Here is a 113,794-nt window from a genome sequence, read left to right as displayed (position 1 = left end):
ATCCTCCCCAGTGGGTCAGAAATATACAAAAGTAGATTGTCCACATATAACGAGACCCTGTGCTCCACTACCCCCGTGCTATCACCTGCCAGCCCTTTTGACGCTCTTAGCGCCACCACCAGTGGCACTATAGCCATGGCAAACAACAGTGGGGAGAGTGGATATCCCTGCCTCGCCCCCCCCGGTGCAGCCTAAAATAATCTGAGCTCACTCTGTTCTTCCGCACGGTCGCCACCAGTGCCTGGTACAGCAACCGGACTCAGTCCATAAAACCCTACCCATACCCAAACCGCCCCAGGACCTGCCAGATATTCCCATTCCACCTGATTAAAGGCCTTCTTCGCATTCATGGCAACCACCACTTCCACCTCCCTTCTCTCAGAGGGCATCACAATCATGTTTAGCAGCCTTCTGATGTTAGCCGTTTGCTGCCTCCCTCTCAAACACCGTCAGGTCCTCCCCTTTCACCCCTGGTACACAATCCTCTATTCTTGAGGCCAAATCTTGGCAAACAGCTTGGCGTCTACATTTAGAAGGGAGATTGGCCTGTATGGCCCTCATTGTTCCGGGTCCTTATCCCGCTTCAGGATAAGAGAGATCGAGGCCTGTGACATCGTTTGGGGGGGGGAGGGGGGGGGTACCCCTCGTCTTGTTGAATGCCCTTACCAGCAAGGGCTCCAGCACTCCTGAAAACATTTGATAAAACTCCACTGGGTACCCATCCGGCCCCGGGGCCTTGCCCAACTGCATAGCGTCCAGCCCGTCCACCACTTCACACTGCCCAATTGGGGCCCCTGGGCTCTCCACCAGTTCTTCTTCCACCCTTGGAAACTCCAGTCCCTCCAAAAACCGCCTCATCCCCTCCACCCCAGCTGGGGGTCCTGACTCGTATAACCTACTATAAAATTCCCTAAACACCCTTTTCACTCCCACTGAGTTAAAGATAGTGTTCCCCCCCTCTAGCCTTCACTCTCCCTATCTCCCTTGCCGCCTCCAGTTTCCTTAGCTGGTGTGCTAGCATCCTGCTAACCTTCTCCCCATATTCATACACCGCTCCTCTTGCCTTTCTCAACTGCCCCACCGCCTTCCTTGCAGATAACAACCAAACTCCATCTGCAGCTTCTGACGCTCCTTCAACAACCCCACCTCCGGGGCCTCTGAGTACCTCAGGTCTACCTGAAGAATCTCCTTAGCTAGTTGATCCATCTCCACCCGCTCAACCTTCTCCGTGTGCCGGTATCGAGGTAAACTCGCCTCTCACCACTGCCTTCAATGGCTCCCATACCGTGGCTGCTGAAACCTCCCCTGTATCGTTTATCTCCACATATCTCCAAATGGCTTCACTCACCCGCACACACACCTCCTCCTCCGCTAATCGTCCTACATCTAATCTCCAGCGTGGGCACTGGCCCTCCTCCTTGCTCACCCGTAAATCCACCCAGTGTGGGGAATGATCTGACACGAGCATTTGAGCATTCGACTTCAACCACCCCCGCCAGCAAGGTCCCATCCATGACAAAACGTCAATCCGGGAGTACATTTTGCATATATCGGAAAAAAAGAAAACTCCTTAGATCTTGGCCGCCTAAACCTCCATGACGGGGAGGGATTGAGGATCATTGTAAAGATGCTCAAATAGGAGGATGTGCATGGGTGGATGTCCCAGATCATGAGAGGGCTGTAGGACAGGGCATGGTCAGAACACCCCAGCGCTCACTTTGATGTTCTCTTCCTTTCAGTTTTTGATTCAAGTGAATCATGACAATTCTTTTGATAGCAATCGAGCAGCAGCAGCGATATCAGTGTGCCGCTGCACATGGCCAGGACATGCAGCCTGTAGGGGAAGAGGAGGCTGGGCATGCTGATGAGATCCAGTTCCAGAGAATACGGGCTACACAGCGAAGCCGAACAGTATCTCTGGCAGCAGCGCACCCCTCCCCGATGAACTCAATGCATTCTATGCTCAGTTCGATCAGGTAACCAACAATCCACTGTCGAGTGCCCCAGCAGCCCATAATTCACCCATACCTACCATCACAGCTTCCGAAGTCAGATTGGCCTTCCTGAAAGTGAACCCTCGGAAGGCGACGGGATCCCTGGTCGTGCACGCAGAGCCTGCACGGACCAGCTGGCAGAGATATTCACGGACACCTTTAACCTGTGCCTACTCCACTCCGAGGTCCCCGCCTGCTTCAAGAAGACCACCATCATACCGGTACCAAAGAAGAACCAGGCAACATGCCTCAATGACTACCGACCAGTGGCCCTGACTTCAGTCGTAATGAAGTGCTTCGAGAGGTTGATCATGAAGCGCATCACCTCCATACTCCCAGAACGCCTTGATCCACTGCAATTCGCATACCGCTGCAACCGGTCCACATCAGACGCCATTTCCCTGGCCCTACACTCATCCCTGGAAACTCTTGAAAACAAGGACTCCTACATCAGACTCCTATTTATTGACTACAGCTCCGCCTTCAACACCATAATCCCAGCCAAGCTCATATCAAAGCTCCAAAACCTAGGACTTGGCTCCCCACTCTGCAACTGGATCCTCGATTTTCTGGCCAACAGACCACAATCAGTAAGAATGAACAACGACACCTCCTCCACAATAGTCCTCAATACCGGGGCCCCGCAAGGCTGCGTACCTACCCCCTACTCTACTCCCTGTACACACACGCCTGCGTGGTAAAACTTGGTTCCAATTCCATCTACAAGTTTGCTGACGATAAGACCATAATAGGCCGGATCTCGAATAATGACGAGTCAGAATACAGGCGGGAGATAGAGAACCTAGTGGAGTGGTGTAGCGACAACAATCTCTCCCTCAATGCCAGCAAAACTAAAGAGCTGGTCATTGACTTCAGGAAGCAAAGTACTGTACACACACCCCTGTCAGCATCAACGGGGCCGAGGTGGAGATGGTTAGCAGTTTCAAATTCCTAAGGGTGCACATCTCCAAAAATCTGTCCTGGTCCACCCATGTCGACGCTACCACCAAGAAAGCACAACAGCGCCTCTACTTCCTCAGGAAACTAAGGAAATTCGGCAAGTCCACATTAACCCTTAGCAACTTTTACAGATGCACCATAGAAAGCATCCTATCAGGCTGCATCACAGCCTGGTATGGCAACTGCTCGGCCCAGGACCGCAAGAAACTTCAGAGAGTATTGAACACAGCCCAGTACAACACACAAACCTGCCTCCCATCCATTGACTATCTATTCCTCCCGCTGCCTGGGGAAAGTGGGCAGCATAATCAAAGATCCCTCCCACCCAGCTTACTCACTCTTCCAACTTCTTCCATCGGGCAGGAGATACAGAAGTCTGAGAACACGCACGGACAGACTCAAAAACAGCTTCTTCCCCACTGTCACCAGACTCCTAAATGACCCTCTTATGGATTGACCTCATGAACACTACACCCTGTATGCTTCATCCGATGCCAGTGCTTATGGAGTTACATTGTATATGTTGTGTTGCCCTATTATGTATTTTCTTTTATTCACTTTTCTTCCCATGTACTTAATGATCTGTTGAGCTGCTCGCAGAAAAATACTTTTCACTGTACCTCGGTACACGTGACAATAAACAAATCCAAATCCAATCTAATCCAGACTGCATCTGTCCTGGGGGAAGGTAGACAAGCTGTGCCAGGTGATGCAAGAGTTGGCATTACATGAACTGGGAGGTCACCCATTGCCTGCCGGCCCTGAAAGTCACTGCCCTCTGAACTTCTCTGCCGGCAGCTCGTTTCAGGGTTCCACAGGGTTCCATATGCCCTGTGCGGCATATCTCAGCTAGCAGCATACGTGGGGTCACAGATGCTCTATTCGTGACAGCCGACATGTACATCAACTTGGACTGGGACATCCACAGGGTAGGCATGCCCCAGGTCCAGGGTGTCATCCACTGTGCTCACGTGGCTCTGCACTCCCCTGGCTGCAAAGGCCTCTATTTGTATTCTGCAAGGGAAACCACTTCCACAATGTACAGATCGTCAGTGCATCATGCAGGTGTGTGCTCATTTCCCGGGGAGAATCCATGATAGTTACATCTTTGGCACTCGCCGATCCCAGCGGTTTTGAGGGAGAGCAGCGGCTGGAGGGATAGTTCCTCGGGGACAAAGGGTATCCACTCAGGAGGTGGTTAGTGGCACCAGTGCTGAGACTCACAACAACAAGGCTCAGGCGTCAGTGTGTGCTGGTCAAGCAGTTAACCGGACTGCTCAAGATGCGGTTCCGGTGCCTGGGCTGTTCGGGGGAAGTCCTCCAATATAGCCCCGAGAGAATCTCATGTATAAGAGTGGTCTGTTGTACTCTCCACAACCTGGCACTGCAGCAGGGCGAGCAGCTGGATGAGGAGGACATGGAGGAACACCTCATCTCCTTGGATTAGTATGTCGAGGAGGGCAGCGAGGGACAATCCACGGAGGCAGGACCTCAGTCAATGGGCAGGACCTGCATGGGGCACAGGACTAGGGACGCCTTCGCTGCCTCTTGGTTTGGGAATGACCAAAACTAGGGCGTCAAGGCCTCTCACATCATTGGGGTCTCACATCTTCTCACTACTGTGGGGCCTGCGAGAGGTCATTGTGATGGTCTCATCATCACTGGGCAGAGCCCTAAAGTGACTCACTGGACCCTGCAGGAGAATGATTAAGTGAAGTGAGGACAGAGCGATGCTCCTCTTTTCCTCTGCAAAATGTCTGACCTCTGCCTGAGAACTGAGCGCGAACTGCCGCTGAACAGTGTTATCTAGGGGCCAATTGAGGCTGAATGACACATCTGCAGCCGGATTCTCCGTTCCTGAGACTAAGTATTGACGAAGTAGCAGGATTCCTGGCGTTCTACGACAGTACAACTTTCGCAGCACCTGGATCAATTCACCGACCATTGAGGGGCTAGAACCGGCGCCAAGTGGAACACAATCAATTCCAATGAAAAACGGGGTCAGCTTCACCGGGGTCGGGATTGGCACTCGAGAGGCTGACAAGCTGTAGCCGCATACAAGCACTCCACTGCCCATTCTTCCCAGCCAACAAGATGGCACTGGTTGCGCTGGAGCGCACCCATCCCTTTGATGGTTCGGCTGGGGGCGGATGGTACCTAGGTGGTTGGTCTGGGGTGGGGCATCTATATGACCAGCAGTGCGTCAGTGGTGTGTGCAGCCAGGCTGCGGTAATGGTGTTCTGTGCCCGTCCACTCCGACCCCACAGCTCAATACCTGGCCACCTCCCCCTCTTCCCCCACCACCCCCTTCCTCTCCACCAACCCCCCTCCCCCTCCCAGCCCAACACACCTCCTCCCCCGCCCCCCCCCCACCAGCTATTCTCCCAAGCCCTGACAGAAGCCCCTAGCCAGCAGCACAACAATCAGAACACTATGGCAATGTTGGACACTCTCCGTACCCCTTCTCTCCCCCTCATGAACCACGGCGACTGTTTCATGATTTTTGAAAGCACAAATGAACCTCACCGTTGCGAATTCCCCCCAGTGGAGGCGGAGGATCGCAGAGGCCCAGGAGAATACCCTGTCGGGCCCACTAATGATATGCCAACAGCAATACTGTATGTGCAGAGTGGAATGCATTGGCGCCGCTGTCGAGGCACAGAATTGCGAGTTGGCGCTAACTCAGCGCCTGCCACGATTTCGGTGTTAAAACCAATTCTCTGCCTAATCGCAGATATGAGAGGACTGAGCATTGCAGTGAAGGGGTGGGGTGAACTTTCCATGGATGGGGGGTTTGGTGGTGGAGGAGGGGAGTTGAGAGAGAAGGGGGGGTGGGGGGGAAAATCGCACCAGTAGCGGTGCAGCTTTATTGAGTCAGTGTGGGAGGTGGGAGAGACACAGCGCTGCCATTCTCTCACTGTACAGGGAGGAAGCTTCAAGTTTGCCCCAGGATGTGTAGAGAATGGCTCCATGACCGTGCAGAGACTTTTAATAGGCGAGTTATTATAATGGTGACGTATCTCTACTAGTTCCTAGGTTCACCAGTACCCACAAGGTGCCTGTCGCTTCTTACTCTTCCTCACCTTGCTGGCTCATCTAGGTGTATCCCCAGGATCCACAGCTTAACTTGAGGCAGCCAGCTGACTTCCACGTCCTGTTGCCCGAGACAACCGTGACAGGCACCCTTTGGGTGGGGTGGGGGAGGGGGGAGAGAAGGGCTGGACCTGGAGGGTCCTGGCCTGCTTCAGTTTTGCAGTGCTGCTTTCCTCGGTGTGCGGGGCTGGAGGTGTGCCTTCACAGGCAGGAGTATCAGATGGGTGGACACACCCAGGATCTCCTGATGTAAGGCCCCATACTGCAGTCCTGCTTGTCCTTTTCCCTTCGGGTGCCTGGTGGCCCTTAGCCTCCTCCACCGGATAGAATTGAAGCTGGAGTGGGGTCCACAAGCCCTGCTGTCTTCTGGCGCAGACACTTATGGATTCCGACTCGTGCCTGCACCATGCAAATAAAGCCCTGCGTCATAGAGCTCTTGCCCTCAGCCATGGAGATCAACAGCTGAACCATGGAGCAGACATCCCCTGCCATGGAGTGCACAACCTGTACCAAGGTCTCCACTGTGAATGTCACCCTCCAGTGTTGGTCTCGTTGCATTGGAATGACATCACCATTTCCTCAGTCAGGTGACGGGACTCCCCCAGTCGGCCTCGTAGTCCGAGGGATGCGATCATCCCTTCCTGATGCTTATGACTCTGTCTTTGCAGCTTTGGGATGACCAAAACCAGGGACACTCCATCAGCCTCAGGTTCAGCAGAGGCCTGGGATCTGGCATCCCTCCAAGTCTGGATCTCTGGGACGTGTCTCCATGGCTAGATGTGTTCAAGGTTGGACTGTAATGGCTCAAGAAAGCAGGGCCAACGTCCCACAAAAGAAAATTACGAGGCATTAAAATTAAAAAATGTCAACAGTTAAATTTTGCTGCATACTCTAATTTAACAGCACCATGTGATATACGTAAATGAGGCTCTTTTTGACAAGTTCTCTGTTGAGGAAATGTTCATCATGTGCAGCACCCATCAAGCATCTTACTCAAAATAAAAACAGAAAACGTGAAAAATACTCAGCAGGTTGGGCATCATCTATGGAGAGAGCAACAGTTAATGTTTCAGGTCAATTACCTGTCATTAAAAGGTTGACGATTGGTCATCAACACAAAATGTTAACTCTGTCCCTCTCTTCACAGATGCTGCCTATTTGGAGTACTTTTTATTTCAGATTTCTAGCATCTTCTGTATTTTCATTTTGTAAGCATGTTATTAGTCTGTCAATTGCACTGAAGCCCGAGGTTTGTGTGTCTGTCACATCTGTAATTTTTTCAAACAGATTTTTTTTCAAGATCTTTCACGAACCCAAGCTTTCACCATGTTTCATCTGAATGAACCTAAATAATTTCCCCTCAAACTAAAGAATTCTCCACCTGTTGTAAATGTCAACCAAAATTATACTTCAATTATAAATTACCATAATTTATGAAAAAGACACTGAAAATAGAAAAATAAATAAAAAATGACTTACCCACGATTTAGATATTTTGTGCTGATAATTGTAGAAATCATTGCTGGGTCAGCAGGTTAAGATGTTGCCCACAGAAATGGGTTCAAATGGTGAAAGTTTTAGGATGAACATTATTATAAAACACTAATATCTTCAGAAATCTAACACTTTTAAGAACAACATTTTCACAGGAGCACTTAGCATTGGAGCAAAATGAAACCAGCAGAACAGCTCAGCATTTTAAAACACGTGTTTCGTTATTCACATTTCACTTATTACTTCCGATGGTGAAGCTCTAAGCTTTTTTTAATAATCAATTATCAGGAAATGTGAATTAAACTAGTCAAGCAGGGATAACATTTTTATCAAAATATTTCCTCTCTGGATTCCATTGTACAAGAGAACTACACTAGTTATTAGACTAGTTAAATTTAGGGGAGCTCTGAGAATTTGCACGTGTGAATTCCGTTTGCAGCCATGCACTTAACATCAACAGTCAATGCATTGAAATTGTGTTTTTTGTGATTAAATACAGAGGAATGAACATTGACAGCCACCACCCCAGTATTCAATAAAGTGTGAAATATAAAGTTCAGGACACGTGTAAAAATAATTTTACTTTTATTGCACAAAAATAACCTAGTCATTTTATTTCAAAATTATCGTTTCTTTTTAAATTTCTGCAGCTTGGAAGCACTTCTGTTTTTGTTTTTATTCTTGTTCTTGACGTTATGCGTTTCATAGTATCGAACTCCGACCTTCTTTGAGTGTTGCAGGCGGTTGAGTCTTCGCTTCTGCAAATATAAAATTAAACAGGTAAGTTTAACAGCTCAACGAACTGAATGCTTCCCATTAGATCATCAATACAAAATTCACAAATAACACCCACATCTTACCTATTTAAGTTTTACAGAGTTCCTCTAAAAGTAAACCCGTGCTTGCTGTTCTTTAAAATAATGGCATTAACTTGTACCACTACATTTAATGATTTATGTATGTACCCCATTTAAGTTCTATTGTCCAAGCAGCATCATCCCGGTTCTGATGAGAAAAATTGACTTATCTCTGTTGATTCTCCCCCTCCCCAATTCTATCACAACCGATTCACAAGTTTGATTCCTTTGTTAGCTACATACTACATAGTTTTGAAGACAATCTAAAACTGTCTTTTAACATGAATGTATCTTAACTGAATCATCAGCACATTCAGTTGGAGATTCTTTTTGAATGAACTCACAGTTAGATAATGGAAATAGAGAAGGATGTTTGAAATATATTGCCACACAGGAAAGAGGATTCTCTTTAGGATTGGGCTCCATTCTAATACAATTGCGCGTAGAAAACAAGGAGAGTTTACCTCTTTGGATGAGAGCTTGGCAGGAGGTTGTTCATCATCAGGCTCGTTTTGAGCTTTTCTCTTTCCTACCGTACGACCTGTAAATTGTTAAACAAAAGTTTTATACAAAAATATCTACTTCGAAAAGGCTGCTAGAGACAGATGATACTGGAGGCAATCTTTACTCATTTATTTACAGAGTGTAATATTCCAAGTTTTTAACCTCCTAACTCAACAATATCAGTTTTGTTCAGCGTCTGCTCTTATATGCTAAAGTGAAATCCCAATTCATGCCCTCCATCTTTTTTTTTTATTCTTTCAAAGGATGAGTTTCACTAGCAAGTGCAGAAATTGTTGCCCATCCCTAATTACCACTGAACCGCTGCAGCCTAATTAATACATAACTAAACACAATTGATATACAATTAATAAACACAAACCTGTCAAGAAAACACCAATCCTTTGAATAGGAGCCATATTCTACATAATGATCTGATAGTGGGACAGGGAGAGGAAAGAGGAGAGAGCCACACTTTTTCCCAAAATTGCCTGGGCCATGCCTTCAGATTTTTATTTAAAAACAAAGAAATCGCAGATCGCTACAAATTGCACAGCGTAACCATTCCAATTATTGATTTAGTTTAGAATACATTTAAGGCATTGAGATTCTTTAAGAGTACTGAAAACAACAAACGTAATACAGCATTGTTTTTGCGATCTGCATAAACCAGTGTTTTAAAAACACTATTTCCTGATGTTAGAGTTAACTATTTCCTGATGATAAGAGTTAAAGGCCATAAATGAAAATAATGGCTGCAGCTTAACATTCGTAACTTAAGAGACGGTTACTTGAAAATCTTAGCACAAATTTTACAATTCATAATTTAAACACATATTTTAACTGATTTCTGTGAATAGGACTACAGAGAAGTTGATGATGCCCAAGCTGCTTGAACTTACCCGTTTCTTCTGATTCCTCCTCTTGATCAGTGGCCTTTTGCCCAGATTTGGCAAGCAATTTTGTGGTAAGTTCCTTGGGAATCCTAAAACATTAAAATTTTGCACTTAGAAAATCTCCAAAATAATTGTGCTGCAGCACAATCTCAAATTTAAATTAGAGAGATGTTTTATTCTGACACTGAAATTTGGAATAATGAGCATTTGCTGCAATTAGGTACAATCTCGTACAGTTTTTGTTTCAACTTCAGCTCGGCGGTAAAAGAGTTGCTGGATTATTACAGAAATTATGTCAACTTCACCAATGAAAGTAGCCATAAGCTAGATTTATCTAAGCTCTACTCTGGCGCTAGACAAAAAGTATAAGCAGGAACCAAAACGCAAAAGAGATCCACAGCAATATAATCAAAGAGCTCAGTCGGTGGAGAAGGTTATAAACACTTTGAAAGTTAAGGAGAGAAAATGACCCCCCCAAAAATTGAACAAAGTAATGCAGCATGGGCAAAACTCACAAATATCAAATTGCTATTTATCTTCAAGGACACAGTCAAGTATTTGAGTAATATTTTCTAAACACTAAGATCATATGGTTCACTTCAATAAGGTCAAAATAATTAAATAGCATTTTATTTTATCCTCCTGGAACTATAATTTTTGCTTAAAGTTATAATTCAAAAAGAGGTTTCTTTTATCCACTGGTGGCACAATCTATTCTGAGCAAAGGGAGGCAGTCGATTCCATTTTGTAACCGACTGTTAGGAGACAAGGCCCAGGAAGATTCTTCCCGATCAAAGACTGGAGCGGGAAAACTCCGAATGAAACTAGTACATGATGCTCTGTCTTGCACACATTTTGAATAATACATGAATTCCCTCGCTATTCAAATGCCTTCAAGCCATTAAATTAAAGTTGACAAGCTGTGGATGATACCAGTGCTCAGAGTAGGGCACAGTACTTCCTGCCAAATGTTAAATGTGGCAAAAGGCTGGATTTTGAGATGATAAAAACTGAAGCTTATTTTAAAAAACTGAAATAATTCAAAAAACATCTCAATGCTTCTTGTGGATAATTCTGAAATGTATGTACAAGCATATTATTATGTGGAGATCCCCACCACACTGCTCAATTAAACTTCCCCTACTAAATGGGTTAAAGAGAAAAACAGATACGACGGCTTGAGCAGAATAGCCTCATTATATGCAGGTCTATTTTCTGTCTAGTATTACAAGAGGATGATAGAGGATAATTACATAGAAACAAAATGCTTAAGAGGTAAGATTATTGAAGGTTTAGTCCAGCAGTGGGAATTACGGCATTAATTCAGTCTCGAGTCCACTTTGGCCAGTATGGATTATGGAACGCGACACTAAACCTCACTGCAGATAATTTGTTCAAGGACATATCCCTTGAATTTGATAACCCGTACCTTTTTTCTCTCTCTATTTTCAAACCATACACCAAGAAAAGCCAAACAGAGGACTGCACAGCAGACCATTATGCACAATGTTACTACTGGTCTGGAAATACAATCTGACAAGTTAAAATTCCACTCCCTCCATCATAACAACTTGCATTTATAAGGCATATTGAATACAGTAAGGGAGGAAGCATCAACAAAATTTGACATCAAGTCACTTTAGGAAATATGACAAAAGCTTAGTCATTGAATTAATAGAAAGAAACCCTGCAGTGCAGGAGGTTGCCATTCGGCTCATCGCGTCTGCACTGGCCCTTGGAAAGAGCATCCTACTTAAGCCCACGCCCCACTCTATCTCTGTGACCCAGTAAACCCACCTAACCGTTTGGACACTATGGGGCAATTTTATCATGGCCAATCCACCTAACCTGCACATCTTTGAACTGTGAGAGGAAACCGGAGCACCCGGAGGAAACCCACGCAGACATGGGGAGAAAGTGCAAACTCCACACAGTCACCCGAGGCCGGATTTGAACCCGGGTCCCTGGAACTGTGAGGTAGCAGTGCTGCTTTGTCGCCCATGGTCACGTAAAGAAACACCCAAGAGCTATAAGACCATAATCCATAGGAGCAGAATTAGGCCACTTGTCCCATCGAATCTGCTCCGCCATTCCATCAGGGCTGATATTTTCTCATCCGCATTCTCCTGCCTTCTCCCCATCACCCCTGATCCCCTTATTAATCAAGAGCTGGTCAGCACCTAACCATAACATAGCCAAGATTGACAAATCATTGAGGTTGAATATGAAGTTCTGCAATCACTTCGCTGTATCTCTTTGCCTGTCCATTGTCTGCACTAAGCATTTGCAACTTTGGCATCTGATTTGACACCAAGCTGAACGGAGCTTCCCATATCCTCTTTGTCATCAAAGCTATGTACTTCCACGTCCTTAACACTGTCACTCTCTGATTCTTCCTCAGTTTATCGGCTGCTGAAGCCCTCATCCATGTCTTTGTTACCGCTAGACAAGATAATTCAATCCTCTACTGGCTGGCCTCCCACCCTCTATAACCTCGAGTTCATTCAAAAGTCTGCTGATCTTATTCTAACTTGCACCTGCTCCCAATCATTCATTACTCCTGTAGTACCTGATTTATTTTGACTCCTGGTGCAGCAATGCTTCGATTTTAAAATTCCTATCTTTGTTTTCAAATCTCGCCTACAGCCTTACTCCTCCCCACCCCACCATTGCTCACTCACCTCCAGCACTACTCTGTAAAATCCCTGCACTCCACCAATTCAGACTCCTTGAGCAGACCTGATTAAAAATCATCACCATTTGAGCTGACGTCACCCCAAGCTCTGTAATTCTTCCCTTAAACCTCTCTTACCTCCTTTAGGATGCTCCTTAAAACCTAGCTATTCAACCAAGCTTGTGATTGTCTGTTCTAATGTCTCTTTATGCGGTTGTCTCAATTATTTTGATAATGGTCCTGAGAAGCACCTTGGGATATTTTAAAACCGCTATATAAATGCAAGTTGCTGCAGTGTCCAGATTTCTACACAAAAAACATTGCACTTTTCCTTTTAAATCCTTCCCTTCTATTCCTTCCTGTTTTCAATATGATCACAGTAGGGACTTGTAGTAGTCCAGGGTTGGGGCGCGTGGACAGTGGAGAAGGCAGAACCCTTCCAGAACCTTGTCCACGTCACCATATTTCACAAACAAATGCTACTTATTATAGACAGGCTACTCATCCACCCCATTGAACTAAGTTGCTGCCGGTGCAGCCTCAATCAGAGACCTCCCATGATATCAAGGGACCTGCCCATGGATTGTTTCCATCCAGAGATCCTACAACAAGGCAGAAAAAGCCACTGTTGGCCAGTTAGCTTCAGCAGTGCTTGTGCTGCCTGTTGCAACACTCTGCATTAAAAAGGAAAAACGTTACCCTGGAGTTTAGGAACTTTCCATTTGGGCTCGAATTCAGAATCTATAAACCAGGAATAGAATCAGTGCAGTGTACTGCACCTTTGCTACAGCTCTAATCTCATTAGAATATCTCCTACTACACAGGAATGATAGTATTCCATTTTACATGTCAACCATCCAGGGATTTGTTTTGAATGAAAATGCCAATTTTGTGCCAACTTGTGCGAGCCTTTGCCCATTCTGAGCTGAAGTTAAACTCAGGAGTGCAAGGCTAATCTATTGAAATATCTCAAAGCATTTGCCCATTTAGAACAAAAAAAAAGGGATGTTAACCAACTTGCCTGCCACTTAAATTGAATTCTGCATAGATTCTCACTCACCGAAAGCCCACATCCTCACTGACCTACTCTGACATCTGGCTATGAACTGTCTCAAATCCTAGTCCTCGTCTCAATACTATATGGGAAACTGACCTATCCAATTTTTGTAATTCCTCTAGTCTTCCAATCTCCGAAACATTGTTCGTTTGAATCCAACCACTTGTGTACCCTACTATTGGCAGCCTTGCCTCCAGCCCCTTCAGATCCCTCTTGCTTTCTAATCTTTCCTTTGGCTCGGTATCAACCTGCTCACACCTCTGAAATGCTTTTGAGATACTAAAAGGTGCTTTATAATAAATTATGTAGAAACGCCTCAAAAGTTTTAACGAATGGAAGGTCACACCAACTAGTTTTGGCACCATCAGGGTTCAGTAAATATTCCTCTGAAGAAATTTTTTGTATAAATTTATTCTGTATAGGGGAAGAGGAAGCTTACCTAACAGCCGAGAATCTCTTTGCTTTGGCTTTATCCAAGAACTTTTTGTATTTAGCAATCTTTTCATCCAAATCCTGCAGTACTTGTTTTGGTTTTACTGATTTGCTCTCTAGTTGAAGACTATTTTCTTGAAGTTTATTTAGATCAGCCCCAGTTGATTCTTTTTCTTCATTATCCTCGATTTCCTGTTCCTCCTCCTCTGAGCAACACTCTTCATTGTCAGAAATGTTGACAGGTAGGAGGTCTGTCTCTGTAAATTCAGGTGCCACATTGATTTTTCCAAAGTTTTGCCTAACTTGTGCAACAATTTGTTGTGTCACACTGGACTTTTCAGTTTTTATTGGTTCACTTTCTGCATTTACTTCTTCCAACGACTCCTTCACTTGACTAACGTTGTTAGGTTCTTTGCTCACTTTCAATGTATCCAATAGCTATACATGAAAAAAAAGGGAAAGCTATTAGACAGGGAATCAGGCTATACGTGAGAATTTTGTGGAACACGAGCTCAAATGTAAGTTACACGAAAAATCCAAACTAAATATTCTATACTGTAACCTCTCCAGTTCAGAACTCCAAAATCCAGAATTGTTTGGAAATGTTTTCACCTGGTCCTGCAACTCTCAGGATTGCTCCATTCGGCACTTCATTGAATCGCCGGCAAGCAAAATTCAGAGACATGCTGATGTGCCCAGAATGCAAAACATAGAACGATCATGCGGCTGAGCTGGGAAGGAGCCTGGCTGGTTCAAATGTTGCTGTGTTTCTGTTCCTGTCTGCCCTGCACCGGTTTCTTATCCTGGACGGGTGCTTCACTGGGAATGGTAGCTGGATCAAAAGTTTGGGAAGCACTGGTAGAGGGTACAGGTCAGGTACGAACTTGATCTAACCTCAGGTGTCTTCAAATGTGTACTGAATGCATTGGCATTTACAAGCCTTAAAGAACATTTCAAAACAAATGTATTGCCTAATTTTTGATGAAGCTCAATTTTATTCGGAAGCCGTTCACAGTAGTATATCAGCTCATATTTTCAAAGGAGAAGATTTGAAAACATGCGTTTTCATGCCGTAACACTTAATTTGGTATGCTTCTTGCCTCAGGTTATATATTTATATTCGGTTCACTCATTGTGGTTAAGCATTTAGGGGAGGATGGCGGCATAACAGTAATGTCATTGGACTGGTAATCCAGAGACCCAGGCTAATCTCTGAGGACATGGGCTCAAATCCCACCATGATATCTGGCGGTATTTGAATTCATTTAATAAATCTGGAAAATTAATGGTGATGGTGACCATGAAACAATTATCGATTGCCAGAAAATCCCATATGTTTCACGAATGCTCTTTAGGGAAGGAAATCTGCCATCCTTACTTAGATGACCTATATGTGCCTCCAGACCCACAGACTGCTATGTGGATGACTCTTAGCTGCTCTCAAATGGCCTAACAAGCTACTTAGTTCAAAGACTAGGATGGCAACAAATGCTGGCCTGGCCAGAAATGCCCACATCCCGTTAAAGAATATAGAAAAATCATTCTGATGTTATTCAATAATCCAGAAATGCCTTGGTTCCAAGCACTTTGGACTATAGAGGTTAAAGTGTGTATATGTTTTTGCATGAAAAATTGCAATCATGAAGGTACATATCACATTAAACACCAACTCACCAATGAAAAACCAAACATAATGATTTGTGTAGCTCAAGCCAAATAACTCTTAATTCAGGATTACTCAAAAATATCTAGTTGTCAATTTTTTTCCTGTTTGAAACAAATTGGCGACACTAATTGAATGTGAATAGCTTTTTATAAATATTGTGTGAAGAAAATGAATTGGCCCCTCAATCAATTTGCTGCACAGTGTATTTTGTGCAATGTTGAATCATTATAAAATTTTATACGCTCTGATAAAACAGATTTTACTCCACCTGTAACATTACCAGCAGTTCAAATTGTAATTGGCTGCCGAAAAGAAAACAATTCCTTCACAGACTGTGAATTTCTAAGCAGATATTAAAAATCAACAAATTATTTTGCATAGCTTTACTATCTTAGTAAAATTAATATTAACTTTTAAAATCTTCTATTATTCCAGCGTTGCGACAATCTATAAAACAGCGAGTACTGATGGCATTGAGGAATTTACTGGCAGTTATGTGCATCAATTCCTCCTGACTTAGATCAATATTCAACAAATTAAAATAAAAACAGACCGAGGAAAAATAGACAAATAATGGCCCTGAAGAGACTTCTCATTACACAGCTTGAAGGTTTCATGTTGCAGCGATATCTAGTTGATCCGAATCATTTCACTATACATGACAAGACACAAACATTTCAGAAATTTAGGTATTGAACACCACTATAGGTACTTCTGTGCTCTGGATATAAGCTGTCTTTAGGCAGATATTATGGAATCATAAATATTTTATGTTCAATTCAGCCACTGAATTAATTCAAGGCTCAATTTTTTTTAAAAAATCAATGTTACAAAAGTTGCCTACAAAGAGATTTCTGTAGCAACAAGACATCAGAAGGTTCTAAAGGTAATCTCTACAACTGCTTCCCCGCATTCTCTTGAGAAGCAGAGCTCAAGTTTCCTGACATAATTGGAATAAGTTATTCTGTTTTTATGCAGCCCATTAGCACCAGTGCCCAGCACAAATCAACGCAGATGTCATTGTTTATTTTGATAGTAACAAAATGGTCTTATCAACCCTGCTCCATCCTATGCCCAGGTCAGGTTGGTAGAAATGACAAGTCACAAGTGACAGGATATTGGAATGATGTTCTGCAAACAGCAGCAAACTGAGACAAGGCCAACCTTGGTCTTCAAGGGTTCCATTGATATAGTTCTAGCTCAAGAAGGTGAAGTGAGAGGGACTGTCCTTGGTATCAAGGTGGTATCTGACCAAATATGGCATCAAGGAGCCCTAGCAAAACTGGGGTTAATGGAAATGAGGGGGAAAACTCTGCACTGAATAATCATACCCAACACAAAAGGAAGATTGTGATTGCTGGAAATCAACCATGTCAGTCCGAGACTTTGTTGCAAGAGTTCCTCAGGATCATGTCAAAGGCCCAAACATCTTCAGCTGCTCCATCATTGAAACACTCTCCATCATAAGGTCAGAAATGGGGATGCTCACTGATGATTACACAATGTTCAGCACCATTCGCGACTCCTCGGGTACTGAAGATGCCCGCGTACCTGTGCAGCAAGAACTCGGACAACATTCAGGTTTGGGCTGATGAGTGGCAAGAAACATTCATGCCACACAAATGCCAGGCAATGACCATCGCTAATGAGTGAATCAAAACATCTTTCCTTGACATGCAATGGCATTACCATCACTAAAATCCTCACCATTAACATCTTGGGGGAGGGGGCGCGCACAAGTCAAGAATGTGATGGAATATTCTCCAGTTGCCTGGATGAGTGCAACTCCAACAACATTAAGAAGTTCGACACCATCTGGGACATATCAGCCCACTTGAGTGGCACCTCATCCAATAACTTAAACATCTACTCCCTCGATCACTGACACAGTAGCAGTAGTGCGTACCATCTACATGATGCACTGCAGCAACTCACCAAGGCTCCTTAGGCTACACCTTCCAAACCCACAACCTCTACCACCTAGAAGCATCAGGGCAGCAGATGCATGGGTACACCACCACCTGCAAGTTCCCCCTCCAAGCCACACACCACTCTGATTTGGAACTATATCTCTGTCCCTTCATTGTCAGAGTCAAAACTCCCTTCCTAACAGCACTGTGGGTATAGCTACACCATATGGACAGCAGCAGTTCACAAATTCCATATCCTCCCGAAAATGAAGTAGCACCCAATATGGACAATACACACATCAACGTGTATTTATATTTTGAGCACAATTTTTATAATCAAAAAATATATTACCTGTGAATTTACTTCTGCATTTGGTGGTTTCACAAAGAAAGGTATTCGACCTCTTTGCCAATCATTCAGTACCATTTTGGCTACAGTTTGTATGTCTGGCTCTCCACCCTGGAAAACAATAAAAGGTGACAAATTGGAAACCAAAATTGGCCCTTGGAAGAAAAAGCAAGCATAAACACTATTGTTAACAGAAGATATTAGTTATTAATCTTCCAAACCAAGAGACATTGCACTACAGACAAACATTTCCAAAGCCACGTTCAAACAGTGATCCAGTACAAGTACACCTGCAATATTCAGCTGTTTTACATATCATGTTTAACCATTCCTTTGCATTCCATGGTGATTATCATTTTCTTTCTCAAGCATATAAACTAAGTTTTAAATGTTCTGATAAACTAAGTTTTAAATGTTCCTGTACTTACACTATGTTGCTCAAACATTAGTTACCACCTTTCCGTAAATTATTGTAAACCAAAATTTTCAAGAGTAATTGTAATGAATAGGTGCACCTATTCACTGTTAGGTTCCTATGTACAAAATTTAGTTCCTTCTGTTGATGTGCACTGTACTGAATCTGAATGATTTAAAGTGCCACAATACAGTGGGTAATTAACACTATCAGCCCTGTAAATGAAGAATTTATTGCGTCAAGCAATCAATTTAGACAAACATCCTACTACGCACAATACAAATGAAGCTGTTTTGTATTTTCATCCTCCAACTTGTCTTCTGGGTCTAATACTTAACAGCCGGCTGCACCAGACCACCAGCATAACTTTATGTCACAGTCATCCTACCCACAGGGAGGTGGCCAACTTGGAAGATAAAAGTAGCTGCACTCAAAACTGTATTCATCAATGCTCCATGGCATTTGGCATTAATGCAAAACAGCAATTTAAATAACTTCTTTGCTTTCAGATTTCTTCCAATGCATTTGGCAGAACAGTTAGGTAAATGGGGAAAATCTGTTATGTGGGATGGTAAGGGAAAACTTAATGCCACTCTTTACTGCTGTCTTGTAGAACTTCCCCATTGGTCAAAGTTTATTTGTAAAGCAATTGTCCTTTTATGCAAAAGCAAGACATTTAAATATTAGTAACATTAAGCTTCTTTTATTTCGTCACCAAACAATTAGAAACCCAGGGATTGTTCACATTTGGAACAGAAACAATTTTTGATTTGAATTGGAAATAAATCGATTTTCTTTCTTCCACAATTCATATCCTCCACAAAGTAGTTCTGCCAGTTACCAGTTTCTCTGAGCTTGCACTTGGAGCAGGCAGTTGTGAAGTACATCTTTATTCTCTCTGCGTGCAGGTTAGTGGATGAAGTGTTTAAGACTTCTTCACAGACTACATTTTAACAAGCTATTATTCACTCAGTGTGTTTCAGAATGAGGTATGTATTAGTAATTTTGGAAAGAATGACAAAATAATCACCTTCAAAAGCTTCCCCATCCTGAAAGCAAGCTTTTCTAAGAAATCCACTGCATGGCTCCAGCAATCAATCTTGTAGGTCTTACTGATATATTCGGATTTAGCTCTTTCCAGCACTGCAGCAATATGATCCTCAGGACATTTAATTTTCTCCACTTGAACCTGTGTGCAGAGGAATGAGAAAAATAAACCAATTTAGGTAGGCAGGGTCTCACAGACCTAGTCAGCATTGAGACTTGCTCTGAACTTGGTTCCTAATGCGGTCAATAAAGTCAGAAAATATAGAGCTCATAGGAAGTCACTGGTGATCAACAGTAAATTACATCAACTTGTATATATATACACACACAAGTCTTTAACACAAAACGCAGTCAATGAACCCAGAGTGAGAATATCACAATCATGGGTGCCAATGATCTAGAATAGGCTGATCATTGTGTTCAACATTAACAGCTGCTTTCAGCATGAAACAATACGTCACATTAAGTTGACCAAAGCAGCCAACTCATGGATAACTGCAAAGCAGTAATCTATTCATGGGTCAGATGAAAGACAACTGCAGTTAATCATCCAAGTTGTTCAATTTAAATGTCACGATTGTGTTACTACCTTATAATTACTTACGTGAATCTATTATTCTCAATGTTAAGTACATAATCTACAAATGAAACACACGTTTTCATGTTTCACTACATGTTCACTTCCAGGAAGCTGTAAAGAAAGTGATGATTTTCATGAGATTTAAATGATTAAACTTAGTAATTCATGGAATCACAGAATTCCATCGAATTATGAAGCCACAAATAATTTTTCTCTCAACATGCTGAACGCAGACAAGAGTGACTACATGTCACTCAAGAGTGAGTAAGTGCAGTTGTTATATGCAGGTTGTATGAAAAGCACGTACAGTCTCAATGTGTGGGGTGTAGGAAGAGAGAGTTCAGCTTCTCGGTCTTTTTCAGATTTTACACTGACTGGTCTTTTATGTTATACATGATGTAGGCAGAGCAACACAAGTTTTTCCTTTCACTTCCAAATTTAATTTAAAATCGGTCTGTGAAATGGCAGCAGCGAGTAAGCACATGCACAGAATGACTTTGATAAATGAGACATGACACATCTACAATATAATTCATTGAATCAAATGTTGATATAAAACCCAAAACGTGGACATGACTAGGCATCCAATAACATGATGCAACAGCATGGAATCAGAAAAAGTGTTGCGTATGACTGCTTGTGCAGCACTTTCAATAGGCACAATGAGAACATAAAAACGTAACAGACAGGGGCAGGAATAGATCATACACGCGCTCGAGCCTGCTTGGCCATTCAATATCATGACTGATCATCTTCCACAGCTGCACTTTCCTGCTGCCCCCCATATCTCTTGATGACCAAATATCTGTCTATCTCGACTTTAAATATATTCAACGATGGACCAAAGTCAATCCGTTAGAATAGAAAATTCCAAGCATTCACAACCGAGTGATTAAATTTCTCCTCATCTCAGTCCTAAATGCTCTTTCCGAGTCTGAGACTGCAAAACTGTGCTGTAGATTCCCCAGCCAGGACAAAAAAAAAATTAGAATCTTAAACGAGATCATGTCGCATTCTCCTAAACTCCAGAGTTTATTAGCACAATTTACTCAGCCTCTCATCCCAGAAACCAATCTAATGAACCTTTGCTGTACCACCTCCTTATTCTTCTTCCTCAAACATAGAGACCAAACTGTGGACAGTACTCCAAATGTAGTCTCAGTGATGGGGACCCTGTGGCAGATATGACAATTCAGAGGAAAATGGGTCTTCCAGGTCACACACTAACAAAATCTGAGTGCTTTAACTTTACCTACTCACTGACAGCAGGAGACCCAGATTATGGAAGCTCGATGCTGAAGAATAAATAATAAATAGTTTGATTTAATGTATTTGAAATCCTCCCACAAGGTTTGATAGCAACAGCAGCAATACAAAGGCCGCATTTTGGGAGCAGAAAGTGAAGAGGAAGAAAGCAGAAATTCATGATCAAGTACAGAAAGATATTGTTACATATTTCTCTAACAATAAAAATATTCAACCTCAAAATTGTCAATGTCCTTAGCAATTTTGCTAAGAAGGATGACCATTTTTCTCTCAACGTACTAATTATTGCAAAATGGAATTATAAAAAGAATTCTGCTGCATCATTATCATCTTGCAAAAATAACAACTCTTACTGCTGTTTCAGGTCATATCGACTTTGGTGAAAAGTCATCGACTTTGGTGAAAGTCAACAACGCAATTTACAGCTTTGTGCTTTATAGGCTCACTTTACTATTAAATCCATAATGATAATCCTATTGTTTTTCTAGAGCCATGTAACCTCAAAATTTAGACTTACCACTCCTTTTAACACAATTTCAGTCTCAGTATCACCAGACGGATAAACAACACCAGGGCAATCAATTAGGAAAATACGTCGCATCAGTGTGATGTACTGCCAGACCTACAACAGGGAATGAAGGAAGACAGAAATTATTGCAACATTTAATGTCATGAAATTATCACATTACATTGGAAATAAAAAATACTAAGAGCCATACATCCCATTTGAATTATGGAAAATAAAATCACCAAGAGAAAAGCACACAATGGTCAAAGTTAATCAATTAATGCAAGTTAGTCATTTTGAGGTCTTCATGATCAAGCGAAGGATGGTAGTGTTGGAGAATGGAGCATTTTTATGGGGCCCAGGTTAAGTCCTCCTGGATTAAAGAAACAGACTAAAGTCATTTTTCCACTGCGTCACAATGTAGCCTCATGTAACATGCCAATTTCCCACGTGTGCTATCTTTAGAAGATTGGGATTGAATGTAAAAATACAACAGAGATGTGACTCTACAATTCCAAGGGAGATTGTCGAAGTGAGCAGCTTATCTCCGAGATCAAATTGGACGAGTATCTTGGAAACACACTAGGAAATGTAACAGTTCACGTCTTTTACAGTTTCAAGAGTTTCTATGTTTCTTCAGTAGAGCATGCTGTGTTAACTGGCTGCCCCTGGTGATAGCATCAATCAGTACAATGGAGAATGAGCTAACTACCTGTACTGAAGATCTTAGACTCCCAGCTGTTCCATTAGGATCAAAGTAAATCTGTTCACCAATCTATCATCTTCTAATAACAATTACCTTAATTTAATGGATCTGGAAAAAATGCTAAATCTCACTTTCTAGATGCAGAATAAACCTTTTAGCTCCGTCAGAATGTGAGCTTATAAATCATATAACACGAAAGCAAAATACTGTGGATGCTGGAAATCTGAAATAAAAACAAAAAATGCTGGAAACAGTCATCAGATCAGGGAGCATTTGTGGAGAGAAACAGAAAACAAAGTGCAGCAGGTTCGGGGAGACAAGTTGGAGGGAGTGAGCAGATAAATTGAGACAGCTGATGTCAAGCCAATAGTTTTCAACGAAAGGATCTAAAGAGGGTAAAAGGCCAGGAGCAGGGGTGGTTCAAGTGGAGGGAGAATATCGGAAATGGGTGAAGGCACTCGTTAAGTTGGGGCAGACCACTGATCACATGTTGAGCTTGAAACTCATTGAGGTGGGGTCGTAAAGGGACAAAGCTGCAGCCTTTGGAATTGACAAAACGGTGACGGATGCATTTTTTATTTTTATTTCTTGCTAATCAGTCTTGTCAAACAAAAGAGGGTGTAAAATGACCACTTATTTACAAAACCCAGGCCAGTTCATTCAGCTGCAACACTGACCATGAGTCATTAGAAGATAGAGCAAGTTGTATTGATGACTCATGATTATGTCTGGACAGGTGGACACAGAGAAAACATTTAAGTATTGCTGAAAAAAGCGACATGTTGTCAAAGCTTTTCATCTTGTAACTGATCAAAACAGTTCACAAGAATGTCAATAGTAAAGGGAACAATAAATTTTACTGCATGAGAGGAGACTGCTGATTGGGTGGCAAGTATACACTGATTGGTAATGACTCAGGCTAAAAGGTTTGACACAAATGAAAGCTTTAACAGTCATACACAGCAAGGTCTTCGATTCAATTTCTCCTGTTATTAGATTTGGTTAGACTTTCAAAGTTCTAGTTTGAGAAGATCGAAGTCTACGATACGTACCTTCGTTTCACCTGCAATAGGTGCAACTTTGCAGACTTTCTTGGATCGAAGTGCATTAATGATAGAGCTCTTGCCAACATTAGGATAACCAATGAATCCCACACTAATCTGCTTTTTGTCACCGTGTAGCTGTTTAAAAAGGGGATAAATTACACACAATGTATTTATAATATTAGTTTGCTCTAAATAACAGGACAGGTAACAGTTTAAAAAGTAAAACACTGGATTTTTTATCATTGTATGAAAAATTCATCCTCAGATATTCCAGTTTTCACTGCAGGGCTGTACAAACTATGTTCCTCCCTTCCCTTCTGTGTCTATTTTGGGAGGAAAGAAGGAAGGTGGGAGGGGGAGAGAGAGTGCTCACGAACACATCCAAGAACAAACAAACCGCTAGGATTTAGAAGGAAGTTACCATTATATTAAATGGTAATTCCAGATTAATAAAGACGCTAGCGCAAACCAACAGTTTTATTCCATCTTTCAAATTCTTAGTGCAGCAGCAAGATTTGGTCGCCCATTAGAATAGCATCTGGCAGTTACGAACCGATTTGCCAAATGTAAACGCTTCTATTCTTAGGGGTCTTTAAAGTTCTCTTCACAGACAGAGCAACAATATTGTAACTTCCAAAGAAAAGAAATAAAGAATTCCAACAAATTAGAAAACCAGAATCTCATTAAAATAACACATTAATCTTCATAAGCTGGAGTTCAGATCCATTACTAACTCCACAGGTAGGCTTTCAACATGTTGGCAAGAAAAAATCCAGAAAACCAGTTAATTCCTCAGATGCAACATGGGACTGTCTTTCCAGTGTATTGAAAAATTACCTTTTATTTCCAGAAACGAGAGTAGAAAAATAATCCACAACTATTTAAATATCTCTCACAAAGCAAATCTTTAATTTACTAAAAGCAGGCACCAGCCTGCAGGATGTTCTGACTTTAAATACAGTTTGTTAGTGTTGAGGGATATTCAATGTTTAAGCATCTGCTCAAGTGTTTTATACAATAGCTTGCACTTCTGTGTCTTTATAATGAATGATAATTCTGACTTTAAAGGATTTTGGACTATTCAAGTACAGTAGAATTTCTCAGCTTTTATTCCTAGAGATTTGGTCTCTGTGGTGAATCAAGACTTGCATTATCCATAAACAAATTCACAACATCTAAAAGTCCAGTCACTTATCAAAGGCTTTAGAAATGCAACCTACAGTAATGTCACACTGATTTATATCTTACAATATAATTCAACTTCTGTGCATTAATTACCCTGTAAGTAAATCTGACCAAGTAGTTTTGGCCTATATACATTGGTCTGTCGTGTATGCTCATTTCCATCTTTCAGAAGGATGAGGGATAAACAGTGGGCATGATTGCCCATAATTGTGCAATCCTTTAATTATTTTATATGATTACGATCCTAGATCCGACCCCAAGGTGCTGATACGGTCCGGTTAAGGACCAATAATGTTTTGTTTAAAGTAGACAAAGTTTGAGATTCAAGACACTTGCTCAGTGAACAAAGTTACAAGATTCCGTGGGTTCTGAACAAGCAAAACCAAACTCTACTCCACAAGGTCAGAAAGAGGAAACAATTTACAATATCCAGCCTATACTCTAATATTCATGGTTAATCAAGGTACAAGTGAATTAACATGTGAACTGTGGTTAAACACACCACACTACATAATAAATGGCAGATGTGACTGAGACAGAGTCCATGGATTTCTCAGTGGCCGACCCAACTGTCAGTAACTGCGAGTCAACAACCTCACTGAAACTCTGCCTCTCATGAGGGACTCGTCTTCACCATTGCAGATCTCACCTTGGAATTGTCTCCAAAGTTGCTCAAAACACAAGATGGCATTAACAACGCCCACGTCCCAGGGTTTCAATCTCTTCACCAGAGATTTCTTTCCCCTTGATTCCCAAGTATACATTAAAGGACAAACTCACAAGCACAATTTCAGCTCTTCGGCTGCACGGAGCAGAAACCTACTGCACCAAGGGGATTCCTTTGCTTCAATGGCACGCAGCATAGAGCCCCCAAACATTTGCGGCATTCTTGGATTTTCAGGGCCTCACTTGAGCTTGCTTCAATTACCAAGCCCACACCTGAGCCTCGCCAGCCCGTTCTATACTTGGAGCCCCTTTCTCTGCTCCTCTCTTTATAACTGAACTGGGACCATTTCCTGTCCCTGTCCTATCTGGGACCTCTCCCAACTCCCTTTGGGGCTTCTGCCCTGTCCGGGGTACTTGGCTGAAATGGAACCACTCAGTCGGTCATCCGACCTGGGTTTTCTCGTCGTTTTCCATTTCTGTGCTGGTGCACTGGCCCATCTTCAGCCCAAACAACTAAGACGAAGACCCGTGCATGCATAGTCTGCTCCTGGCTCATGGACACAAAGCCCGCCGTCGGCTCGTGCAACAGGCCTCTGGCCTGTGCATGTGCAGAAACTCAGAAATCTGTTGCAATTGGTAGGTGCTAACTGCTGTCTCGGACGAGAAGGTAAATCTAGTGCTTATTTTAATGATCACCTATAATTCAGTTATCATAGAATTTACAATACAGAAAGAGGCCATTCGGTCTATCGAGTCTACACTGGTCCTCGGAAAGAGCACCCCACCCAAGCCCATGCCTCCACCCTACCCCTGTAACCCCATCTCACCTTTTTGGTCACTAAGGGCAATTATCATGGCCAATCCACCTAACCTGCACATCTTTGGACTGTGGGAGGCAGCCGGAGCACCTGGAGGAAACCCATGCAGACACGAGGCGAATGTGTAAATTCCGCACAGATAGTGACCCAAGCCGGGAATCGAACATGGGACCCTGGAGCTGTGAAGCAACTGTGCTAACCACTGTGCTACCAAGCTGCCCATAAATTATGAATACTTGTTTTATTTGTATTGTGTAAGGATCCTTCTGTTAATCCCCATTTGTCCCTTGTTTATTGCCTTTATGTTCTTTTGTTTTTGCTTTTAGAATTTTTGTACCTGGACAATTACTGGGACCGACACCTTTAAGATGGACTTCACCTTTAATTTTAATAAAAAGGAATCCAGCAGGATGACTCCTCTTGATGGACTTTGCTGTCGTCCAATGAACCATTTACTTTGCCAAGCTCTTGGCTGATAGCATCAATCAGCATAGACTGACTGTTCCGGAATGTTCTGCCGAGGACAGGAAGGCTTCATCTGCTTTTTAAGTTTTGGTTTGATCAAGAAGCTGGAGGGCCACATCATTGATCTTTCTCTCAATCTGATGGACTCAGTCTAAAGGTTCAAAGTAAGGACCTTTCCCCTCTCTACAGCCAAGATTCACCTGCAAGGAAGTTCAGTCCAGCAGTAGCTCAAGCAGGGCCAGTTGTTTAAAGATCCCTCTTTAAAATCTCATGAGAACTCTTGTTTTTCCTCAGTAAAACTAGGGGATATTCTGGTGGAGTTGGAAGCAAATAGGAACTACACAGGCCTGAGGAAGAGTGAAAGCCCAGGTTAATACAAGTGAAAGCGACTCCCCGAGAGACTCCTACAGCTGAGGATACTGACTGAACACTCCTGCTAGGAGATGATCTCTAATCATACATTTGTGGCTTTGATCCTTAAGCATTCTGGAAGGACAGCTTGCTGCAACAACCTCAACATCCAAAGCAAGGACACTCATCTTCCATTTCATATTAATCCTCTTTCCTTTTACCTCCCCCATCCGGTGCGTGTGTCTTGTGCGTGTTTGGGTAGAGGGCGAGACGGTAAAATGGGGAGCAGTAGATTAGCTGGTCTTTATATTATTATAATTATTGCATGTCTTATCTCTATTGTTGTTATAAATAAACAGTTGTGTTTCACTTACAAATCTTGTACGTGTAAGTCATTGGAGCAGTCGCGGGTCAAAAATCTCAGAAACGTTATACAAATTATTGGTTAATTCATTTGGGAATCAGGGGTCTGTTGGACTGGAATTGACCGCGAATTAGCCCAGGCTGTCGTAACAATAGTCATCTCAACTCACCACCTCCTGTTGTGAATGAGGATTTTTCAATTAACCAAAACTGATTATGCACTTAAATCTGATTAGTTCACCTGACATTAGTCAAACATTATCCACCTTTTATTGTTTTGCAGGGAAATAGTAAGACTCATAAATGTACATTATCCAAAATGTATCCATTTAGAATCATGCACAACGGACTTTCAAAGCGCGTTTTATTTTCTATACCCTTTCTATTGACACCCAAGTCAGTATTTACGTAAAGACATCTTACCTTCCCAAACTGCCGCAAAAGTTGGATGAGAGCTCCTTTCCCAAAGGGATTGGTGAGGCTAGCATGAAAGGCTAGAGTTGGATGTTCGTGCGATAGGACAGCAACCCATCGTTTCTAGGATAGAGAATTAAATTGTTCATTTCTAATGCTGTGTCTTAAGTAAACATGTCACTTGCAGAATCATTCTTTTCTTTCAACACTTCATTGTAAGAAACGTACGTGCTCAACTAATATTGCAGAGCTTCATGCTAAATCTATATGAAATAATATCCCATTGATTGCTAAATGGTTCAACTACTTCAATAATCAGTGAAGCTTTTTAAGTGTTTTTAATTCATCATTGGGTTATTCAGAACTGATCTGCTCAAATGGCAAGTCAGAATCCAGGCCAAAAATATCTTAAATCAGGTCTCAAACTCACTCCACCATAGGGTATGCACAGATTCCCCACTTCTTGAATTATCGTGATTCATTCCTACATTTCATTTGAGGGTCTGACTTTGGTGGTACCGTGACATCGCATGATAGTTTTGCAAGGTCTCCAATTCGTAACAAAATATCAGGTTGCTAATATCATGTAGTGTAACTTCAACCCATTCACACTTCCTATGGAATTCCAGACTCTATGACACTAACACTTGGATCAATGGACTAAATTATCATCCTGATATAGAATTGCAAAGAAGTATTAAATGTATTAAGCACAACAAAAGCAGTTGTGTATGATAATCAATATTCATACTTCAAAAACTGAGGCAAGAGCTTTGTCAAACTATTTTGGTGATGTATTGCATTATTTTAGCAGTGTGTCTTTAAAAGACCCGTACTTCCCCCGGAGCGGAGAAATTACATCTTCTGCGCAGCCTCAAGACGTCATCGATGAAGACCAACATCTTGCCAAGGTCATCCCCATACCCCCACTACTTGCCTTCAAACAACCGCGCCACCTCAAATAGACCATTTTTTGCAGCAAACTACCCAGCCTTCAGAACAGCGACCATGACACCACACAACTCGGCCATGGCAATCTCTGCAAGACGTGCCAGATCATTGACATGGGTATCACCATTACACGTGAGAAGACCATCCACCAGGTACGTGTTACATACTAGTGCAACTTGGCCGACGTTGTCTACCTCATATGCTACAGGAAAGGATGTCCCGAAGTGTGGCACCACATCGGCGAGACCATGCAGACGCTGCGACAACGGATGACAATCGCCAGGCAGGAATGTTCCCTTCCAGTGAGGGAACACTTCAGCAGTCAAGGGCATTCAGCCTCTGATCTTCGGGTAAGTGTTCTCCAAGGTGGCTTTCAGGATGCGCGGCAACGCAGTATCGCCGAGCAGAAACTTATAGCCAAGTTCCTCAACCAGGACCTTGGATTCATGTCGCATTACATTCACCCCCGCAATCTGGCCTGGGCTTGCGAAATCCTACCAACTGTTCTGGATTGAGACAATTCACACCTCTTTAACCTGTGATTGTCCCTCTCTCTAGTTGCTCCGTCTGGACCTGTAAAGACTTAATTACCTGCAAAGACTCACATTCAAGGTACCGTCTTACATCATTGACTTGGCCTATATATACACATGTTTCTGGAACCCACCTCTTCATCACCTGAGGAAGGAGCTGTGCTCCGAAAGCTAGTGATTCAAAACAAACCTGTTGGACTTTAACCTGGTATTGTAAGACTTCTTACTGTCTTTAAAAGAAAATACAGAACAGGACTTATAATTCACAATTTCCATTTTGAGAATTTGCTCTTTGAGCTCGGCCATTACATGTACCAGAAGTTGCCACCTTTCCCACACTAAAAGTAAGGTAATCATATTCCAATGCAGAAGTTTTAAGCAAAATGAAAATCAAAAACTTACAGTTGCCCAGGTAGGTACAAGGTCACACTTGTTGAACACAAACACCAAATGTTTCCATGGCTTTTCCTTCTTTATGTAAGCTTCTATGTGGGGTGAGCGTGTTCCTATTGGATCTCTAGCATCCAGCACTTGGATTATAACATCTGATGAATCAATTACCTAACAAAAATGATTATTTCTTTTGTTAAATGGGTAAAAAGAAAGCCATATTTGCCAATTTTCGGGCAAAGAAACATGTTAGTCCTCAGCCTACACTGAAGCATCATAGAATCCCTACAGTGCAAGAGACCATTTGGCCTGTCGAGTCTGCACCGACCCTCTGAAAGAGCACTCGAACCTCAAAACACTCTCCGCAGTATTCCCGTAACCTAACCTACAGGTCAATTTTAACACGGCCGATCCACCTAACCTGCACAACTTTGAACTGCGGGAGGAAACCGGGTGAGCAGCCGGAGAATACTCTTGCAGACACGGGAAGAATGTGCAAACTCCACACAGTCAGCCAAGGCCAGAATTGATCCCGGATCCCTGGAGCTGCAAGGCAGCAGTATTAACCACTGTGCCACCGTGCTACCATTCTATTCAAACGGTGTACAATCATTAGTGATAAAACGTTTATACATTTTATATAAAACAGATGGGTGGAAAAAAACAGAAGACATGACAAAGACCACCTAATATATCAGAAAGTAATGATCTTTATTAGCGTCACAAGTAGGAATACAGTAACACTGCAATGATATTACTGTGAAAATCCCCAAGATGCCACACTCCGGTGCCTGTTCGGGTACACCGAGGGAGAATTCAGAATGTCCAATTTACCTAACAGCACGTCTTTCGGGGCTTGTGGAAGGAAACCGGAGCATCCGGAGGAAACCCAAGCAGATATGGGGAGGACGTACTGCTCCGCACACGGTGACCCAAGCCAGGAATCAAACCCGTGTCCCTGGTGCTGTGAAGCAAAAGTGCTAACCACTGTACTCAGCAGGTGAGGCAGCATCTGCGAAGAGAATAGTTAATGATTCAGGTCCGTAGCCTGCTGAGTATTTCTAGCATCCACAGTGTATTCAGCTTTTCAATTTTAATCAAGTCCCTGTTTGGTGTGCAGCTTGACGTTTCATCATGCAAACATAGCAGAAAATTGTCTAAGGAAATCACTCGACGCCATTTAAGACGGTGTGGAAAAAAAGAATGTTTTATAATAAATATAAATGATGTCTAAAGAAACTTTTGAAAAACAATGATGGCATGTAATTCAGAGGTGTCCCCATTATAATTCTTATTGATGGTCACTATTTTGCTGATAACAAACGTCTGATTATTTGATTTACAATTACACTTAAATTATGTTATCTGCCAATGCCAATAAGACATCCATTGATATTCATAAACAAAACACCGACCTTGTATAGCTCACCCCATATTCTTTTGGACTGTCCTTTTTTGAAGATTTCTTCTCGGACTTCATCCCTAAACAAAAATAGAAATCAACAGTGCTTAATCTGCAATAATATCCATTTTCCCTTGCAAGTCAACACATCATACTGACTTGGCTACTTATCATCATTCTTTCATTATTGACAAACTAAAACCCGAGTACACCCTACCCAACTGCATTGTGCAAATACCTTCAGCACATAGATTGCTGCAGTTCCACAAAACAATCCACTACAACTTCAAGGCCAAGTAGCTTCATCTTGGGCAGTCCTTCAGTGTCGGGTATGACCTGCTTCCACTCCGGGCAGGTGGATTTTGTAGTGGTTGAATAGTCTGATCCTGGATCCGCAGACTCTGCCACAGGTTGGAAAGGTGATGCTTAATGAGGTGGGTAGATGGGACGCTCTGGATTCTGCGCTCTTCTTCCGCTGTTTACGCCTGGCCTCTGCGGGCTCCACCCTATGACTTTAAAGGTGATTGGCACCTTCGTGGATGCTTTTTCTCTGGTTTGTGTGTTTTAAAGGCCAGCGATTCCCATGTGTCGGTGGAGAAGTTGCATTTATTTAGGGAGGCTTTCAGAGTGCCCTTGCAGCATTTCCTTGGCCTCCTGGTGATTGCTTGCCGTTGCAGAGCTCCGAGTAGAACACTTGTTTTGGGAGTCTTAGAATTTACAGTGCAGAAGGAGGCCATTCGGCCCATCGAGTCTGCACCGGCTCTTGGAAAGAGCACCCTGCCCAAGGTCCACACCTCCACCCTATCCCCATAACCCAGTAACCCCACCCAACACTAAGGGCAATTTAGCATGGCCAATCCACCTAACCCGCACATCTTTGGACTGTGGGAGGAAACCGGAGCACCCGGAGGAAACCCACGCACACACGGGGAGGATGTGCAGACTCCGCACAGACAGTGACCCAAGCCGGAATCGAACCTGGGACCCTGGAACTGTGAAGTATTTGTGCTATCCACAATGCTACCGTGCTGCCCTTGTATCGGGCATGCTCGCAATGTTGCCTGCCCATCGCAGGTGGTCGAGCATGACCAGTGCCTCGATACAGGCGAGATTGGCCTGGCAGAGGACACTCACGTTGGTACGCCCATCCTGCCAGTGGATTTGCAGGATTTTACGAAGGCATCGTTGATTATATCTCTCCATGGATTGAGGAGTCTATTGTACATTGTCCCACCTTTTATGCATCAGAAAAATGGACAATGGTCCTCTGTAGACCATGAGCTTGGTTCTCGGTTTGAGGTTTCGGTCTTTGAATACACTGTTCCTTAAGTGTCCAAAGACTGCACTGGCGCATTGGAGTTGATATTGGATTTCGTCGTCAAATGTCTGCTCGCACCCGAGAGGACGCTCCCGAGGTATAGGAAATGATCCACATTGTCCAAGGGTTCTCCGTGGATATTGATGGTTTGGGGGCAGTTTTGTGCTGTACGAGCAGGCTAGTAGAGAATCTTTGTTTTCCGGTGATGTTTAGTCTGAGGCGCATTCTCTCATATGCCTCAGCGAATGCGCAGATGGTTTGTAGCTCAGTCTCTGAATGTGCGCAAACAGACGTTGTCTGCCTACTGCACTTCGATGACATGAGGTTGGGGTGGTCTTAGTTCTGACCCAGAAGCATCAGAAGTTGAATAGTTTCGTTCTTGTCCGGTAGGTTAGCTCCTCTCCAGCAGGGAACTTCTGGGTGACGAGGAGTGTTGCTGCAAGGAAGATGGAGAAGAGCGTAGGTGCGATGACGAGGCCCTATTTGACCCCAGTTTTCACATGTATTGGGTCGGTGGTGTTTCTGTTGGTGAGGATCACAGCTTGTACATCATCGTGGAAAATGGTGACAAATTCCTGGGGCAGCAGAATTTGAGGAGGATGTGCCACAACCCCTCACGATTGACAGAGTTGATGACCTTTGCGAGGTCGAAGAAGGCCACATAGGGAGGTTGACACTGCTCCCAGTACTTTTCCTGGATTCTATAAGTATAGATGGGCAATAAATGCACATCTCACCCAGTGCCACCAGCACCCCAAAATTAACAATTTATTTTACGACGATCACTCTCGGCATCAAATCGCCCTGATTTAAATCTCACCCCGTAATGAAAAGCTGAAACAGTGCTCAAATATTCACAAACAGTGCTCTTAAGCACACAAATGTTGCTCAGAGAGCATCTTGGGGCACTTTCTGCCCAACCAGGAACTGGCCTACACTTAGAAATCTTTCCCATAACAAGCCAGCTGAAATTGGAAACTTAGGCTATAACATATCCTACCACACCTATCCAGCATGGTAATGATGAAATGCACTGTATTAGCCTGAGATGTAGCATCTTTTTCAGCCTTTGCAGCAACTTTAAGGTTTTCTTGATGAGAGACAGAGTAAATTTTGAAAATGTAATGAGTGGAATATAGCATTTAACCACTACTGATATTGACAACATAGATGTAAAAACATAGTGAACCTTTGTATTACCAAAATGTGTGATTTTTCCCATAAATGTTGAGTAATTGTTAAGATATTTAGGCATTATCTTTGTAATTTGAGATGCAAATTTTTAAATTAACAAAAATACTTGTGTTTGCCTCAGGTACGATAAAAATTTCAGTAATAAATCTGCAATATCCAAAAACAAGCGGTACATTAGTGCAACATAACACGTCAGGACCCCAAAATTCACGCACCGTACTCCAGTATCTTCCACAACTAGATCTCGGTCCTTTTCTAGGTCATATTCTTCTGCCAATGTTTCAGCTTTTTCCACCAGACTCTGCACATCACATACACCAAGATTTGGTCTCTTTCGCTGAGCTTTAGGACCAAAGGTTGTTTCAAATGTCTCCGTATCCAGAATGTGTACTCTTGAATTCTGCAAGCAAATAATTTTCCTTTAAGCATTCATTACTTTGAAACAGATACAGCCCTACCCAAATATGTCAATCTACTCAAATATAACTTTCCCACCCAAGCTCAGTGAACAATTTACTGCAAAGCGCATATCGAGAATCAGGATAAAATGAGAGATGACAAATTGCAATCAAAAGGGTAGACTTTAGATTTCACTGTCTGAACAGCAATCAGGTGGAATGGAGTGGACCCAGCGTACAAGCAACAGAAGCTGCCTAATTTTCAATCAATGGGATGATTACCAGTCAACATAAAAATATATTGATCCCCCTGACTATCTTAGAAAGGTTATGAAGATTGCACTCCTGATAATAATTAAGTAAACTCCACTGAGAAAAATGGATCAGTGGATACTATTTGAGAAAACAACTGAACTTGACTGCTTTGCAAACACACATCATCCAAACTCAGAGAATGTTCACTTGTTAAGGTACGCAAGGAGTGCCTGCATCTGCCACATTCAAAAAAGCAGGGTAAAGGGGAGAAATGAAAAATTGTAATTATTTATCTTCCAAATAGATAAATTTCCATTAATATAATTCCTCATACAGTTGAAAAAGCGGTCAGCTTTAATAAGCAAGATGACTATTTTCAGCACAAGAACTTAAGAATCAAAGATGTTAAAGAATTTACTCTACAAATTTGCCAACCGTAGCTGGTGGAAATGCTGTGCTAGGAGCATTGTAGGAATTTGAAAACTTCCCCATCTGCTTTAGCTCAACTCATGGGGAATTTTTACAATCACCTTTTGTTTTGACTATAAACTTTAAAAGAAACTATGGCTTAGGTAGAAAAATAAATGTTTTTATAATAGCCATCTATGTCAAGACATGCCTTGGAGCAAAAACAGCAATTCGGACTTGGGGAATTCTCTGCTTTTTAATCACAATCATTGAGTCAAACATTTTTTAAAATGCAGATAACTTAGAATGTCAAGGATCTAAACTTAAGAGGAAGTTTCCACAACTACTGGGATACTGCCAGCCTATGATATCCAAAAACCTTCATTTCAAACAATAATGTATGCTGATTCTAGACCTAGAGCAGAACTTTCATCATGCCCCAGAAACTACATTGGGAAAGATTAATTGTAGAGTGAAGCAAATATCAACGTATACAACTGACAGGTGCATCAGTGAATACGGCAAGAATAATAAATAGAAATGAATCGAGTAAAATGAACTGCGCGCTCCAAATCACATTACCTGTGTAATGATGCAACACACTGTCTGGAATTGAGTGAGGATCGGATAGAATTTCTACCACATAACGGATGTTAACTCATTTGGGAGGAAGAAACAAAAAGTAACAAATATAAATGAATACTTAGTGAGGCCTAATAATTAGAACTGCCGGTAGGTAAGCACTCGAATTTATATAGGAAATACAAGAAAGCTGATTCCTCCAAGCTTATCTACTATACAAGTCTTTCACAAGCAGAAATATATTGAATGCGGGAAGAGGCTCGGAGAACGAATGGCCTACTTCTGTACCCACATTGAATTGCATCTGTAATTACAAACTGACTGCCAAAAGCATAACATTAACCTCCATACTATCCCCCCATTTTTGAAAAATTCATATAAAACATGAAACGTGTGTCTGTGACATTTTTGTGGGATCGTAAATGTGCAATTGTCTTTTGGTCTGGTTAATTTTTAGGTACTTGGTTATCCTTACAAGCTCGTAAATTCCTCCATGTTCAAGAGGTCTGTCTGCATTTTAATATGGTTAATATGGTAACAGAGCATTACATTCCAGGTTAAAACTCATGGTCAGGTTTGTTTACAAGTCAGGTAATTGCACACAGGTAAAAACACATTGCAAATTACCAATGGCACAAAAACTTTAAAAGTAATATGACTCCACAATGGTTAAAACATTTTTCTCAGTCTGATATTCTTCAATCATTTTGGAAAAACAATTTTTCAAGGATTTCAACATGAAATTTGGGCGAGGCAATTCCAGAAACTGCAAGCGTTAATTCTAGAAACCAAATGAAGAGTTCATACATACTACAGTCCAAAAAGTATTCAAATAAAGAAAGATCAATAAAGTTCACCAGCATATCTTGTGCACAAAACTGCTTGAAGAGCAGCTGCTCACACCATTTCCAGGTCTCTCACGTTTCTCAATATTTTGCTCATTAATTGTGGCAGCACGTAGGACAAAGCTTCTGTACCATAGCTAACCCACAGATCAAACTGCATATTTGGGCCTTGCAGAGAGCTAATCTCTGACAACTAACTTGAAGATAAGCAGCTTTCACTTTAATATCCATTTCTGAAATAAGTTGTAATATGCCTAAAGATACAGAAGATTATGTTATTTGGCAGAGGACAAAATTCTACATTTGTAAAAGTTTATATATACCAATTCTGTGAAAACATATCTTCACATGTTTAGTATGAAGAGCAAATACTGCAAAATTATTTTATGATTACCAGAGGGGTCTTGCTTTAACTGCTGGTTTAACAATTTAAATTTCAGCTCTGGATCTTGAGATCAACTTTCTGCACAGTTCTGTATATGGGCAGTTAGTACACCGTCACTCCTGAAAATGCACAGCTCACAATGAATTCTTACTACCGTTATCATCTTCTCAAGGGCAATTAGGGATGGGCAATAATGCTAGCCTAACCTACAACGTCCAGATTCCATGAAAGAATAGAAAAGACCTCCATGTCTGTTGAAAAATAAGATTTGCCAGAAAAGATCAAAATGCTTTACTTATTTATGTTTTTGATTAAATTGCGGCACATGCCAAAGGGCAAAAATATCTTAGAAGTATCCCACAAATTCCTTTGAAAGAAAACCCTGCTTTAAAGGAATTAGTCACGCATCTCCTCAAAAGTTCTAAAGGTTCTTTTGAATCATTCCAAATGTGGCTGCATCAGGATAAAATGCTTCATTTCAAGGGAAGTTATACCTATATTGAATGTGACTTCAAACAGGCTATAACTGTCACAAGGCTAAAGCTTAGGATACTACTGAACACATAAAAATGCATTCAAAAATACAACAGTCCAAAAGCCACAAGTTGTACTGTTGATTAAAAGAACAGAGTTTAATTATTTCCAGCCAGCATTGCATTTAGGCCTCTCCGGAGGGTGTTTTGAGCTTTTTTTCCAATTAGGATTCACTATTTAACTTTTAGATTCCCACTTAGAATTTATAAGATAAACCTTTTGACACTGTACTTTCTCCCAAATACACAGTCATCATCAGGAATATGCCATCAGGGTTTGCATCACCACAGCCAGTGAACGCAACAGTGAACTACTTCAACGTCTATCTTGCCAAGAAATGTAAATTACCTGAGATGGGAAAGAACCAGAGCATTTTGGGGGACATATTTCCAAATTTTAAGTTCATTGAATTTTAGGCATAAGCAGTGAGAAATCTAAATGCTGCAAATACTCTCCATTTCAGTTGATATGCAATGGTGCATTAAAAACTGCAATTAACAACCACTAGCTAAAAAAGAAAATCAAAAGACTACCGACTGTTCACCAGGTTCCTCATTTTCTACCCAATCAACAAAAGAAAGTCACTTACATGAGGTTTGATTCGGTCATTCAGAAGAGACATTGGAAGTTTGGTCTGCTTCATAACTACCCTGTAAGGATCTTTCATAACGTTGCCCATCTCATCTTGGAACTTTTGCAGTAATGACTGCTTTATGACTCGAGTGTTACCTGTTCATAAACCAAAAGGATTTGACAGCATTATATCCTTTCTCAAACAAAGTAGTCTTTTTGTCAGGTTTGAGAAAAAAAAATCTGCTCAGTGTGTCACGATCAGACAGAAGGTACACAGTGAACTCTGTTCCCAGGTTACTGCTCTAGGATCAGGCCGCTAGCATGTGGATGATACTTCCATCAGAATTGATTTCCTTAGTTCAGTGCTTTTCAAACACTTTTACCCGAGACCCACATTGGCCAACCTTTGCGATCCATGCCTCATTCGCATACCTTTAATGTGAAAAGGGAACCTGCTGGGTCTTCACAATCTCACTTGAATCAGGTTCAAAGGAGATGGGGGTAATGCACATATCAGGTGCAGCCTTCAGCCAGTTCCTTTGTGACATCTTCAACTTTATGAAAACGGAAAATCCAACTCGCATACGTAGGTCGACGTGAAGGGCAATAGCAACAAATGCTTGTTTTACTCAGCACTGGATACTCCTGGGAGATGCTACTCTTGGATGCTGACAACCTCAACCGTATTTGGCATGTTTTTAATGTGGTGTCACCGGTCAGCTACAGCATCGTAGTATTTTAATTTGGAGTCAGCTGTAAGTTAATAACTGACAAAACACATTTTTCGCCCAACACTTCACTTTCAAAATCTGAAACTTCTCTCATTTGCCAGGACTTAACTGCATAAAACACACATGGGCTTCACATCCTTATTTACAATGGCATAATTGGCAAAACCATACCTCACATCATCTTTATATTGCTTTGTTCCAGTGTTTTCTTTGTAGGCTATAAACCAGAGGCCCTGGAGCTCTGTACAGAGGTAACACTAGCAGTGCTCTGTCCTGCCCTGAACTCTTGTGAGCAGCTCTCTCCAACAGATTTTGTTACAAAATCCTGTCCGTCCAGTAGCTACACTACCTATTTGATTCATCTTCACAGTACTCTTGCCTTGCTTGCTAGCAGCTAGGAAATAGAAGCGGCTCTCTGCCGTGATTTGGCGCCAAAAGCACATACATAGAGGGCGCTTGACACCGACACCAAGTGTACATGCAGGGCATGTGACCTGCTCACTGTTACCGCTGCTGGCTGAAGACTGTACATAGCCTTATTTATTTTCATTTAAAATGCGGCAGTGGTTGCCATTCCCAATTTAAAAGCTGGTAGTGGCCATTTGGAACTTCTCACCCCATCTGGACCCCCCCCCCCCCCCCAACCTGCAGGCTGTGACCAGCATTTGAAAAACCCTGCCTTGGCTCATTGTTTCATCTAATTGAGGAACTGAGGTAATACACTTATAAGGTGGGGAAATCTTGGAAGTACGCACCTTATGATCCAAGAGCATCAACATTAAGCCACCAAACAATAAATAAATTAGCATGGTTCAATTAAAAGAGGAAAGAATATTTAATTCATGTGCACAGTTGAAACATCTACCAATTCTCTTAGGTTGATTATTAATTCAACTCCCTCATTCCTTCACTCCCAGCAACTCCTATTAAGTTTCTAATATGTCATTATGTTCTGTTAAAAATAAAATATTAAGCTCACACAAAAATAGGCCCCCAAAAATGTTTCTTCCTTATATTTAATTTGAACAAAAGGGTCTCAGTTACTGTAAGAGCCAATGAATAACATCTATCTCTGGAGTCTAAAGTTTGCAATACCTGAATACTCAATCATATTTAGATGACAAATGTTACTTTGTAATAATTATAGGTTGTACAGGCACTAAAAAAGTCTGAACAGAAAATAAGTACACTGACTTCATATGGATTTCTTTGCATTGTATTACTGCAAAAGTGTAATAGACTTATTTTAGCTGCAGTTTCTGTAAAACCCTGGACAGTAAGTTCCGACCACCCATAGCCAGTGATCACTATGAATGCTTTCAGTTATGTATGCAGGTATAGCTCGTGCATACTATACCCACATTCTATCTGCATGGAAAATATGAACTCACCGAACCATTTGATATTTGGCTCCACACGGGCTACGGTGCCAGATGAAACTGTTGACTGGTATTGCAAGGGTTTGATAACCTTTCCTGCTTTGTTTCTTGGAGGGAAAAAAATTTTTAAAAATAGGTATGCTTGTAAGATTTTACATTGCTAAGGAAGTTGCTACATGGTGAAGTAATGCAAAAATATAACACATTGATAAATTCAAAGTAGATGGGGTCAACAGTGCAACATGCACCATCACAAAATCTGGAATTTAATTTCTAACATTCTTAATAGAAACTGAAGCAAAACCACAAAGTGGATAAGGCATAAGGATGCAATTACCGACTATGGCTTAATAAACCATATTCATCCTGATGCAAAAATATTTTAATTGTAGGGACATTAATTCAGAGATCATGGGCGAAATTCTCCGGAAACGGCGCGATGTCCGCCGACTGGCGCCCAAAACGGCGCCAATCAGACGGGCATTGCGCCGCCCCAAAGGTGCGGAATGCTCCGCATCTTTGGGGGCCGAGCCCCAACATTGAGGGGCTAGGCCGACGCCGGAGGAATTTCCACCCCGCCAGCTGGCGGAAACGGCCTTTGTTGCCCCGCCAGCTGGCGCGGAAATGACATCTCCGGGCGGCACATGCGCGGGAGTGTCAGCGGCCGCTGACAGTTTCCCATGCATGCGCAGTGGAGGGAGTCTCTTCCACCCCCGCCACGGTCTCCACCGTGGCGGAGGCGGAAGGGAAAGAGTGCCCCCACGGCACAGGCCCGCCCGCGGATCGGTGGGCCCCGATCGCGGGCCAGGCCACCGTGGGGGCACCCCCCGGGGTCAGATCGCCCCGCGCCCCCCCCCAGGACCCCGGAGCCCGCCCGTGCCGCCGGTAAGGTAGGTGGTTCAATTTACGCCGGCGGGACAGGCAATTTATCGGCAGGACTTCGGCCCATCCATGCCGGAGAATCAAGCGGGGGGGGGGCCCGCCAACCGGCGCGGCGCGATTCCCGCCCCCGCCGAATATCCGGTGCCAGAGACTTCGGCAACCGGCGGGGGCGGGATTCACGCCAGCCCCCAGCGATTCTCCGACCCGGCGGGGGGTCGGAGAATGTCGCCCCATGTTAGAAAGCACAACAATGGTAAACCTCCATTTTACCTCACAGCTGCGTGCTCAATGTAACCCAGTAATCTTCTACCAGGTCTCTTGTCAATATTGTCATGGATTGACTGCAATTGACCCTTTGTCCAGCCATCATTGTAATTTTGCACAGCTATAGCGCGGATCTCTGATATCTACTCATGTTGCTAAAATTCAAACAGACAAACCACATCTGTAGCACCATGTGTTTGTGTTTAATGTTACAGCATCAGTGATTGCTTGAATCATGTTGTGGAGGTATCGTTTCCTAGGTTATTTTCAGTTGATGTCACAACCTAGAGCTTACCAGGGTCCTATTAACATCTCACTTCTCTCTCCCCCTTCCCTCGCACCCTTTTACAAAGATACAGCAGGCCAATAAAGTTTTGGTGAAATTAAATTATGGAGTTGCATCGTCATTTCGAACTGGGTATTAACTACTGTACAGATAATTTCTGTTATTTGTTCATTGAACTTCACACCAAGAAATAATTGGGACACCTACCTTCGTTCTTTCTGTCTGTACATATTAAGGCGTTTAATAGTTGCCCGGTCCCTCCAGTGGCCTCCTGCATCTTTGGGCCGATCTGCAACAAAACAAAAGAACCAATAAATTACAAACAACTGACCACATTTCAAACTGCATTGATTAGTCTGATAATTCTGTCACTTTACCACTAAAATAAAATTCTGAATCATAGAATCACTATGGTGCAGAAGGATGCCATTCGGCTCGAATATACACTGACCCTCCAAAAGAGCACCCTAACCTAGATCCACTCCCCCACCATATCCCTGTAACCCCACCTAACCTTCTTGAACACCAAGGGGCAATTTTATCATGGCCATTCCATTTAACCTGCACATCTTTGTACTTTGGGAGGAAATTCACGCTGACACGGGGAGAACGTGCAAACTCCACACAGCCAGTCTCCCAAGGCCGGAATTGAATCCAGCTTCCTGGTGCTGTGATGCAGCAGTGCTAACCACTGTGCCGAATCAGGGATCAATCATGTATTAAGGTTGAATTAAGTTTTAATGAAGAGGAACCCATCCTGTGAAACATTCTATGATTTTTTTAATGTTTCATATTTATGCATGTGTGATATCTCATAACCAATATGTATGTTATGACTAGCTGGAGAAACAAGTTGACTTTGCAGAACAGGGAAGGCAGAAAAAGAATGTTAGTTGTTTCAGATTTTTAGTTCAAATAATTTTCTCCAACAAGCCGGTAGAAATCTAAAATTTGCCTTGCAACTCCCTAAACATTTAGTGACTCAATTAATGATTGGTATCTGTTTCTTCCCCGAGGCTGATCTCAAGTAGTTGTCAATTTTTTAAAAGTTTGGTACAAGCTTAGAGAAGAACAGGTAAGGTGGTGAACAAATAATAAATATTTTTATACTGCCGATTCATTAGATACCAAAACTGTGCAAACCTACTTGGCATAACCTTCATAATCAATGAGACTATACACTTCTAATTACAATCTTTATTTACCCAACAATCTTTAGGTTTTCCTGAACAGTTTTGATTCATTATTTTCATTGAAATCGTGAGATATGAACAGGAAAGCATACTCATGTCATATAGACAATATTTTTTTCTGTCAGATTCTTATCCTTGTCTATAAATCCCTCCCTGGCTTAGCCCCTATCTCTGCAATCTCCTCCAGCCCTACCACTCACATCCATTCTCCTCTTATTCTGGCCTTTTGAACATTCCATATTTTAATCTCTCCATTTTTAGCAGTCTGCCTTGGTCGTAAGCACTGGAATTCCCTTCCTAAACATCTTGAACCTCTTTCGTTCTTTAAGATGCTCCCTAAAACCCACCTCTTTGACTAAGCTTTTGGTGGTCACCTGCCCTAATATCCCCTAATACCTCAGGTAGATGCCTGCACTGATCGTGGATTGAATCAGTGAAGTGTGTTAGTGTGAAACGGAGGGGAGGGGAGCAGGAAAGAGATGAATGCCTTTGTGACCTGAGAGGCAAAGGACTTTCCTTTGTCAAGTAGGAGCAAGGGATGAGAAGAGTGCCTTAGTTTTGAATAGTGAGGAAAGAGAATGCGTAAAACAAAATAACCTCCATATTTTTCATATCAAGTTTGAGAGACTCTGGTCAACATTGTCCTTTCCATGCCTCAGTTGGTACATGCTTTGGTGTGTGGAACAGATGCACGTAAACCAAGAATATCTTGGATAATCTATCCTTTTAAATCCTAAACTACAACCAAAAAATTGATACATCACAGACGACGGCCATTTGGGCCGTAGGGACTGTGTTTGCTCTTTGGAAAAGCTATCCAATTAGTCCTATTCACTGGTCTGCCCCAATGGTCTTGTAATATTTTTCCTCTTCAAGTATGTATCCAATTCCCTTGGGGGGAAAAGCATCAAACCTGCTTTTACCATCCTTTCAAGCAGAAACAGAAAATACTGAACAATCTCTTTCTATTGCAATTATTTATGCTTTCGACCTTGTCATGACACCTTGGGTTAAGGATCTCTGATGCACTGGGATGAGTTTCAGTCAATGTCTTTCTGAAGTTCAGGCTTTTGTTTCTTCCTTCTAGGCTTGAGATAGTTTCCCTGCCAAGATGTCTAGTTTCTCTGCAGACTGAACGTCTTTCTTCTAGGCTAGAGATGATTTTTCTCTGGCACAAAGTTGACTACTTTCTCTGCAGACTCAGCATCATTTCAGCAAAGGCTGTGCCAGGCACTCACTGCTTTCAGAACAATACAGCAGTTTTTCCACTTCAGCAAGCTAAAGATAGAATTCCTTTCACTTCCAAGGTCTAAACACTTCTGCCAAGTTCTCTTTTGACACCGTCTATTACTATTTTAACTCTAACTGTCCCCTTTTCATTATGGACTGGTTTAGCACAGGGCTAAATCACTGGCTTAGAAAGCAGACCAAGGCAGGCCAGCAGCACGGTTCAATTCCCGTACCAGCCTCCCCGAACAGGCGCTGGAATGTGTCGACGGGGGGCTTTTCACAGTAACTTCATTTGAAGCTTATTTGTGACAATTAAGTGATTTTCATTTCATGGACTTCCAGTCCCTACATCTTCAGCCTTCACCAGGATGGTATAAGTTTCTTCCTTGAACCAAAGATAAACCAGCCCCCATCCATCACCACTGTCCCTCACCTCTCTGAACTTGTTTACATTCAACAATTTCTCTTTTGACTCAGCTTATTTCTCCCAAATAAAACGTGTTGCTATGAGAATCCATGTGGGTCCAAGCTAAGCCTGTGGAACACGAGGAACATTGTTTCAGCTATGTTTGAGTCCCCTCCCTCACAGCTTTCCCCAGTACATTGATAAGTGCAAGTGTTGATTTCTATTCTCGCCTCAAGACTAGAAAACTTCAACGATGTTGTTTTCAGTTTTCACCCTTCCCTCACTTGGTCCATCCCTACTCTTCCCTCCCCTTCCTCAGCTTTTCTACCCCTAATTCAGTCTGCCGTCAGGTATTTGAACCTTTAATTTTCTGCTCCACTCCTGCACTGACCACTGTCTTTGACCTTCTATACAGTTCTAACAAAGCTCAAGGAAAAACACTGCATAGGAATGGGGTGGTCATAGCTGTATTGCTGCTGGATTGGTAATCCAGGGTAATGCTCTAGGGACACAGGTTCAAATCCCACCACCATAGGTGGTCAAATTTGAATTCAATAAAAAAAAAATGGAATTAAAAGTCTAATGATGGCCATGAAACCATTGATTATTGTTGTGAAAACCATCTGGTTCACTAATGTCCTTGAGGGAAGGAAACATGTACGCTATCCTCATCTAGTCTAGACTAGACTACATGCGACTCCACAGCAATGCGGTTGACTCTTAAATGTCCTCTGAAAGTCTCATCTTCACATTGAGGATGCCCTCGACATTGGGTGACACAACACCAACATGCTATACGTGATAGATTTCGAACACATCTAACAACTCAACAAATCATGAAGCAATGTGGGCCAGCAGCAGCAGAATTATACTCAACCACAACCTGTAAACTCATGGCCTGGCATATCCCCCACTCTATCATTACCACCAAGCCAGGAGATTAACTCTGGTTCAATGAAGAGTGCTGAAGGGCATGTCAGGAGCAGTACCAGGCATACCTAAAAATGAGGTGTCAGCCTTGTGAAACTACAACACATGACTAGTTGAGTGCAAACAGCAAGTGATAGACAGAGCTATGCAATCCCATAACCAAAGGATCAGACCTATGCTCTGCGGTCTTGCCACATCCAGCCCTTAATGGTGGTGGAAAATAAGGCTACTCATTCAGGAGGTTCCACAAACATCCCTAACCTCAATGATGAAGGTGCCCAGCACACCAGTGCAAAAGATAAGGCTGATGCATTTGCTACAATCTTCTACCAGAAGTGCCGAGTGGACGATCCATATCAGTCTCTTCCGGATGTCCCCAGCATCACAGATGCCAGTCTTCAGCCAATTTGATTCCCTCCTCATATCAAGAAACTGCTGAAGGCACTGCAAAGGCTATGGGCTCTGACAATATTCCAGCAATAGTAATGAAGACTTATGCTCCAGCCACAACATTAGCATCTACCTGGCAATGTGGAAAATTGCCCATGTACATCCTGTACACAAAAAGCAGGACAAATCCAACCTGGCCAATTACCACCCCATCAGTCTACTCTCGATCATCTGTAAAGTGGTGGAAGAGTCATCAACAATGCTATCAAGCACTGTGGGTGTATCTACACTACATGGATTGCAGCAGTTCAAAAAGGCAGCTCACCTGCAGCGGTTCAAAAAGGCAGCTCACCACCACCTTCTCCAGGGCAACTGGGGATGAGCCAGCAAAGTCCACATCCCTCAAATGAATAAAACAAAACATAGAAAGAAGCCACCTGGTCCTTTGAACTTGCTCCACCTTCATTAAGACCATGGCTGAACTGGTTGAGGTCTCAGCTCCAATTCCCTGTCTGCCCCCAGAACCCTTCATTACCTTGCCTAACATAAATCTCTCTAACCCTCCCTTAATTTTAAGACCCATCCTCCACTACTTTCTGGGGAAGAGAATTCCACACATTACCAGCCCTTTGGAGAAAAGGTTCTTTTCACCGGTCTTAAAAGGGAGACCTCTTATTTTTAAACTATGTGTGCTTAGTTTTAGTCTCAAGAAGACACATCCTCCAGGTAACAGCCTATCAACGCTACTCATATTTCAATAAGATCTCCTCTCGTTCTTGTAAACTCCAATGGGTATAAGTCTAACCCTTTCAACCTTTCTTCATAAGGCAACCCACTGCATCCCAAGAATGAGTCCAGTGAACCTTCCCTAAACTGCTTCTAAAGCAATTACATCTTAAATTTGTATAAAAACAGAATTATTGCCAGAAATCAGTTCGGCACTTCACAGCCATCTAAACTCAACAGCTTCAGATCATAACTACGTCTCGCATTTTTTCATTAAGAAGCCTTGCAACACCAGGTTAAAGTCCAACCGGTTTGTTTCAAATCAATAGCTTTCGGAGCACAGCTCCTTCCTTAGGTGAAAGAGCAGTGCTCCGAAAGCTAGTGATTCGAAACAAACCGGTTGGACTTTAACCTGGTGTTGTAAGACTTCTTACTGTGCTCACCCAAGTCCAACGCTGGCATCTCCACCTCATTTTTTCAGAGAGTGGATTATAGACCAAGATTCTGTGTTGTAATTTTCAACTCTTCCAGACTCATCTTTTGTTTCTTTTATTGGACCATTTCTACAACCAGTTCTTTTTTAAAAATAAATTTAGAGTACCCAATTATGGGGCAATTTAGCATGGCCAATCCACCTAACCTGCACACCATTGGGTTGTGGGGATGAAACCCACGCAAACACGGGGAGAATGTGCAAACTCCACACAGACAGTGACCCAGAGCCGGGATCGAACCTGGGACCTTGGCGCCGTGATGCAGCAGTGCTAACCACTGCACCACCATGTTGCCTTCTACCACCAGCTCTGATGAAATGTTGTAGACCTGAAACTTTCACTTTGTTTCTCTCTCCAGATACCGCCTGACGTGCTGAAAATTCCAGCACTATTGGTCTTTATTCCAATTCCTCTAGCCTTGCACCATTATCCCTCATCATTTCATCTTTATCCTCCATCTTCCTTTTTGTATATTCCACTCCTTCGGCTGCTTCTGTACCTGTTACATCCGTAACCTTATGCAGTTCTGATCAAAGGTCAAATTTGCTCCATTTCTCTTTCCACTGGTGCTACCTTTCCAGCACTTTCCATTCTGACGTCAGATTTTGAAACACGGGTGCCTGTGGCAGAACAGGCATATCCGAGAACGTTTGAAGATTGAAGTTAGAGCTCCTGCAATTTGAACCCATAACACCCGTTGTTATGTTAGATGTGTTCGAAGTGAATACATATCCAGGCTAGATAACTTGAGTAGTGCCAGCCTTTCACGTTGTTTTCGACAGCCTTGTGCATCAGTTTCTCTCTCCCGAATACCTCCCTTCATGAGCAATACCCCCCACCTCCCCACCGCACCAGCCTCTGCCTGCTCCATCAATTTTGTCATTTTCACCATCCGCCTGCATCCACACATCCTGGTAGTTCTCCCAATTGAAGCTTCCACCTTACCCCCGTCTACTCAACGCCCAAACTATCGCTCCTTGCTGCCCACTTTTCAGTCCCTCCTCACCCCACCTCCTAGTCTGACCCCGCCACATTTCTCTCTCGCTTCCCCACCGCACCCAGTCTCTCCCTCTCTGGCCCTCCCCGTCCAATCTCTCTCTCGCCCTCCCCGTCTCTCTCTCTCTCCTGCCCTTCCTCACCCCGTCTCTCTCTCCCACCCTCCCCATCCGGTCTCTTTCGACCTCCCCATCTCGCTATCTGCCACCCTCCCCTTCTCTCCCCGATCCCACCCAGTCTCTCTCTCTCCCCCCACCTTGTCTCTCTCTCTCTCTTTCCCCCACCTTGTGTCTCTCTCTTTCCCCCACCTTGTGTCTCTCTCTTTCCCCCAACTTGTGTCTCTCTCTTTCCCCCACCTTGTGTCTCTCTCTTTCCCCCACCTTGTGTCTCTCTCTCTCCCCCACCTTGTGTCTCTCTCTCTCCCCACCTTGTCTCTCTCTCTCCCCCCCACCTTGTCTCTCTCTCTCTCCCCACCTTGTCTCTCTCTCCCCGCCCCCCACCTTGTCTCTCTCTCTCCCCACCTTGTCCCTCTCTCCCCCCACCTTGTCTCTCTCTCTCCCCCCCACCTTGTCTCTCTCTCTCCCCCCCACCTTGTCTCTCTCTCTCTCTCCCCACCTTGTCTCTCTCTCCCTCCCCCACCTTGTCTCTCTCTCTCCCCCACCTTGTCTCTCTCTCTCTCTTCCCCACCTTGTCTCTCTCTCTCTTCCCCACCTTGTCTCTCTCTCTCTCTCCCCCCCAACCTTGTGTCTCTCCCCCACCTTGTCTCTCTCGCTCTCTCCCCCACCTTGTCTCTCTCTCTCTCCCCCCCACCCTGTCTCTCTCTCCCCCACCTCGTCTCTCTCTCTCTCCCCCACCTTGTCTCTCTCTCTCCCCCACCTTGTCTCTCTCTCTCTCCCCCACCTTGTCTCTCTCTCTCCCCCACCTTGTCTCTCTCTCTCTCCCCCACCTTGTCTCTCTCTCTCTCCCCCACCTTGTCTCTCTCTCTCTCCCCCAACCTGGTCTCTCTCTCTCCCCCCCCACCTGGTCTCTCTCTCTCCCCCCCACCTGGTCTCTTTCTCCCCCTCATCCCGTCTCTCTCTTCCCCACCCCACCCCTCATCTCCCTCTCCCATCCCACCCAGTCTTAATTCCTCTCCCCACCACATCTCTCTGTCCCTCTCCCACCCAACCCGTCTTCCTCCCTCTCTCCCACCCAATCTCCCTGCCTCCCCCAACCCACCCCGTCTCTCACGCTACCCCACATCCCCAGTCCCCCCTCCCCCATATCCCCAGTCCCCCTCTAAAGTCATTGTGTTGGTCTCCCCCAGCCGCCCTTCCCTGTCAGTGTGTTTCCACCAGCTCCCCCTCCCCAGTCACGGTCTGTCTCCCTCGCCCCCTCCCCCAGTCACTGCCCGTCTCCCCGAGTTTCCCCCTCCCCCAGTCACTGTCTCCCTCCCTCGCCCCCTCCCCCAGTCACTGCCCGTCTCCACGAGCACCCCCTCCCCAGTCAGTCTGCACCCCACAGCTGACCCCGCCCGTTGCTCCCAACTCCCCTCCCCAGTCACTGTCCGTCTCCCCCACTCCCTCCCCAGTCACTGTCCGTCTCCCCCACTCCCTCCCCAGTCACTGTCCATCTCCCCCACTCCCTCCCCAGTCACTGTCCGTCTCCCCCACTCCCTCCCCAGTCACGGTCCGTCTCCCCCACTCCCTCCCCAGTCACTGTCCGTCTCCCCCACTCCCTCCCCAGTCACTGTCCTTCTCCCCCACTCCCTCCCCAGTCACTGTCCGTCTCCCCCACTCCCTCCCCAGTCACTGTCCGTCTCCCCCACTCCCTCCCCAATCACTGTCCGTCTCCCCCACTCCTTCCCCAGTCACTGTCCGTCTCCCCCACTCCCTCCCCAGTCACTGTCCGTCTCCCCCACTCCCTCCCCAGTCACTGTCCGTCTCCCCCACTCCCTCCCCAGTCACTGTCCGTCTCCCCCACTCCCTCCCCAGTCACTGTCCGTCTCCACCACTCCCTCCCCAGTTACTGTCCGTCTCCCCACTCTCTCCCCAGTTACTGTCCGTCTCCCCCACTCCCTCCCCAGTTACTGTCTTCCCCAGTCCCCCACTCCCTCCCCAGTTAGTCTTCCCCAGTCCCCCTCCCCAGCCACTGTCTGCATCCCCCAGCCAGACCCCCCTCCCCAGTCACTGCCCATCTGACCCACCCCATCCCCAGTTACAGTCTCCCCCAGTCCACCCTGCCCAGCCACTGTCTGCATCCCCCAGAAGCCCTTTGCCCGTCACTGTCTGTACCCCCCATCCGTCACTGTCTGTCACCCCCAACCCCCTCCACCCCAGTCACTGTTCATCTCCCCCACTCCCTCCCCAGTTACTGTCTCCCCCAGTCCCACCTCCCCAGCCACTGTCTGCATCCCCAAGCAGCCCCCCAGATCGTCTGTCTGCAGCCCCCCAGATCGTCTGTCTGCACCCCCCCAGCTCACCCCGCCCGTCACTGTCTGTCGCCCCCAACCCCCACACCCTAGTCAATGTTCATCTCCCCCAGCCCCCACTCCGTCTGTCTCCACCAGTCTCCCATCCCAGTCACTGCCTGTCTCCCCCAACGTCCTCCCCAGTCACTGCCCGTCTCCCCCAGCCCCCCTCCCCAGTCACTGGCTGTCTCCCCATCCCCCCTCCCCAGTCACTGCCCGTCTCCCCCAGTCACTGCCTGTCACCCCCAGCCCCCCTCCCCAGTCACTGCCTGTCTTCCCCCAACCCCCTCCCCAGTCACTGCCTGTCTCCCCCAACCCCCTCCCCAGTCACTGCCTGTCTCCCCCAACCCCCTCCCCAGTCACTGCCTGTCTCCCCCAACGTCCTCCCCAGTCACTGCCCGTCTCCCCCAGCCCCCCTCCCCAGTCACTGCCTGTCTCCCCCATCCCCCCTCCCCAGTCACTGCCCGTCTCCCCCAGTCACTGCCTGTCACCCCCAGCCCGCCTTCCCACTCACTGCCTGTCTTCCCCCAACCCCCTCCCCAGTCACTGCCTGTCTCCCCCAACCCCCTCCCCAGTCACTGCCTGTCTCCCCCAGCCCCCTCCCCAGTCACTGCCTGTCTCCCCCAACCCCCTCCCCAGTCACTGCCTGTCTCCCCCAACCCCCTCCCCAGTCACTGACGGTCTCCCCCAGCCCCCCTCCCCAGTCACTGCCTGTCTCCCCCAGCCCCCCTCCCCAGTCACTGCCTGTCTCCCCCAACCCCCTCCCCAGTCACTGCCTGTCTCCCCCAGCCCCCCTCCCAAGTCACTGCCTGTCTCCCCCAGCCCCCCTCCCCAGTCACTGCCTGTCTCCCCCAACCCCCTCCCCAGTCACTGTCCGTCTCCCCCAGCCCCCCTCCCCAGTCACTGCCCGTCTCCCCCAACCCAGTCACTGCCTGTCACCCCCAGCCCGCCTTCCCACTCACTGCCTGTCTTCCCCCAACCCCCTCCCCAGTCACTGCCTGTCTCCCCCAACCCCCTCCCCAGTCACTGCCTGTCTCCCCCAGCCCCCTCCCCAGTCACTGCCTGTCTCCCCCAACCCCCTCCCCAGTCACTGCCTGTCTCCCCCAACCCCCTCCCCAGTCACTGCCTGTCTCCCCCAACCCCCTCCCCAGTCACTGACGGTCTCCCCCAGCCCCCCTCCCCAGTCACTGCCTGTCTCCCCCAGCCCCCCTCCCCAGTCACTGCCTGTCTCCCCCAACCCCCTCCCCAGTCACTGCCTGTCTCCCCCAGCCCCCCTCCCAAGTCACTGCCTGTCTCCCCCAGCCCCCCTCCCCAGTCACTGCCTGTCTCCCCCAACCCCCTCCCCAGTCACTGTCCGTCTCCCCCAGCCCCCCTCCCCAGTCACTGCCCGTCTCCCCCAACCCAGTCACTGCCTGTCTCCCCCAACCCCCTCCCCAGTCACTGCCTGTCTCCCCCAGCTCCCCTCCCCAGTCACTGCCTGTCTCCCCCAACCCCCTCCCCAGTCACTGCCTGTCTCCCCCAGCTCCCCTCCCCAGTCACTGCCTGTCTCCCCCAGCTCCCCTCCCCAGTCACTGCCTGTCTCCCCCAACCCCCTCCCCAGTCACTGCTTGTCTCCCCCAACCCCCTCCCCAGTCACTGCCTGGTTCCCCCAGCCCCCCTCCCCAGTCACTGCCTGTCTCCCCCAACCCCCTCCCCAGTCACTGCCTGTCTCCCCCAGCCCCCTCCCCAGTCACTGCCTGTCTCCCCCAGCCCCCTCCCCAGTCACTGCCTGTCTCCCCCAGCCTCCCTCCCCAGTCACTGCCTGTCTCCCCCAACTCCCTCCCCAGTCACTGCCTGTCTCCCCAACCCCCTCCCCCAGTCACTGCCTGTCTCCCCCAGCCACCCTCCCCAGTCACTGCCTGTCTCCCCCAACCCCCTCCCCAGTCACTGCCTGTCTCCCCAACCCCCTCCCCCAGTCACTGCCTGTCTCCCCAACCCCCTCCCCCAGTCACTGCCTGTCTCCCCCAGCCCCCCTCCCCAGTCACTGCCTGTCTCCCCCAGCCCCCTCCTCAGTCACTGCCCGTCTCCCCCAGCCCCCCTCCCCAGTCACTGCCCGTCTCCCCCAGCCCCCCTCCCCAGTCACTGCCCGTCTCCCCCAACCCCCTCCCCAGTCACTGCCCGTCTCCCCCAATCCCCTCCCCAGTCACTGCCCATCTCCCCCAACCCCCCTCCCCAGTCACTGCCCGTCTCCCCCAACCCCCCTCCCCAGTCACTGCCCGTCTCCCCCAACCCCCCTCCCCAGTCACTGCCCGTCTCCCGCAACCCCCCTCCCCAGTCACTGCCCGTCTCCCCCAACCCCCCTCCCCAGTCACTGCCCGTCTCCCCCAACCCCCCTCCCCAGTCACTGCCCGTCTCCCGCAACCCCCCTCCCCAGTCACTGCCTGTCTCCCCCAGCCCCCTCCCAGTCACTGCCCGTCTCCCCCAACCCCCTCCCCAGTCACTGCCCGTCTCCCCCAACCCAGTCACTGCCTGTCTCCCCCAACCCCCTCCCCAGTCACTGCCTGTCTCCCCCAACCCCCCTCCCCAGTCACTGCTTGTCTCCCCCAACCCCCCTCCCCAGTCACTGCCCGTCTCCCCCAACCCCCCTCCCCAGTCACTGCCCGTCTCCCCCAACCCCCCTCCCCAGTCACTGCCCGTCTCCCCCAGCCCCCCTCCCAGTCACTGCCCGTCTCCCCCAACCCAGTCACTGCCCGTCTCCCCCAACCCCCCTCCCCAGTCACTGCCCGTCTCCCCCAGCCCCCCTCCCAGTCACTGCCCGTCTCCCCCAACCCAGTCACTGCCCGTCTCCCCCAACCCCCCCTCCCCAGTCACTGCTTGTCTCCCCCAACCCCCCTCCCCAGTCACTGCCCGTCTCCCCCAACCCCCCTCCCCAGTCACTGCCCGTCTCCCCCAGGCCCCTCCCCAGTCACTGCCTGTCTCCCCCAACCCCCCTCCCCAGTCACTGCCCGTCTCCCCCAACCCCCCTCCCCAGTCACTGCCCGTCTCCCCCAACCCCCCTCCCCAGTCACTGCCCGTCTCCCCCAACCCCCCTCCCCAGTCACTGCCCGTCTCCCCCAACCCCCCTCCCCAGTCACTGCCCGTCTCCCCCAACCCCCCTCCCCAGTCACTGCCCGTCTCCCCCAACCCCCCTCCCCAGTCACTGCCCGTCTCCCCCAACCCCCCTCCCCAGTCACTGCCCGTCTCCCCCAACCCCCCTCCCCAGTCACTGCCCGTCTCCCCCAACCCCCCTCCCCAGTCACTGCCCGTCTCCCCCAACCCCCCTCCCCAGTCACTGCCCGTCTCCCCCAGGCCCCTCCCCAGTCACTGCCTGTCTCCCCCAACCCCCTCCCCAGTCACTGCCTGTCTCCCCCAACCCCCTCCCCCAACCCCCTCCCCAGTCACTGCCTGTCACCCAGCCCAGCCAGTGTCTGACTCCCACAACCTCTCCCCCAGAGACTCGCCCTCTGCCGCCCCCTCTCACCCGGGTTGCTGCTTGATGTTGACGGGTTGATGCTGGCTCGGCCCTTGTAAAGAGGCTTCACCATCCTGTCGCCGTTCGAGCTCCCGATCAGTCCACAGGCACCTCGCGGCCTTGCGTCATCAACGTGCGACCAAGGCCGCTGACGTCATCACCCGCCGACTACCTGCATGAGCAGAGCTACTACTGTACTCTGGATTTGTCTTCACTGAGTCTTTAATATGAGAACAAACAAAGGAAATGCTGGGAATTCTCAGCAGATCTGGCAGTATTAGTGGAGAGAGAATCAAAATAAGTGTTTCAGGTCGACATTCTTTTGTCACTTTAATCACTTTTAATGTAAAGAAACAGTTGCACATATATCATCCTTCACAACCTTCGGGTATTCCAAAGTGTGGTTTACAGCCAATGGACGACTATTTTATGATGGCCATTGCGGTAACATTGGAAACGCATCAGCCATTTTGTGCCCATCAGCAAGTTTCCACAAGCAGCTGTTTGGTGTCTGGCGTACTGACCTTTATCTCGGCCCATCGAGTCTGCACCTACACTCTGAAAGAGCACCCTGCCTCGACCCACTCCCCGTAACCCTGTTACCCCACCTAACCTTTGGACACTAATTCTCAGACACTTCCTCCTACCTTTCCCTGCACCATAACCCCATGACTGAATACGGAACCATTATTTCCAGGTCTGTCACGGACCTCATCTCTTCTGGAATTCTTCACTCCACAGCTTCCGACGTCATAGTCCCCCAACCCTGCACTGGCCGCTTCTACCTCCTTCGCAAAATCCACAAACACGGTTGCCCTGGTAGACCCATCGTATCAGCCTGTTCCTGCCCCACTGAACTCATTTCTTTTCATCTTGACTTCATTCTCACTCGCGTTGCCCAGTCCCTTCCAATCTATATTCGTCATTCCTCTGATGCTCTATGTCATATCAACAGTTTCCAGATCTCTGCCCTAACTGGCTCCTCTTCACTATGGATGTTCAATCCCTCTACATCTTAATCCCCCATCAGGAGGATCTGAGGGCTTTCCACTTTATCCTTGAGCAGAGGCCCAAATAGTCCCCATCCACCACCACTCTCCTCTTCCTAGCTGAACTTGTCACTCAATAATTCCTTCTTTAACTCACCTCACTTCTTGCAAATAAAAGGTTTGGTTAAGGGTACCCGAATGGGTCCCACTTATGCATGTCTTTTTGTGGGGTAAATGTGGAACATTCCTTGTTCCAGTCCTCGTCAGGCCCTCTCCCACAACCCTTTCTCAGTTACATTGATGGCTAAATTGGTGCCACTTCATGCCCTCACCTGGCTCTGAAAAAAATTATCAATTTTATTTCCAATTTCTACTCCTCGCACCTTCACCTCTCGCACCTTCACATGGTCCATATCTGACAGCTCCCTTCCCTAGCTTGACCTCTCTGTCTCCATTTCTGGCCACCAACATTCATTACAAGCTGTGGTGAATGTATTATATCAATAATCCACCATTGTATCTGTGCTGTGCTGTTGCCCTTGTATTTGTATCTGTGCTATGCTGTTGCCCTTGTGGGCTCCACCTTTGGGCCATCGTATGGCATTATCCATAAAGGAACATGTTGAGGCCAGTATGGGCCTGCCCATGGCTCCTCCCCTTTGACATGTTGGGTGTTCTGATGCACAAATGATCCAACACGGCTGTAGATGGTACAACTCTGTTTTATTGTCGAAACAACGGTAACAACTAACTGCTGGCTTGGGTAGTGGATCCAGCCCTAACACTATCTTGGAGAGGCACTCAGCACATGGTCTATGTCAGAGTGGCACGCTGTGACCTCTGTGCTCTGAGCTATCTCCTGGTCGAATGAGCGGGAACTGTGGTGTTCCCTGTTTTATAGTGTGTGTGCTCTCACTGGTGATTGGCTGCAATGTTATGCGTGTGCTGGTTGGTCCAACTGCCTGTCCATCAGTGTGTGTGTGATTGCACCATGATATGCTGATCTGGATATCATGACATCCCACCCTTTCACAAAGGATATGTGCCTACATGCTAATAAATAGAAATGTGTACTGAGTGCATCTGAGTATGTGTGTGCAATATTTACAACATGTACGTGAGGCTAAACTATATACAGAGGAAGATGTCAGGTGCAACAGAACAACGAGGTTGGACCAATAACAGAACAAATGCAATCAGCAAACGACGAGAGAAAACTTCTGGAACAATGAACGACAAGAAAAGAAACTCGTTAACAGTATTGTAAAACAATTCAGTGAGTCCAATGTGCGAACAGGCTCATAAGTCAAGTCTCTCAGGTGGGCGACGAATTCGGGTTGACCGCCTCAAGGGTGGGTCAGGGTCCACCGGCTGAGGAATGGGTCTGGCCACGGGCGAGAGAGGAAGAGGCAGAGTGGCAGGAACCCAACAAAGTCGACATCAGGTTCAACAGGAGGGCGTGGCACCGGTGCATGATCTCGTAGCGAGCGCGGAACCAGACGAAGGGCCCGCCAATTATGGCGGCGAATGGAGCCATCAGGCATGCGAACCAGGAATGAGCGGGGAGCCACATGACGGAGAACCTCAGCGGTTGCCGACCAGCCACTCTCCGGTAGGTGTATGCGGACGTTGTCTCCAGGTGCCAGGGCAGGAAGATCAGTCGCCCGAGTGTCATGTGCGACCTTCTGCTGAGCACGCTGTTGTTGCAACCTTCGCAATACTGGGGCATGGTCGAGGTCAGGAACATGAATGGACGGCACAGTGGTCCAGAGGGTGCGACCCATCAACAGCTGGGCTGGCGAGAGGCCCGTGGACAGTGGGGCCGAGCAATAGGCCAGCAGGGCTAAATAGAAGTCAGATCCGGCATCAGCAGCCTTGCAGAGGAGTCGCTTCACAATGCGGACGCCCTTTTCCGCCTTGCCATTCGACTGAGGATGCAAGGGACTGGACGTCACGTGTGTGAAGTTGTATGAAGTGGCAAAGGAAGACCATTCTTGGCTCGCAAAGCAAGTCCCGTTGTCAGACATGACGGTGAGTGGAATTCCATGGCGAGCAAACGTTTCTTTGCATGCCCGGATGACAGCTGATGACGACGTGTCGTGCAGGCGTATGACCTCTGGATAACTTGAGCAGTAGTCAATCAGAATAATGTAGTCCCTGCCGAGCGCATGAAAGAGGTCCACGCCCACCTTCGCCCAGGGGGACGTGACCAACTCATGGGGCTGAAGGGTCTCAGTGGGTTGCGCCGGCTGAAACCTTTGGCAGGTGGGGCAGTTGAGCACCATGTTGGCGATGTCGTCACTGATGCCCGGCCAGCACACAGCCTCTCGGGCCCTCCACCTGCACTTTTCAACTCCGAGATGGCCTTCGTGCAGTTGTTCTTGAACAAGCCAGTGCATGCTGTGTGGGATCACGATCCGGTCCAACTTCAAGAGGACACCATCAATGACGGCCAAGTCGTCCCGGATGTTGTAAAATTGAGAGCACTGCCCCTTGAGCCACCCTTCCGTCATTTGGCGCATCGCACGCTGTGGATCCTTGTCCCGCTTCAGGGTCAAGGAGATCAGTGCCCGGGACATCGTCGGGGGTAAAGCCCCCCCCCCCCCCCCCCCCCCTCCCTTGCCTCATTGAAGGTCCTAACTAACAGCGGGCCCAACAGGTCCATATATTTTTTCCAGAACTCGACCGGGAAACCATCCGGCCCCGGTGCCTTCCCCGCCTGCATGCTTCCTATCCCTTTGATCAGCTCCTCCAGCCCAATCGGGGCCCCCAGTCCCACCACCAGTCCCTCTTCCACCTTTGGAAACCTCAATTGGTCCAGGAAACGGCCCATCCCTCCCTCCTCCCGTGGGGGCTCGGATCGGTACAATTCCTCGTAGAAGTCCCTGAAGACCACATTGATGCCAACCCCACTCCGCACCACGCTCCCTCCCCTGTCCTTAACTCCCCCGATCTCCCTAGCTGCGTCCCGCTTCCGAAGCTGATGCGCCTGCATCCGGCTTGCCTTTTCCCCATACTCGTAGACCGCCCCCTGGGCCTTCCTCCACTGCACCTCCGCCTTCCTGGTGGTCACCAGGTCGAATTCGGCCTGGAGGCTGCGCCTCTTCCTCAACAATCCTTCCTCAGGTTCTTCCGCATACCTCCTGTCTACCCTCACCATCTCCCCCACCAGCCTCTCCCTCTCCCTCCGCTCCTTGTGAGCCCTGATGGAGATCAGCTCTCCCCTCACCACCGCCTTCAGTGCCTCCCATACCACCCCCACTCGGACCTCCCCGTTGTCATTGGTCTCCAAGTACCTCTCTATACTTCCTCGGACCCACGCGCTCACCTCCTCGTCCGCCAACAGTCCCACCTCCAAGCGCCACAGCGGGCGCTGGTCCCTCTCCTCCCCCATCTCCAAATCCACCCAATGCGGGGCGTGGTCCGAAATGGCTATTGCCGAATACTCGGTATCCTCTACTCTCACTATCAGCGCCCTACTCAAAATGAAAAAGTCGATTCGAGAATAAGCCTTATGGACATGTGAGAAGAATAAAAATTCCCTAGCCCCCGGCCTTGCAAATCTCCAAGGGTCCACCCCTCCCATTTGGTCCATAAATCCCCTCAACACTCTAGTCGCCGCCGGCTTCCTACCCGTCCTAGACCTGGAGCGATGCAGTGCAGGATCCAACACCGTGTTAAAGTCTCCCCCCATTATCAGGCCCCCCACTTCCAAGTCTGGGATCCGACCCAACATACGCCGCATAAAAGCCGCATCGTCCCAGTTCGGAGCATACACATTGACCAGTACCACCCTCTCTCCCTGCAACTTACCACTTACCATTATGTACCTACTGCCATTATCTGCCACAATGCTCGACGCCTCGAATAACACCTTCTTTCCCACCAAGATCGTCACCCCTCGATTTTTGGCATCTAGCCCCAAGTGAAACACCTGACCTACCCACCCTTTCCTCAGTCTTACCTGGTCTGCCACCTTCAGGTGTGTCTCCTGGAGCATAACCACATCTGCCTTGAGCCCGTTCAGGTGCGCGAACACGCGGGCCCGCTTAACCGGCCCATTCAGTCCCCTTACATTCCAGGTTATCAGCCGGATCAGGGGGCTACCCGCCCCCCTCCCCCGCCGACTAGCCATGACCCCCTCCTCGGCCAGCCACGCGCCGGCACCCCACACCCGGCCCGTTCCCCACAGCGGCATACCCCCGTCTCGACCCACCCCACTCGCTCCAGCTCCTCCTTGATCCTAGCAGCAGCAACTCGATTCCCCCCCCAACCCCACCCCCGGCTAGGTCCCATCCTAGCTGGTTTACTCCCCCCATTGCACTTCCGCAAGTCAGCTGACTCCTGCTGACCCCGGCCACTCCCACCTCCCCTTCGACTCCTCCCATTGTGTGGCACACCCTCCTCTCCCGCTCCCCATTCACAGGCTCTCCCCCTCCATTCTAAGCGCGGGAAACAATCCTCGCATCCCCCCCCCCCCCCCCCCCCCCCCCCCCCAGTCTTCGGCGCAGGAAAAAATCCCCGCTCTCCACCTACCAGGCCCCGCCACCAACCAAAACAGTGCCCAACCCGCCCCATCCACCCTCCCCAACCCGAAAGAGAAAAACACAGAGAAAAAGAAACCCAAAACAATGCAAAGGCCCCCCCCCACCCCCCCGAACCAGAAATAGGCATAACATCCACCGCAGTCCCCAGTCGCCCATCCCGACCCTCAGTCTGTGTCCAGCTTCTCGGCCTGAACAAAGGCCCACGCCTCCTCCGGAGACTCAAAATAATGGTGCCGGTCCTTGTAGGTAACCCACAGTCGCACCGGCTGCAACATGCCAAACTTCACCCCCTTCCTGTGCAGCACCGCCTTCGCTCGATTGTACCCGGCCCTCCTCTTCGCCACATCCGCACTCCAGTCCTGATATATCCGAACCTCCGCGTTCTCCCACATGCTGCTCCTCTCCTTCTTGGCCCACCTGAGCACACACTCCCGATCGACAAACCGATGGAACCGCACCAGCACCGCCCGCGGAGGCTCGTTAGCTTTGGGCCTCCTCGCCAACTCTATGGGCCCCTTCCAGCTCCAGGGGCCCCTGGAAGGACCCCGCTCCCATCAGCGAGTTTAACATGGTGCCCACATAGGCCCCCACGTCCGGCCCCTCCAGCCCCTCCGGGAGGCCCAGAATCCGCAGATTCTTTCGCCTCGACCGATTCTCCATCTCCTCGAACCGCTCCTGCCATTTCTTGTGGAGCGCCTCGTGCGCCGCCACCTTTACTGCCAGGACTAAGATCTCGTCCTCATTGTCAGAGATCTTTTGTTGAGCCTCTCGGATCGCCACCCCCTGGGCCGCCTGTGTCTCCAGCAGCTTATCAATAGAAGCCTTCATCGGCTCTAGCAGGTCCGTTTTAATCTCTCTGAGGCAGCGCTGGATACCCTCCAGTTGCTCCTCCGCCCACTGCCCCCACGCTGCCTGGTCTCCGCCCATTGCCATTTTGTCCTTCTTCCCTCCCTTCTTCTGGTCCACCACCACCTTTTTTGTCACCCCGCTCCTAGTTAAAGCCATATACTGACGGGGAGCTATTATTAACTCCTTCCCACACCGGGAAACATCAAAAAAGTGCCCTTGGGGGCCCTGAAAAGAGTCCAAAAGTCCGTTTTTGCGGGAGCTGCCGAATGTGCGACTTAGCTCCGCATAGCAGCAACCGGAAGTCTCGAGAGGGAATCCTTTTGGCAGTGTTCGCTTCACCAATCTGCCCCAAAATGTCTGTGGAAACTCCTGAAAAAGGTCTAAGAGTCCGTTCCAGACGGGCGCTGCCGAATGCGTGACCTACTCCTCCATGGCCGCCACTGGAAGCCTCGTCCCCGCTTCTTCAGTGGCCTTGGTGAGATCTTTTCACAGTTGTTCCCTCTGCTGATAGAATTCACTTTTGATAAAGGCCCTCAGGTCAGTTTTCAGATTTAAGCTTGCCCTTCCCCCGCCTGCATGCTGGAAGAGGCCCTGTTTATCCTGTTGCAGCCAAATCTTTTACTGTTTCTGCCGGGTCTGGTAGCCAAAAGACATAACATTCCTGGGGGACACTGTCAGGGGAATGTTGCAGTCTTCTTGCCACACCGGGAAATGTCAAACAAATGCCGTGGGGGCCCTGTAAAAGAGCCCAAAAGTCCATTCCAAGCGGGAGCTACCGAATATGCGACCTAGCTCTACATAGCTGCACCCGGAAGTCAGCAGTGCAAACCATTGTGCAACTTGCTGCCCCCAAACTGTGAACTTTCCCTTCCATCTTCACCCCTTTTTGCTTCCTTGGTTTGTCCCCATGCAAACAACCTCCCTCCTCCACAGGGCCTCCTGTTCCTTGTTTTTTAATTTTGCTTTCACTGAGCACTGACCTTTGTTCTCCTATTAACACATTCTGCAATCTTACCTTTATGTCATTATTAGCACTTTTTTCTTCCTTAATGCCACCATTATGGACAGGACACCGTGGATGACTTCCCTGCTCTGGTTCATATAGGGCCACAGAAGCCTTTACATCCAATTTTTCTAGGGCCTAGCTCATCTCCTCTGCAAGACAGAGTGTCAGAAACAACTATGAGCATTTCACCTGGATAATTTAACAGATATCTTCCGATGTAAAACCTTCAATCATATAAAGCAGCCATCTTCTCATCCTTGAAAAAAGTTGACTCTGTTTGGGGTAACTGCCATGCCCGTTAAGTGTTCTTAAATATGTATAAATAAATAATAATCGTGTGAGACAGAAGATCCACCATTTCAAGGATAGGGGAACCAATATATAATTTAAAATAGAATAGTGTGTGTGTGGCCTTATGGTTTAATCATTGCAGATTGTCAAAATGACTGCTGGGGTTAATGCAGGCTGCAGACCAGAACTCTGGCTTTGTGGCAAGTTAGTTAACATGCTGAGGACAATGGAACCATTAATATTTGTTATATTTTAAATGATTTCTTATCTAAAATATATATATTACTCTTGAATTTACCAGGATGATAAAATGACCAATAGTCTTCTTGTTGAAAGATGAACTATTTAATGAGTAATAAAATAATAAACTGTAAGTCCTTTTACACAATACTAAACTAACAGTAAAGAAATAAAGTCCAATACAGATAACTATATAACTATGCACTATTATAATAAACTAGTTCTAACTTCTCTCACTCTAGCTATTCTATGTCTTGCTTGTTCACTGTTCTGGATCACATCATCAGCATCATCTGACTTAGAAAAGGCGGAAATCCAATTCTTACAGTATCTGACTATGAGACATCTAGTGTTGAAATGGACTGTACTACATTTACATACATTGATCATGTATATTGATATCTGAATATCACTACATCCCCCTTTCTTTTTAACATTTTCTTTGAAAAGAAAATTTACATAAGAAATGCAGTATAAACAATATGCAGTAATCATTAGATTATTGAAAAAGTTCACAAATTCAGATGATTGGGTCTTCTTCTTCTCCTTGTCATCTTCTCAACTTCAAAGGTGATGAAGAATTCTCCAGTTTGTTGTGAATCAGTACATTGGATTGCATTCTTCTTTCAAGGTGTTTGGAAATAGTCTGGTTCAAATCAAGATCTGGAAAAATGTTGACAGTATCTTTGACTTGAAGTAGATCTCTTCTATTTATTCTTAGAATGGTTCCATAAGAAGTTCTGATCAGATAAGATCTTGGTAATAATTGCCTAATTATGTGAGCTTTGTCAGACCAACCTTCTTCAGGAAGTCTGAATCTAACTATATCATCATCAGATAGAGTAGACAGTTCTTTTGAATGTTGATCAAAATATCTTTTCTGACTAATTTTCTGTTGTTGCATTCTTTTAAAAAGATTTTGTTGTTCTTGACCAGGAAAGTGTAATTGAGGTAATGTTGTCCTCAACACTCTGTTGTATAACATTTGAGATGGAAATAAACCTGTTATAGAGGAGATGTTCCGTAATTGAGTAAAGCTAAGTAAAAATCAGAATCAGATTCTTTAGATTTGCTAAGTAGCAGTTCCATGATGTGAACACCTTTCTCTGCTTTTCCATTTGATTGCGGAAAGTGTGGGCTTGAAATAACATGTTGAAAGTTGTATTTCAATGAGAAATCATGCCATTCATGACTTGAGAAACAAGGGCCATTGTCAGGCATTACATTACTGGGAATACCATGTCTGGCAAATATCTCCTTGCATGCCTTCATAACATTGTTGGATGTGATGTCGTTCAGTTTCACTAACTCATGAAAATTGGAAAAATAGTCAATGACTACAAGATAGTCATTTCCAAAAAATTGAAAAAGATCAGCACCAACCTTGATCCATGGTGACGTTACGAGATCATGTGGTTGCAATGGTTCTTTGCATTGCTGACTTTGATGGGATTGACATGTTGAACATGACAATATCATGTTCGCAATATCATTATTGAGACCAGGCCAATAGAGGGACTGTTTGGCATGTCTTCTACATTTTTCAATGCCTAGATGACCCTCATGTAATTACATAGAATTACATAGAACATACAGTGCAGAAGGAGGCCATTCGGCCCATCGAGTCTGCACCGACCCACATTAATCCCTCACTTCCACCTTATCCCCGCAACCCAATAACCCCTCCCAACCCTTATGGACACTACGGGTAATTTATCATGGCCAATCCACCTAACCTGCACGTCTTTGGACTGTGGGAGGAAACCGGAGCACCCGGAGGAAACCCACGCGGACACGGGGAGAACGTGCAAACTCCGCACAGACAGTGACCCAGCGGGGAATCGAACCTGGGACCCTGGCGCTGTGAAGCCACAGTGCTAATCACTTGTGCTACCGTGCTGCCCTAATCTCGACAGCATTTCAGAACGCATGCTTTCTGGAATTACAATGCGATCTTGTCTCAGCAGTATACCATCTACAATAGTCAGTTCTTTTTTTTTTAGAAAATATTTTATTGAAGCATTTGTAATTTTCACAATTTAACATGTTGGCATTTCTAAAACAACCGCGCGGGCCGACGCACAAATACCCCCTAAAAGAACAACAAACAATAAACCACGTTGCCCACTTCTCCTGCCCTGTCCCCAATTACCCGTATACTAAGCTCCCTGTCCTTATATAACATTACCCTGCCTCCTGTTTTCCTACCCCCCCCACCTCTTCCCTGTTCCCCTTACTGCTGACGTTCAATTTTTGTTAAAGAAATCGATGAACGGCTGCCAACTCCGGGCGAATCCCTGTATTGATCCTCTCAGAGCGACCTTGATTTTCTCCAGACTGAGAAACCCTACTATATCACTGACCCACATTCCTGACTTTGGGGCCTCCAAGTCCCTCCATCTCAGCAAGATCCATCTCCGGGTCACCAGGGAGGAAAAGGCCAGAATATAGGCCTCCCTCCCCCACTTTGCCCCCGGATCCTCTGACACCCCAAACATTGCCAATTCTGGACTCGGAGTTACCCTACCTTCCAGGACTTCTGACCATAACACCCACACATCCCTGCCAGAATTCCCTCAGTTTCGAACATGCCCAAAACGTATGAGCATGGTTGGCCGGGCTACCCCCATACCGTCCACACCTGTCCTCCGCCTCCTCGAAGAACCTACTCATCCGGGCTACCGTTATGTGGGCCCTGTGGACTATCTTGAACTGAATTAAGCTAAGTCTAGCACAGGACAAGGATTAATTTACACTTTTCAAGGCCTTTTCCTACAGTTCAGTTTCCAGCCCCCCTCCTAGCTCCTTTTCCCACTTCCTCTTCATCTCGCTGATAGGGGCCCCTTCCCACTCTAACAATTCCCTATATATCTCCGAACCCTTCCCACCTCCAACCTGTGTTTTTGACAGCACTTTATCCTGTAGTCCCCTCAGGGGGAGGCGAGGAAAACTTTGGACCTGCCTCCGTACAATGTCCCGCACTTGAAGGTTCCGAAACCCGTTTCCATCCGGCAAATCAAACTCCTCCTCTAATGTCTCCAAGGTCGGGAAGCCCTCCTGGATGAATAGATCCTCAAACCTCTCAATCCCTGCCGCTGCCATACCTTAAAGCCCCCATCCAGCCACCCTCCGGGACAAACCGGTGATTGTCACAGATCGGTGACTACAGTGACTCCAGTCTCATATGCTGCCTCCATTGCCCCACACCCTTAGGGCTGCTACCACCACCGGACTTGTAGAGTACCGAGCAGTAGAGAACGGCAGTCAGTAAAGCCTCCAATCTCGTACCTTTGCAAGATGCTGCCTCCATTCGCTCCCAAACTGACCCCTCCCCACTACGCACTTCCTGACCATCGAGATGTTGGCAGCCCAGTAATAGTTGATAAAGCTCGGGAGAGCCAAGCCCCCTTCTCCGCGGGACCGTTCCAGGTGTGCCCTCTTTACTCTCGGGGGTTTTACCCGCCCATATAAACCTCGATATCGCCGCATTCATACTTCTGAAAAAAGTCTTTGGGACAAAAATCGGGAGACATTGAAAAAAGAAAAGCAGCCTCGGAAGGACCGTCATCTTCACCGTCTGAACCCTCCCCGCCAGAGTCAGTGGGAGCATGTCCCATCTACGGAAATCCCTTCTCATTTGATGCATTGTTTTGCCCAAATTTAACTTGTGAAGCTGCCCACAATCCTTGGCCACTTGAATCCCCAGACATCTAAAACTCCTCCCAATCACTTTAAAAGGTAACTCCTTCAGTCTCCTTTCCTGCCCCCGTGTCTGGATCACGAACATCTCACTCTTTCCCATATATAACTTATAGCCTGAAAATTGCCCAAATTCTCCTAATACCTCCATGATCCTATCATCCCCCCCCGCCGGGTCCGTGACATAAAGCAGCAAATCGTCCGCATAGAGAGAGACCCTGGGCGAAATTCTCCGTTATCGGCGGAAAGTCCGCCGATCGGCGCAAATCCGACTTGCGTCACGTCGGAAAAATGGGTCGATAGTCTCCGGCCCGAAATGGGCTAGCAGCGACGTAACGGGATCCGCGCTTGCGCAGTGGTTCACGCCGTGCAGCGTCATACGCGCTGCACGGCGTGACGGCTCATAAGGCCGCGCTGCTCCCCCCCACCCGACCGGAACACCCGACCGCAACACCCGACTGGATGGCTGGCCGTCGCTCAGCCCCGAGGTTCGAGTCACGCGATGTGGAGGCGCTCCTGGACGCGGTGGAGCAGAGGAGGGACGCCCTGTATCCCGGGCACGGCCGCAGAGTTGCCCCACGCCACAGCCGGCGTCTGTGGAGGGAAGTGGCAGAGGCCGTCACCGCTGTGGCCCTGACACCACGGACAGGCACCCAGTGCCACAAGAAGGCGAACGACCTCGTCAGAGCAGGCAGGGTGAGCCTCCCCATATCCCGCCCTCCCCATATCCCCCCCTCCCCCATATCCCCCCTCCCCCATATCCCCCCTTCCCCCATATCCCCCCTTCCCCCATATCCCCCCCTCCCCCATATCCCCCCCTCCCCCATATCCCCCCCTCCCCCATATCCCCCCTCCCCCATATCCCCCCTCCCCCATATCCCCCCCTCCCCCATATCCCCCCCTCCCCCATATCCCCCCCTCCCCCATATCCCCCCTCCCCCATATCCCCCCTCCCCCATATCCCCCCTACCCACCCCTCCCCCATATCCCCCCTCCCCCATATCCCCCTCCCCCATATCCCCCTCCCCCATATCCCCCCTCCCCCATATCCCCCCTCCCCCATATCCCCCCTCCCCCATATCCCCCATATCCCCAAGTGAATCCAGCCCTAACCTTAACCTCTGCAATGCACGCGCAACCGATGGCCTGCATTCATATACCTGCCTAACACTGTTGCCTTTTACCCCTGCCCCCCCCCCCCACAGGAGAAGCGCGCACACAACAATAGGGAGCATGTGAGGACTGGAGGAGGGCCCGCTGATGAGAGGCCACTGACCGTACACGAGGAAAGGGCCCTGGAACTGGCTGGCGGACCTGAGGACCGGGAGGTTGCTGATGCAGAGGTCGGGGGCGTACTAGCGAGTGAGCCACCGACAGCCCGTTCCCATATCCCCCCTCCCCTATATCCCCCGCCCCCGTATCACCTGATCACTGCCTGATGTCTAACCATGCATGCTTCATTGTGTATCGCAGGACCAAACGTCCAGACACCCATCCCCGCAGATGCAGACCGCCCGCAGGATGCCCCTCGGAGACCACAGGAGACGGAGAGACCCGCACCCTCCAGCATGCGACGCCCGCAGGATGCCCCTCGGAGACCACGGGAGACGGAGAGACCCGGACCCTCCAGCATGCGACGCCCGCAGGATGCCCCTCGGAGACCACGGGAGACGGAGAGACCCGGACCCTCCAGCATGCGACGCCCGCAGGATGCCCCTCGGAGGCCACGGGAGACGGAGAGACCCGGACCCTCCAGCATGCGACGCCCGTAGGATGACCCTCGGAGACCACGGGAGACGGAGAGACCCGGACCCTCCAGCATGCGACGCCCGCAGGATGCCCCTCGGAGACCACGGGAGACGGAGAGACCCGGACCCTCCAGCATGCGACGCCCGCAGGATGCCGCTCGGAGACCACGGGAGACGGAGAGACCCGGACCCTCCAGCATGCGACGCCCGCAGGATGACCCTCGGAGACCACGGGAGACGGAGAGACCCGGACCCTCCAGCATGCGACGCCCGCAGGATGACCCTCGCACACCACGGGAGACGGAGAGACCTGGAGCAACAGGGAGACGACACCCCCGTCACGTGCGGGAGCGACCACCCAGCGACGAGGGGGGCAGCCACAGGCCCCCGTCACATCCAAGCCAGGACACCAATACCCAGGACACCACTACCCAGGACACCCCTACCCGGGACAGCACTACCCAGGAAGACGAAATACCGGACAGTGACTCAGAGTGGATGGGTGGAGACGAACCCCCACCCCAAAGTGCCATGGACTCAGAGTGGGACGAAGAGCACGACACAACGCCACTGCTGTCACCAACACCCTCCACCATCGCAGAAACACTCACCACGGTTGGGCACTTTAGTGATGAGGCGTCTGGTACACTCACTGGTGCGCACAACACAGCCGTCCCGGTACAGCAGGTGGAGGTAGGAGCAGCAGAGAGACCGGGCGGTTGGAGGGCAGCCCAGCCCAAGCGAACATCTGCCGCCCAGATGGATCCCGGGTTCCTGCAGTTACCACACCCACACATAGATCCGATGCAACCACCGACCCGGAGACGAGCGAAGAGGGTGACGGGCGGCTTGCGGCGGCTGCGGTCGCAGGTGGAGGAGTCCACCCGCGTCCTGGAGCTGGGAGTGGTGCCGGTCATGCGTGCCACCCAGGCTGACACCGCACGGGTGGCGTCCGCGGTGGAGGCAATGGGTGCGACGGTGTCAGACATGGGGAACGGTTTGCGAGGCCTGGGGCCTTCCGTGCAGGCGGCGTCTGTGGCCCAGGAAATGGCTGCCCTCTCACAGGAGGCCATGAGCCAGTGCCAGCGCCAGATGGCAGAGGCGCTCAACGCCATAGCCCAGTCTCTGCAGGCCATGGCCCAGTCTCAGCAGGCCATGGCCCAGTCTCTGCAGGCCATCGCTGAGGGCATCGGCGCCAGTGGCCATGTGCGAGCCGGCGTCGCACTGTCACAGACAGGATTTGCCAACCCCCTGGGCTCCATGGCTGCAAACCTGCAGACCCCTGTCGATACCAGCACGGGCCTCCAGGACTGGCAGCGTCAGATGTCGGGGGGGCGTCGGATGGCCAGTCCGTTCGCATCCACCACCCATGTAGAGGCCTGGGGGCCATCGGGCACCCCGAGGGAGGAGGAGGTGGTGTGGTCCGTCCCGGCTCCCTCTGTAGGGGAGGTCCCGGTACACCGCGACACCTCGAACTCCCCCCCTTCCGTCCCAGGTGCATCGGGTGGGCAACGGGCAGGACAGGCTGGCAGCTCGCCATCCCAGTCGCCCGGGCTGCAGCCTGGCCCATCTAGGCCAGGACGCCCCAGGAAACGGCCGCCAAAGGGATCCAGTATCAGAGGACAGGAATCACAGGAGTCCACCTCCAGTTCTGCTGTACCGTCTGGGGAACCACGTAGACGTAGTCAAAGGGCCCGTAAGGCCAAACAATTAGACACTGAGTAAGTTGGCACGGGTGCAGGGCACAGATGAGTTTTAGGGGCTAGGGCACGTGCATGAACTCCTTTGGTTATTAAAGTCAATGTTACACCTACCGAAGCTGCCTTTGTGCTCTGTCCAAAGTGTGCGGGGGTGTCATGTACGTTGAACGCAAGTGTGTGTGTGAGGGGTGGTCTTACCTCAGCCCCAGGTGAGTCTGCCCCCTTCCCCCTGGGCCGCCATCAACATCCCCCGGGCAGAGGACGGGACCGTGCGCTGCAGTGTCACAGCCGCATGCAGGGATGGTCCGGGTGGATGGTGGTACTGTGGCCATGGGTCAGACATAGTCCAATGATGTAGAGCCAGGAGCTCATCGCAGGGCGGGTTGTCATCATCCTCCATGGCCTGCGATAGACACGCATCCACCCGCAACTGTGTGAGCCCGGCCCGTTGTGCCGCAGGTGGATCGGCAATGGGGGGGGGGGGGGGGGGGTGGTGTGCATGCGGGTGGGGTGGGTGGGGTTGGGGAGGGGGGTGAGGGTGCTGGGTGGGTGGGGGTTGTGGGTTGTCAGCTGTTGCCATGGTGTGCGGTCTGTGGCCATACTACCCGATTCCCACGCCCATCTAGTCAGTGAAGCGGGCGTCTATCAGTCTGTCCCGTGCCCGCTGGGCCAGCCGGTAACGGTGGACAGCCACCCGCCTGTGTCTACCCCGTCTGCCCTGACCATTGCCCCCATCCCCCTCATCTGGGGAGGACTGGGCCTCTTCCTGCTGCTCCTCCACTCCGCCCTCCTCTGCCTGCAGGACATCGCCCCTCTGCTGGGCTATGTTGTGCAGGATGCAGCACACCACAATGATGCGGCCGACCCTATCTGACCGATACTGGAGGGCGCCCCCAGAGAGGTCCAGGCACCTGAAACGCATCTTCAGCACACCAAAGCACCTCTCGATCACTCCCCTTGTCGCTACATGGGCATCATTGTAGCGGTTCTCCGCCTCATTGCGTGGCCTCCGTATAGGCGTCATCAGCAAAGATCGCAATGGGTAGCCCCTGTCGCCCAGCAACCAGCCCCTCAGCCGGGGATGGCGTCCCTCGTACATGCCGGGGATGGATGACCGCGACAACACGAATGAGTCGTGTACACTGCCTGGGTGACGGGCGCAGACGTGCAGGATCATCATGCGGTGGTCGCAGACCACCTGTACGTTCATCGAATAGGTCCCCTTCCTAATAGTGAACACGGCCCTGTTATCTGCAGGTGGCCGCACGGCGACGTGCATCCCATCGATCGCGCCCTGGACCATGGGGAACCCGGCAACGGCAGAGAAGCCCACGGCCCGGGCATCTTGGCTGGCCCGGTCCACGGGGAAGCGGATGTAGCGGTGCGCCATGGCATATAGGGCATCTGTCACTGCCCGGATGCACCGGTGCACCGATGTCTGCGATATGCCGGACAGGTCCCCCCCATGCCTGGAATGACCCCGTTGCATAAAAGTTCAGGGCCACCGTAACCTTGACGGACACGGGGAGAGGGTGTCCCCCGCCAGTGCCACGCGGTGACAGGTGTGCCAGCAGGTGGCAGATGTGTGCCACGGTTTCCCGGCTCATCCGGAGTCTCCTCCTGCATTTCCGGTCCGTGAGGTCCTGGTATGACTGCCGGGGCCGGTACACACGGGGCGCCCTCGGGTGCCTCCGTTGCCGTGGGGCCGCGACGTCCTCCTCCCCCTCCTCGTCCTGTCGGTCAGGTGTCCCTCCAGCCTGGGCGGCTGCCGCCTGCCCCTCTGCGGCAGCCTGCGCCGCCTCTCTGGCACGCTCCACCTCCTCCTCATCCAGGGCAACATAGACATGAGCGGCTGCCACCACGGCGGCCAACATCGCTGCATGATCTGAAAACATGACGGCCTGGTGGGGGGGAGGGGAACGACGACATGTCATCATTGCCCATATCCCCTCCTCCCCCCAGCCAGGTGGCATGGACCGCATGGGTCCAACTGATGGAGGCTGGCACCTGGCCAGGTGGACCAACTCACTTGCCCTCCCATCCCCCTCCTCGGCACGGACCCCCCCCAACCTCCACCCCAGCACGGACCCCCCCCCAACCCCCAACCTCCACCCCGGCACGGACCCCCCCAACCTCCACCCCAGCACGGACTCCCCCCCAACCTCCGCCCCAGCACGGACCCCCCCCCCAACCTCCACCCCAGCACGGACCCCCCCCCAACCTCCACCCCGGCACGGCACGGACCCCCCCCAACCTCCACCCCAGCACGGACCCCCCCCAACCTCCACCCAGGCATGGAACCCCCCAACCTCCACCCCAGCACGGACCCCCCCCCAACTCCCAACCTCCACCCCGGCACGGACCCCCCCCAACCTCCACCCCGGCACGGACCCCCTCCCGGCACTCCCCCGGAGCCCAGCCTACTCTAACCACCCCCCCCCCCGCCGCACACACACACACACAACCCGAGACACACCTCTCCTCACGCAATCAGACTGCGGCCACGCCATTTCCTGCCCAGAGCCAACCCCCCAGGCCGTCACTCACCTCCACGCTGGTCGGTGTGAGCCTGGAGCACCGGGTCACGCCGATGAAAAGGAGGTTTGATTCACGTCGACGTGAACGGTCATCACGTCGACGGGACTTTGGCCCATCCGGAAGGGAGAATATCGGCAGGCTGAAAATCGGCTGCCTTGCGCAGACCCGTGACATTCTCCACGGCAGCGGCGCCATTAATGCCCCGCCGACTTTTCTCCCTTCGGAGACTTCGGCAACCGGCGGGGGCGGGATTCACGGCGGCCAACGGCCATTCTCCAACCCGCTGGGGGGTCGGAGAATGACGCCCCCTGTGTACAGTAGTCAGTTCTGACTGAATGGATTGATATTGCGGCCAATTGCCTTTGGGCCACTCTTCTTGAAGATGTTTCATAACTTTCATCAAAGTGGTATCTTTCTGTGTTTCAATGTGAGTTTGCTGAAATTTGACATCTGATACAGGTAGTAATTCTTTGAATAGTTGCAAATGTAAATCAACATCATTGATGGATTTTTCTTGGAGGGAGATTGTTAGTGGTGACTGACCTAGATAAAGTCTCAGCAATTACTAATTTTTTACCTGGTGAAAGCGTATCTTCTCAATTTTTCATCAAACGTTGAAGTCTGGGAGTCATGTCATTTAAGTTTTGTTCTATGATGTCCAGTGGACAATGGTCAGTTTCCACTGTGAATTTGGGTAGACCATATATGTAGTCGTGGAATTTGTAAATTCCCGTGACTAACCCTAGACACTCTTTTTTGATTTGGGCGTACCTACACTCAGTGTCAGTCATTGATCTTGACGCATAGGCAATAGGAACCCAATTATCAAAACAGTCCTGTTGCAGTAAAACAGCATCAATGCCATGTTTACTTGCATCAGTTGAAATTTTGGTTGGTTTTGTAGGATCAAAGAATGATAAGCATGGAGCTTCTATCAATTGTTGTGTCAAATCAGTCCATTCTGCAGTATGTTTGTCAGTCCAGATGAATTCTGTATTCTTTCTTATCAATTGACGTGGAGCAATTGTTCTCGCAGATAGATTTGAAATGAACTTTCCTGGAAAGTTGACAAATCCGAGAAAGCGTAAGACAGCCTTCTTTTCTTTGGGAATTTGCATTGCCTTGATAGCTTGCACTTGTCTTGATCTGGTTTAATGCGTTCAGCTGTTATGTTGTCACCTAGGAATCTTAAAGACGAGGCAGCAAACATGCAAGTAAACATGGCATTGATGCTGTTTTACTGCAACAGGACCGTTTTGATAATTGGGTTCTGTAGCGCACAAAGACTCCGAGAAACGAATAGAGTGAAGTCGATGAGGCTTTATTAAGCGTGACTGTTCCCCCGCAGTTCAGTAGTAGACTGCCTGCGGGGGAGGACTCCTGGTTCTTATACTCCACCTTCAGGGCGGAGCTAGAGGTCAACGGCCAACCAGGACCCGGGATCTGTCAGCCAATGACATCACGGCTTCACAGTCCCACATGACCCCTAATGCATACTACCACAGGTTCCTATTGCCTATGCGTCAAGATCAATGACTGACACTGAGTGTAGGTACGCCCAAATCGAAAAAGAGTGTCTAGGGTTAGTCATGGGAATTTACAAATTCCACGACTACATATATGGTCTACTTCTATGGGTTTATGTTGACGACATAATCGTCTGGTCAACAACGCCTGAAGAGCATATCAAACGTCATCAGGAGCTTTTCAAGAGAATTGACAACTATGGTTTAAAGTTAAACAATTCTCTTGAAAAGCTCCTGATGACGTTTGATATGCTCTTCAGGCGTTGTTGGCCAGACGATTATGTCGTCAACATAAACCCGAACTCCTTCTATGTTCTCGGTCATCTGTTCCATTGTTCTGTGAAAAATTTCAGAAGCAGACATGATACCAAAAGGCATCCTATTGAAACAGTACCTTCCAAAAGGTGTATTAAAAATGCAAAGAAGTTTGCTGGAGTCTTCTAACTGCATCTGCCAAAATCCTTGAGATGCATCAAGCTTGGTAAATATTTCAGCATTTGTCATCTCAGCAGTGATATCTCTTTTATTTGGTATTGGATAATGCTCTCTCTTGATACTTTTATTGAGAACTTTTGGGTCCATACAGATTCACCTGTAGGTTTCTTTACACAGACTAGGGCGCTTACCCAGTCAGTAGGTTGAGTAACCTTAGAGATTATTCCTTGAGTTTGAAGTCTTGACAATTCAACTTTCAGTCGATCTTTAAGTGGAGCAGGAACAAGTCTGGGTGGATGGATCACCGATGTGGCATCCTTTTTCAATTGAATTTTGTACTGAAAACGTAACGTGCCCATACCTTGAAAAACATTTGAGTTTTGCTGTAAGAGTTGCTGAACATCATCATTGAGTGCACTTGATTGACAGGTATTCATGAAGATTTTCTGTATGTGTTGCAAATCTTTGCATGCTTGCGCTCCAAGTAATGATGAACGAGTATCATTGACTATCTCGAACCTTACTTGTTGTTGAATGTCCCTGTTTGCGACACTTAGGTAGCAGGATCCATGTGAAAAAATGGGGTTGCCATTGTAATCAGCAATGAGCATTCTGGAGGAATCATTTCATAATGACTCTTTATCTTGGACATGTCCTTGGAATTCAAAAGATTCGCCGAGGCGCCAGTATCTAATTTAGGAAGACCTGATGGCAATCTCATTATGCAGCTCAACAGACCACTCACATATTTGTGAATTTGACCAAGATGACCCCGTGCATAGACCAGAGAGCATAGTAATCTCGAGTGACGAAGAGCAAGTGAGGATACTCCAGCAAGCCAAGAAAGGGTGGTACCTGTACCCCCAGTTCCAATCTTCACTCAGGCACCAGAAACCAAAGTGTTCCAACATGTCAGCGAGGACATAGAAGTGGGCATGGTCATACCACCCAAAGATGACGCGACGCCTGAAACTCTGTAGACCTCTGAGCACACGATAACAACCAGCACCACGCCAGAGGCTGCGACACCAAAACACAAAAGCATGAGATGCCAAAATATCTACCATCGTGTTCTCAAAGTAAAGAGGACTAAGAGGAGAAGACTGGGAGAGCTAGCTCATCCCACCAACAAACCAGCAACGGAAACAACGGCATGTAGCCAGAAAGTGCAAAAGAAAGAGACTAGTGACATAAGTGTGGCATTTATGGACACAGGCCTTCCAAAAGCACAGAGCAAAGAGGAAGATAAATAAGAGGCCGGCAAGTAAACCGGTCTTCGAAGAGGCTGGCAGCAGCTCGAATGATCACAGAGGTGATCCCATAAGGGAAGCACAATGATCTGTGCAAAAGAGACAGACACTGGCCAGGCACATCATGTTTATGAACACCCCAGTAAAACTTGTTCACTTTGTTCGATAAATATCCTGATTGTATAAAGTTAAAAGATCAATGTTGCTTGTAAACATATCTTAATGTTTTGTGAAGAAGGGGGATGTGGTGTTATGCCTCTGGGTTATATCATAGATGGATGGTATGCGACCTCCAACCATTAGGTGGCGGTGCAGACACACAATGCGGTCATGCGATTAGCCCCTCTGGTCGGTGCTAGGTGTAGTTCCAGAGGAGTAATAAGGAAACTCCATGATAACGTGCTCTGTAACAGATCACTATCTTACCACATGAGACTCAATAAAGATCCTGGTTTTTACAAGTCAAGGTGTTTGGTGGATTCCTTTGCAAGGATAGTAGACCAAACACAACATGGTACCATGAGTGCTAAAGATTTAAAGAGAGCGACGGCAGTGACCACTTTAAGCATTCGGCTGGAAGACCAATCTGGTAAACTGCAGCCTGAGGTGAACCTTCAACTATCGTTGGCAGGCTGGATGCAGGCGGTTAAGGTGAGTATTTTGCTGCGGTTTTTACTTTAATTTTTCATTCCCTTTTTTACAATTTAGAGTACCCAATTGTTTTTTTCCAATTAAGGGGCAATTTAGCGTGGCCAATTCACCTACCCTGCACACCTTTGGGTTGTGAGACCAACGCAAGCACGGGGCCAATGTGCAAACTTCACACAGACAGTGACCCGGGGCTGGGATCGAACCCGGGTCCTCAGCACCATGAGGCAGCAGTGCTAACCACTGTGTCACCGTGCTGCCCCCTTTTTACTTCTATTTTAAACACTGGTTAAATAGAGGTAAAAAGACAGTAAAAAAACACACAATCTGGCAGCTGGGTTTGAATCCAGTCCAGACTGATAGATGTTATTCTCCACTCTGTAGGGGTTTGGTTCCACAAGAGCTGCAAAATTTGTTTACAATTTGATCCATTTGGCATACGACTAGTAGTTTTGGCACAGAGGGAGTCCTTTGATGTTGGGGCTTAGGCACATTGTAGTAGTGAGATAGAATCTATAGAATCGCTACAGTGCAGAAGGAAGCCATTTAGCCCATCAAGTCTGCCCTGACCCTCCGAAAGAGCACCCTGCCTCGATTTCAGTTTACTACATACCTGTCACTGAAATCAAATGAGAAGTAGCATTATGTTCAATCTCCAACAGTGGTATTTCTCACTTTCATTATACAAAGTTAACCCCAAAATGTGAAGAAATTAGCTTTGAATGTAAAGGGATGCAGTTGAAATAGTTGTTTGTCCATCAAACATCTGGAACTTAGCATAAATCATTCCTCGGATCTACACGATGTATATATGTATAACAAAGATCCAGTTATCGAGTGGTTGGGTGTCTTGTGGTGTAATGGTAACATCCCTACGCCTGAGTTGGAAGCTCTGGGCCATTGTACAATTGTACAATTTTGATAATACTACAAATTTTTAGAATTCTATGTTAGTCAGAAGTAATATCTATGGATTAAATTTTAACCACTTTTAAACAGTTCTGTTTGAATTTCTGTCAGTGAGACTATGGGCAGTAAAGGCCATTGGGGAACGGGAAGGCAGTTTCTGAAAGAACTATACTTAACAAATTTTGTAACTTTGAAGGTGCTTTGAGGGCCTCGGTTCAAGAGTTCTGTCTTAATTCTGTTGTGTGCAATAAAGAGTCTCTTCATCAGCTTTGACAAAACGGCTAAAAGATAGCTTGAATTTAGGTTGACACCTTGGGGTGAATTCTCGATCCTGGGATGCCCAAAGCATTTCTTGATTGGATGGAGAATTGAAAAACTGGGATTAGTGTTGGGTATAAGCGGGTGCTGTTCTGAACGTGATGATCCGACCCCCACTAGTGGAGGGATCGAGTTTAACTCCCCTGTGCCAGCGGGAGGATATATGCATCCATTTAGCGGGCATGGCACCCTAATCTCTGGTCCTCCGTGATTCTCCGGTCCCCTTGGCCGGGAATCAAGTGGGCAGGGATTACTACAGTTCTCACCAAACGTGAGCCTGATGTGGTGATCCATGCAGTGGGCCAAGTCCATCTGAGGGCCATCCTCCCCTCCCCACAATGCACTACGCACCCACCCCTCCTCTACCAGACCTCTCCCCCTACAACCCCCCAAAATTACCAAAATGGGAGAGCCCCCCCAAGTGACCCTTTAATAGGGAGACCCCTACAGGGACCCCCGAGGGACCCCGTAGAAGGGTGAACACCCCCCCCTCCCGCGGGATATCCTACCTGAAAGATCCCCCCACAGAGACCCCCTAACATAAAGGGACCACCCACAGCGATATCCTAATTAAAGGAACAACCCACAGGTTCTCAATTTGGTGAGACCTGTAGTAATCCCTGCTTGAATGATTGGAATGCACTTACTTCTCTTTGATGTGGTTGATGTTTTTAAACATTGGGGTTTAAGCACTTGGTTTCACTTATCCATGAAGGGGATAAATGAATCAAGGCTGCAACTACTAGAAAGGAATGAATGGCTTGTAAATAATGGATCTGATGGGTTGCAACAAAGGTCACAGCTATTCTCCTTCCAGGAATAGACACTTGTGGAGAATCCAGGTAAGTGTTACAGCTGTAATCTTTTTCACTGCCCCTATCTAGAGTGCTCTCTAGCATTCAGACAGGGGCCTCTTTGCTGAGGGTAGGGTGGGTCTGTGGCGGGAGGGGGAGTTGTGTGTGAGGTGGGGTGTGTCCATTTCATCAGAGGATCCCTGTGGGTGGGTCCCTTTAGTTAGGGGATCACTGTGGGGGTTTCCTTCAGTTAGGAGGTCCCTGGGGATTCCCTATTACAGGGTCCCTGGGGGAACTCCCTATTCAGGGGGCCCCTGTGGGGGTCCCTTCAGTTAGAGGTCTCAGTTGGGGTGGACCCTTTAGTCAGGGGTCTCTATGGGGTTCCTTTAGTTAGCAAGTCCCTGGGGGAGTCTCCCTATTCATGGATCCCTAATCAGGCATCGCTTGGGGAGTCTCCCTATTAAGGGGGTCCCTGTGGGGATCTCCCTATTAAGGGGTCCCTGGGAGCTGACTCACTATTAAGGGGTCCCAGGGGTGGGGGGGGCTCCCCCGTTAGGGAGTCCTGGGGGTTGGGTCTGGTCACCCCCCTACATGGGGACGGGTGGGATACCCAAGCAATCCAGGGATGGGAGGCTGCTTTGCGGTGCGGGGAGAGATGGGCGGCTGATTTGTGGTGTGGGGGAATGGGGGTTGCCTAGCTGCGGGACCTTGCTTTTGGGCCGCTCGGCCGAAATTGTGGCCCAATAGTGGGCTAAATTTGCATGGCAAGGGATGGGGAATTGCTTTCTGATCTGTGCTTCCAGGGGGAACCTAAGTCGGTTGCAATTCTTCTCCAGCGGGAGAACATAGTCTTCTAAATGGAGAATCTCGCCCCTTATCTTTGAACAAAACCATGGCCAGGATTGTAGGGCCCCACCAATGCGTTTCTCCCCGCAGAGAATGTGGCAGGCCATTTACTTCAGCAGGACTGAAATATCTCACTGGGCAGGATGGGCTGTAAAATCCTGGCCCAATGTACTGGTTTAATTAATTAACCACATATATAAGATTAAAGCTGTGTGCTGGAGGAAACCCTTACATTTTTGACATTATGGCAGGAAGTGTTATTGAATTAACTGTGGGACTTGGGTTAAAATATGTTGAGGTGAATGTTTATAATTAATAAAAGGATGTTAGTTTGCTTGTAGCAGCTCTGGGTCTAGAAAGATGTGTCATTTGTTCACAATGGAATGTAACTCAGGGGGCCAGGGAATAAGAAATGGGCATTTGTCTACCTGACTCTAGTCTACAGAGGTGGGACAACAACCTTACCCTAAGACAATGGATGAGGCAAAGTTGGACTATTTCTAAAAGAGGGATGAGAAGTGGGGATAGCCTTCATTGGCACAGTTTACCATGGTTTCTATGGTATGATTCTTTGAGACACAGTGTCATGATATACATAAGCAATCATGTAAATAGTAATAGATACGACCTCCAACCAGCAGATGACAGTAAAGAACAACCACGTGACACTGTTATCTCGGGGAGTCTGGAGATCGTTGTCGTAGTAGATAGTCGCATTTGTAGTAGCTCTTAGATAATTTCTGATAATAATATAGTACTTTGTAGGTTTTGATAGTTTTCTTATTGTTATCTGACCCTTGTTATTTTTTAACAATAAACATTCAACTAGTCAAGCACCAGAACATAACACAGAGCAAGATTCTCTGGCCTCCCCACAATGTGATTCTCGGTGGCGGGATGTGGCCTGCTGTTGACTGGTAGCGGGATCTTCTGGTCCTGCTGCAGTCAGTTGGACTTCCTGTTGAATCCACCCCATGTCGCTAGGAAACCGGTGGTGGGGTGTGCCGTCAGCAGGACCAGACGTGAACAGCCAGAAGATCTCGTCCAGGGTAAAGTTGCTTCAGTGACAGAAGAAGAAAGGCATTGCCTATGCCTGCAGCACTTGAGGGATCCTAGGACCTTGAAGGATGAGAAACTTCCATGTTATCTTCACTGACTTTTGTGAAATATATGTAACATCTTGCTTAATAAATGAGTCATTTAATATTACTAGATATTGTTAGGTCAAGCACAACTGAGGACCCCATTGTTAGAAATGAAGAATTCTGAACTTCGAGATTTTTAATTAAAACCATTTTATACCTCAAAATCCTAAAACTTAAACGCACTGGGGCTTGATGGCCATTGAGGTCCGTTCATAATGTAAACTTTTCCAAGCATAACTATGGACCAATACATGGAAGTCCACGGTGAGAGAGAGAGCGATGTGATAGAGAGAGAATGAGAGAGAGATCCGAGTGGCTATGGTACTGGGTTAACAGCCCAAAAACTGGAAATACAAACTCTCACAAAGGAAGCTATAAAACTGAATTTAATAAATGTGTTCATTTATTGACTGGCAATCTGCTGGATCGTCATGAAAACTCAACTTGTTCACTAATAACCCACAAAAAGGGGAATTTGCCAATCTGGCCTCCATGTGATTCCAGTCCCACACTTCATGTCTGACTTTTAATGTCCTCAGGGCAAGCACAAGCAGGGATGGGCAATATTTGAAACTTATCAATGTTACCCAAGAATTTTTTTTAACAACAAAAAACAAATAAAATACAACTTGTCTCATATGTCCCATCATAAACCATTGCGGGAGTTAAGCAGACGCCACAGATTTCATTCTGATGAGGCTCTTCATTCCATTATTATGATGGATTTTGTTTTGATATTCTGACTTACAAATCTCTTGTGCTCTTAAAACTTTCATTGGGTTAATGTGTGTGAGCGTATCTGTGATTTGTGTGCATGTGTCTGTGAGATCTGTTTGTGTGTTGTGTGTGAGGTTGTGTATGTGATAGGTGCTTCTCTGAGATATCTCTATATATCTCTGCAGGGGAACTCTGTTGCTACCAAGGCTTTTCATCTTGCACTCATAAGGACAAACACCAAATTTCAAATGATCACAGCAATTTATATTGCAAATCACACTTTAGTCCTGTAGTATGAATTGTTGTGATTGTTTGAAATTTGGTATTCTAGCATTTATCCTAAGGAGTACAAAATGAAAAGTTTCAGCAACATGTCTCTCTTTTCAGAAATATTCCAGTTCTGTACTACCAACCAACTGTAAGTGTGTTTATAGCTGGATTCTCCGGTTCCCCTGCCACGCCTTTCTCAATGGCGCATCATTCGCCGGTGGCGGGATTTTCTCTTCTCGTTGCTTGTCAATGGGATTTCCTTTGGAAACCAGTCCACGCTGCCGGGAAACCCATGGGCGGAGGTACGCTGCCAGTGGGAAAAGAGAATCCCAACGGCTGGAGAATTCAGGCCATCTATAAATGGCTGGTGTTTGGCAATAAGATTTGTGTTCATGGGGTGTGTGTGCATGATATGTCCATGTGAAGGTGTGTGTGTGTGAGCAACTTGTATATGTATCTGTAGTATGCGTGAGATCTCTCTGCATTTGTGTGGAACCTCTGTGTCTAAATATGTGTGATACATGTGGTTTATAAATGGAATCTCTGAATTTAAGCGGGTGTGAGAGTGTATCTTTGAGATTAGATGTTGTTCACCTACCATCTCCAGCGACAACATTGGGAATAAAACCAGATGTCTGATTGGGTGTTCATTTCCTCTCATTTTCCCTCTCGTCAAGGTCAGATGTATGGCTAAATGTTCAGAGCTAGATATATGGAAGATTGTTTCCAGTGGAGTTCCACAGGGCACTACTCATTTTTGATTTTCATGGTATATATCATTGACTTAGAGTTAAACGTAGGGAGCATGATTAAGCAGCTCACATAAAATATAAAAATTGACTGTGCTTGACAGTGAGGAAGGAAGCTGTAGACTGCAGGAAGAAGTTAATGGACTGGTCAGGTTTAAAGAAAAGTGGCAAATGCTATTCAATACAGGGAAATGTGAGGAAATGTATTTGGAGAAACAAAGCAAGGGAGTACACAACAAATCTCCCTTCTTTTTAAGCAGTCCCTTAGGATTGAGGATGACTTGCTTCTACTCCAGTTCGTTGGGTTCTCAGGCGACTGAGAAATCCATTGTGCAACTTGCTGGGCATCTGATGCTTGAAGAGTTGGGCAGATGAGGGGTTTTGAGGTTAGTGAGCTCTCTCTGAAGCCTTCAATTCGCCTCGTGTTCTCCCGACGAAGTCTCACCATGCCACAATAAATAGTAGGAGACTTTAAAAAATAATTCATTTGTGGGATGTGGGTGTCGCTGGTGTGACATTGAGAAATGTACAGAATTGTTATGTCTGAATCAACCAATAGAGGGAGCTGGATGCAGAACTATATAAAGCATCAGATGCTAAACCTGCTGGAAGAGTGTTGAGGATGTCATGATATTCAAACACACACATCATGATAGACACACCAACAGACAAATCAGAACACACAACACCACAACCAATCACAGACAAGGGCAGGGACAGTATAAAAGGACAAACACGACACCTGGTGGCCAGTCGAGCTGGAGACCAGGACAAAGACAGGACCTGTTACACTCCACACTCAGGGAAACACCACGTGCAGAGTATCCAGACCGAATTGTATAAAGCAGTTGAAATAAAATAGAGTTGTACCAAATACAACTGTGTTGGCTCATCTGTGCACCAGAGCACCCAACACCACATGGTACAGGAGTGGATCGATACCTGCCGGCATACCTCAGTGTACAGAGACAACCAGCAGTACCCAGGCAAGATGTATTGGCTCCCGGTTCCGCAGCCGTTCCAGTGCCACGGCGATCTCCGCGAAAACTGGCGGCGATTCCGGCAAGCGTTTGAATTATTCCTGGTGGTAGCTGAACTCAAAGACCTGGATGATGATGAAAAAATTGAATTTCTCCTCACCATCGCCGGTGCAAGAGCAAAAGAAATCTTCACAAAATTCAAGTTCTTCAGGAGGCAACAAAGGTACGATTACCAGGCAGTCCTGGACAAATTCGCCAAATACTGTGAGGAAAACGCACTCCAATCGGCAAGTAAAGGTAAGAAAAGCGGCAGTACTCACCTCGTGGCCGGGATCCTGGAGACCGAATTCCCAGAGGCCGAAATCCCGGGCCTGAGAGAGATTAGGGTCGAGGTCGGCGGCCATCTTGCTAAAGGTATCACGCTAGCACAGTTGCGCGAGCAGTGCGCAGAACCGGAAGTTTCGTTTGCGCATGCGCGAGACGCTGCGCATGCGCAGTCAAGAAAACGGCCATCGGCACAGGAACCGCGATCTGCGCATGCGCAGTCACTTCCTACGTGTTACATACCGAGCGTCAGGATGTCAGAGGCCCCAGACCAATTTAAAGGGGAAACGTCCCAAATCCAATTTAAAAGGGGAACGTCCCAAGTCAAAAAAACAAAAATCTGTTAAAGCTGTAAAACAACCTTCCCTCACCTGGAATGACAGCACATTGCCGCAAATTGACCCAGGAGATGAATTTGACCTCCGAAGTACCCTGCAACAAGCAGTTACCTACGCACAAGCCGATGATTCCGACCTTGAATACTTCGATACCGATCTTTACATTTTTTCTGGACCTCGCGAGCCCAATGATAGCTCCGTGGTCCTATACGACTACGACTCGGACGAACCTTTCATGTTGCACATTGGCGGCCCCCACATTGAATCCGACGCAGATGCGGATTCATTTTTCGGATTTGAAGATCTTCAACCCAGCAGATATGACGTCCCAACTCATCAGTGCAGGATGATGCTGCAGCCTGAAATTAGGAGACAGGGAGCGGTGCAAGCCCACAGAGAGCGGCCTGCTGCCACACAGAGCATGGTCCACGTCCCGCTCAGCGTTCCCGAATCTATGAAAGAAGACATGCAAGACTCCAGAGCGCAGTCCTTGCAGGAACAAGAAGTGACTCCAGAGTCACAAGCCTCCACAGCGAGCTCGTGGACAGACTCCACGATAGAAGGAACGCAAGACTCCAGAGCGTAGTCCTTGCACGAACAAGGAGTGACTCCAGTGTCACAAGCCTCCACAGAGAGCTCGTGGACAACCTCCACGATAGAAGAAACGCTTGACTCCGATGCGCAGTCCTTGCAGGAACAAGACCATGAGGGTCTAGTAACCTCCCCTGACCAACTAGCGGCAGACGATGCAAGTCTGTCATGCTCACGTAAACAGAAAGAAGGCTATAACAGCCTACCATGCTCCACTGCACAGCAGCATGACCATGACGGTCTCTCATGCTACAATGAAGGGCACAGCGCTGATGACTGTTCAAGCCCAACTGAAGACAAGCCAAAGCAATCGCCTGTTCCAAGCCCGAAGAAAAAAGGTTTATGCGCTGACCTTCAGGATCATTATAGCCGAACAGAGATTAATAATGCTGCACGGTCACAGAAGGATGCTGAGGATTTGCTAAAGAAATTACTTGTATGTTTAACTTGCAAGGAGCAGACTGAGAATTGCCAGTGTTTTAGTACGGATCGAAAAAATGGACAAGACATTGATCCTCAGGTAATGGAAATAACACAACCTGAATCATACCTACAGCAGGGACAAATGTCTCCCTTCAACACAACATCGCAAAGTCCCAACTTCGGAGACCAGCAGTTAGTCAGTAATGACTCTTCAAACCTTGAGGGGAACATTATTTGCATTGAACCTATACACACTCCACTGATAAATGAGCAGAACATTGGAGCAAGAATCCTGAGGACACCGACATCGAGTAGCCAGATAAAGAACTTAAAACCCGCAGCAGTTTCAAGTGAACCAATTGTGCTTTCCACTGATGGTGAAGATGCAGATAAGGTCGACCCATCTATCCATTGTACCACAGTAACCCCAGAGATTAAGCAGTTATGTCTGGGGAGTACAATGTGGGCAATTGAGAACACTAAAAGAGAGACTGTGACTATGCCAGTCCCAGCAAAATCAGACCCAGCGACTATGAAGGCATGTACATTAAACAAAAATACATATGAAGTCACTGAAAAGAAAACTGAAACGGAATGTTCTTTGGAACATAGTACAATGTCGAAAGAAACATTGGATCCAACATTTGAGGCCATACATATGGGAGAACTTGAGGGTAATAAACAAGGTTCTGCAATGTCTGGGGGAAGATTTAAAATTCCAAAGAAGTAAAGCCCAAATGAAGGACAACGGCAAGACAATGACAGTCCACCGACATGGTTTGCACCACCAGATGAAAACTCTGACAATTTACCCAACCCTAGTGAACAGCAAGCTGCCAGTGGGGATCCATCCACGGGGTGTGAGACGAGTGACGGCGGCGTCCCACTTCCCATGCAGGGGGTGCAAAGTGACGGACCTCGCCTAGTGCGTACGGAGGCACTCAACGATCACGGTGGGACGACTGACAACTGCGGTGACACCGCACCACTTCCACCCTCAATGGCTCAAACCTCTCCACTAATCAATGCACTCCTGCATGTCCCGACTCCACAAGTGCAGCTTCACGAAATCTCAGCTGTCTCCAGTGAGCCTGCTGGGACTCCGGACGGGGAGCATCGGCGGAAGACGGACCGGACTCCAGATGGGGAGCGGCCAGGCGCCGACTCTGATTCACGTACGCCAGACTTTGCTCCAGACGGGCAGTGTCGCGGCCTCGGTGGTGGCACGCTCAGGGTGACAGCGGATGCCACAGCGACAGGGAATGGATCACGTGACAATCACACTGGGTCAGCAATAACAACCAGCACCGACAGTCCAAGACGGATACACCAATTTATACCACAGCTATTGTCATGATATTCAAACACACACATCATGATAGACACACCAACAGACAAATCAGAACACACAACACCACAACCAATGACAGAAAGATATAAAAGCACAGACACGACCCCCGGTGGTCGGTATTAGCTGCAGAGGAGGACCAGGACACATCTGTTACCAAACACACTCAGGGAGACAGCACGTGCAGAGTATCCAGAACGAACTGTATTATAAGAGTTATAATAAAATAGAGTTGTACCACATACAACTGTGTTGGCTCATCTGTGCACCAGAGCACCCAACACCACATGGTACAGGAGTGGATCGATACCTGCCGGCATACCTCAGTGTACACAGACAACCAGCAGTGCCCAGGCAAAATGATAGAGCTCCCGGTTCCGCAGCCGCTCCAGTGCCACGGCGACCTCCGCGAAAACTGGCGGCGATTCCGGCAATGGTTCGAATTGTTCCTGGTGGCAGCTGAACTCCAAGACCTGGATGATAGCGAAAAAATTGAATTTCTCCTCACCATCGCCGGTGCAAGGGCAAGAGAAATATTCACAAGGTTCAGGTTCTTCAGGAGGCAGCAAAGGTACGATTACCAGGCAGTCCTGGACAAATTCTCCAAGTACTGTGAAGAAAACACAATCCAATCGGCAAATAAAGGTAAGAAAAGCTGCAGTACTCACCTCGTGGCTGGGGTCCCGGAGCCCGAATTCCCAGAAGCCAAAATCCCGGGCCTGAGAGAAGGCTGGGTCGAGGTCGGCGGCCATCTTGCTAAAGGTATAACGCTAGCACAGTTGCGCGAGCAGTGCGCAGAACCGGAAGTTTCGTTTGCGCATGCGCGAGATGCTGCGCATGCGCAGTCAAGAAAACGGCCATCGGTAAAGGAACAGCGATCTGAGCATGCGCAGTCGCTTCCTACGTGCTACATACCGAGCGTCAGGATGTCAGAGGCCCCAGACTGCACCAATTTAAAAGGGAAATGTCCCAAATCCAATTTAAAAGGGAAACGTCCCAAATCAAAAAAACAAAAATCTGTTAAAGCTGTAAAACAACCTTCCCTCACCTGGAATGACAGCACAGTGCCGCAAATTGACCCAGGAGATGAATTTGACCTCCGAAGAACCCTCCGACAAGCAGTTACCTACGCACAAGCCGATGATTCCGACCTTGAATACTTCGATGACGATCTTTACAGTGTTTCCGGACCTCGCGAGCCCAATGATAGCTCCGTGGTCCTATATGACTATGACTCGGACGAACCTTTCGTGTTGCACATTGGCGGCCCCCACATTGAATCCGACGCAGATGCGGATTCATTTTTCGGATTTGAGGATCTTCAATCCAGCAGATATGACGTTCCAACTTATCAGTACCGGATGATGCTGCAGCCTGACATTAACAGACAGGGAGCGGTGCAAGCACACGGAGAGCGCCCTGCTGCCACACAGAGCGTGGTCCACGTCCCGCTCAACGTTCCCGACTCTATGAAAGAAGACATGCAAGACTCCAGAGTGCAGTCCTCGCATGAACCAGAAGTGACTCCAGTGTCACAAGCTTCCACAGCAAGCTCGTGGACAGACTCCACAATTGCAGAAATGCAAGACTCCAGAGCGCAGTCCTTGCACAGACAAGAAGTGACTCCAGTGTCACAAGCCTCCACAGAGAGCTCGTGGACAGCCTCCACGATAGAGGCAACGCAAGACTCCAGAGCGCAGTCCTTGCACGAACAAGAAGTGACTCCAGTGTCACAAGCCTCCACAGAGAGCTCGTGGACAGCCTCCACGATAGAAGCAACGCAAGACTCCAGAGCGCAGTCCTTGCACGAACAAGAAGTGACTCCAGTGTCACAAGCCTCCACAGAGAGCTCGTGGACGGACTCCACGATGGAAGGAACGCAAGACTCCAGAGCGCAGTCCTTGCAGGAACAAGACCATGAGGGTCTAGCAACCTCTCCTGACCAACCAGCGGCAGACGATGCAAGTCTGCCATGCTCACGTGAACAGCAAGAAGGCTATAACAGCCTACCATGCTCCACTACACAGCAGCATGAACATGACGGTCTCTCATGCTACAATGAAGGGCACAGCGCTGAAGACTGTTCAAGCCCAACTGAAGACAAGCCAAAGGAATCGCCTCGTCCAAGCCCGAAGAAAAAAGGTTTATGCGCTGACCTTCAGGATCATTATAGCCGAACAGAGATTAATAATGCTGCACGGCCACAGAAGGATGCTGAGGATTTGCTAACGAAATTAATTGAATGTTTAACTTGCAAGGAGCAGACTGAGAATTGCCAGTGTTTTAGTACGGATCGAAAAAATGGACAAGACATTGATCCTCAGGTAATGGAAATAACACAACCTGAATCATATCTACAGCAGGGACAAATGTCTCCCTTCAACACAACACCGCAAAATCCCAACTTCGGAGACCAGCAGTTAGTCAGTAATGACTCTTCAAACCTTGAGGGGAACATTAATTGCATTGAACCTATACACGCTCCACCGATTATTGAGCAGAACATTGGAGCAAGAATCCTGAGGACACCGACATCGAGTAGCCAGATAACAAATTTAAAACCCACAGCAGTTTCAAGTGAACCAAGTGTGCTTTCCACTAATGGTGAAGATGCAGATAAGGTCGACCCGATTATCCATTGTACCACACTAACCCCAGTGATTAAGCAGTTATGTATGGGGAGTATAATGTGGGCAATTGAGAACACTAAAAGAGAGACTGTGACCATGCCAGTCCCAGCAAAATCAGACCCAGAGACCATGAAGGCATGTACATTAGACAAAGATACATATGAGGCACCTGAGAAGAAAAGTGAAACGGAATGTTCTTTGGAAAATAGTACAATGTCGATAGAAACATTGGATCCTATATTCGAGACCATACCTATGGGAGAATTTGGGGGTAATAAACAAGGTTCTGCAATGTCTGGGGGAAGATTTAAAATTCCAAAGAAGAAAAGCCCAAATGAAGGACAACGGCAAGACAATGACAGTCCACCGACATGGTGTGCACCACCAGATGAAAACTCTGACAATTTACCCAACCCTAGTGAACAGCAAGCTGCTAATGAGGATCTATCCACGGGATGTGAGACGTGTGACGACAGCATCCCACTTCCCATGCAAAAGGTGCAAGGTGACAGACCTCGCCTAGTGCGTACCGAGGCACTCGACGATCACGGTGGGACCACTGACGACTGCGGTGGCAGCGCACCGCTTCCACCCTCGATGGCTCGACCCTCTCCACTGGTTGGTGCATTCCTGCATGTTCCGACTCCAGAAGTGCAGCTTCAGGGAATCTCGGCTGCCTCCAGTGAACCTGTTGGGACTCCGGACGGGGGGCATCGACGGAAGGCAGACCGGACTCCAGATGGGGAGCAGCCAAGCGCCGACTCGGATTCGCGCACGCCAGACCTTGCTCCGGACGGGCGGTGTCGCGGCCTCGGTGATGGCACGCTCAGGGTGACGGCGGATGCCACGGCGACAGGGAATGGATCGCGTGGCAGTCCCACTGGGTCGGCAGTGGCAACCAGCGCCGGCGGTCCAAGATGGACACACCAATTCGCGCCATCGCCAGACGTTGATGCGAGCAACAATTCTCTCTCCAAGGCGACATGCTTCGACGTTTCTCTGCGGAGTCGCCCTTCCGGCACAGCAGGTGGCCGGAACCAGCGTACACGGTCTCGGCCAACTTCCACATCTGGCACAGTCATCGCCTTGCATGATATTAGTGATGGTGCTACTTCGATGGCAACGACCCATCGGCTACAAGATGCCGTCCACCACAAACATAAAAAGAAAAAGACTCCACCTTGTTCCTGGCATGCAGGGCGGATGGATTGGTGCGTAGGCGCAATCAGCGAGCTTTGCGCCGCCTTCCACACTCGCAACTGAACCGTACGCACACGACGGATCCTCCACTGGTTCCCAAGGATGACTTCGTGGAGATGCCACGGATCATGCCCCTTCCATCGCCACCAGAACCAAACCACAGCCAAGGCACCACTAACAAAGATGTTGAATGTTATATTTGCACGAATGAAAAAACCAAGCACTGCACGAAGTACAACAAATGGTAAAGTAGAGGCTTCGGCAACAGCATCACCTCCAACAGTCCAAGGTGAACCAGTGTGACCCCAAATCTCCACAGCTGAACCGGCTTGAGGACCAGCCCATTCTTGAGGCGGTCACCCATTAGACTGGACTTATAACGCTGTTCATACGTTCAAAAAGTCAAACACTTCTGTATTATAACCTGTTGTTGTTTATTGTTCCAGATATCGTCTGACCAGACCAATGTTCAAGTTTTTTTTTTCTCTCGCATCCAAGTTTTGTTATGGTACAACCTTGTTAGTGTGACGCACCCAACATCGCCCCATGTAAATAGTTACGTCATACACACACTGTACATAACACACACACACACTCTTCGATGCACTCACGACACAATTATATTTATAACCACGCAGGCACATATCTTTGTAAAAAGGGGGGATGTCATGATATTCAAACACACACATCATGATAGACACACCAACAGACAAATCAGAACACACAACACCACAACCAATGACAGAAAGATATAAAAGCACAGACACGACCCCCGGTGGTCGGTATTAGCTGCAGAGGAGGACCAGGACACATCTGTTACCAAACACACTCAGGGAGACAGCACGTGCAGAGTATCCAGAACGAACTGTATTATAAGAGTTATAATAAAATAGAGTTGTACCACATACAACTGTGTTGGCTCATCTGTGCACCAGAGCACCCAACACCACAGCTATGTCCACACATTTGGTCCACACCGACAGTGCGGCCAATGACAGCTCATGCTGGACAGACCCAGTATTCAAGCCTACAGCAGCCGGCAGTCTATGCAGCATATTCTCAAACAGGCCAACACTGTGCATTGCCCACTAATGAAATCAAGACTGAAGGAGGACAACCTGCATTTCAGACTGGATGCCTTAGTTACTGCCCAGGATTTGCTGCACCACAGCCTAGCCACATAGCGTTTTCCTATCTGATGCAAGGTTCTAGTTTCACACCATCACCAGGCATTGATGCGAGCAGCAATTCTCTCTCCAACGCGACATGCTTCGACGCTTCTCAGCAGAATCACCCTTCCAGCACAGCATGTGGCCAGAACCAGCATGCACAGTCTCAGCCGACTTCAACATCTGGCACATTCATCGCCTTGCATGATATTAGTGATGGTACCTCTTCAATGGCAACGACCCATCAGCTACAAGATGCCATCCAACAGCACCACCACAAACATAAAAAGAAAAAAGACTCCACCTCGTTCCTGGTATGCATGGCGGATGGATTGGTGCGTAGGCGCAATCGGCGAGCCTTGCGCCGCCTTCCACGCTCGCAACTGAACCGTGCACACACGCCGGATCCTCCACTGGTTCCCAAGGATGACTTCGTGGAGCTGGCACGGATCACGCCCCTTCCATCGCCACCCGTGGCCAGGCTTGCACATCAGCCGGTGGTTCTTGACCCACCCTTGAGGCGGTCAACCCGAATTCGTCGCACACCTATTAAACTGGACTTATAACACTGTTCATACGTTTAAACGTTAAACACTACTGTATTATAACCTGTTGTTGTTTTATCGTTCCATATATCGTTTGACCGGACCACTATTCATTTTTTGCATTCATGTTTTGTTATGGTACAACCTCGTTAGCATGACGCACCCGACATCGCCCCATGTATATAGTTATGTCGTATGCACATGCTGTAAATAACACACACACACACTCTTAGATGCACACACGACACAATTATATTTATAATCAAGTAGGCACATATCTTTGTAAAAAGGGGGGATGGCATGATATTCAAACACACACATCATGATAGACACACCAACAGACAAATCAGAACACACAACACCACAACCAATCACAGACAAGGACAGGGACAGTATAAAAGGACAAACACGACACCTGGTGGCCAGTCGAGCTGGAGACCAGGACAAAGACAGGACCTGTTACACTCCACACTCAGGGAAACACCACGTGAAGAGTATCCAGACCGAATTGTATAAAGCAGTTGAAATAAAGTAGAGTTGTACCAAATACAACTGTGTTGGCTCATCTGTGCATCAGAGCACCCAACACCACAGAGGAGAATGCTAGGAGAAACACTGTAGGAAAGCTAGTGTGAGTGAGAACAGATCATAGTTATTGTATCAGTTTAGAGATTAGTGGTAGATATATTAGTTTATTGTCAATTGTTTATTATATAGAAGTAAGAGGTCAAATTCAATTAAGTAGTATAAATAAATCTTTAGCTTTGTTTAATACAAAAGCTAGTTGTGGTCTTTGTGAACATTACGCCAACCATCCTAGGATCTGAACCACAAAGAACACCACAGCTGAGTGGGCCAGCATTTATTGTCCATCCCAAAATTGCCCTTGAACTGAGCAGCTTGCTAGGCTAGAATAGTATAAAAGGAACAGAGGGGTTTTGAATTGATGCCTTAAATTCCTGATGGAATGGTAGATAAGATATTTAAGAAACCATGTGGGATACTTTCCTTTATTAGCTGTGCGATCGAATATAACAGCTAGGAGATTATGCTAGAATTGCATTAAACTAGTGAGGCCACAGCTTGAGGACTGCATACATTTCTGGTCACCATATTATAAGAAGAACGCGATCATGCTAGAGAGGGTGTAGAGGAGATTCACAAGGATCATCAGGAATGGGGAATTTTAACTATGAGGAAAGACTGGATAGGCTGGCATTGTTTTCTTTGGAGCAGAGGAGGCAGAGGGCAGATTAATTGACATCCATGAAATTATGAACGGCCGAGATCGAAGAAATAGGGAGGAACTATTTCTCTTGGCAGACAGATCAATAACCAGAAGTGTGGATTTAAAATAATTGGCAGGAGGATTAAAGGGATGTTGAGGAGAGATTTCTCGACTCAGAGGGCAATAGGGTTGGGGCTGTGTTAGGGACAGAAACCCTGATTATTTAAAAGAAAACTTGGGTGCGCATTTGAAGTGTTGTAACCTGCAGGAATATGATGACCAAGAGCTGGAAGATGGCACTGTACTGATGACATTGCGCTTATTCTGCTGGGGCAGACATCATGGGTCAAATGACCTCCATCCATGCTGTGATTTTTCAATGGGTGGGATTTTCCAGCTGTTTTTGAAGGCAGGATTTTCTGGTCCCGCGGATGGCTACGCCCTGCAGTGGGTTCTCTGGTGTGTGTAGGGTGCATGTAGGATTTGACCGCGGCGAGACCGAAAGATCTCACTGCCGGCAAATGGCAGGCCACCTCCCCCATCGTTAAACACACCACGGAGGGTGGGTGGAAAGTCCCGTCCAATGTTTATAAATTCATGGTTGAACATATGTCAAATTGGCTGCCAAAGGGAGGAGGTCAAATGTTGCTAACATTATGATCTTTGTGCTTCGGGCACAAATCTGTATTTTCTTTTGCAAATGCCCCTTTAATTCAAAGTTAAACCAAGGAGGATTCTGGAAGGGTATAATTGGACTTTGTAGCAAGCATTTTAGTTTCAAGACATATCCATGATGTTGTATTTTAGGGCCCAACCAACTAAGTAGAAGAACATTAACTGAGGGATAAATTAAAAGGGGCCGCTTCGAAAAGACAAGTGGAGCACAGCCCAAAAAAGAACAGAGGAACAGAAACTTCAAAACATTAAATCAAAATGTGAAAACTGGGGTCGATGAAACAATCCAACCCCTGCGGTGCCCACCGAGCACGGAAGGCCTCGAGTGGGCCCGTGTACACCGCATACTCCCTCTCCAGGGACATCCGGCCGCAAATAAAGCTGCGGAAGAGGGGCCGGCAGCCCCAGATGTTGCTCTGGGGATGAAAGTTAGAAGACAAAGGGGTAAATAGATCAGTGATTGGGAGATTGAAATACAGCTGGCCTCGAACGTGGCCTTAGTTCTGAATAGATCCATAAGACCATAAGACATAGGAGCGGAAGTAAGGCCATTCGGCCCATCGAGTCCACTCCACCATTCAATCATGGCTGATTTCAACTCCATTTACCCGCTCCCTCTACCCGCCCTTAATTCCTCGAGAAATCAAGAATTTATCAACTTCTGTCTTAAAGACACTCAACGTCCCGTCCTCCACTGCCCTCTGTGGCAATGAATTCCACAGACCCACCACTCTCTGACTGAAGAAATTTCTCCTCATCTCTGTTCTAAATTGACTCCCTTTTATTCTCAGGCTGTGCCCCCGGGTCCTAGTTTCCCCTGCTAATGGAAACAAATTCCCTACGTCCACCCTATCTAACCCAGTCATTATCTTGTAAGTTTCTATTAGATCTCCCCTCAACCTCCTAAATTCCAATGAATATAATCCCAGGATCCTCAGACGTTCATCGTATGTTAGGCCTACCATTCCTGGGATCATCCGTGTGAATCTCCGCTGGACCCGCTCCAGTGCCAGTATGTCCTTCCTGAGGCGTGGGGCCCAAAATTGCTCACAGTATTCTAAATGGGGCCTAACTAGTGCTTTATAAAGCTTCAGAAGTACATCCCTGTTTTTATATTCCAAGCCTCTTGAGATAAATGACAACATTGCATTTGCTTTCTTAATTACGGACTCAACCTGCAAGTTTACCTTTAGAGAATCCTGGACTAGGACTCCCAAGTCCCTTTGCACTTCAGCATTATGGATTTTGTCACCATTTAGAAAATAGTCCATGCCTCTATTCTTTTTTCCAAAGTGCAAGACCTCACACTTGCCCACGTTGAATTTCATCAGCCATTTCTTGGACCACTCTCCTAAACTGTCTAAATGTTTCTGCAGCCTCCCCACCTCCTCAATACTACCTGCCCCTCCACCTATCTTTGTATCATCGGCAAACTTAGCCAGAATGCCCCCAGTCCCGTCATCAAGATCGTTAATATATAAAGAGAACAGCTGTGGTCCCAACACTGAACACCACTCGTCACCGGTTGTCATTCCGAAAAAGAACCTTTTATCCCAACTCTCTGCCTTCTGCCTGACAGCCAATCATCAAATCCATGTTAGTACCTTGCCTCGAATACCATGGGCCCTTATTTTACTCAGCAGTCTGCCGGGAGGCACCTTATCAAAGGCCTTTTGGAAGTCAAGATAGATAACATCCATTGGCTCTCCTTGGTCTAACCTATTTGTTATCTCTTCAAAGAACTCTAACAGGTTTGTCAGGCACGACCTCACCTTACTAAATCCATGCTGACTTGTCCTAATCTGACTCTGCACTTCCAAGAATTTAGAAATCTCATCCTTAACGATGGATTCTAGAATCTTGCCAACAACCGAGGTTAGGCTAATTGGCCTATAATTTTCCATCTTTTTTCTTGTTCCCTTCTTGAACAGGGGGGTTACTACAGCGATTTTCCAATCCTCTGGGACTTTCCCTGACTCCAGTGACTTTTGAAAGATCATAACTAATGCCTCCACTATTTCTTCAGCTATCTCCTTTAGAACTCTAGGATGTAGCCCATCTGGGCCCGGAGATTTATCAATTTTTAGACCTCTTAATTTCTCTAGCACTTTCTCCTTTGTGATGGCTACCATATTCAACTCTGCTCCCTGACTCTCCTGAATTGTTGGGATATTACTCATGTCTTCTACTGTGAAGACTGACGCAAAGTACTTATTTAGTTCCTCAGCTATTTCCTTGTCTCCCATCACTAGATTACCAGCGTCATTTTGGAGCGGCCCAATGTCTACTTTTGCCTCCCGTTTGTTTTTAATGTATTTAAAGAAACTTTTACTATCATTCCTAATGTTACTGGCTAGCCTACCTTCAAATTTGATCCTCTCTTTCCTTATTTCTCTCTTTGTTATCCTCTGTTTGTTTTTGTAGCCTTCCCAATCTTCTGACTTCCTACTACTCTTTGCCACATTATAGGCTTTCTCTTTTGCTTTGATGCATTCCCTTACTTCCTTTGTCAGCCATGGCTGCCTAATTCCCCCCTCTGATAACCTTTCTCTTCTTTGGGATGAACCTCTGCACTGTGTCCTCAATTACTCCCAGAAACTCCTGCCATTGCTGTTCTACTGTCTTTCCCACTAGGCTCTGCTCCCAGTCGATTTTCATCAGTTCCTCCCTCATGCCCCTGTATTTAACTGTAACACCTTTACATCTGATTCTACCTTCTTTCTTTCAAATTGCAGACTGAATTCTACCATATTATGATCACTGCCTCTAAGTGTTCCCTTACTTTAAGATCTTTTATCAAGTCTGGCTCAAGACATAACACTAAATCCCGAATGGCCTGTTCCCTCGTGGGCTCCATCACAAGCTGTTCCAAAAAGCCCTCCTGTAAACATTCAATGAATTCCCTTTCTTTGGGCCCACTGGCAACATTATTTATCCAGTCCACCTGCATATTGAAGTCCCCCATGATCACTGTGACCTTGCCTTTCTGACATGCCCTTTCTCTTTCGTGGTGCATTTTGTGCCCCTGGTCCTGACCACTGTTAGGAGGCCTGTACATAACTCCCATTATGTTTTTTTTGCCTTTGTGGTTCCTCAACTCTACCCACACAGACTCCACATCATCTGACCATATGTCGTTTAGTGCTATTGATTTAATTTCATTCCAAATTAACAAGGCAACCCCGCCCCCTCTGCCCACCTCTCTGTCTTTTCGATAGGTTGTGAATCCCTGGATGTTTAAATGCCAGTCCTGAACCCCCTGCAACCACGTCTCTGTGATGCCTACCACATCATACCTGCCAGTCACAATCTGGGCCACAAGCTCATCTACCTTGTTCCGTACACTGCGCGCATTTAAACATAGCACTTTTAATTCTCTATTGACTGCCCTTTTTGTTTTCTTAGTGTGGTGGACCTTGGTTTACTGAGCCTTTCCATACACTGTGTCATATTTTGTGAGATGGGGACTATCGTAACCTCTCTTGAGTTCTGTCTTTTCGTGCTTTTTTGTACTCCTAAGCAGCTACGCTTCCCACTGATTACTTCACCTCTTGGTTCCCTGACTTTCCCTTCCCCCCCCAATCTCTAGTTTAAAGTCCTATTGACCACCTTATTTACTCTTTTCGCCAGAACACTGGTCCCAGCTCGGTTCAGGTGGAGACCATCCCAACGGACTCTTTATCCTGCTCACAAAGGATACTATCTATCCTCCTGATAATAGAATCCCCTACAACAACAACTTGCCTATTTACTCCCTCCCCTTGAATGGCCTGCTGAACCATGGTGCCTTGGTCAGCTGACTCATCCTTCCTGCACCCCTGTTCGCCATCCACACAGGGAGCAAGTGCCTCGTACCTGTTGGACAGGGTCAAAGGCTGAGGCTCCTGAGTTCCTGACTGTTGGTTCCCTTTACCTGCCTGACTTGCAGTCACACCCTGCTGTCCCTGGCCAATGGCAGGATTTAAACTACTTACTCTGACAGGTGTGACTGCCTCCTGAAACACAGTGTTCAGTTAAGTCTCCCCCTCCCAGATGTGCCTCAGTGTTTGAAACTCAGACTCCAGCTCATCAACTCTGAGCCAGAGCTCTTCGAGCAGCCAACACTTACTGCAGATGTGGACGCTGCAGCTCGCAATGGGATCTGCCAGTTCCCACATCAAGCAGCTCAAGCACATCACCTGACCAGCCATCTCTAATTAATTAATTAGTTTAATTTACATTTACGAGTTTAGCTGTGTTTTTAAAAAAATTTGGGGCAGATTTGCTATCAATCAATCAGATCACAGCTTCCCTCTGACGTCACTTTTGAATAAAAAAGTGGAAAACAGGAAGTTACCGTTAGGTTTTTATACTCACACAGAGACTGCTCCTCCTCCTCCGAACGGCTCCCGAAACTAGGCCGCGATCCCCGGGTTAAAGTAGGTTTTTATACTCACACAGAGACTGCTCCTCCTCCTCCAAACGGCTCCTGAAACATTCCTGGTTACCTCACTGCACCAAATTACCAAGTTTCAAATTCCCACTCTGGATGTGTCTTACTCACTCAGGATGTGTCTCCTTGACCTGCGCAATGCTTCATGATAAACCAGGAGAATACTCTGAGAACAGGGTAGGAACTGTGTTATTTGGCCTTCACTTACTCAAAATGGCAATCAGAGTTGGACTGCCACTCTGCTCCTAGGTTTTTACCTGAACATTGTTTGGATCCAATATCGCCTGACCTTCCGAATTAGGCTGGGTGAGATCTGGACAGCACAGCGTCCCCCAGGGCTTAACGTTGAGGGCATCTCAGTCAATTGCAAGGAGGCCAAATTTAAAGGTCTTTGACAGGCCTGGGTGAAGGTAAGTGTTGTAAGGGTCCTTCCTGTTGACTCCCTTATTTAACCTTTCCTTACTTTTGCTGTTATTATTTTGATCCATGGATGCTTAATGGACATGTACCTGTAAGTTGAGCAGGGGAAGTGAGGAACTCAAAAATTACAAAGGAGAACACTGCTAACTTTTGGACAGCAGAACTCTGACTTTTCAGCAGCCGAGAGATTGGTGGGACTTAGTTCGAATGGTTGGCGTGGTCAATGAATTGGCAAAAAGGTCGTACTCTGCCCAGTAACGGGTGGTGATTGGAGCCCTTTGGATTTCGGCGGCAGCGGTGCGCAGGGGCCCTCTGGGAGGTGAGTAGTGAATTTAAAAACTCTTACCTTTACAGGAGCAGCCCTTTGGATTTCGGTGGCAGCGGTGCGCAGGGGCCTTCTGGGAGGTGAGTACTTACTTTAAAAAGCCTTGCCTTTACAGGAGCAGCCCTTTGGATTTCGGCGGCAGTGGTGCGCAGGGGCCCTCTGGGAGGTGAGTACTTACTTTAAAAAGCCTTACCTGGTCCCGTGTCTGTTCTTCTTTTCTGTTTTATTTGTTTTTATATAAGGCGGGAACCGGAAGTTCGACCCGCGGACCTCTGGGAAGTCCCCCCCCCCCCCCAACCAATAAATTCTGGTGGAGAGGAAACCCGAGACACTACACGTGTAGTGTCTCCCACCCGCCCTCCTCCTCTAACCTAATAATAAGACCCATTGGTGTAAGGTAAGTGCCATATTATATTATTATTATATTATTAGCATTGTGCAGGTCAAGGTTCGGAGGTGGAGGAGCAGTCTCTGTCAGCGAGAGAACCTGAGAACATCTAAGACACTCAGAAGGTAAGAAGGTAAGTAAGTGATTTTTACTTATTTTCACTTTTATACCTTTTTTCAAATTGTGTGTGTCGGGGGGAAACTGAAGTGACATCACAGAAAAGCTGTGGCCAGAGTGGCTGGTTGGGATTCTACCCTAAATTTAAATTTTTTTTTGAGTATTTGGTAACTAATTAAACATAATAACTTAATTATAATTTAGAGGGATATCTAAGCCAGAGATCGGAGAGTATTATAGTTAGCTATCGCATTTCTATTAGAAATCTAGTGCTAGGAAACAGATAGTTGACAGTAACTTTGAAATTAAAAAAAAAATATTTTAAAAAAAAGACAAATTTTAATTTTAATTTTAATTAATTGACGCAATGTCAGTTAGAGGGGTGCTGTGCTCTGACTGTGAGATGTGGCAGGTCCGGGAGGCTTCCAGCGTCCCGGATGGCTTCATCTGCAGAAAGTGCACCCAACTGGAGCTCCTCACAGACCACATGGTTCGGTTGGAGCAGCAATTGGATGCACTTAGGAGCATGCAGGTGGCGGAAAGCGTCATAGATCGCAGTTATGTAAATGTGGTCACACCCAAGGTGCAGGCAGAGAAACGGGTGACCACCAGAAAGGGCAGGCAGTCAGTGCAGGAATCCCCTGTGGTTGTCCCCCTCTCGAACAGATATACCCCTTTGGATACTGTCGGGGGGATAGCCTATCAGGGGAAAACAGCAGCAGCCAGAGCAGTGGCACCACGGCTGGCTCTGATGTTCAGAAGGGAGGGTCAAAGCGCAGAAGAGTAATAGTAATAGGGGACTCTATAGTCAGGGGCACAGATAGGCGCTTCTGTGGACGTGAAAGAGACTCCAGGATGGTATGTTGCCTCCCTGGTGCCAGGGTCCAGGATGTCTCCGAACGGATAGAGGGAATCCTGAAGGGGGAGGGCAAACAGGCAGAGGTCGTTGTACATATTGGTACTAACGACGTAGGCAGGAAGGGGCATGAGGTCCTGCAGCAGGAGTTCAGGGAGCTAGGCAGAAAGTTAAAAGACAGGACCTCGAGGGTTGTAATCTCGGGATTACTCCCTGTGCCACGTGCCAGTGAGGCTAGAAATAGGAAGATAGAGCAGATAAACACGTGGCTAAACAGCTGGTGTAGGAGGGAGGGTTTCCATTATCTGGACCACTGGGAGCTCTTCCGGGGCAGGTGTGACCTGTATAAGAAGGACGGGTTGCATCTAAACCGGAGAGGCATAAATATCCTGGCCGCGAGGTTTGCTAGTGTCACACGGGAGGGTTTAAACTAGTATGGCAGGGGGGTGGGCACGGGAGCAATAGGTCAGAAGGTGAGAGCATTGAGGGAGAACTAGGGAATAGGGACAGTGTGGCTCTGAGGCAGAGCAGACGGGGAGAAGTTGCTGAACACAGCGGGTCTGGTGGCCTGAAGTGCATATATTTTAATGCAAGGAGCATTACGGGTAAGGCAGATGAACTTAGAGCTTGGATTAGTACTTGGAACTATGATGTTGTTGCCATTACAGAGACCTGGTTGAGGGAAGGGCAGGATTGGCAGCTAAACGTTCCAGGATTTAGATGTTTCAGGCGGGATAGAGGGGGATGTAAAAGGGGAGGCGGAGTTGCGCTACTTGTTCGGGAGAATATCACAGCTGTACTGCGAGAGGACACCTCAGAGGGCAGTGAGGCTATATGGGTAGAGATCAGGAATAAGAAGGGTGCAGTCACAATGTTGGGGGTATACTACAGGCCTCCCAACAGCCAGCGGGAGATAGAGGAGCAGATAGGTAGACAGAGTTTGGAAAAGAGTAAAACCAACAGGGTAGTGGTGATGGGAGACTTCAACTTCCCCAATATTGACTGGGACTCACTTAGTGCCAGGGGCTTAGACGGGGCGGAGTTTGTAAGGAGCATCCAGGAGGGCTTCTTAAAACAATATGTAGACAGTCCAACTAGGGAAGGGGCGGTACTGGACCTGGTATTGGGGAATGAGCCCAGCCAGGTGGTAGATGTTTCAGTAGGGGAGCATTTCGGTAACAGTGACCACAATTCAGTAAGTTTTAAAGTACTGGTGGACAAGGATAAGAGTGGTCCGAGGATGAATGTGCTAAATTGGGGGAAGGCTAATTATAACAATATTAGGCGGGAACTGAAGAACATAGATTGGGGGCGGATGTTTGAGGGCAAATCAACATCTGACATGTGGGAGGCTTTCAAGTGTCAGTTGAAAGGAATTCAGGACCGGCGTGTTCCTGTGAGGAAGAAAGATAAATACGGCAATTTTCGGGAACCTTGGATGACGAGTGATATTGTAGGCCTCGTCAAAAAGAAAAAGGAGGCATTTGTCAGGGCTAAAAGGCTGGGAACAGATGAAGCCTGCGTGGAATATAAGGAAAGTAGGAAGGAACTTAAGCAAGGAGTCAGGAGGGCTAGAAGGGGTCACGAAAAGTCATTGGCAAATAGGGTTAAGGAAAATCCCAAGGCTTTTTACACGTACATAAAAAGCAAGAGGGTAGCCAGGGAAAGGGTTGGCCCACTGAAGGATAGGCAAGGGAATCTATGTGTGGAGCCAGAGGAAATGGGCGAGGTACTAAATGAATACTTTGCATCAATATTCACCAAAGAAAAGGAATTGGTAGATGTTGAGTCTGGAGAAGGGGGTGTAGATAGCCTGGGTCACATTGTGATCCAAAAAGACGAGGTGTTGGGTGTCTTAAAAAATATTAAGGTAGATAAGTCCCCAGGGCCTGATGGGATCTACCCCAGAATACTGAAGGAGGCTGGAGAGGAGATTGCTGAGGCCTTGACAGAAATCTTTGGATCCTCGCTGTCTTCAGGGGATGTCCCGGAGGACTGGAGAATAGCCAATGTTGTTCCTCTGTTTAAGAAGGGTAGCAAGGATAATCCCGGGAACTACAGGCCGGTGAGCCTTACTTCAGTGGTAGGGAAATTACTGGATAGAATTCTTCGAGACAGGATCTACTCCCATTTGGAAGCAAATGGACGTATTAGTGAGAGGCAGCACGGTTTTGTGAAGGGGAGGTCGTGTCTCACTAACTTGATAGAGTTTTTCGAGGAGGTCACTAAGATGATTGATGCAGGTAGGGCAGTAGATGTTGTCTATATGGACTTCAGTAAGGCCTTTGACAAGGTCCCTCATGGTAGACTAGTACAAAAGGTGAAGTCACACGGGATCAGGGGTGAGCTGGCAAGGTGGATACAGAACTGGCTAGGCCATAGAAGGCAGAGAGTAGCAATGGAGGGATGCTTTTCTAATTGGAGGGCTGTGACCAGTGGTGTTCCACAGGGATCAGTGCTGGGACCTTTGCTGTTTGTAGTATATATAAATGATTTGGAGGAAAATGTAACTGGTCTGATTAGTAAGTTTGCAGACGACACAAAGGTTGGTGGAATTGCGGATAGTGATGAGGACTGTCGGAGGATACAGCAGGATTTAGATTGTCTGGAGACTTGGGCGGAGAGATGGCAGATGGAGTTTAATCCGGACAAATGTGAGGTAATGCATTTTGGAAGGTCTAATGCAGGTAGGGAATATACAGTGAATGGTAGAACCCTCAAGAGTATTGAAAGTCAAAGAGATCTAGGAGTACAGGTCCACAGGTCATTGAAAGGGGCAACACAGGTGGAGAAGGTAGTCAAGAAGGCATACGGCATGCTTGCCTTCATTGGCCGGGGCATTGAGTATAAGAATTGGCAAGTCATGTTGCAGCTGTATAGAACCTTAGTTAGGCCACACTTGGAGTATAGTGTTCAATTCTGGTCGCCACACTACCAGAAGGATGTGGAGGCTTTAGAGAGGGTGCAGAAGAGATTTACCAGAATGTTGCCTGGTATGGAGGGCATTAGCTATGAGGAGCGATTGAATAAACTCGGTTTGTTCTCACTGGAACGAAGGAGGTTGAGGGGAGAGCTGATAGAGGTATACAAAATTATGAGGGGCATAGACAGAGTGGATAGTCAGAGGCTTTTCCCCAGGGTAGAGAGGTCAATTACTAGGGGGCATAGGTTTAAGGTGAGAGGGGCAAGGTTTAGAGTAGATGTACGAGGCAAGTTTTTTGCGCAGAGGGTAGTGGGTGCCTGGAACTCGCTACCGGAGGAGGTAGTGGAAGCAGGGACGATAGGGACATTTAAGGGGCATCTTGACAAATATATGAATAGGATGGGAATAGAAGGATACGGACCCAGGAAGTGTAGAAGATTGTAGTTTAGTCGGGCAGCATGGTCGGCACGGGCTTGGAGGGCCGAAGGGCCTGTTCCTGTGCTGTACATGTCTTTGTTCTTTGTTCTTGACCTTACCCAAGAGTGATGAGTTTCAAAAAACTAAGGAAAGCAGTGGGGTACTGAACACTCAGAGGAAAGGAGCACTCAGTCTCTAATTTTCTCCAGAAAACATATATAGGTGCTGTATTTCGAAACTACAGAGACATGAATGCATCTACAGTGAAAATAATTACAGACTGAAGGTGGAAACTTTGAACTGAAAGCGTAGGTTATTATTTTTACACCCCTCCTTCCTCTCTGTGTTTGTTTGACTGCCTTGTATGTGTGTGTATAAAGAAGGTGGGAGACGAGTTAAAAGAGGGTGTTAGGAAATATATTAGTTAGCCTGTTGTATTTGGTGCATATTTAATTATATTTATTGTTATCAATAAAATTAATTGTATTTAACTTTACAAACCTGATGACTGAGACCAAAGATTTGGGGTATTTTCGAAGAATTATTTATTAATTTCAAGTGGGGCTAGAATTGGGGGGGAAGGGTGGTGGTGGGGGCGGCGGCCTAGTGGGGAGGGAGAATGGGTCTAATCTTGGTTTGGGGGAGTGTGTCCTGTTGTGTTGGGCCTGGGTACCCTTAGAAGTTGGAAGTGGTATTAATTCTTCTAACTTTTTATTGGTAACCATTGACGCACCTCAGTCAGAACCATGCAAAATGTGTGATTTAAATAGCATTTTCGATTGGTTCCCAGTGCAGGCCAATTGTCCAGGGGATGTTAGCACTTTCAGGCAATTGCCATGCAAACCTCACCTGTTAACCTCATGGACTCTTTTTACTAAGTCCATGATCATATATGCTTTATTAGCTGCTTTCTCAACCTGCCATGCTGCTTTCAATGACTTGTGCACATATACCCCCAGATTTCATAGAATTTCATCGAATCTCTACAGTGTAGAAGGAGGCCATCGAATCTGCACCGACTCTCCGAAAGAGCACCCTATCTAGGCCCACTCCCCCACCCTATCCCCGTAACCCCACCTAACCTTTGGACACTCAGGGGCACAAGTCTGGCTTATTGGTATATCTAAGGAAAAACAGTGGTCATAATGTTGATTCTTGGGGGAACCCTGATATGCACTTTCCGCCAGTCTGATAAGCAGTCGCTCATGACTGTTCTCTGTTTCCTGTCACTCGCTAACTCTGTACCCATGCTGCTACTGTCCGTTTATTAAAAGCTGCCTTTTCTCCATTTGATTGCTTGAAGGACTCTCTGCGCAGTCCCAGCATTTGCTGTTCTTACTTTAAATGGGATGTTGAGTCTGTATTTTCTCCTCTAGATTGTGGGAGCTGTAGTAAAAACCTGCAGTCCAACAGAGGGCACCAGAGCCCTTCGTTCACTGCCTCAAACTGAATTCAGTCAGCTGTGATTTTCAAAATCTTCCCATTTCATCTTTTTTGTTTGTCAATTAGCTTGGCTGATTTTAAAAAAATATTATACCTGATTTCAGGTCGATGTTTTAGCCTTCTATTTTTCCTTTTTGAACTTTCTGTCCTGACTCTCGTGAACTGAATTAAATCCATATTTGGTCTTCTTCCTCCAAACTCCTTTCTGTAATTGGGGTCAAAGGATTAATTTATTTTGGGCAATGTAAAAGGCAGAACTACAGTAAGTATTATGTAGACAGAAGGGGGAAAATGTCTGCTGGCATTAACAGGCAATTAATATTTATTTTGTCTCATTGTGTATGCCCTTTTACTAATTGGGCCCTCGCTTAGGCCTCTCCATAACATGTACTGTTCTCTGGCTAAGAAAGACTGTTGAACCTCTGTCAAAGCCACAGTTACTTCAGCTCCTGAGTGATCAATACAAGCAGTGTGGGCATGTGCTACTCTTTAATTTTCCCATCTCTCTGCTTTCTGATGCTCGGCACCATTCCTTGTAATTCAGAGTTCTAGCATTTATTTCAAAAAGTAACATATTGGGACACGGTTTATGGGCAATCTGACATGCGGCAAATGTAAAACATACATGAGAGGAACCTGTGACTTTGGACCTATTGGCTTTTAAATTTGGTGATACCATGACTGTTTCTTCAGGTGATTTTTGGTTTACTAATATGGTGGGCAGCAGGAAGTGTGCAGAAATATCTAAGTGTGCCATCTGCTTTGGCAAAGGGAATAAAATAGGTGACCAGGTGACCATGCCTGAAGCACACCCGAATTTCTAGACTATGGTTCCCAAACTCTCCACTATCTTGTCTGGAACCTTTAATTTCCTGAAATCAATTGGTCTGATGAAGTAACATCTCCATTATTGTGCCCTGTGGCCACCAGGGTGGTAAAAGGTGAAGTGGATGGATCTTCATCCTTGTTTGTCAAGAAATGTCTGTGGTCCATCCTGCCCTCAGCTGCTCCCTGCACAGATCCTTTATCAGAATCAATTTAATAGAAATCAAGTCTTGTAAGACTCGCCAGACCCACTTCATTAATGCTAGTGGTGGAGTGGGATGAAGTCAGGTTCACCCAGCCCCAAAGCAGAACCTCTGTGGCCATGGGGGCCGGTTGCTTGGAAGGCTCATCTTGATTCTCTGGGACTTTGCCCCAGTTGTGTTAGAAGACTTTAAACCCTCCAGCCCTCACCCCTCATATTCCCCCCCGCCCCCTCCGCCAACCGTGCTAGTAGCCTCTTACACTTTCCATGCCAATTCATATAAATAACAGCAAAATAGTGCAGATTCTCGATGTCTTAAATAAGTGCTGGACAAACCCAGCAGGTCTGGAAGCATCTGTGGGGAGAGAATCCAAAATGACTCTTCTTCGGAACTATCTCTAACTTTTTGTAAAATGGACGAATGATGGGATCATGTGATTTGCTCTGAATGTTGCCCAACAACAAGCCTGGATGGCTCAGATGCTATGGGAACAAGTGGGACCCAAGTCAAGATACTTGCTCAGAGGGTGCAATATGTTTACGCTCTGCAGGCAACAACAAGTGCTGGCTGTTTATCTGAAAATCTCAGAGGGAGGTGTCAGGAATGTCAGATTTTGTGAACAGTTTACGTTAAACTATCTGTTCGATTCCAAGATACGATGAATGTTGGTTCCAGAGGATAGCTCATTACCATTTATTTCCGGACTCAATGCCGTGAAAGAACAAAGAAGAACAAAGAAAAGTACAGCACAGGAAACAGGCCCTTCGGTATCCAAGCCTGTGCCGATCATGATGCCCTTACGGAAAAAAACCTTAAAGAAGAACAAGAAACCTTAAAGAAGAACAAAAATCTCAAAGAAGAAAGAGAATTAATCGGTAAATCTCGCTATAAAAATGGGCCGGTAAAAATAGGCGTGACCTAGATTTGCATATTTAAGTGTGCAGTTACTTTATTTTTACACACCTGCATACACACATATGAGAGGAGTTTCGCAACATTTTGCACTCACACAATAAATGGTCAAGAACAAAAGGAAAAGGTTCAGGGCACGACCACAATAAAAATACAAGTTATGGTTTTACCTGTGTCTAGAATCCAGAATCCGAGGTCCAATGGAATGGTTCTTCAGAGGGAGGATGGCTGATATTTGCTGGGTGATCTGTCTTTCCAGAGCTAGACATCCCCGATGGGAGAAGGCACATGGAGGGAGTTAGTCTTTGAGGCTCAAGTTCCAACGTTGCAGTAGTTTGAAGTTTTGATGAGGACCAGGGTTCTTGCTGCCACCATTTGCTTGATGGTTAAGATGGTTGACAGTGAAGGCTGCTTGCCGGGAGTCCTCATCTAATAATAATAATAATCTTACAATAATCTTTATTGTCACAAATAGGCTTACATTAACACTGCAATGAGTTACAATGAAAAGCCTTTCGTCGCCACATTCCGGCGCCTGTTCGGGTACACAGAGGGAGAATTCAGAATGTCCAAGTTACCAAACAGCACTTCTTTTGGGACCTGCGGGAGGAAATTGGAGCACCAGGAGGAAACCCATGCAGACACGGAGAGAACGTGCAGACTCCACACAAACCATGACGCAAGCCGGGAATCGAACCTGGAACCCTGATGATGTGAAGCAACAATGCTAACCACTGTGCTACCGTGCCGCCCGTTTGCTAGAGATCAAACAGTGACTGACTATAAGGTCCAAGGACTAGAATTAAAGGGGTTCAGACAGCCCAAGTCTCGCTCACATGTACTGGTTGTGCACCGAGGTCCCCTTGTTGACAACATTGTGTTAGAACAGTTAGCGCTTCGGCGATTTGCACCATTATTGGAGATTTGGACTTGCAACCACTTGCCTTTGTTCGTATCTAGCTAGGGGAGACAGACCGTCTGACAGGCCATTGTGTTAACTTGGCTGAAATATTCATGCTATGTAAGGGGTGTTACATTTCTGGACGTTTGAGGTGTTAGCCATTGATTGCTTTGAAACTGCTCGGAAACCTCCACAAGCCAGCGCGTTACCAGCTGAAGCCATCTTGTCAGCTCAGCAATTATCCATTTGTTTTCCTGTCTGGACTGGGATAGTTTCTTCCCTTTGTTATGTTATGCTGTTTGATTAACATAAGTTGCTACTGACCATAGACGATGTTGAAAGACACTCCAGTCCTTGAAGTAAGTTGAAAGGATTTATTCAGTAACAACAACTAGATAAATGAGTTTGACACCCTGCTGATCTAACTCTAGTAACTCAGTGATAATGACTAACTGTACAACTGTACAACTATTGCCCTTAGTGTTGGGTGGGGTGACTGGGTTATGGGGATAGGGTGGCGGTGTTGACCTTGGGTAGGGTGCTCTTTCCAAGAGCCGGTGCAGACTCGATGGGCCGAATGGCCTCCTTCTGCACTGTAAATTCTATGATTCTAAATTCTATGATCTAGGCCACATGTGGTGACCCATCCTGAGATCTAAACTATTCTGGTACTAATCCTGCAGACCCTGCCAGGAGTGAGAGGGAGGGTCTAGTGTGTGTCTGATTTTATAATGAGTTGTGTAGTGCCCTCTAGTAGCTGTGCCACAGCCGGGTGTTCTGATTAACCCCTTAGTTACATGTCAGTCTACATATCATTACACTTCACCACACTTCAAAAGGACTCCATTGGCTGTAAAGCGCTTTGGAACAGCCTGACACAACGAAAAGTGTTTTTGTCTTCTTTCACATTCATTTTTGTTTAATCAAATGTGACTTCCTGATTTCCTGTCTCACCAGCCACATTGATGAATTTTACTGACTTCTGCTAATCAAACCAGCCAGGTTCTTTAGAACAGAAATTGTGGCGGCAGATATGTGATCACAAAGTTTCTCAATATTGGGGAGAAAGGAGCTGTGTTTACAGCTTGGGGTGCGTTGTGATTGTTGGGGATTTTGCACCACAACCAACAAAGAAAAATCAAACATGTGCAGGTTAGGTGCATTGGCCATGATAAATTGCCCTTAGTGTCCAAAATTGCCCTTTGTGTTGGGTGGGGTTACTGGGTTATGGGGATAGGGTGGAGGTGTTGACCTTGGGTAGGGTGCTCTTTCCAAGAGCCGGTGCAGACTCGATGGGCCGAATGGCCTCCTTCTGCACTGTAAATTCTATGATGATAATGACATCCAAGGGCCAAATGTAAGCACAAACAGGCTAGCTAGTAGCACAATTCGCAGTACACACAACTTGGCAAGAAATTCATTTATTTAATACATTTTAAGATTATCTTCCTTGTTGTCAAATCCCTCTGTGACTTCAGCCTCCCAATCTCTCTCTAATCCCCTCCAGCCCTACAAGCAAGTAAAACATCTACACTCCTCCAATTCTGACCTATTGTACCTTCCCGATTTATATCCCTCTGCAATTGGCAGCTTTGACATCAGCTGCGAAAGTCCGAAGCTTTGGAATTCCCCCAAACCTCTGTCTCTCAACCTCACTCTCTTGCTCGAAGATGCTTTTCAAAATCGCACCCTCATCGAGTTTTTGGTCACCTGTATTATCAGCTCCGTTCGTGCTCAGTGCCCAAGCTTGTTTGAAAATGCTCCTTTGAGTCCCCTCAGGATGATTTTGTACACTAAAGGTGCTACACAAATGCAAGTTCTTGCTGTTATTACAACTTGCAGCTTTTGCTCATTTTGCAAACTAGTTACTGGACAAGGAATTTAGAAACCTCGGCTAAAAATCCCCAGTACCCAAGTTCAAATCCCGCCATGGCAGTTTTGTGAATTTAAATTCAGTTGAAAAAAGACGAGAAATAAAAAGCTGGATCATTAAAAGTGACCATGAAGCAGTCGGATTTTTCGAAAAGCCCAACTAGTTCATTCATTTGCTTGAGGGAAGGTAACCTACAATCCTCACCCAGTCTGGCTTGCGTGTGGTTCCTGTTCCAAATCAGCCTGGCTGACTCTGAGCTGCCCCCTGAAGTGACTGAGAAGGCAATAGTTGTGTCACCACCTTCTCTAGCATGTGGAATAAATACCAGCTTTGCCAATGACATCCAAGCCCTCCTGAGGAATAAATAGAAAAAGAAAAGGAGTAATCATCTAAAACGCAAACTAAGTGGTTCATTCCTGAGAGCTGCCTGCCAGATCCCTACAATATAAATGTGCAACGCAGCAGTGGCTTTAACTGAAACTTGCAAGGCATATTGAATGGTTAACTGCCCCTAGAAGTCTTTGCCAAACTGATGGAACACTCAGTCACATGTTTGCTGATAAATCTGTATCTCCTTCTCCGCTGTTCCTCCAGCTTGCTCAGGGGCACTGATTTTGTTTCAAAGCCGTGGACACAACAAATCTTTTCATTAAATCTTTCCCATTATGTTCATGCATCTTTGAAACCGTGACACCACAGAGTGCACCAGACAGAAGGGGCAGTGTCCATGCATCCTAAACACCGGTGTCAATCAGCCACCTCTGAAGGAGTGTTTTTCACTGGCTGAGATGTGGGTGGCAGCTTTTAATAGTCGTCGTATATCTTTACCAGTGAGATGAAGATCCTGCTTCCTTGTTTCCGTGTCTTTCTTTGTATCTCATTCTTGTAGACACTGTGAACAAAAATACGAGGAGAACAAAATTCATAAACGGAACAGGGACTCACATGCAGCATTGGTAACACTGGAAGTCTTTCTCGAGGCCCAAGAACTGCGAAATTTTAAGAATCTCTCTGGCAGCAAATCGTGATCACAAAACACAATATAGCACACAGTACCCTGATCAGGAAACACAGCAATGTCCCAATAGCATGCCTTTTAAATACAATGTGAGATTTAGTCAAAGCCTGTCAAACAGACTGCTGCCAGGTCTCCAGCACTGTTATTTTCATATCTATGTGGCAGCAGCGTGTAATCTAGAAAAAGTCATCACCATTGATTTCAGAACTATGCTTATTACCTTCTGTTTTTCAGCAAGAATAATGTAGAGCTACGTCAAGGCTGAAAAGATAATGAGTGACTACTTGTTGAATTACCTACTCGCTAATTTCCACTTTGCTTTGCAGTGTTTGAAGCAGACGGGATAGGAGGTAATACCATTGGCCATCCTAATTTCCTACTACACCTGTACCTGCATGTTAGCCTTCAGTGACTTAGTTTAAAAAAATATTTTAATTCTCCTCCTTTTTCACATTTTCATCCAAATTTACACCCACCAACAAATGATCAACGATAACAAATACAATGTCAATCTCCTGCCCAACAATCCCTCCCTCTCACCAACCCTCAAACAACCCTCAACATTTTAAATACAAACATCAAAGAAAAGGATTCAGGAATCCACCATCCACCCATACATAGTCATCAACAATATCCAGAGTCCAACCGCCCCCCCCCCCCCCCCACCCCAACACCTCCCCTTAATGCTCAATGTCATCCAATTTTGAAAGTGCGTAATAAACAAAGCCCATGAATTGTAGAATCCTTCCATCCTTCCCCTCAACTCAAATTTCACCTTTTCGAGTGTTAAAAACTCCAACAGATCCCCCCACCACGTCAGGGCACAGGGTGGCGAGACTGACCTCCACCCCAACAGGATCCGCCTTCGGGCGATCAGCGAAGCGAAGGCTAAAACATCTGCCTCCGCACCCGCTTCCAACCCCGGCCAATCCAATACCCCGAATATGGCCTCCAGAGGATCAGCTCAAGCCTCCCATGTACCATCTTTGAAATGACCCTGAACACCACCCTCCATAACCCCTCCAGCTTTGGACAGGACCAGAACATATGAACGTGGTTTGCGCCCCTCGCCCCTTAACGTTCACAGACATCCTCTACCCCCCAAAGAGTCAGCTCATCCTCGCCTTTGAGGTGCGCCCTTTACACCACCTTCAGCTGTATCAGCCCTAACCTCGCGCACTAAGTTGAGGCATTTACCCTCCGGAGCACCTCACACCCCAATCCCTCCTCCATGCTCCCTCCCAACTCTTCCTCCCACTTTGTCTTAATCCCCTTCAGCGGTGCATTCTCTTCTCCCAGAATCGCCCCATAAATCGCCGACACCACCCCCTTCTCCATTCCCCCTGTCGTCAGCACTTCCTCCAACAGTGCGGAGGCCAGTGCCACCGGAAAGCTCTGTATCTCCTTCTTAGTGAAATCGTGGACCAGCATATACCTAAACATTTCCCCCTGCCCCAACCCATATTTCTTCCCAGCTCTGTCAATCCCGTAAACCGGCCCCCTAGAAACAAATCCTTTAATGCCCTGACTCCCTTCTCCTCCCATCTCTGAAAACTCCCATCTTCGAAAACTCCCATCCCACTTCCCAGCTGAAATCTGTGATTCCCCCGAAATGGCATTTCCCTTCACCCAGCTCCGAGCCTAAAGTGCTGGTGCAACTGCCTCCATATTTTCAATGTCGTGACTACTACCGGACTCCCTGAGTATTTCCCTGGGGACATCGGGAGCGGCGCTGTTGCCAACGCCCTTAGCCCTGACCTTCAGTGACTTATTGATGAGGACTCCCAAGTCCTTTTGTACATCTACACTATCTAATCTCTTACCAATTAAGAAATATGCATCTGCGCATCTGCTCCTCCTACCAAAATGGATTACCTCACATATTATTATTATATTCCATCTGTCATGTTTTAACCCACTCACTAAGTCTTGTCCAAATCCACTTGAAGCCACTTTGCATCTTTCTCACAACAAACATTTCTACCCAGCCCTCTGTCATCTGTAAACTTGGAAATATTACATTTGGTCCCCATATCCTAATCATTGATATATTATATATATATAGTGAACCACTGTGGTAGCCCACTCATCACAGCATGGCAACACAAGAATTACCTGATTAGTCCTACTCTCTATTTTTCATCTGTCAATCAACCCTGAACCATTCCAGTGTATTACCTCCTATCCTGTTTGCTTTAATTTTGCTAACGCATCTCATGTGGGGGACTATATCTAAAGCCTTCTGAAAATCCAAGTACACTACATCCACTTACTCCCCTTGATCAATTCTTTTTGGAACATACTTGAAAATCTCCATAAGGTTTGTCAAACATGGGGCTGGATTCTCTGCCCCGCCTCATTTCTGTCCCGACCCGCCGGCGGGATTCTCCGGTACGCCGGCCGGTTAATGGGGTTTCCCATTGTGGGGCAGCCCCACGTCTTCTGGAAACCCACGTGCGTCGGCAAAACGGAGAGTCCCGCCGGCAGAGAATCCCGCCCATGATTCCCAATTCATAAGCAAATGTTGACTGTTACCAATTAGATCATTATTAGACAAATGTCCATTTATCACATCCTTCATAAAAATTCTAGTCTTTTCCCCACTACCAATGTCAGGCTAACAGGTCTGTAGCTCCCTGTTTTCAGTCCACCTCCCTTCTTAAACAGTGGAGTGACATTTGCCACCTTCAAGTCTGCTGGAACCATTTCAGAATCTATAGAATTTTGGAGGATGATCACCAATGCATCCAGTATCTCCACAGCTACTTCTTTCAACACTCTGGGAAATAGGCCAGCAGGCCCCGGGAACTTATTCTCCCTTTTCTTGTACTAGTTTCTTGGTCCTCCTTTGCTATATTCTAAAATCCTCCCAATCCTGAGGTTTACTATTATTTCTGGCAACTTTATCGGCCTTTTCTTTTAATCTTGTACAATCCTTTAACGTCCTTTGTTAGCCACTGTTGACTGACTTTTCTGTTTGGGTCTTTGTGCCTCAAAGGACTAAGTAATTGCTTTAAACTATGTAATAATTCTTTAAAGACTATCCATTGCATATGTATGGTCATATCTTTGAATGTATTTTCCCAGTCCATCTCAGCCAATTTGCCCCTCATAACTTCATAATGTTCAAATTTAACACCTGGCTTCAAATTGAGTTACCTCACTTTGAAACATAATGTAAGATTCCAGCATATTATGGTCACTGGGATGAGTTGATGCAGGAGAGATTGACTGTGGTGATCACTTTTGCATTAATTGAGAATAGAGTCTGAACACTGGCTGGGATATTACGAATGAGGCACTTCCTTCTCAAATACTTTCTGATATCCAGCTAAGCAGTACATTTGCAGTACACCTTACAATGGATAATACCGAGTCCATCTCCCAGAATCCTGAACCTCTCTCTGGATCATGGTGTTCCTGAGTTTCTCAAGTAGTGTCAGATCTGATCTGACACATGAGCCATGGAGTTAACTGAAGAGTTTTTTTCTGAAAAGGTTTTGCACTCTTCAGTGTTAGGAAATTCATCTCTTCCAGTTTTACATACCCCTGGCAGCGGATTTTAACTGGGCCTGGGATTTGATTGGAACCAGAGGCAGGGGAAGAGATAAAGGGCAAGAAGTTACTTTCAAAATGTTGATGACAGAATGATGCAAGTTGCCCTGCAACTTGTGATGATTGATTTTCACAAGGTTTCTATTCCTTCCCACTGGCATTACTTATTAGTTATTTGATGACTTATACTTGATTTGTACCTCTATTTTATTTCCTCAACTCATTTAGTGCACTCCCTTTCCCTCTAATAATCCATTTATCACTGTTGAGTAGAGTTTCAGCGGCTAGGCCTGGTCCAAACACCTCTGCTGCCATCACTCGGTTACCAGATGTTGGAGGTGCACTGAAGGTGACAGAGGTTACTTAACCTCTGGATCGCAACTCCCCCAAACAGTCTAGATGCAGTTACAAAATTGACATGTGTTAGGACATTGTTGTAAAACCTTTTGTCTGTTCTGTGTTCCTCTTTTCATTCCGTCCTGCTGCCTGCTTTGATCTACAGTCATCTGGTTAGCTGCTACAATATTACTGCACCTTTTGGGATTTCTGTTTAAATTACAGTCTTTGGACACTGGAATACCGCTGTCCCGATGGACCAAGCAGAACGCGTGATGTCAATCTGATAGCCTTGGCAAGCAGCTAATCGATGTATGTAGGATTCTCAACCAGCTCCTATTGTTGCCTGTGATTGGTGGCACTAGTCAGAACCTTCCAGGAAGAGAGGTGGGTCTTCTGTAGAGTTCCATCTTTTTTGTCAGTTCTGTAAGGAGCTTGCAGACTCTCTCTCTCCTCTCTCTTTACCAGATGATTTTAAGAGGTATTCTAGCTCAATCTGTGGAAATGTCCTTGTTTAAAAGGGCGCAGACAGTGATCAGAACTGGGAAAGAGATCTTTTGAAGGTGAAAGCCATTTTCCACTCATCAGTAATGATCTAACTCTGTGTCGCATGGCTGGGAAGAACTAAAAATTGAAGCTTAAAATGAGAATATTCCTTAAAGTGCGGCCAGAGTTCCATAGAAACATAGAAATAGACATAGGAGGAGGCCATTTGGCCCTGAGAGCCTGCTAATATGATTATGGCTGATCAAGTTCAATGGGGTGGTATGGTGATACAGTGGCTAGCACTGCTGCCTCACATTTCCAGGGTCCCGGGTTCAATTCCGGCCTCGGGTGACTGTCTGTATGAAGTTTGCA

The 113,794-nt window shown here is 47.1% G+C and overlaps 1 protein-coding gene across 1 annotated transcript; it reads right to left on the bottom strand.

The window, feature by feature from the left end:
* Positions 1-8,109: 8,109 nt before the first annotated feature.
* On the bottom strand, positions 8,110-53,463 carry LOC140418235 (nucleolar GTP-binding protein 2-like). Its single transcript, XM_072501679.1, has 16 exons — positions 53,337-53,463; positions 41,231-41,312; positions 39,604-39,698; positions 37,498-37,637; positions 33,717-33,901; positions 31,003-31,069; positions 29,600-29,758; positions 27,723-27,836; positions 23,458-23,586; positions 21,709-21,813; positions 19,329-19,487; positions 17,887-17,994; positions 13,966-14,396; positions 9,802-9,884; positions 8,863-8,939; positions 8,110-8,299 (listed from the first exon to the last, which is right to left on the bottom strand). Exons 1-16 carry the CDS (start codon positions 53,398-53,400, stop codon positions 8,165-8,167), a joined length of 2,133 nt encoding a protein of 710 aa, XP_072357780.1. The 5' UTR covers positions 53,401-53,463; the 3' UTR covers positions 8,110-8,164.
* Positions 53,464-113,794: the final 60,331 nt, after the last annotated feature.

The sequence above is a fragment of the Scyliorhinus torazame genome, chromosome 1, assembly GCF_047496885.1.
Source record: "Scyliorhinus torazame isolate Kashiwa2021f chromosome 1, sScyTor2.1, whole genome shotgun sequence".
Taxonomy (NCBI): Eukaryota; Metazoa; Chordata; class Chondrichthyes; order Carcharhiniformes; family Scyliorhinidae; genus Scyliorhinus; species Scyliorhinus torazame.
The sequence above is the reverse complement of the archived record's forward strand: the minus strand, read 5'-3'. Positions and strand labels throughout refer to the sequence as shown.

Coding starts and splice junctions, on each gene's coding strand:
- LOC140418235 (XM_072501679.1), bottom strand. CDS start 53,400: ATGGTGAAGCCTCTTTACAAGGGCCGAGCCAGCATCAACCCGTCAACA. Junction 39,699..41,230: donor TACAGACAGAAAGAACGAAG/GTAGGTGTCCCA, acceptor TTTCCCTCCAAG/AAACAAAGCAGGAAAGGTTA. Junction 33,902..37,497: donor ATGACCGAATCAAACCTCAT/GTAAGTGACTTT, acceptor ATTTGCTTGCAG/AATTCAAGAGTACACATTCT.